A 142,174-nucleotide genomic window follows, 5' to 3' on the forward strand; every position below is an offset into this window, starting at 1 on the left:
ATGTAATAGCAGACCTCAGATCAGACTCCTTCCCCCCTATGTAATAGCAGACCTCAGATCAGACTCCCTCCCCCCTATGTAATATCAAACCTCAGATCAGACTCCTTCCCCCCTATGTAATAGCAGACCTCAGATCAGACTCCCTCCCCCCTATGTAATAGCAGACCTCAGATCAGACTCCTTCCCCCTATGTAATAGCAGACCTCAGATCAGACTCCTTCCCCCTATGTAATAGCAGACCTCAGATCAGACTCCTTCCCCCTATGTAATAGCAGACCTCAGATCAGACTCCTTCCCCCTATGTAATAGCAGACCTCAGATCAGACTCCTTCCCCCTATGTAATAGCAGACCTCAGATCAGACTCCTTCCCCCCTATGTAATAGCAGACCTCAGATCAGACTCCCTCCCCCCTATGTAATAGCAGACCTCAGATCAGACTCCTTCCCCCCTATGTAATAGCAGACCTCAGATCCGACTCCTTCCCCCCTATGTAATAGCAGACCTCAGATCAGACTCCTTCCCCCCTATGTAATAGCAGACCTCAGATCAGACTCCTTCCCCCTATGTAATAGCAGACCTCAGATCAGACTCCTTCCCCCCTATGTAATAGCAGACCTCAGATCAGACTCCTTCCCCCCTATGTAATAGCAGACCTCAGATCAGACTCCTTCCCCCCTATGTAATAGACCTCAGATCAGACTCCTTCCCCCTATGTAATAGCAGACCTCAGATCAGACTCCTTCCCCCCTATGTAATAGCAAACCTCAGATCAGACTCCTTCCCCCCTATGTAATAGCAGACCTCAGATCAGACTCCCTCCCCCCTATGTAATAGCAGACCTCAGATCAGACTCCTTCCCCCCTATGTAATAGCAGACCTCAGATCAGACTCCTTCCCCCCTATGTAATAGCAAACCTCAGATCAGACTCCCTCCCCCCTATGTAATAGCAGACCTCAGATCAGACTCCCTCCCCCCTATGTAATAGCAGACCTCAGATCAGACTCCTTCCCCCCTATGTAATAGCAAACCTCAGATCAGACTCCTTCCCCCTATGTAATAGCAGACCTCAGATCAGACTCCTTCCCCCCTATGTAATAGCAGACCTCAGATCAGACTCCTTCCCCCTATGTAATAGCAGACCTCAGATCAGACTCCTTCCCCCTATGTAATAGCAGACCTCAGATCAGACTCCTTCCCCCTATGTAATAGCAGACCTCAGATCAGACTCCCTCCCCCCTATGTAATAGCAGACCTCAGATCAGACTCCCTCCCCCCTATGTAATAGCAGACCTCAGATCAGACTCCCTCCCCCCTATGTAATAGCAGACCTCAGATCAGACTCCTTCCCCCCTATGTAATAGCAAACCTCAGATCAGACTCCTTCCCCCCTATGTAATAGCAGACCTCAGATCAGACTCCTTCCCCCCTATGTAATAGCAGACCTCAGATCAGACTCCTTCCCCCTATGTAATAGCAGACCTCAGATCAGACTCCTTCCTCCCTATGTAATAGCAGACCTCAGATCAGACTCCCTCCCCCCTATGTAATAGCAGACCTCAGATCAGACTCCCTCCCCCCTATGTAATAGCAGACCTCAGATCAGACTCCCTCCCCCCTATGTAATAGCAGACCTCAGATCAGACTCCTTCCCCCCTATGTAATAGCAAACCTCAGATCAGACTCCTTCCCCCTATGTAATAGCAGACCTCAGATCAGACTCCTTCCCCCCTATGTAATAGCAGACCTCAGATCAGACTCCTCCCCCCTATGTAATAGCAGACCTCAGATCAGACTTCTTCCCCCTATGTAATAGCAGACCTCAGATCAGACTCCCTCCCCCCTATGTAATAGCAGACCTCAGATCAGACTCCCTCCCCCCTATGTAATAGCAGACCTCAGATCAGACTCCCTCCCCCCTATGTAATAGCAGACCTCAGATCAGACTCCTTCCCCCCTATGTAATAGCAAACCTCAGATCAGACTCCTTCCCCCCTATGTAATAGCAGACCTCAGATCAGACTCCTTCCCCCCTATGTAATAACAGACCTCAGATCAGACTCCTTCCCCCCTATGTAATAGCAGACCTCAGATCAGACTCCTTCCCCCCTATGTAATAGCAGACCTCAGATCGGACTCCTTCCCCCCTATGTAATAGCAAACCTCAGATCAGACTCCTTCCCCCCTATGTAATAGCAGACCTCAGATCAGACTCCTTCCCCCTATGTAATAGCAGACCTCAGATCAGACTCCCTCCCCCCTATGTAATAGCAGACCTCAGATCAGACTCCTTCCCCCTATGTAATAGCAGACCTCAGATCAGACTCCTTCCCCCCTATGTAATAGCAGACCTCAGATCAGACTCCTTCCCCCTATGTAATAGCAGACCTCAGATCAGACTCCCTCCCCCCTATGTAATAGCAGACCTCAGATCAGACTCCTTCCCCCTATGTAATAGCAGACCTCAGATCAGACTCCCTCCCCCCTATGTAATAGCAGACCTCAGATCAGACTCTTTCCCCCCTATGTAATAGACCTCAGATCAGACTCCTTCCCCCTATGTAATAGCAGACCTCAGATCAGACTCCTTCCCCCCTATGTAATAGCAGACCTCAGATCAGACTCCCTCCCCCCTATGTAATAGGAGACCTCAGATCAGACTCCCTCCCCCCTATGTAATAGCAGACCTCAGATCAGACTCCTTCCCCCCTATGTAATAGCAGACCTCAGATCAGACTCCTTCCCCCCTATGTAATAGCAGACCTCAGATCAGACTCCTTCCCCCCTATGTAATAGCAGACCTCAGATCAGACTCCTTCCCCCCTATGTAATAGCAGACCTCAGATCAGACTCCCTCCCCCCTATGTAATAGCAGACCTCAGATCAGACTCCTTCCCCCCTATGTAATAGCAGACCTCAGAACAGAGTCCTTCCCCCTATGTAATAGCAGACCTCAGATCAGACTCCTTCCCCCCTATGTAATAGCAGACCTCAGATCAGACTCCTTCCCCCCTATGTAATAGCAGACCTCAGATCAGACTCCCTCCCCCCTATGTAATAGCAGACCTCAGATCAGACTCCTTCCCCCCTATGTAATAGCAGACCTCAGATTAGACTCCTTCCCCCCTATGTAATAGCAGACCTCAGATCAGACTCCTTCCCCCTATGTAATAGCAGACCTCAGATCAGACTCCTTCCCCCTATGTAATAGCAGACCTCAGATCAGACTCCTTCCCCCTATGTATTAGCAGACCTCAGATCAGACTCCTTCCCCCTATGTAATAGCAGACCTCAGATCAGACTCCTTCCCCCTATGTAATAGCAGACCTCAGATCAGACTCCTTCCCCCCTATGTAATAGCAGACCTCAGATCAGACTCCCTCCCCCCTATGTAATAGCAGACCTCAGATCAGACTCTTCCCCCCTATGTAATAGCAAACCTCAGATCAGACTCCTTCCCCCCTATGTAATAGCAGACCTCAGATCAGACTCCCTCCCCCCTATGTAATAGGAGACCTCAGATCAGACTCCCTCCCCCCTATGTAATAGCAGACCTCAGATCAGACTCCTTCCCCCCTATGTAATAGCAGACCTCAGATCAGACTCCTTCCCCCCTATGTAATAGCAGACCTCAGATCAGACTTCTTCCCCCCTATGTAATAGCAGACCTCAGATCAGACTCCTTCCCCCCTATGTAATAGCAGACCTCAGATCAGACTCCTTCCCCCCTATGTAATAGCAGACCTCAGATCAGACTCCTTCCCCCCTATGTAATAGCAGACCTCAGATCAGACTCCCTCCCCCCTATGTAATAGCAGACCTCAGATCAGACTCCTTCCCCCCTATGTAATAGCAGACCTCAGATCATAACCCACCCCATAAAATGAACTTACCTTTCCTGCTGCAGGCTACTCTTCACCCGCTGTCGTGCTGTACTGTGACCTGACATAGCACAGTACAAGGATAAAAGTGGCTCGCAGCAGTCCAGTGTTGGACAATTACAAAGGGCACATAGGCCCCAAAAAAGACGCGCTCTTCCTTAATCAGAACATTGAGACTTCGGGGGGTTCTCCCGGGACCATCGCAGCATAAAATGCCCTATTATGAGGCTGGGTCCTTCCTAATCGGTGCCTGAGAATTTAAAGAAGCCAGATAAGTAGAAATTTGCCTGATTATTTACTCCTGATGAAGCTTATAAAAGGAGAAACGCGTCACATTTTTCCTTTGGGTTGATTAGGCCATATAGACTATACTGGGGAGTATTTAATTGCATTCTTATATGAAATCAAACCCAACATTGGGGGTATCATGCTTGTATCGACTTGAATATACCTTTTATATAATAAGTGATTAATATAAAACCTCTAGTTTAATCACGGACATACCGTAAGTACATTATCATCTGCCTTTCATCTAGAAATTACTGGTTTTGTCTATTGAGCTAAGAAGGCCAGACATGATAAATCTCAGCCTAATTGTGTCCTTTAAGAAATGAATCTATAATCAGCTGGACATTTGTATCTGCTGATAAATTGCACTGATCACAGCTGCTGTTATATATTTTTTCCTACCGTGTACCTGAATTTTTTTCCGCGTCTCTACCTCATATTCTGCACTTTATCATTTTTTTTTCACTATAGGGTGATATAGGAGAAAATAGGGCGAGTCATCGTTGAGCAGGGGCGCCATTGCGCAGCATATCGGGTGCCAACCTCCGCAGCAAGATAGGCAGTGCCGTAATAAGGGAAGGCTCTCCCCTTCATTCTTTCTGCACTGATAATGTGGTGGTTGTTTTAGATATACAGTACAGACCAAAAGTTTGGACACACCTTCTCATTTAAAGATTTTTCTGTATTTTCATGACTATGAAAATTGTACATTCACACTGAAGGCATCAAAACTATGAATTACCACATGTGGAATTATATACTTAACAAAAAAGTGTGAAACAACTGAGAATATGTCTTATATTCTAGGTTCTTCAAAGTAGCCACCTTTTGCTTTGATTACTGCTTTGCACACTCTTGGCATTCTCTTGATGAGCTTCAAGAGGTAGTCACCGGAAATGGTCTTCCAACAATCTTGAAGGAGTTTCCAGAGATGCTTAGCACTTGTTGGCCCTTTTGCCTTCACTCTGCGGTCCAGCTCACCCCAAACCATCTCGATTGGGTTCAGGTCTGGTGACTGTGGAGGCCAGGTCAACTGGCGTAGCCCCCCATCACTCTCCTTCTTGGTCAAATAGCCCTTACACAGCCTGGAGGTGTGATTGGGGTCATTGTCTTGTTGAAAAATTAATGATGGTCCAACTAAACGCAAACCGGATGGAATAGCATGCCGATGCAAGATGCTGTGGTAGCCATGCTGGTTCAGTATGCCTTCAATTTTGAATAAATCCCCAACAGTGTCACCAGCAAAGCACCCCCACACCATCACACCTCCTCCTCCATGCTTCATGGTGGGAACCAGGCATGTAGAGTCCATCCGTTCACCTTTTCTGCGTCGCACAAAGACACGGTGGTTGGAACCAAATATCTCAAATTTGGACTCATCAGACCAAAGCACAGATTTCCACTGGTCTAATGTCCATTCCTTGTGTTCTTTAGCCCAGACAAGTCTCTTCTGCTTGTTGCCTGTCCTTAGCAGTGGTTTCCTAGCAGCTATTTTACCATGAAGACCTGCTGCACAAAGTCTCCTCTTAACAGTTGTTGTAGAGATGTGTCTGCTGCTAGAACTCTGTGTGGCATTGACCTGGTCTCTAATCTGAGCTGCTGTTAACCTGCGATTTCTGAGGCTGGTGACTCGGATAAACTTATCCTCAGAAGCAGAGGTGACTCTTGGTCTTCCTTTCCTGGGGCGGTCCTCATGTGAGACCGTTTCTTTGTAGCGCTTGATGGTTTTTGCAACTGCACTTGGGGGCACTTTCAAAGTTTTCCCAATTTTTCGCACTGACTGACCTTAATTTCTTAAAGTAATGATGGCCACTCGTTTTTCTTTACTTAGCTGCTTTTTTCTTGCCATAATACAAATTCTAACAGTCTATTCAGGAGGACTATCAGCTGTGTATCCACCAGACTTCTGCACAACACAACTGATGGTCCCAACCCCATTTATAAGGCAAGAAATCCCACTTATTAAACCTGACAGGGCACACCTGTGAAGTGAAGACCATTTCCGGTGACTACCTCTTGAAGCTCATCAAGAGAATGCCAAGAGTGTGCAAAGCAGTCATCAAAGCAAAAGGTGGCTACTGTGAAGAACCTAGAATATAAGACATATTTTCAGTTGTTTCACACTTTTTTGTTAAGTATATAATTCCACATGTGTTAATTCATAGTTTTGATGCCTTCAGTGTGAATGTACAATTTTCATAGTCATGAAAATACAGAAAAATCTTTAAATGAGAAGGTGTGTCAAAACTATCAGTCTGTACTGTATATTAAAAGTTAATTTTTAAGTGTTATGAGTGCTGATTTTCTGAGCCTTTCTGTTTATTGTTGGTACTAAGGGATCTATTTTTTGCTGTGATTTATGCCCAAAAAAGACGCACCGTCAAAAAAATCACAAGGAGCCCACTTGAAAAAATTGAACAGAAGAAAGAGACAGCGCAATTCAGGTAACATCATAGAGTGTCAGGTTATAATGCATGCTTACGCTGTGTGCAATTAGTACGCATGCAGTGCGGGGGCCGACAGGAAGACCTGGCAGGGGTAAGTATGAGACATCCCCCCGTCCCTGCTGCCAGTGCAGGACTCGCTGCTCCGTGCACAACTGCTCCTGCGGCCCCACCATTCCTCGCTCCCTGACACCTTTTCTCCATAAGACACGCTGCATTTTTCCTCCCAAATGTGTGTTATCATCAAACAATACGGTACTTGATAATGGGAACTAGTAGCAGATATTTTCGATGGATATATAATTTCCTTTACAGAAATGATGTAAATCAGGCAATGAAAGAATTCGATGCTACAGGATTGCGGCTGAGAACACCGGGAAAATGCAAAGTAGAGAAAAAAAATTATTTCTCTAAAGGACCCCATGATATTTGGCATATAGATGGTAAGCTTCATTTTGTTCTTCCTATCATTTGTCAATGGCAGTGACATCGATGGCAACAGTCCATATTGAAAAAACAATGGGGCTTTTATTTAAAAAAATAAAATGCAGCAAAACAATAAAGCAATCAAAAAACCACAGACTCGCCTGTCTAGGCGCTAACTAACATACCATACCTCTGACTCCCGCTACCAGGAATATATGCGGATTTAAATATTCAGCATCTCAGAATATAGCACATTAAACCACTGTGCATTACCTCCTCAGGAACACCTCCCGTCAGTATGGAGGCTGTGACTCTAATGAAGCTTTTTCCTTCTGGTTTTTCTGTGTCTGTAATGAGATGACCTCTCTCAGCTGAGCCTCCAGTACTACCAGTACTGGAGCGGGAGATGTAATGATGAGTCCCACTACCAATCCTTCTCATCACTCCAATAAAAACCAGCCCAGAACTACCGTGAATGAAATGGCTCAGCAGCTAAGCTGCTGCACTAACCAACACTGCCAGTCTTTAAATATCTTGCCCAGCTTAACTTTCTGGGAGAGATATACACGCCGTCCAGTATCTTCATATATATATTATGTACATACGCTTTATATTATGTAAATTCAACTTGTTAATCTTTTTTCAGGCAATGACCAGCTTAAATTTTATGGAATTTGGGTTCACTTGGGTATAGACGGGTAAGTTATATTTAACTTTTTAACGGTTTTTGAAGATTTATTTAAAAATTAAGCAGTCTGTATTTAACTATTTATATAGATTCTCCCGTCGCATTATTTGGTTGCAAGCTGGAACCTCAAACAGAAAACCTGGATTCCTAGTGAGATACTATCTGGATGCTGTTATTAGACAAAATGGTGATGTTAAAAACAATTAATAACATGCGGTAATATAGTAACATGGTTTGTAAGACTGAAAATAATACTTTCTCCTACACTAGCTTAGGTTAATATTTTCTACAATTTGCAGCATGAACAGGCTGCATCACTCTGGTGAGCGCCACAACCTCCTTGGAGCTTAACAAATACGTTGCCAGTGTCTGTGCTTCACATTATAGCTCACCTCTATTTGCGTGAATGAAGCTGAGCTACAATATTTTGCGAGCGTGACTACCCACTCTCTTCAAACAGCTGATTGGTTTGGGTGATCAGAGTTAGACTTCCACTGATCGCATGCTAATGACCTATCCTGAGGAGAGGCTATCGTTAATGAACACTCCAATAACCCCTTTAAGGAAATAATTATTTCCCAACTTCAAACTGACAATCTGAATAACTCCTTGCATCAACAACCCTTGTCCATAAATCTAATAACTATAAATTATTGTAGCATATAATAACTAGATTTCCTCTTAGCACTTTGTTCTATTATATTTTTTTTACAAAGGTTGTCCACGACTTGTGAGGGCAGACAGAGGGAAAGAGAATAAATTGGTGGCATTGTTCCAGACCTCATTTAGACAACACCATTGTGACAATTAAGCTGGAATCAACAATTTTAGATAGGGAAAATCAGTGCACAATCAGGTAATAGTTATATGTTTGCAAATAGTTAAATAATATTTTCAAGAGTTAACTATAAATTTTTGAGTTTTTACTCTAAAATGAATATAATTTTCTTCAAATATACTTTTAAATTTATTAAAAAGTAATGCTTCTTAAATACAGTTAGGTCCATATATATTTGGACAGAGACAACATTTTTCTAATTTTGCTTCTAGACATTACCACAATGAATTTTAAACAAAACAATTCAGAGCCAGTTGACGTTCAGACTTTCAGCTTTCATTTGAGGGTATCCACATTAACATTGGATGAAGGGTTTAGGAGTTTCAGCTCCTTAACATGTGCCACCCTGTTATTAAAGGGACCAAAAGTAATTGGACAGATGAAATAATTGTAAATAAAATGTTCATTTCTAGTACTTGGTTGAAAACCCTTTGTTGGCAATGACTGCCTGAAGTCTTGAACTCATGGACATCACCAGACGCTGTGTTTCCTCCTTTTTGATGCTCTGCCAGGCCCTCACTGTGGTGGTTTTCAGTTGCTGTTTGTTTGTGGGCCTTTCGGTCTGAAGTTTAGTCTTTAACAAGTGAAATGCATGCTCAATTGGGTTGAGATCAGGTGACTGACTTGGCCATTCAAGAATATTCCACTTCTTTGCTTTAATAAACTCCTGGGTTGCTTTGGCTTTATGTTTTGGGTCATTGTCTATCTGTAGTATGAAACGACGAGCAATCAGTTTGGCTGCATTCAGCTGGATCTGAACACACAGTATGGCTCTGAAGACATCAGAATTCATTCGGCTGCTTCTGTCCTGTGTCACATCATCAATTAACACTAGTGACCCAGTTCCACTGGCAGCCATGCATGCCCAAGCCATCACACTGCCTCCGCCGTGTTTTACAGATGATGTGGTATGCTTTGGATCATGATCTGTACAACGCCCTCACCATACTTTTCTCTTTCCATCATTCTGGTAGAGGTTGATCTTGGTTTCATCTGTCCAAAGAATGTTCTTCCAGAACTGTGCTGGCTTTTTTAGATGTTTTTTAGCAAAGTCCAGTCTAGCCTTTTTATTCTTGATGCTTATGAGTGGCTTGCACCGTGCAGTGAACCCTCTGTAGTTACTTTCATGCAGTCTTCTCTTTATGGTAGATTTGGATATTGATACGCCTACCTCCTGGAGAGTGGTGGTCACTTGGTTGGCTGTTGTGAAGGGGTTTCTCTTCACCATGGAGATTATTCTGCGATCATCCACCACTGTTGTCTTCCGTGGGCGCCCAGGTCTTTTTGCATTGATGAGTTCACCAGTGCTTTCTTTCTTTCTCAGGATGTACCAAACTGTAGATTTTGCCCCTCCTAATATTGTAGCAATTTCTCGGATGGGTTTTTTCTGTTTTTGCAGCTTAAGGATGGCTTGTTTCACCTGCATGGAGAGCTCCTTTGACCGCATGTTTACTTCACACCAAAACCTTCCAAATGCACCACACCTCAAATCAACTCCAGGCCTTGTATCTGCTTAATTGAGAATGACATAACGAAGGAATTGCCCACACCTGTCCATGAAATAGCCCTGGAGTCAATTGTCCAATTACTTTTGGTCCCTTTAAAAACAGGGTGGCTCATGTTAAGGAGCTGAAACTCCTAAACCCTTCATCCAATTTTAATGTGGATTCCCTCAAATGAAAGCTGAAAGTCTGAACCTCAACTGCATCTGAATTGTTTTGTTTAAAATTCATTGTGGTAATGTCTAGAAGCAAAATTAGAAAAATGTTGTCTCTGTCCAAATATATATGGACCTAACTGTATTTATACTAGGTGGCTGTGAAAATACACACCCAATTGGCTACCATTAACCGCAACTTCTCATCTATGGCAATAGCAGTTATTCTTTTGATATATGTATATAAATAGAAGTGCAAATAGTATACATGACTTCCACCAAAAGGTAACAAAGAAAATGACGGCACTTCCACTACAAAAACTAGGTGTGAACAGGTGCTTACTAAGAGCAGCTACCTCCATATATAATGAACAAATAAAGTAGCACACTGTAACACTGAGTATATAGATATGAAATATGAAATATGAATAGCTTAACTGCTGTAGAAAATAGAAATAAATGAAAAAAATTTTTTGAAAAATTTTTTTGCGCATGTAAATATGAAGTATGGAAAATGAATAGCATTACTGCTGTAAATAAATGAGAAATCTTAGCGCATAAATTGGCCAATTCATGTGTACCTGACAGCCGCGGTAAGGCGTTTCTCGATGTCAGGACCTATAATGTGAATACCTCTCTAAGAGACCTCCGTCTGCTTATGTGTGGGAATCTTTTAGACAGATCCTGATGCATTTAAAACCACCTGCGGCATGGGGGTGGGGGTGGAGTGCTCAGTCAACGCTAAATCTAGTAACAAAGAAAATGACGGCACTTCCACTACAAAAACTAGGTGTGAACAGGTGCTTACTAAGAGCAGCTACCTCCATATATAATGAACAAATAAAGTAGCACACTGTAACACTGAGTATATAGATATGAAATATGAAATATGAATAGCTTAACTGCTGTAGAAAATAGAAATAAATGAAAAAAATTTTTTGAAAAATTTTTTTGCGCATGTAAATATGAAGTATGGAAAATGAATAGCATTACTGCTGTAAATAAATGAGAAATCTTAGCGCATAAATTGGCCAATTCATGTGTACCTGACAGCCGCGGTAAGGCGTTTCTCGATGTCAGGACCTATAATGTGAATACCTCTCTAAGAGACCTCCGTCTGCTTATGTGTGGGAATCTTTTAGACAGATCCTGATGCATTTAAAACCACCTGCGGCATGGGGGTGGGGGTGGAGTGCTCAGTCAACGCTAAATCTAGTAACAAAGAAAATGACGGCACTTCCACTACAAAAACTAGGTGTGAACAGGTGCTTACTAAGAGCAGCTACCTCCATATATAATGAACAAATAAAGTAGCACACTGTAACACTGAGTATATAGATATGAAATATGAAATATGAATAGCTTAACTGCTGTAGAAAATAGAAATAAATGAAAAAAATTTTTTGAAAAATTTTTTTGCGCATGTAAATATGAAGTATGGAAAATGAATAGCATTACTGCTGTAAATAAATGAGAAATCTTAGCGCATAAATTGGCCAATTCATGTGTACCTGACAGCCGCGGTAAGGCGTTTCTCGATGTCAGGACCTATAATGTGAATACCTCTCTAAGAGACCTCCGTCTGCTTATGTGTGGGAAGTCTTTTAGACAGATCCTGATGCATTTAAAACCACCTGCGGCATGGGGGTGGGGGTGGAGTGCTCAGTCAACGCTAAATCTAGTAACAAAGAAAATGACGGCACTTCCACTACAAAAACTAGGTGTGAACAGGTGCTTACTAAGAGCAGCTACCTCCATATATAATGAACAAATAAAGTAGCACACTGTAACACTGAGTATATAGATATGAAATATGAAATATGAATAGCTTAACTGCTGTAGAAAATAGAAATAAATGAAAAAAATTTTTTGAAAAATTTTTTTGCGCATGTAAATATGAAGTATGGAAAATGAATAGCATTACTGCTGTAAATAAATGAGAAATCTTAGCGCATAAATTGGCCAATTCATGTGTACCTGACAGCCGCGGTAAGGCGTTTCTCGATGTCAGGACCTATAATGTGAATACCTCTCTAAGAGACCTCCGTCTGCTTATGTGTGGGAACTTTTAGACAGATCCTGATGCATTTAAAACCACCTGCGGCATGGGGGTGGGGGTGGAGTGCTCAGTCAACGCTAAATCTAGTAACAAAGAAAATGACGGCACTTCCACTACAAAAACTAGGTGTGAACAGGTGCTTACTAAGAGCAGCTACCTCCATATATAATGAACAAATAAAGTAGCACACTGTAACACTGAGTATATAGATATGAAATATGAAATATGAATAGCTTAACTGCTGTAGAAAATAGAAATAAATGAAAAAAATTTTTTGAAAAATTTTTTTGCGCATGTAAATATGAAGTATGGAAAATGAATAGCATTACTGCTGTAAATAAATGAGAAATCTTAGCGCATAAATTGGCCAATTCATGTGTACCTGACAGCCGCGGTAAGGCGTTTCTCGATGTCAGGACCTATAATGTGAATACCTCTCTAAGAGACCTCCGTCTGCTTATGCAGACACATAAGCAGACGGAGGTCTCTTAGAGAGGTATTCACATTATAGGTCCTGACATCGAGAAACGCCTTACCGCGGCTGTCAGGTACACATGAATTGGCCAATTTATGCGCTAAGATTTCTCATTTATTTACAGCAGTAATGCTATTCATTTTCCATACTTCATATTTACATGCGCAAAAAAATTTTTCAAAAAATTTTTTTCATTTATTTCTATTTTCTACAGCAGTTAAGCTATTCATATTTCATATTTCATATCTATATACTCAGTGTTACAGTGTGCTACTTTATTTGTTCATTATATATGGAGGTAGCTGCTCTTAGTAAGCACCTGTTCACACCTAGTTTTTGTAGTGGAAGTGCCGTCATTTTCTTTGTTACTAGATTTAGCGTTGACTGAGCACTCCACCCCCACCCCCATGCCGCAGGTGGTTTTAAATGCATCAGGATCTGTCTAAAAGATTCCCACACATAAGCAGACGGAGGTCTCTTAGAGAGGTATTCACATTATAGGTCCTGACATCGAGAAACGCCTTACCGCGGCTGTCAGGTACACATGAATTGGCCAATTTATGCGCTAAGATTTCTCATTTATTTACAGCAGTAATGCTATTCATTTTCCATACTTCATATTTACATGCGCAAAAAAATTTTTCAAAAAATTTTTTTCATTTATTTCTATTTTCTACAGCAGTTAAGCTATTCATATTTCATATTTCATATCTATATACTCAGTGTTACAGTGTGCTACTTTATTTGTTCATTCCACCAAAAGGTGACTCTAAAATGTTTGCATTAGGGTTAACACTTGTGATACAGTATACACATTATTTTTCCCTCCACAACGCACACATCCCCCTCCAAAAGTGGGTGAAAAAAACAGTGTATCTTATAGAGAGAATGTATATATACACACACACTAGTAACATTATCATGTGTCGTGGGGTGCATGCACGTGTCTTCTTACACAAAGTGTCCTCGTGGCCAAGTGTATGGCAGTTATTTCAATGGCAGTTAGTAAGGGCAGGAGTCAGGTAACCCACATTTTGTACTTCCTTTTAACTATGTGCTATATTTCAAATTCAATTTTCCTGTGTGCTTTTGTCATCCACATTGTCCGCCCCATCCCCACTCCATCACAACGTATCCACATCAGCACCTCTCTCCTTCCCTCTCCCATGTTCAGCTCCCATGTTCTTTTCTCCTTCCTGAATAATCTCAATCCATCTTGCTCAAACATATTGCACAATAAACCGTGTCACAAATCTAAGAACTATTTGCTTTCTCTTTTTACTGCTACTACTTATTTGAGGGGATATCTCTCCCAACCCCAGTCCACCCTCCGCCATCTTCAACCCCTTCCTCTCCGGCTAACCTCATTAACATTGCACTCCTTTCCCTCAAGCTTCCTTTTCTGCACAACTACTTTCTGAATAACTGTCACAATCTGCTGGCCCTCACAGAATCCTGGATTCAGGATTCTGACACTGTTTCCCCTGCCGATATTTCTCATGGCAGCTTACATGTTTCCCATTCCCTGAGACCCGCGAACAGACTTGGTGGTAAAGTCCCCACAATGCACTTTCCAGGGTATTCCCCTAGTTACATCACTCTCACTCACTTCTTTTGAGATACACACCATCAGGCTCTTACATCCGCTCTCCCTCAAAGTAGCATTTGTATACTGTCCCCCAGGTTCACCCACCCAGTTCCTTCACCATTTTTCTGCCTGGCTGCTGCACTTCATGTCCTCAGAATTACCATCCCTTATCCTGTGAGGCTTCAACATCCCCATAAACAGCCCCACCTCCTCATCCGCATCCCAGGTTCTATCTCTAACCACTTCTCTTGGCCTCTCACAGCTTTCAAATTCTGACACACATGAAGACGGTAACACCGTTGATCTTGTGTTTGTCCGACTCTGTTCAATCTCCTACCTAGATAACTTCCCTCTTCCCCTCTCTAACCACAACATTCTCTACTTCATGCTCACAAATCCTCTACAAGGCATTAACACTCATTCACTCACAGACTCTCTACACTCATCACTGTCCCCAATCTCCTCTTTCTCCTGCGATGATCTGGCTGTAAATCACTACAATGACACTCTCAGAAGCCCCCTGGACCAAGTAACGCCCCTCACCCTCAGAACCTCCAAACGCAGAGTAAAACAGCCCTGGCTCACACTGCAAGTTCGATGTCTCCAGCGATGTTATAGTAGTTCCGAACACCTATGTAGGAAAAGTCGCACACCTGAAAACTTTATCCACTATAAAGTTATTTTAAGAACCTATAATTCTGCCCTTCATCTCGCCAAACAGACCTACTTCACCCGTGTCCTGCAAAGGACTGCTATATATGTTTCTCTGTCTGTTTCAGCGTCTGTCTGCTCCACAATAGAATCACTGCTTATAGACACCATGTAATTTTGGACTGCATGGTCAACATTGACAAATTCATGACATTTTGTAACAGATTTCATAATTCTTTTGTACATGTCTACAAATGAAAATCGGTCTCCTTTATTATTTTAGAGATCAGAATGTTTTAATTCATTTTTAAAAAAATCCTGGATTGTCTATGGCAAGAAAGATTTGAGGTAACCATAATTATTTTAAATACACTGTATTCCATGCTTACCTCTTAACAAAGTTAGACATAAATTGAATAAAACAAAAAAATATATTTTGTAAACTATTTTTCTATTAAAAAATGGTATATTCACATCTTGCATATGCACTGCATATTTTCATCCATATATACACTGTGTTCCAAATTATTATGCAAATATTTTCTCAGATTTTCCCAAATTACCTATATGAATTGCAGTCATTGTAATTTTCCAGTCAAATAACTATTAGAGTACAATTGAAAGGTTTTTGTATAAACTGCCTATGATAACGGGATATTTTTTTAAAAAAAAACACTCAAACTGCCCTCAAAATGCATGTTCCAAATTATTATGCACAGCAGAGTTTTCAACCTTTTCATTTTAATAAAGGACAAAAAATTGGTCATTTTTGCAATTATAAGCATTAGCAGGTTATTACAAACTGAAATCAAACAGTTTTCAACTCTAAACTTTATTCTAGGTGATGTTACATTTGCACATAGGACCGCTTGTTCGAAAGGAGCTTCTGAACTCTCTCTCTGCCACACCATAAGTTTGTCCCCTTTTATGCCCATAGCAGCCATAGATGCAGATGTGTTATGTGCAGCATGAGACGGGGCATTATCATGCATGAAAATGATCTTGCTGCGGAATGCACGGTTCTTCTTATTGAACCAGATAATGAAGGTAGACATTCCTAAGAACTTTGGTGAAGCCAATTCCATCTATACACATATAGAACAGAATCTGAGAGTTTAATTCAATATTTTTACATTTTTATTTTTTGTAAACAGTCTTATATCAAATATTAAGTTTTATATAACAATCTAAATACGAGGGTCAGTCAATAAGTAATGCCTCCTATTTTTTTCTCCTTAAATAAGGTAGTTATGTTAAATATTCAAATTTGGCACAATTCCTCAAACCTTCTTCTCCAATCCACAGCAATTGCAACTTCCTGCACGAACAGGTGGCAGGACTGTATCCGTTTGCAAAATGGCTGACATCGATTTTCGTATTAGACAACGTTCTGTGATTGAATTCTTGCAGAAGGTGAAAAGCCCATTTGAATTCATGAGAAACTGAAAAATGTGTCCGGTGATGCAACAGATGATGTCAGTACTGTTAGACGATGGGTTCGTCGCTGTAACACAGCTGAAGGGCCATCACCGTTGGCTGACAAAATGTGGAGTGGCAGGCCAGTAACCGCAGTGACTCCAAGCAACATTCAGCAAGTCGATGACATCATTCGTGGTGACCGCCGGGTGACTGCAGATGAATTGTGTGGCATTATCTGCCTCAGTAAAGGCAGTGTGATGAAAATTATTGGACAACTGGGATACAGAAAAGTTTGTGCATGGTGGGTCCCAAGAATGCTTTTTACCATGCTGGAATACATTCCCTTGTTAAACGGTGGACCAAGACTGCGGAAATGGATGGAGATTATATTGAAAATGACAAATTAATCGTTAATGTTGTGGTTTTCAACCTACAGTCATGGCCAAAAGTTTTGAGAATGACACCAAAATTATATTTTCCCATGATCTGCTGGCCTCTGGTTTTTATTAGTGTTTGTCTGATGCTTATATCACATACAGAAATATAATTGCAATCATATTATGAGTACCAATAGGTTATATTGACAGTTAGAATGAGTTAATGCAGCAAGTCAATATTTGCAGTGTTGCCCCTTCTTCTTCAAGACCTCTGTAATTCTCCCTGGCATGCTCTCAATCAACTTTTGGACCAAATCCTGACTGATAGCAGTCCATTCTTGCATAATCAATGCTTGCATTTTGCCAGAATTTGTTGTTTTTTGTTTGTCCACCCGTCTCTTGATGATTGACCACAAGTTCTCAATGGGCTTAAGATCTGGGGAGTTTCCAGGCCATGGACCCAAAATCTCTATGTTTTGTTCCATGAGCCATTTAGTTATCACCTTTGCTTTATGGCAAGGTGCTCCATCATGCTGGAAAAGGCATTGTTGGGCGCCAAACTGCTCTTGGACGGTTGGGAGAAGTTGCTCTTGGAGGACATTCTGGTACCATTCTTTATTCATGGCTGTGTTTTTAGGCAAGACTGTGAGTGAGCCGATTCCCTTGGCTGAGAAGCAACCCCACACATGAATGGTTTCAGGATGCTTTACAGTTGGCATGAGACAAGACTGGTGGTAGCGCTCACCTCTTCTTCTCCGAATAAGCTGTTTTCCAGATGTCCCAAACAATCAAAAAGGGGATTCATCAGAGAAAATGACTTTGCCCCAGTCCTCAGCAGTCCACTCCCTGTACCTTTTGCAGAATATCAGTCAGTCCCTGATGTTTTTTCTGGAGAGAAGTGGCTTCTTTGCTGCCCTCCTTGAAACCAGCCCTTGCTCAAATAGTCTCCGCCTCACAGTGCATGCAGAAGCACTCACACCAGCCTGCTGCCATTCCTGAGCAAGCTCAGCACTGCTGGTAGTCCCATCCCGCAGCTGAAACAGTTTTAAGATACGGTCCTGGCGCTTGCTGGTCTTTCTTGGGCGCCCTGGAGCCTTTTTGACAACAATGGAAGCTCTCTCCTTGAAGTTCTTGATGATGTGATAGATTGTTGACTGAGGTGCAATCTTTGTAGCTGCGATACTCTTCCCTGTTAGGCCATTTTTGTGCAGTGCAATGATGGCTGCACGTGTTTCTTTAGAGATAACCATGGTTAACTGAAGAGAAACAATGATACCAAGAACCAGCCTCCTTTTAAAGTGTCCAGTGATGTCATTCTTACTTAATCATGACTGATCGCCAGCCCTGTCCTCATCAACACCCACACCTGTGTTAATGGATCAATCACTAAAACGATGTTAGCTGCTCCTTTTAAGGCAGGACTGCAATGATGTTGAAATGTGTTTTGGGGGTTAAAGTTCATTTTCTGGGCAAATATTGACTTTGCAAGTACAGTAATTGCTGTTAAGCTGATCACTCTTTGACATTCAGGAGTATATGCAAATTGCCATTACAAAAAATGAAGCAGTAAACTTTGGAAAAATTACTATTTGTCTCATTCTCAATACTTTTGGCCATGACTGTATGTAATTGCATTTGAATTTTTTGCCAATTAAAAGGAGAAAAAAAAATAGGAGGCATTACTTATTGACTGACCCTCGTAAGTAATGAAAACATATATGCATTTTCAGTCTTAAGAATGATTGATAGTTAGAGGTAACATTTTTTGGGAATATAAACTTACTGTCTAATGTTCAAAAATGTGAACTTATTTTAAATAAAATTAACCAATAGAAATATGGTCATGTGATCATTGTAATGTTTGTAAAAAGAATAACAATTTTGGATCACGGAATTGTTGTAAAGAACTGTATGAAACATACTTATATGATTAAAAAGTACTATGTCGTTTGAGGATTTCAAGACATACACCTTATTGTTATACAATGGTATAGAGCAACAAAATGTTACATACCGTATTTTGTGGACTATAAGACACACCTGACCATAAAAAAAACAACTTTTGAGGATGAAAATATGCCAAAATTTTGGGTTAATATGTCAAATGAGGTGCGTCTTATAGTCCGAATTAAGCTTACTGTGGGGGCAGCGGCGGTGGAGCAAGGTCACAGGAGGCAGGGCAGGGTTGCCGCTGCAGGAAGTCGATGGTGGCAGGGGTGAGGCGATGCTGCTGACCTGGATTGGGAGGATGGGGTGTACCGGCAATGGGCTTCAAAAAAATTTGGGGGTGCAGGCATGATCAGAGTCCCCGCTCTGCACATTCATTTCCCAGCAATGGGCTTCAGGAAATTGGTCACTTGCGCATGCGCAGATCCAGATCTCGGCTCAATGACCCCGCTGTATTGCTGCCGCCCCCAGTAAACTACAGACAATAAGATGCACCCCCATTTTACTCCGAAATTTGGGGGGGGGGATAGCGTTTTATAGTCTGCAAAATACGATAGGTAAAAAAAAAAATGAGTATTAATTTTTTTTTACTGGATGCCTGTGAATAGAATAGTTTGGTAGGCTATGCTAATTATCACAGGTGAAAGTACATGCACCTGAAAGAGGCATTAAGAGACACTAGATTGATAGGGGCCAATGCTTATGTTTAAAATATGTTCTGGTAGCCTTACCAGCATATACAACACACGGCCACAAAAAACACCACACTAAAACAGTCCGAGTAAAGAAAAGCGCTATAAACGATGTCACATGCTGCCACGAATAGCCTTAATGTGTTTCTAAGTTTACACCATCCAGACTTTTTATTTGGCCTATCATATCTGAAGGGCTTGGTCTATCATCTGCCTTGTAGGAAAATCAATTGCTAATAGATAAAATTCTACTACTTACAAATGCAGTTGCATGTGGTGGTATTTCTGAAGTCATTGCAGCACATAATTCTCTGCCATTCTTCGTGTTCCATGGGTTTTGGTTGCTAAATAACTCGAGGAGTGTTGCCCCAAGTGACCACACATCAGTCGTCATGTTTGGGCTCTGATAATAAAGCATTCTGGTGCCATATACATGGCAGTTCCCCCGATACGCCCAATTTTCTGTGAATAAGATCGGCTTCCCACTTTTAGAATTACTGTGCCTCGAGTGTTTGCCATTCCCCAGTCTGTGAGAAAGGCTTTTTTATTTTTTTGTTCAATCTGAAAAAGTGAAGAATATATTAAATACTAAAACATTTATCATTTACAATAATTTATAATAGATATAAAATAGTATATGTTAGGATGAACAAAATTGTATTTTAAAACATTTACATTTTTTATCAATTGATAATAAATCGATAGGTGAAGGTGAGGAAGATAAATGCGAAAAGTTAAAACAAATTATCCTTATTGTTTGTCAAATATTGTGTCGGCAGCAATAATGATGTTTAAAAAAGTTAGAGTCACACAACACACTGCAAAATCTAAGGAGGAACAGAACAGTTTTGCCCCCAAAAATAAAGCATCCTATTCAAGTAAACACGTGCTTTAATCAGCATGTAATAAAGATTTAATGATGTTATATTTTAATGAAAGTGTTTGTGCATGGATCTCATTAGTTACAACCCTTCAACATATGTATGGCAGAAGTTTGAGGTTTAAAGATGGTGCTTGTGATGCGCCCGCTGGGCCGTGGGGTACCCGGAGCCGGACCTGTAGATGCTGGGGGTTGTAGTCACCGTGGCGGTGACCCGGTCCGTGACCCAGGTTGTCAATCTAAGGGTAGTTTATGTATATCTGTTATGTATAGTTCGACTACGCCACCTGTGGATTGCGGTTATTGGGAACCGCCGCTGCGGAGCAGTCCACTGAAGCTGGTGGTATGTGCAGCAAGGTGATGTCACTCCCCACAGGAAGAGTGGAGCTTCAGGGCAGCGTGTATGGATGATGGTGGTGGTAGTGAAAGGTATCAGTAATGACAACACGGAGTCTTTGCAGTGCAGTCCCAGGGTCTTTACTGGTGGCAATTATATGGGCCCCAACGGGAATACCGGCTAGTGATGAGGGCCTGATCAGTCTGGGAACAATCCTAGAGTCCTCCTCGCCCGGTGGAGTTGTAGGCCTGCCATTCTGACTATACTCTTTGGCTATCCCGCTTATAGTCGTGTTGTAGCCCACGTCCCTGAGTGTAACGTGCTGTGCTCACCCGTATGGCTAGTGACTCAGGCCTTGTGTATTCCTCACTCCTCTGTGGCGGTACGGGTCCTTTCGTGTGGCTGAGCCTCCGGGCTTCTGTTGGACCAGGAGACCTGCAATCTCCTGCCCTGTGGTATCTGCTGCTGGGTATGTAATCCCTACAGCCTCGGACTCCGGCGTCCGGTCCTCTGTGGATACTATCCAGGACGAGCTAGCTCCAGCTCCAGTCCCTGGCTCTTTACTCCTTCGTGTCCTACTTGACTCCACACACTGTACTCTAGACTCAGACTCTCTAAACCCGCATCCAGATCCAGTTATAAAGGGCAGGATCCTCCCCTTTCTGGTCTGGGGCAGGAGGTGTTGCTGTAATGTGTTCCTGACCAGGAAACACCTGTTTTGCTCCCAGACATGGTATTACTACCACTGTGGCAACCAGACCCTCTGGGGTGCCACACTTGCATATCTGCAAAGTGCCTGCTCTTTGAAACAGCAGATACCCCTGTCAAATGTCTCAAATCGTCCATAACTCTGATTTCATATATTTAACCCCTCAGATGCCATCACCAACTGTGAACTCAGCATATGAGATGTATAAAACTTGGGAACTCATTCCTGAACTTGCCATGACTCCCTTCAGTGGCGATGAGGGTAGTCATTCATTGTCTGCCACAGTCATGGTCTTCTGCAGCTTTGCTCTGTGGAGACCCCAGGCAGGGCTCAATAGAAACATAGTGAAATTCTGATCCACTGTAATGCTAGTGCTATGATTGTACTGAATTGAAGTTTGAAAGGCACAGGTCAGTGTTACTGAATAGGAAACGCCATAAAAATCCCTATAAACTCCATAAACATTGACTATATTCTCTTTTGCGTCCTTCCTACCCAGGAGACGTGGTATGATCAGACCTATGTTCCTGCACGATCAGACACAGCCATTACACAGCACACAACAGGGGAACATTTATAAGATTATCTCAGCACAGGGACATTTCATTGAATCACATCCAATAGTGGAAATTATTATTATTACTCCAAGATCTAGTGATTAAAATTAACTTTAGTTTGTGTGAAAACCTCTTTAATTAAATAGTGAATCCTTAAGTCTCTTGCTGGTCCAGCATAGGCTTTGTTTCTAAAAAAAAACGAAAACCTGTCCCATGACTAATGTATCTGATCAGCATAGCACGTGACCCCTCAAGCCACTGACGAAGCAGATCTATCACATGCTGGCCACTGACGAAGCAGATCTATCACATGCTGGCCACTGACGAAGCAGATCTATCACATGCTGGCCACTGACGAAGCAGATCTATCACATGCTGGCCACTGACGAAGCAGATCTATCACATGCTGGCCACTGACGAAGCAGATCTATCACATGCTGGCCACTGACGAAGCAGATCTATCACATGCTGGCCACTTAGAAGCAGATCTATCACATGCTGGCCACTGACGAAGCAGATCTATCACATGCTGGCCACTGACCAAGCAGATCTATCACATGCTGGCCACTTAGAAGCAGATCTATCACATGCTGGCCACTTAGAAGCAGAGCTATCACATACTGGCCACTTAGAAGCAGATCTATCACATGCTGGCCACTTAGAAGCAGATCTATCACATGCTGGCCACTGACGAAGCAGATCTATCACATGCTGGCCACTGACGAAGCAGATCTATCACATGCTGGCCACTGACAAAGCAGATCTATCACATGCTGGCCACTGACGAAGCAGATCTATCACATGCTGGCCACTGACGAAGCAGATCTATCACATGCTGGCCACTGACGAAGCAGATCTATCACATGCTGGCCACTGACGAAGCAGATCTATCACATGCTGGCCACTGACGAAGCAGATCTATCACATGCTGGCCACTGACGAAGCAGATCTATCACATGCTGGCCACTGACGAAGCAGATCTATCACATGCTGGCCACTGACGAAGCAGATCTATCACATGCTGGCCACTGACGAAGCAGATCTATCACATGCTGGCCACTGACGAAGCAGATCTATCACATGCTGGCCACTGACGAAGCAGATCTATCACATGCTGGCCACTGACGAAGCAGATCTATCACATGCTGGCCACTGACGAAGCAGATCTATCACATGCTGGCCACTGACGAAGCAGATCTATCACATGCTGGCCACTGACGAAGCAGATCTATCACATGCTGGCCACTGACGAAGCAGATCTATCACATGCTGGCCACTGACGAAGCAGATCTATCACATGCTGGCCACTGACGAAGCAGATCTATCACATGCTGGCCACTTAGAAGCAGATCTATCACATGCTGGCCACTGACGAAGCAGATCTATCACATGCTGGCCACTGACGAAGCAGATCTATCACATGCTGGCCACTGACGAAGCAGATCTATCACATGCTGGCCACTGACGAAGCAGATCGATCACATGCTGGCCACTTAGAAGCAGATCTATCACATGCTGGCCACTGACGAAGCAGATCTATCACATGCTGGCCACTGACGAAGCAGATCTATCACATGCTGGCCACTGACGAAGCAGATCTATCACATGCTGGCCACTGACGAAGCAGATCTATCACATGCTGGCCACTGACGAAGCAGATCTATCACATGCTGGCCACTGACGAAGCAGATCTATCACATGCTGGCCACTGACGAAGCAGATCTATCACATGCTGGCCACTGACGAAGCAGATCTATCACATGCTGGCCACTGACGAAGCAGATCTATCACATGCTGACCACTGACGAAGCAGATCTATCACATGCTGGCCACTGACGAAGCAGATCTATCACATGCTGGCCACTGACGAAGCAGATCTATCACATGCTGGCCACTGACGAAGCAGATCTATCACATGCTGGCCACTGACGAAGCAGATCTATCACATGCTGGCCACTGACGAAGCAGATCTATCACATGCTGACCACTGACGAAGCAGATTTATCACATGCTGGCCACTGACAAAGCAGATCTATCACATGCTGGCCACTGACGAAGCAGATCTATCACATGCTGGCCACTGACGAAGCAGATCTATCACATGCTGGCCACTGACGAAGCAGATCTATCACATGCTGGCCACTGACGAAGCAGATCTATCACATGCTGGCCACTTAGAAGCAGTTTGGGGGACAATGCTTGTTTTTTATGTACTAACATATATCTTCTGCTTCTTTGTTTAAGTCTAAAAATTAGACTCTCATTCTAACTGAAGAATAAATGATTAAAGGAAAAGAAAACCTACAGTATATACATTGACTGGTTTGACATCTTGATGTAAAATGTTTTGGGAATGAATATACTCCACCGCGAGTGAAATCTCCAACCCAATGTAGAGTTTATCTTCAGAAAGCTACAAAACAAAAGATAATCAAAAACTAAAGCGAATAGTAAATATCGTGTAAAGAACAAATGACAACCACAAAAATAAGACCAAATGGAAATGATAAGGTTGTTTAGTAATCCTTGCCACCTGCAACATCACCATTACATACATTATTTTATATTTCTTACATTGAAATTCATTACCACTAATCATAATACCTCTGTGGCTGCATTGTCATTATGCAGAATTGTATCAAGACTTGCCCCATGTATATATTCACTGGCCAGCAGGATGGCATTCTCTGTTTTGCACCATGTATATATTCACTGGCCAGCAGGATGGCATTCTCTGTTTTGCACCATGGATATATCCACTGGCCAGCAGGATGGCATTCTCTGTTTTGCACCATGTGTATATTCACTGGCCAGCAGGATGGCATTCTCTGTTTTGCACCATGTATATATTCACTGGCCAGCAGGATGGCATTCTCTGTTTTGCACCATGGATATATTCACTGGCCAGCAGGATGGCATTCTCTGTTTTGCCCCATGTATATATTCACTGGCCAGCAGGATGGCATTCTCTGTTTTGCACCATGGATATATTCACTGGCCAGCAGGATGGCATTCTCTGTTTTGCACCATGGATATATTCACTGGCCAGCAGGATGGCATTCTCTGTTTTGCACCATGGATATATTCACTGGCCAGCAGGATGGCATTCTCTGTTTTGCACCATGGATATATTCACTGGCCAGCAGGATGGCATTCTCTGTTTTGCACCATGTATATATTCACTGGCCAGCAGGATGGCATTCTCTGTTTTGCACCATGTATATATTCACTGGCCAGCAGGATGGCATTCTCTGTTTTGCCCCATGTATATATTCACTGGCCAGCAGGATGGCATTCTCTGTTTTGCACCATGGATATATTCTCTGGCCAGCAGGATGGCATTCTCTGTTTTGCACCATGTGTATATTCACTGGCCAGCAGGATGGCATTCTCTGTTTTGCACCATGGATATATTCACTGGCCAGCAGGATGGCATTCTCTGTTTTGCACCATGTATATATTCACTGGCCAGCAGGATGGCATTCTCTGTTTTGCACCATGTATATATTCACTGGCCAGCAGGATGGCTTTCTCTGTTTTGCCCCATGTATATATTCACTGGCCAGCAGGATGGCATTCTCTGTTTTGCACCATGGATATATTCACTGGCCAGCAGGATGGCTTTCTCTGTTTTGCCCCATGGATATATTCACTGGCCAGCAGGATGGCATTCTCTGTTTTGCACCATGTATATATTCACTGGCCAGCAGGATGGCATTCTCTGTTTTGCCCCATGTATATATTCACTGGCCAGCAGGATGGCATTCTCTGTTTTGCACCATGGATATATTCTCTGGCCAGCAGGATGGCATTCTCTGTTTTGCACCATGTGTATATTCACTGGCCAGCAGGATGGCATTCTCTGTTTTGCACCATGGATATATTCACTGGCCAGCAGGATGGCATTCTCTGTTTTGCACCATGTATATATTCACTGGCCAGCAGGATGGCATTCTCTGTTTTGCACCATGTATATATTCACTGGCCAGCAGGATGGCTTTCTCTGTTTTGCCCCATGTATATATTCACTGGCCAGCAGGATGGCATTCTCTGTTTTGCACCATGGATATATTCACTGGCCAGCAGGATGGCTTTCTCTGTTTTGCCCCATGGATATATTCACTGGCCAGCAGGATGGCATTCTCTGTTTTGCACCATGGATATATTCACTGGCCAGCAGGATGGCATTCTCTGTTTTGCACCATGGATATATTCACTGGCCAGCAGGATGGCATTCTCGGTTTTGCACCATGTGTATATTCACTGGCCAGCAGGATGGCATTCTCTGTTTTGCACCATGGATATATTCACTGCCCAGCAGGATGGCATTCTCTGTTTTGCCCCATGTATATATTCACTGGCCAGCAGGATGGCATTCTCTGTTTTGCACCATGGATATATTCACTGGCCAGCAGGATGGCATTCTCTGTTTTGCACCATGGATATATTCACTGGCCAGCAGGATGGCATTCTCTGTTTTGCACCATGTATATATTCACTGGCCAGCAGGATGGCATTCTCTGTTTTGCACCATGTGTATATTCACTGGCCAGCAGGATGGTATTCTCTGTTTTGCACCATGTATATATTCACTGGCCAGCAGGATGGCATTCTCTGTTTTGCACCATGGATATATTCACTGGCCAGCAGGATGGCATTCTCTGTTTTGCACCATGTATATATTCACTGGCCAGCAGGATGGCATTCTCTGTTTTGCACCATGGATATATTCACTGGCCAGCAGGATGGTATTCTCTGTTTTGCACCATGGATATATTCACTGGCCAGCAGGATGGCATTCTCTGTTTTGCACCATGGATATATTCACTGGCCAGCAGGATGGCATTCTCTGTTTTGCACCGTGTATATATTCACTGCCCAGCAGGATACCATTCTCTGTTTTGCACCGTGTATATATTCACTGGCCAGCAGGATGGCATTCTCTGTTTTGCACCATGGATATATTCACTGGCCAGCAGGATGGCATTCTCTGTTTTGCACCATGGATATAATCACTGGCCAGCAGGATGGCATTCTCTGTTTTGCACCATGTATATATTCACTGGCCAGCAGGATGGCATTCTCTGTTTTGCCCCATGTATATATTCACTGGCCAGCAGGATGGCATTCTCTGTTTTGCCCCATGGATATATTCACTGGCCAGCAGGATGGCATTCTCTGTTTTGCACCATGGATATATTCACTGGCCAGCAGGATGGCATTCTCTGTTTTGCACCATGTATATATTCACTGGCCAGCAGGATACCATTCTCTGTTTTGCACCGTGTATATATTCACTGGCCAGCAGGATGGCATTCTCTGTTTTGCACCATGGATATATTCACTGGCCAGCAGGATGGCATTCTCTGTTTTGCACCATGGATATAATCACTGGCCAGCAGGATGGCATTCTCTGTTTTGCACCATGTATATATTCACTGGCCAGCAGGATGGCATTCTCTGTTTTGCCCCATGTATATATTCACTGGCCAGCAGGATGGCATTCTCTGTTTTGCCCCATGGATATATTCACTGGCCAGCAGGATGGCATTCTCTGTTTTGCACCATGGATATATTCACTGGCCAGCAGGATGGCATTCTCTGTTTTGCACCATGTATATATTCACTGGCCAGCAGGATGGCATTCTCTGTTTTGCACCATGGATATATTCACTGGCCAGCAGGATGGCATTCTCTGTTTTGCACCATGTATATATTCACTGGCCAGCAGGATGGCATTCTCTGTTTTGCACAATGGATATATTCACTGGCCAGCAGGATGGCATTCTCTGTTTTGCCCCATGTGTATGTATTCACTGGCCAGCAGGATGGCATTCTCTGTTTTGCACTGTGTATATATTCACTGGCCAGCAGGATGGCATTCTCTGTTTTGCACCATGTATATATTCACTGACCAGCAGGATGGCATTCTCTGTTTTGCACCATGTATATATTCACTGGCCAGCAGGATGGCATTCTCTGTTTTGCACCATCGATATATTCACTGGCCAGCAGGATGGCATTCTCTGTTTTGCACCATGTATATATTCACTGACCAGCAGGATGGCATTCTCTGTTTTGCACCATGTATATATTCACTGGCCAGCAGGATGGCATTCTCTGTTTTGCACCATGGATATATTCACTGGCCAACAGGATGGCATTCTCTGTTTTGCACCATGGATATATTCACTGGCCAGCAGGATGGCATTCTCTGTTTTGCACCATGGATATATTCACTGGCCAGCAGGATGGCATTCTCTGTTTTGCACCATGGATATATTCACTGGCCAGCAGGATGGCATTCTCTGTTTTGCACCATGGATATATTCACTGGCCAGCAGGATGGCATTCTCTGTTTTGCACCATGGATATATTCACTGGCCAGCAGGATGGCATTCTCTGTTTTGCACCATGTATATATTCACTGGCCAGCAGGATGGCATTCTCTGTTTTGCACCATGGATATATTCACTGGCCAGCAGGATGGCATTCTCTGTTTTGCACCATGGATATATTCACTGGCCAGCAGGATGGCATTCTCTGTTTTGCACCATGGATATATTCACTGGCCAGCGGGATGGCATTCTCTGTTTTGCACCATGGATATATTCACTGGCCAGCGGGATGGCATTCTCTGTTTTGCACCATGGATATATTCACTGGCCAGCGGGATGGCATTCTCTGTTTTGCACCATGTGTATATTCACTGGCCAGCAGGATGGCATTCTCTGTTTTGCACCATGGATATATTCACTGGCCAGCGGGATGGCATTCTCTGTTTTGCACCATGGATATATTCACTGGCCAGCAGGATGGCATTCTCTGTTTTGCACCATGGATATATTCACTGGCCAGCAGGATGGCATTCTCTGTTTTGCACCATGGATATATTCACTGGCCAGCAGGATGGCATCCTCTGTTTTGCACCATGTATATATTCACTGGCCAGCAGGATGGCATTCTCTGTTTTGCACCATGGATATATTCACTGGCCAGCAGGATGGCATTCTCTGTTTTGCACTATGGATATATTCACTGGCCAGCAGGATGGCATTCTCTGTTTTGCACCATGGATATATTCACTGGCCAGCAGGATGGCATTCTCTGTTTTGCACCATGGATATATTCACTGGCCAGCAGGATGGCATTCTCTGTTTTGCACCATGTGTATATTCACTGGCCAGCAGGATGGCATTCTCTGTTTTGCACCATGTGTATATTCACTGGCCAGCAGGATGGCATTCTCTGTTTTGCACCATGGATATATTCACTGGCCAGCAGGATGGCATTCTCTGTTTTGCACCATGGATATATTCACTGGCCAGCAGGATGGCATTCTCTGTTTTGCACCATGTATATATTCACTGGCCAGCAGGATGGCATTCTCTGTTTTGCACCATGTATATATTCACTGGCCAGCAGGATGGCATTCTCTGTTTTACACCATGGATATATTCACTGGCCAGCAGGATGGCATTCTCTGTTTTGCACCATGTATATATTCACTGGCCAGCAGGATGGCATTCTCTGTTTTGCACCATGTGTATATTCACTGGCCAGCAGGATGGCATTCTCTGTTTTGCACCATGTGTATATTCACTGGCCAGCAGGATGGCATTCTCTGTTTTGCACCATGGATATATTCACTGGCCAGCAGGATGGCGTTCTCTGTTTTGCACCATGGATATATTCACTGGCCAGCAGGATGGCATTCTCTGTTTTGCACCATGGATATATTCACTGGCCAGCAGGATGGCATTCTCTGTTTTGCACCATGGATATATTCACTGGCCAGCAGGATGGCATTCTCCTTTTTGCACCATGTATATATTCACTGGCCAGCAGGATGGCATTCTCTGTTTTGCACCATGGATATATTCACTGGCCAGCAGGATGGCATTCTCTGTTTTGCACCATGGATATATTCACTGGCCAGCAGGATGGCATTCTCTGTTTTGCACCATGGATATATTCACTGGCCAGCAGGATGGCATTCTCTGTTTTGCACCATGTGTATATTCACTGGCCAGCAGGATGGCATTCTCTGTTTTGCACCATGTGTATATTCACTGGCCAGCAGGATGGCATTCTCTGTTTTGCACCATGTGTATATTCACTGGCCAGCAGGATGGCATTCTCTGTTTTGCACCATGGATATATTCACTGGCCAGCAGGATGGCATTCTCTGTTTTGCACCATGGATATATTCACTGGCCAGCAGGATGGCATTCTCTGTTTTGCACCATGGATATATTCATTGGCCAGCAGGATGGCATTCTCTGTTTTGCACCATGCATATATTCATTGTCCAGCAGGATGGCATTCTCTGTTTTGCACCATGTATATATTCACTGGCCAGCAGGATGGCATTCTCTGTTTTGCACCATGTATATATTCACTGGCCAGCAGGATGGCATTCTCTGTTTTGCACCATGGATATATTCACTGGCCAGCAGGATGGCATTCTCTGTTTTGCACCATGTGTATAATCACTGGCCAGCAGGATGGTATTCTCTGTTTTGCACCATGGATATATTCACTGGCCAGCAGGATGGCATTCTCTGTTTTGCACCATGGATATATTCACTGGCCAGCAGGATGGCATTCTCTGTTTTGCACCATGGATATATTCACTGGCCAGCAGGATGGCATTCTCTGTTTTGCACCATGGATATATTCACTGGCCAGCAGGATGGCATTCTCTGTTTTGCCCCATGTATATATTCACTGGCCAGCAGGATGGCATTCTCTGTTTTGCCCCATGGATATATTCACTGGCCAGCAGGATGGCATTCTCTGTTTTGCACCATGGATATATTCTCTGGCCAGCAGGATGGCATTCTCTGTTTTGCACCATGTATATATTCACTGGCCAGCAGGATGGCATTCTCTGTTTTGCACCATGGATATATTCACTGGCCAGCAGGATGGCATTCTCTGTTTTGCACCATGTATATATTCACTGGCCAGCAGGATGGCATTCTCTGTTTTGCACCATGTATATATTCACTGGCCAGCAGGATGGCATTCTCTGTTTTGCACCATGGATATATTCACTGGCCAGCAGGATGGCATTCTCTGTTTTGCACCATGGATATATTCACTGGCCAGCAGGATGGCATTCTCTGTTTTGCACCATGGATATATTCACTGGCCAGCAGGATGGCATTCTCTGTTTTGCACCATGGATATATTCACTGGCCAGCAGGATGGCATTCTCTGTTTTGCACCATGGATATATTCACTGGCCAGCAGGATGGCATTCTCTGTTTTGCACCATGGATATATTCACTGGCCAGCAGGATGGCATTCTCTGTTTTGCACCATGGATATATTCACTGGCCAGCAGGATGGCATTCTCTGTTTTGCCCCATGGATATATTCACTGGCCAGCAGGATGGCATTCTCTGTTTTGCACCATGTATATATTCACTGGCCAGCAGGATGGCATTCTCTGTTTTGCACCATGTATATATTCACTGGCCAGCAGGATGGCATTCTCTGTTTTGCACCATGGATATATTCACTGGCCAGCAGGATGGCATTCTCTGTTTTGCACCATGGATATATTCACTGGCCAGCAGGATGGCATTCTCTGTTTTGCACCATGGATATATTCACTGGCCAGCAGGATGGCATTCTCTGTTTTGCACCATGGATATATTCACTGGCCAGCAGGATGGCATTCTCTGTTTTGCACCATGTGTATATTCACTGGCCAGCAGGATGGCATTCTCTGTTTTGCACCATGGATATATTCACTGCCCAGCAGGATGGGATTCTCTGTTTTGCCCCATGGATATACTCACTGGCCAGCAGGATGGCATTCTCTGTTTTGCACCATGGATATATTCACTGGCCAGCAGGATGGCATTCTCTGTTTTGCACCATGGATATATTCACTGGCCAGCAGGATGGCATTCTCTGTTTTGCACCATGTATATATTCACTGGCCAGCAGGATGGCATTCTCTGTTTTGCACCATGTGTATATTCACTGGCCAGCAGGATGGCATTCTCTGTTTTGCACCATGTATATATTCACTGACCAGCAGGATGGCATTCTCTGTTTTGCACCATGGATATATTCACTGGCCAGCAGGATGGCATTCTCTGTTTTGCACCATGTATATATTCACTGACCAGCAGGATGGCATTCTCTGTTTTGCACCATGTATATATACACTGGCCAGCAGGATGGCATTCTCTGTTTTGCACCATGGATATATTCACTGGCCAGCAGGATGGCATTCTCTGTTTTGCACCATGGATATATTCACTGGCCAGCAGGATGGCATTCTCTGTTTTGCACCATGTGTATATTCACTGGCCAGCAGGATGGCATTCTCTGTTTTGCACCATGGATATATTCACTGGCCAGCAGGATGGCATTCTCTGTTTTGCACCATGGATATATTCACTGGCCAGCAGGATGGCATTCTCTGTTTTGCACCATGGATATATTCACTGGCCAGCAGGATGGCATTCTCTGTTTTTCACCATGTATATATTCTCTGGCCAGCAGGATGGCATTCTCTGTTTTGCACCATGGATATATTCACTGGCCAGCAGGATGGCATTCTCTGTTTTGCACCATGTGTATATTCACTGGCCAGCAGGATGGCATTCTCTCTTTTGCACCATGGATATATTCACTGGCCAGCAGGATGGCATTCTCTGTTTTGCACCATGTATATATTCACTGGCCAGCAGGATGGCATTCTCTGTTTTGCACCATGTATATATTCACTGGCCAGCAGGATGGAATTCTCTGTTTTGCACCATGGATATATTCACTGGCCAGCAGGATGGCATTCTCTGTTTTGCACCATGGATATATTCACTGGCCAGCAGGATGGCATTCTCTGTTTTGCACCATGTATATATTCACTGGCCAGCAGGATGGCATTCTCGGTTTTGCACCATGTATATATTCACTGGCTAGCAGGATGGCATTCTCTGTTTTACACCATGGATATATTCACTGGCCAGCAGGATGGCATTCTCTGTTTTGCACCATGTGTATATTCACTGGCCAGCAGGATGGCATTCTCTGTTTTGCACCATGGATATATTCACTGGCCAGCAGGATGGCATTCTCTGTTTTGCACCATGTATATATTCACTGGCCAGCAGGATGGCATTCTCTGTTTTGCACCATGGATATATTCACTGGCCAGCAGGATGGCATTCTCTGTTTTGCACCATGTATATATTCACTGGCCAGCAGGATTGCATTCTCTGTTTTGCACCCTGGATATATTCACTGGCCAGCAGGATGGCATTCTCTGTTTTGCACCATGTATATATTCACTAGCCAGCAGGATGGCATTCTCTGTTTTGCACCATGTATATATTCACTGGCCAGCAGGATGGCATTCTCTGTTTTGCACCATGTATATATTCACTGGCCAGCAGGATGGCATTCTCTGTTTTGCACCATGGATATATTCACTGGCCAGCAGGATGGCATTCTCTGTTTTGCACCATGGATATATACATTGGCCAGCAGGATGGCATTCTCTGTTTTGCACCATGTGTATATTCACTGGCCAGCAGGATGGCATTCTCTGTTTTGCACCATGGATATATACATTGGCCAGCAGGATGGCATTCTCTGTTTTGCACCATGTATATATTCACTGGCCAGCAGGATGGCATTCTCTGTTTTGCACCATGTATATATTCACTGGCCAGCAGGATGGCATTCTCTGTTTTGCACCATGTATATATTCACTGGCCAGCAGGATGGCATTCTCTGTTTTGCACCATGGATATATTCACTGGCCAGCAGGATGGCATTCTCTGTTTTGCACCATGGATATATACATTGGCCAGCAGGATGGCATTCTCTGTTTTGCACCATGTGTATATTCACTGGCCAGCAGGATGGCATTCTCTGTTTTGCACCATGGATATATTCACTGGCCAGCAGGATGACATTCTCTGTTTTGCACCATGGATATATTCACTGGCCAGCAGGATGGCATTCTCTGTTTTGCACCATGGATATATTCACTGGCCAGCAGGATGGCATTCTCTGTTTTGCACCATGTATATATTCACTGGCCAGCAGGATGGCATTCTCTGTTTTGCACCATGTATATATTCACTGGCCAGCAGGATGGCATTCTCTGTTTTGCACCATGTATATATTCACAGGCCAGCAGGATGGCATTCTCTGTTTTGCACCATGGATATATTCACTGGCCAGCAGGATGGCATTCTCTGTTTTGCACCATGGATATATTCACTGGCCAGCAGGATGGCATTCTCTGTTTTGCACCATGGATATATTCACTGGCCAGCAGGATGGCATTCTCTGTTTGGCACCATGTATATATTCACTGGCCAGCAGGATGGCATTCTCTGTTTTGCACCATGGATATATTCACTGGCCAGCAGGATGGCATTCTCTGTTTGGCACCATTGATATATTCACTGGACAGCAGGATGGCATTCTCTGTTTTGCACCATGGATATATTCACTGGCCAGCAGGATGGCATTCTCTGTTTTGCACCATGTATATATTCACTGGCCAGCAGGATGGCATTCTCTATTTTGCACCATGTGTATATTCACTGGCCAGCAGGATGGCATTCTCTGTTTTGCACCATGTGTATATTCACTGGCCAGCAGGATGGCATTCTCTGTTTTGCACCATGGATATATTCACTGGCCAGCAGGATGGCATTCTCTGTTTTGCACCATGGATATATTCACTGGCCAGCAGGATGGCATTCTCTGTTTTGCACCATGGATATATTCACTGGCCAGCAGGATGGCATTCTCTGTTTTGCACCATGGATATATTCACTGGCCAGCAGGATGGCATTCTCTGTTTTGCACCATGTATATATTCACTGGCCAGCAGGATGGCATTCTCGGTTTTGCACCATGTATATATTCACTGGCTAGCAGGATGGCATTCTCTGTTTTACACCATGGATATATTCACTGGCCAGCAGGATGGCATTCTCTGTTTTGCACCATGTGTATATTCACTGGCCAGCAGGATGGCATTCTCTGTTTTGCACCATGGATATATTCACTGGCCAGCAGGATGGCATTCTCTGTTTTGCACCATGTATATATTCACTGGCCAGCAGGATGGCATTCTCTGTTTTGCACCATGGATATATTCACTGGCCACCAGGATGGCATTCTCTGTTTTGCACCATGTATATATTCACTGGCCAGCAGGATGGCATTCTCTGTTTTGCACCATGGATATATTCACTGGCCAGCAGGATGGCATTCTCTGTTTTGCACCATGGATATATTCACTGGCCAGCAGGATGGCATTCTCTGTTTTGCAACATGGATATATTCACTGGCCAGCAGGATGGCATTCTCTGTTTTGCACCATGGATATATTCACTGGCCAGCAGGATGGCATTCTCTGTTTTGCACCATTGATATATTCACTGGCCAGCAGGATGGCATTCTCTGTTTTGCACCATGGATATATTCACTGGCCAGCAGGATGGCATTCTCTGTTTTGCCCCATGTATATATTCACTGGCCAGCAGGATGGCATTCTCTGTTTTGCCCCATGTATATATTCACTGGCCAGCAGGATGGCATTCTCTGTTTTGCACCATGTGTACATTCACTGGCCAGCAGGATGGCATTCTCTGTTTTGCACCATGGATATATTCACTGGCCAGCAGGATGGCATTCTCTGTTTTGCACCATGTATATATTCACTGGCCAGCAGGATGGCATTCTCTGTTTTGCACCATGGATATATTCACTGGCCAGCAGGATGGCATTCTCTGTTTTGCACCATGGATATATTCACTGGCCAGCAGGATGGCATTCTCTGTTTTGCACCATGTATATATTCACTGGCCAGCAGGATTGCATTCTCTGTTTTGCACCATGGATATATTCACTGGCCAGCAGGATGGCATTCTCTGTTTTGCACCATGTATATATTCACTGGCCAGCAGGATGGCATTCTCTGTTTTGCACCATGGATATATTCACTGCCCAGCAGGATGGCATTCTCTGTTTTGCACCATGTATATATTCACTGACCAGCAGGATGGCATTCTCTGTTTTGCACCATGGATATATTCACTGGCCAGCAGGATGGCATTCTCTGTTTTGCACCATGTATATATTCACTGGCCAGCAGGATGGCATTCTCTGTTTTGCACCATGTATATATTCACTGGCCAGCAGGATGGCATTCTCTGTTTTGCCCCATGTATATATTCACTGGCCGGCAGGATGGCATTTTCTGTTTTGCCCCATGTATATATTCACTGGCCGGCAGGATGGCATTTTCTGTTTTGCCCCATGTATATATTCACTGGCCAGCAGGATGGCATTCTCTGTTTTGCACCATGTATATATTCACTGGCCAGCAGGATGGCATTCTCTGTTTTGCACCATGTATATATTCACTGGCCAGCAGGATGGCATTCTCTGTTTTGCACCATGTATATATTCACTGGCCAGCAGGATGGCATTCTCTGTTTTGCACCATGTATATATTCACTGGCCAGCAGGATGGCATTCTCTGTTTTGCACCATGGATATATTCACTGGCCAGCAGGATGGCATTCTCTGTTTTGCACCATATATATATTCACTGGCCAGCAGGATGGCATTCTCTGTTTTGCACCATGGATATATTCACTGGCCAGCAGGATGGCATTCTCTGTTTTGCACCATGGATATATTCACTGGCCAGCAGGATGGCATTCTCTGTTTTGCCCCATGGATATATTCACTGGCCAGCAGGATGGCATTCTCTGTTTTGCACCATGTATATATTCACTGGCCAGCAGGATGGCATTCTCTGTTTTGCACCATGTATATATTCACTGGCCAGCAGGATGGCATTCTCTGTTTTGCACCATGGATATATTCACTGGCCAGCAGGATGGCATTCTCTGTTTTGCACCATGGATATATTCACTGGCCAGCAGGATGGCATTCTCTGTTTTGCACCATGGATATATTCACTGGCCAGCAGGATGGCATTCTCTGTTTTGCACCATGGATATATTCACTGGCCAGCAGGATGGCATTCTCTGTTTTGCACCATGTGTATATTCACTGGCCAGCAGGATGGCATTCTCTGTTTTGCACCATGGATATATTCACTGCCCAGCAGGATGGGATTCTCTGTTTTGCCCCATGGATATATTCACTGGCCAGCAGGATGGCATTCTCTGTTTTGCACCATGGATATATTCACTGGCCAGCAGGATGGCATTCTCTGTTTTGCACCATGGATATATTCACTGGCCAGCAGGATGGCATTCTCTGTTTTGCACCATGTATATATTCACTGGCCAGCAGGATGGCATTCTCTGTTTTGCACCATGTGTATATTCACTGGCCAGCAGGATGGCATTCTCTGTTTTGCACCATGTATATATTCACTGACCAGCAGGATGGCATTCTCTGTTTTGCACCATGGATATATTCACTGGCCAGCAGGATGGCATTCTCTGTTTTGCACCATGTATATATTCACTGACCAGCAGGATGGCATTCTCTGTTTTGCACCATGTATATATACACTGGCCAGCAGGATGGCATTCTCTGTTTTGCACCATGGATATATTCACTGGCCAGCAGGATGGCATTCTCTGTTTTGCACCATGGATATATTCACTGGCCAGCAGGATGGCATTCTCTGTTTTGCACCATGTGTATATTCACTGGCCAGCAGGATGGCATTCTCTGTTTTGCACCATGGATATATTCACTGGCCAGCAGGATGGCATTCTCTGTTTTGCACCATGGATATATTCACTGGCCAGCAGGATGGCATTCTCTGTTTTGCACCATGGATATATTCACTGGCCAGCAGGATGGCATTCTCTGTTTTTCACCATGTATATATTCTCTGGCCAGCAGGATGGCATTCTCTGTTTTGCACCATGGATATATTCACTGGCCAGCAGGATGGCATTCTCTGTTTTGCACCATGTGTATATTCACTGGCCAGCAGGATGGCATTCTCTCTTTTGCACCATGGATATATTCACTGGCCAGCAGGATGGCATTCTCTGTTTTGCACCATGTATATATTCACTGGCCAGCAGGATGGCATTCTCTGTTTTGCACCATGTATATATTCACTGGCCAGCAGGATGGAATTCTCTGTTTTGCACCATGGATATATTCACTGGCCAGCAGGATGGCATTCTCTGTTTTGCACCATGGATATATTCACTGGCCAGCAGGATGGCATTCTCTGTTTTGCACCATGTATATATTCACTGGCCAGCAGGATGGCATTCTCGGTTTTGCACCATGTATATATTCACTGGCTAGCAGGATGGCATTCTCTGTTTTACACCATGGATATATTCACTGGCCAGCAGGATGGCATTCTCTGTTTTGCACCATGTATATATTCACTGGCCAGCAGGATGGCATTCTCTGTTTTGCACCATGTATATATTCACTGGCCAGCAGGATGGCATTCTCTGTTTTGCCCCATGTATATATTCACTGGCCAGCAGGATGGCATTCTCTGTTTTGCACCATGGATATATACATTGGCCAGCAGGATGGCATTCTCTGTTTTGCACCATGTATATATTCACTGGCCAGCAGGATGGCATTCTCTGTTTTGCACCATGTATATATTCACTGGCCAGCAGGATGGCATTCTCTGTTTTGCACCATGTATATATTCACTGGCCAGCAGGATGGCATTCTCTGTTTTGCACCATGTATATATTCACTGGCCAGCAGGATGGCATTCTCTGTTTTGCACCATGGATATATTCACTGGCCAGCAGGATGGCATTCTCTGTTTTGCACCATGTATATATTCACTGGCCAGCAGGATGGCATTCTCTGTTTTGCACCATGGATATATTCACTGGCCAGCAGGATGGCATTCTCTGTTTTGCACCATGTATATATTCACTGGCCAGCAGGATTGCATTCTCTGTTTTGCACCCTGGATATATTCACTGGCCAGCAGGATGGCATTCTCTGTTTTGCACCATGTATATATTCACTAGCCAGCAGGATGGCATTCTCTGTTTTGCACCATGTATATATTCACTGGCCAGCAGGATGGCATTCTCTGTTTTGCACCATGTATATATTCACTGGCCAGCAGGATGGCATTCTCTGTTTTGCACCATGGATATATTCACTGGCCAGCAGGATGGCATTCTCTGTTTTGCACCATGGATATATACATTGGCCAGCAGGATGGCATTCTCTGTTTTGCACCATGTGTATATTCACTGGCCAGCAGGATGGCATTCTCTGTTTTGCACCATGGATATATACATTGGCCAGCAGGATGGCATTCTCTGTTTTGCACCATGTATATATTCACTGGCCAGCAGGATGGCATTCTCTGTTTTGCACCATGTATATATTCACTGGCCAGCAGGATGGCATTCTCTGTTTTGCACCATGTATATATTCACTGGCCAGCAGGATGGCATTCTCTGTTTTGCACCATGGATATATTCACTGGCCAGCAGGATGGCATTCTCTGTTTTGCACCATGGATATATACATTGGCCAGCAGGATGGCATTCTCTGTTTTGCACCATGTGTATATTCACTGGCCAGCAGGATGGCATTCTCTGTTTTGCACCATGGATATATTCACTGGCCAGCAGGATGACATTCTCTGTTTTGCACCATGGATATATTCACTGGCCAGCAGGATGGCATTCTCTGTTTTGCACCATGGATATATTCACTGGCCAGCAGGATGGCATTCTCTGTTTTGCACCATGTATATATTCACTGGCCAGCAGGATGGCATTCTCTGTTTTGCACCATGTATATATTCACTGGCCAGCAGGATGGCATTCTCTGTTTTGCACCATGTATATATTCACAGGCCAGCAGGATGGCATTCTCTGTTTTGCACCATGGATATATTCACTGGCCAGCAGGATGGCATTCTCTGTTTTGCACCATGGATATATTCACTGGCCAGCAGGATGGCATTCTCTGTTTTGCACCATGGATATATTCACTGGCCAGCAGGATGGCATTCTCTGTTTGGCACCATGTATATATTCACTGGCCAGCAGGATGGCATTCTCTGTTTTGCACCATGGATATATTCACTGGCCAGCAGGATGGCATTCTCTGTTTGGCACCATTGATATATTCACTGGACAGCAGGATGGCATTCTCTGTTTTGCACCATGGATATATTCACTGGCCAGCAGGATGGCATTCTCTGTTTTGCACCATGTATATATTCACTGGCCAGCAGGATGGCATTCTCTATTTTGCACCATGTGTATATTCACTGGCCAGCAGGATGGCATTCTCTGTTTTGCACCATGTGTATATTCACTGGCCAGCAGGATGGCATTCTCTGTTTTGCACCATGGATATATTCACTGGCCAGCAGGATGGCATTCTCTGTTTTGCACCATGGATATATTCACTGGCCAGCAGGATGGCATTCTCTGTTTTGCACCATGGATATATTCACTGGCCAGCAGGATGGCATTCTCTGTTTTGCACCATGGATATATTCACTGGCCAGCAGGATGGCATTCTCTGTTTTGCACCATGTATATATTCACTGGCCAGCAGGATGGCATTCTCGGTTTTGCACCATGTATATATTCACTGGCTAGCAGGATGGCATTCTCTGTTTTACACCATGGATATATTCACTGGCCAGCAGGATGGCATTCTCTGTTTTGCACCATGTGTATATTCACTGGCCAGCAGGATGGCATTCTCTGTTTTGCACCATGGATATATTCACTGGCCAGCAGGATGGCATTCTCTGTTTTGCACCATGTATATATTCACTGGCCAGCAGGATGGCATTCTCTGTTTTGCACCATGGATATATTCACTGGCCACCAGGATGGCATTCTCTGTTTTGCACCATGTATATATTCACTGGCCAGCAGGATGGCATTCTCTGTTTTGCACCATGGATATATTCACTGGCCAGCAGGATGGCATTCTCTGTTTTGCACCATGGATATATTCACTGGCCAGCAGGATGGCATTCTCTGTTTTGCAACATGGATATATTCACTGGCCAGCAGGATGGCATTCTCTGTTTTGCACCATGGATATATTCACTGGCCAGCAGGATGGCATTCTCTGTTTTGCACCATTGATATATTCACTGGCCAGCAGGATGGCATTCTCTGTTTTGCACCATGGATATATTCACTGGCCAGCAGGATGGCATTCTCTGTTTTGCCCCATGTATATATTCACTGGCCAGCAGGATGGCATTCTCTGTTTTGCCCCATGTATATATTCACTGGCCAGCAGGATGGCATTCTCTGTTTTGCACCATGTGTACATTCACTGGCCAGCAGGATGGCATTCTCTGTTTTGCACCATGGATATATTCACTGGCCAGCAGGATGGCATTCTCTGTTTTGCACCATGTATATATTCACTGGCCAGCAGGATGGCATTCTCTGTTTTGCACCATGGATATATTCACTGGCCAGCAGGATGGCATTCTCTGTTTTGCACCATGGATATATTCACTGGCCAGCAGGATGGCATTCTCTGTTTTGCACCATGTATATATTCACTGGCCAGCAGGATTGCATTCTCTGTTTTGCACCATGGATATATTCACTGGCCAGCAGGATGGCATTCTCTGTTTTGCACCATGTATATATTCACTGGCCAGCAGGATGGCATTCTCTGTTTTGCACCATGGATATATTCACTGCCCAGCAGGATGGCATTCTCTGTTTTGCACCATGTATATATTCACTGACCAGCAGGATGGCATTCTCTGTTTTGCACCATGGATATATTCACTGGCCAGCAGGATGGCATTCTCTGTTTTGCACCATGTATATATTCACTGGCCAGCAGGATGGCATTCTCTGTTTTGCACCATGTATATATTCACTGGCCAGCAGGATGGCATTCTCTGTTTTGCCCCATGTATATATTCACTGGCCGGCAGGATGGCATTTTCTGTTTTGCCCCATGTATATATTCACTGGCCGGCAGGATGGCATTTTCTGTTTTGCCCCATGTATATATTCACTGGCCAGCAGGATGGCATTCTCTGTTTTGCACCATGTATATATTCACTGGCCAGCAGGATGGCATTCTCTGTTTTGCACCATGTATATATTCACTGGCCAGCAGGATGGCATTCTCTGTTTTGCACCATGTATATATTCACTGGCCAGCAGGATGGCATTCTCTGTTTTGCACCATGTATATATTCACTGGCCAGCAGGATGGCATTCTCTGTTTTGCACCATGGATATATTCACTGGCCAGCAGGATGGCATTCTCTGTTTTGCACCATATATATATTCACTGGCCAGCAGGATGGCATTCTCTGTTTTGCACCATGGATATATTCACTGGCCAGCAGGATGGCATTCTCTGTTTTGCACCATGTATATATTCACTGGCCAGCAGGATGGCATTCTCTGTTTTGCACCATGGATATATTCACTGGCCAGCAGGATGGCATTCTCTGTTTTGCACCATGGATATATTCACTGGCCAGCAGGATGGCATTCTCTGTTTTGCACCATGTATATATTCACTGGCCAGCAGGATGGCATTCTCTGTTTTGCACCATGGATATATTCACTGGCCAGCAGGATGGCATTCTCTGTTTTGCACCATGTATATATTCACTGGCCAGCAGGATGGCATTCTCTATTTTGCACCATGTGTATATTCACTGGCCAGCAGGATGGCATTCTCTGTTTTGCACCATGGATATATTCACTGGCCGGCAGGATGGCATTCTCTGTTTTGCACCATGGATATATTCACTGGCCAGCAGGATGGCATTCTCTGTTTTGCACCATGGATATATTCACTGGCCAGCAGGATAGCATTCTCTGTTTTGCACCATGGATATATTCACTGGCCAGCAGGATGGCATTCTCTGTTTTGCACCATGTATATATTCACTGGCCAGCAGGATGGCATTCTCTGTTTTGCACCATGTATATATTCACTGGCCAGCAGGATGGCATTCTCTGTTTTGCCCCATGTATATATTCACTGGCCAGCAGGATGGCATTCTCTGTTTTGCACCATGGATATATTCTCTGGCCAGCAGGATGGCATTCTCTGTTTTGCACCATGTGTATATTCACTGGCCAGCAGGATGGCATTCTCTGTTTTGCACCATGGATATATTCACTGGCCAGCAGGATGGCATTCTCTGTTTTGCACCATGGATATATTCACTGGCCAGCAGGATGGAATTCTCTGTTTTGCACCATGGATATATTCACTGGCCAGCAGGATGGCATTCTCTGTTTTGCACCATGTATATATTCACTGGCCAGCAGGATGGCATTCTCTGTTTTGCACCATGTATATATTCACTGGCCAGCAGGATGGCATTCTCTGTTTTGCACCATGTGTATATTCACTGGCCAGCAGGATGGCATTCTCTGTTTTGCACCATGGATATATTCACTGGCCAGCAGGATGGCATTCTCTGTTTTGCCACATGTATATATTCACTGGCCAGCAGGATGGCATTCTCTGTTTTGCACCATGGATATATTCACTGGCCAGCAGGATGGCATTCTCTGTTTTGCACCATGGATATATTCACTGGCCAGCAGGATGGCATTCTCTGTTTTGCACCATGTATATATTCACTGGCCAGCAGGATGGCATTCTCTGTTTTGCACCATGTGTATATTCACTGGCCAGCAGGATGGCATTCTCTGTTTTGCACCATGTATATATTCACTGACCAGCAGGATGGCATTCTCTGTTTTGCACCATGGATATATTCACTGGCCAGCAGGATGGCATTCTCTGTTTTGCACCATGTATATATTCACTGACCAGCAGGATGGCATTCTCTGTTTTGCACCATGTATATATACACTGGCCAGCAGGATGGCATTCTCTGTTTTGCACCATGGATATATTCACTGGCCAGCAGGATGGCATTCTCTGTTTTGCACCATGGATATATTCACTGGCCAGCAGGATGGCATTCTCTGTTTTGCACCATGGATATATTCACTGGCCAGCAGGATGGCATTCTCTGTTTTGCACCATGTGTATATTCACTGGCCAGCAGGATGGCATTCTCTGTTTTGCACCATGGATATATTCACTGGCCAGCAGGATGGCATTCTCTGTTTTGCACCATGTATATATTCACTGGCCAGCATTATGGCATTCTCTGTTTTGCACCATGTATATATTCACTGGCCAGCAGGATGGAATTCTCTGTTTTGCTCCATGGATATATTCACTGGCCAGCAGGATGGCATTCTCTGTTTTGCACCATGGATATATTCACTGGCCAGCAGGATGGCATTCTCTGTTTTGCACCATGTATATATTCACTGGCCAGCAGGATGGCATTCTCGGTTTTGCACCATGTCTATATTCACTGGCTAGCAGGATGGCATTCTCTGTTTTACACCATGGATATATTCACTGGCCAGCAGGATGGCATTCTCTGTTTTGCACCATGTGTATATTCACTGGCCAGCAGGATGGCATTCTCTGTTTTGCACCATGGATATATTCACTGGCCAGCAGGATGGCATTCTCTGTTTTGCACCATGGATATATTCACTGGCCAGCAGGATGGCATTCTCTGTTTTGCACCATGGATATATTCACTGGCCAGCAGGATGGCATTCTCTGTTTTGCACCATGTATATATTCACTAGCCAGCAGGATGGCATTCTCTGTTTTGCACCATGTATATATTCACTGGCCAGCAGGATGGCATTCTCTGTTTTGCACCATGTATATATTCACTGGCCAGCAGGATGGCATTCTCTGTTTTGCACCATGGATATATTCACTGGCCAGCAGGATGGCATTCTCTGTTTTGCACCATGGATATATTCACTGGCCAGCAGGATGGCATTCTCTGTTTTGCACCATGGATATATTCACTGGCCAGCAGGATGGCATTCTCTGTTTTGCACCATGGATATATTCACTGGCCAGCAGGATGGCATTCTCTGTTTTGCACCATGGATATATTCACTGGCCAGCAGGATGGCATTCTCTGTTTTGCACCATGGATATATTCACTGGCCAGCAGGATGGCATTCTCTGTTTTGCACCATGGATATATTCACTGGCCAGCAGGATGGCATTCTCTGTTTTGCCCCATGGATATATTCACTGGCCAGCAGGATGGCATTCTCTGTTTTGCACCATGTATATATTCACTGGCCAGCAGGATGGCATTCTCTGTTTTGCACCATGTATATATTCACTGGCCAGCAGGATGGAATTCTCTGTTTTGCACCATGGATATATTCACTGGCCAGCAGGATGGCATTCTCTGTTTTGCACCATGGATATATTCACTGGCCAGCAGGATGGCATTCTCTGTTTTGCACCATGGATATATTCACTGGCCAGCAGGATGGCATTCTCTGTTTTGCACCATGGATATATTCACTGGCCAGCAGGATGGCATTCTCTGTTTTGCACCATGTGTATATTCACTGGCCAGCAGGATGGCATTCTCTGTTTTGCACCATGGATATATTCACTGCCCAGCAGGATGGGATTCTCTGTTTTGCCCCATGTATATATTCACTGGCCAGCAGGATGGCATTCTCTGTTTTGCACCATGGATATATTCACTGGCCAGCAGGATGGCATTCTCTGTTTTGCACCATGGATATATTCACTGGCCAGCAGGATGGCATTCTCTGTTTTGCACCATGTATATATTCACTGGCCAGCAGGATGGCATTCTCTGTTTTGCACCATGTGTATATTCACTGGCCAGCAGGATGGCATTCTCTGTTTTGCACCATGTATATATTCACTGACCAGCAGGATGGCATTCTCTGTTTTGCACCATGGATATATTCACTGGCCAGCAGGATGGCATTCTCTGTTTTGCACCATGTATATATTCACTGACCAGCAGGATGGCATTCTCTGTTTTGCACCATGTATATATACACTGGCCAGCAGGATGGCATTCTCTGTTTTGCACCATGGATATATTCACTGGCCAGCAGGATGGCATTCTCTGTTTTGCACCATGGAAATATTCACTGGCCAGCAGGATGGCATTCTCTGTTTTGCACCATGTGTATATTCACTGGCCAGCAGGATGGCATTCTCTGTTTTGCACCATGTATATATTCTCTGGCCAGCAGGATGGCATTCTCTGTTTTGCACCATGGATATATTCACTGGCCAGCAGGATGGCATTCTCTGTTTTGCACCATGTGTATATTCACTGGCCAGCAGGATGGCATTCTCTCTTTTGCAACATGGATATATTCACTGGCCAGCAGGATGGCATTCTCTGTTTTGCACCATGTATATATTCACTGGCCAGCAGGATGGCATTCTCTGTTTTGCACCATGTATATATTCACTGGCCAGCAGGATGGAATTCTCTGTTTTGCACCATGGATATATTCACTGGCCAGCAGGATGGCATTCTCTGTTTTGCACCATGGATATATTCACTGGCCAGCAGGATGGCATTCTCTGTTTTGCACCATGTATATATTCACTGGCCAGCAGGATGGCATTCTCGGTTTTGCACCATGTATATATTCACTGGCTAGCAGGATGGCATTCTCTGTTTTACACCATGGATATATTCACTGGCCAGCAGGATGGCATTCTCTGTTTTGCACCATGTGTATATTCACTGGCCAGCAGGATGGCATTCTCTGTTTTGCACCATGGATATATTCACTGGCCAGCAGGATGGCATTCTCTGTTTTGCACCATGTATATATTCACTGGCCAGCAGGATGGCATTCTCTGTTTTGCACCATGGATATATTCACTGGCCAGCAGGATGGCATTCTCTGTTTTGCACCATGGATATATTCACTGGCCAGCAGGATTGCATTCTCTGTTTTGCACCATGGATATATTCACTGGCCAGCAGGATGGCATTCTCTGTTTTGCACCATGTATATATTCACTAGCCAGCAGGATGGCATTCTCTGTTTTGCACCATGTATATATTCACTGGCCAGCAGGATGGCATTCTCTGTTTTGCACCATGTATATATTCACTGGCCAGCAGGATGGCATTCTCTGTTTTGCACCATGGATATATTCACTGGCCAGCAGGATGGCATTCTCTGTTTTGCACCATGGATATATACATTGGCCAGCAGGATGGCATTCTCTGTTTTGCACCATGTGTATATTCACTGGCCAGCAGGATGGCATTCTCTGTTTTGCACCATGGATATATACATTGGCCAGCAGGATGGCATTCTCTGTTTTGCACCATGTATATATTCACTGGCCAGCAGGATGGCATTCTCTGTTTTGCACCATGTATATATTCACTGGCCAGCAGGATGGCATTCTCTGTTTTGCACCATGTATATATTCACTGGCCAGCAGGATGGCATTCTCTGTTTTGCACCATGGATATATTCACTGGCCAGCAGGATGGCATTCTCTGTTTTGCACCATGGATATATACATTGGCCAGCAGGATGGCATTCTCTGTTTTGCACCATGTGTATATTCACTGGCCAGCAGGATGGCATTCTCTGTTTTGCACCATGGATATATTCACTGGCCAGCAGGATGACATTCTCTGTTTTGCACCATGGATATATTCACTGGCCAGCAGGATGGCATTCTCTGTTTTGCACCATGGATATATTCACTGGCCAGCAGGATGGCATTCTCTGTTTTGCACCATGTATATATTCACTGGCCAGCAGGATGGCATTCTCTGTTTTGCACCATGTATATATTCACTGGCCAGCAGGATGGCATTCTCTGTTTTGCACCATGTATATATTCACAGGCCAGCAGGATGGCATTCTCTGTTTTGCACCATGGATATATTCACTGGCCAGCAGGATGGCATTCTCTGTTTTGCACCATGGATATATTCACTGGCCAGCAGGATGGCATTCTCTGTTTTGCACCATGGATATATTCACTGGCCAGCAGGATGGCATTCTCTGTTTGGCACCATGTATATATTCACTGGCCAGCAGGATGGCATTCTCTGTTTTGCACCATGGATATATTCACTGGCCAGCAGGATGGCATTCTCTGTTTGGCACCATTGATATATTCACTGGCCAGCAGGATGGCATTCTCTGTTTTGCACCATGGATATATTCACTGGCCAGCAGGATGGCATTCTCTGTTTTGCACCATGTATATATTCACTGGCCAGCAGGATGGCATTCTCTATTTTGCACCATGTGTATATTCACTGGCCAGCAGGATGGCATTCTCTGTTTTGCACCATGTGTATATTCACTGGCCAGCAGGATGGCATTCTCTGTTTTGCACCATGGATATATTCACTGGCCAGCAGGATGGCATTCTCTGTTTTGCACCATGGATATATTCACTGGCCAGCAGGATGGCATTCTCTGTTTTGCACCATGGATATATTCACTGGCCAGCAGGATGGCATTCTCTGTTTTGCACCATGGATATATTCACTGGCCAGCAGGATGGCATTCTCTGTTTTGCACCATGTATATATTCACTAGCCAGCAGGATGGCATTCTCTGTTTTGCACCATGTATATATTCACTGGCCAGCAGGATGGCATTCTCTGTTTTGCACCATGTATATATTCACTGGCCAGCAGGATGGCATTCTCTGTTTTGCACCATGGATATATTCACTGGCCAGCAGGATGGCATTCTCTGTTTTGCACCATGGATATATTCACTGGCCAGCAGGATGGCATTCTCTGTTTTGCACCATGGATATATTCACTGGCCAGCAGGATGGCATTCTCTGTTTTGCACCATGGATATATTCACTGGCCAGCAGGATGGCATTCTCTGTTTTGCACCATGGATATATTCACTGGCCAGCAGGATGGCATTCTCTGTTTTGCACCATGGATATATTCACTGGCCAGCAGGATGGCATTCTCTGTTTTGCACCATGGATATATTCACTGGCCAGCAGGATGGCATTCTCTGTTTTGCCCCATGGATATATTCACTGGCCAGCAGGATGGCATTCTCTGTTTTGCACCATGTATATATTCACTGGCCAGCAGGATGGCATTCTCTGTTTTGCACCATGTATATATTCACTGGCCAGCAGGATGGAATTCTCTGTTTTGCACCATGGATATATTCACTGGCCAGCAGGATGGCATTCTCTGTTTTGCACCATGGATATATTCACTGGCCAGCAGGATGGCATTCTCTGTTTTGCACCATGGATATATTCACTGGCCAGCAGGATGGCATTCTCTGTTTTGCACCATGGATATATTCACTGGCCAGCAGGATGGCATTCTCTGTTTTGCACCATGTGTATATTCACTGGCCAGCAGGATGGCATTCTCTGTTTTGCACCATGGATATATTCACTGCCCAGCAGGATGGGATTCTCTGTTTTGCCCCATGTATATATTCACTGGCCAGCAGGATGGCATTCTCTGTTTTGCACCATGGATATATTCACTGGCCAGCAGGATGGCATTCTCTGTTTTGCACCATGGATATATTCACTGGCCAGCAGGATGGCATTCTCTGTTTTGCACCATGTATATATTCACTGGCCAGCAGGATGGCATTCTCTGTTTTGCACCATGTGTATATTCACTGGCCAGCAGGATGGCATTCTCTGTTTTGCACCATGTATATATTCACTGACCAGCAGGATGGCATTCTCTGTTTTGCACCATGGATATATTCACTGGCCAGCAGGATGGCATTCTCTGTTTTGCACCATGTATATATTCACTGACCAGCAGGATGGCATTCTCTGTTTTGCACCATGTATATATACACTGGCCAGCAGGATGGCATTCTCTGTTTTGCACCATGGATATATTCACTGGCCAGCAGGATGGCATTCTCTGTTTTGCACCATGGAAATATTCACTGGCCAGCAGGATGGCATTCTCTGTTTTGCACCATGTGTATATTCACTGGCCAGCAGGATGGCATTCTCTGTTTTGCACCATGTATATATTCTCTGGCCAGCAGGATGGCATTCTCTGTTTTGCACCATGGATATATTCACTGGCCAGCAGGATGGCATTCTCTGTTTTGCACCATGTGTATATTCACTGGCCAGCAGGATGGCATTCTCTCTTTTGCAACATGGATATATTCACTGGCCAGCAGGATGGCATTCTCTGTTTTGCACCATGTATATATTCACTGGCCAGCAGGATGGCATTCTCTGTTTTGCACCATGTATATATTCACTGGCCAGCAGGATGGAATTCTCTGTTTTGCACCATGGATATATTCACTGGCCAGCAGGATGGCATTCTCTGTTTTGCACCATGGATATATTCACTGGCCAGCAGGATGGCATTCTCTGTTTTGCACCATGTATATATTCACTGGCCAGCAGGATGGCATTCTCGGTTTTGCACCATGTATATATTCACTGGCTAGCAGGATGGCATTCTCTGTTTTACACCATGGATATATTCACTGGCCAGCAGGATGGCATTCTCTGTTTTGCACCATGTGTATATTCACTGGCCAGCAGGATGGCATTCTCTGTTTTGCACCATGGATATATTCACTGGCCAGCAGGATGGCATTCTCTGTTTTGCACCATGTATATATTCACTGGCCAGCAGGATGGCATTCTCTGTTTTGCACCATGGATATATTCACTGGCCAGCAGGATGGCATTCTCTGTTTTGCACCATGGATATATTCACTGGCCAGCAGGATTGCATTCTCTGTTTTGCACCATGGATATATTCACTGGCCAGCAGGATGGCATTCTCTGTTTTGCACCATGTATATATTCACTAGCCAGCAGGATGGCATTCTCTGTTTTGCACCATGTATATATTCACTGGCCAGCAGGATGGCATTCTCTGTTTTGCACCATGTATATATTCACTGGCCAGCAGGATGGCATTCTCTGTTTTGCACCATGGATATATTCACTGGCCAGCAGGATGGCATTCTCTGTTTTGCACCATGGATATATACATTGGCCAGCAGGATGGCATTCTCTGTTTTGCACCATGTGTATATTCACTGGCCAGCAGGATGGCATTCTCTGTTTTGCACCATGGATATATACATTGGCCAGCAGGATGGCATTCTCTGTTTTGCACCATGTATATATTCACTGGCCAGCAGGATGGCATTCTCTGTTTTGCACCATGTATATATTCACTGGCCAGCAGGATGGCATTCTCTGTTTTGCACCATGTATATATTCACTGGCCAGCAGGATGGCATTCTCTGTTTTGCACCATGGATATATTCACTGGCCAGCAGGATGGCATTCTCTGTTTTGCACCATGGATATATACATTGGCCAGCAGGATGGCATTCTCTGTTTTGCACCATGTGTATATTCACTGGCCAGCAGGATGGCATTCTCTGTTTTGCACCATGGATATATTCACTGGCCAGCAGGATGACATTCTCTGTTTTGCACCATGGATATATTCACTGGCCAGCAGGATGGCATTCTCTGTTTTGCACCATGGATATATTCACTGGCCAGCAGGATGGCATTCTCTGTTTTGCACCATGTATATATTCACTGGCCAGCAGGATGGCATTCTCTGTTTTGCACCATGTATATATTCACTGGCCAGCAGGATGGCATTCTCTGTTTTGCACCATGTATATATTCACAGGCCAGCAGGATGGCATTCTCTGTTTTGCACCATGGATATATTCACTGGCCAGCAGGATGGCATTCTCTGTTTTGCACCATGGATATATTCACTGGCCAGCAGGATGGCATTCTCTGTTTTGCACCATGGATATATTCACTGGCCAGCAGGATGGCATTCTCTGTTTGGCACCATGTATATATTCACTGGCCAGCAGGATGGCATTCTCTGTTTTGCACCATGGATATATTCACTGGCCAGCAGGATGGCATTCTCTGTTTGGCACCATTGATATATTCACTGGCCAGCAGGATGGCATTCTCTGTTTTGCACCATGGATATATTCACTGGCCAGCAGGATGGCATTCTCTGTTTTGCACCATGTATATATTCACTGGCCAGCAGGATGGCATTCTCTATTTTGCACCATGTGTATATTCACTGGCCAGCAGGATGGCATTCTCTGTTTTGCACCATGTGTATATTCACTGGCCAGCAGGATGGCATTCTCTGTTTTGCACCATGGATATATTCACTGGCCAGCAGGATGGCATTCTCTGTTTTGCACCATGGATATATTCACTGGCCAGCAGGATGGCATTCTCTGTTTTGCACCATGGATATATTCACTGGCCAGCAGGATGGCATTCTCTGTTTTGCACCATGGATATATTCACTGGCCAGCAGGATGGCATTCTCTGTTTTGCACCATGTATATATTCACTGGCCAGCAGGATGGCATTCTCTGTTTTGCACCATGTATATATTCACTGGCCAGCAGGATGGCATTCTCTGTTTTGCACCATGGATATATTCACTGGCCAGCAGGATGGCATTCTCTATTTTGCACCATGTATATATTCACTGGCCAGCAGGATGGCATTCTCTGTTTTGCACCGTGTATATATTCACTGGCCAGCAGGATGGCATTCTCTGTTTTGCACCGTGTACATATTCACTGGCCAGCAGGATGGCATTCTCTGTTTTGCACCATGTGTATATTCACTGGCCAGCAGGATGGCATTCTCTGTTTTGCACCATGTATATATTCACTGGCCAGCAGGATGGCATTCTCTGTTTTGCACCATGGATATATTCACTGGCCAGCAGGATGGCATTCTCTGTTTTGCACCATGTATATATTCACTGGCCAGCAGGATGGCATTCTCTGTTTTGCACCATGGATATATTCACTGGCCAGCAGGATGGCATTCTCTGTTTTGCACCATGGATATATTCACTGGCCAGCAGGATGGCATTCTCTGTTTTGCACCATGGATATATTCACTGGCCAGCAGGATGGCATTCTCTGTTTTGCACCATGGATATATTCACTGGCCAGCAGGATGGCATTCTCTGTTTTGCACCATTGATATATTCACTGGCCAGCAGGATGGCATTCTCTGTTTTGCACCATGGATATATTCACTGGCCAGCAGGATGGCATTCTCTGTTTTGCCCCATGTATATATTCACTGGCCAGCAGGATGGCATTCTCTGTTTTGCCCCATGTATATATTCACTGGCCAGCAGGATGGCATTCTCTGTTTTGCACCATGTGTACATTCACTGGCCAGCAGGATGGCATTCTCTGTTTTGCACCATGGATATATTCACTGGCCAGCAGGATGGCATTCTCTGTTTTGCACCATGTATATATTCACTGGCCAGCAGGATGGCATTCTCTGTTTTGCACCATGGATATATTCACTGGCCAGCAGGATGGCATTCTCTGTTTTGCACCATGGATATATTCACTGGCCAGCAGGATGGCATTCTCTGTTTTGCACCATGTATATATTCACTGGCCAGCAGGATTGCATTCTCTGTTTTGCACCATGGATATATTCACTGGCCAGCAGGATGGCATTCTCTGTTTTGCACCATGGATATATTCACTGCCCAGCAGGATGGCATTCTCTGTTTTGCACCATGGATATATTCACTGCCCAGCAGGATGGCATTCTCTGTTTTGCACCATGGATATATTCACTGACCAGCAGGATGGCATTCTCTGTTTTGCACCATGGATATATTCACTGACCAGCAGGATGGCATTCTCTGTTTTGCACCATGTATATATTCACTGGCCAGCAGGATGGCATTCTCTGTTTTGCACCATGTATATATTCACTGGCCAGCAGGATGGCATTCTCTGTTTTGCACCATGTATATATTCACTGGCCAGCAGGATGGCATTTTCTGTTTTGCCCCATGTATATATTCACTGGCCGGCAGGATGGCATTTTCTGTTTTGCCCCATGTATATATTCACTGGCCAGCAGGATGGCATTCTCTGTTTTGCACCATGTATATATTCACTGGCCAGCAGGATGGCATTCTCTGTTTTGCACCATGTATATATTCACTGGCCAGCAGGATGGCATTCTCTGTTTTGCACCATGTATATATTCACTGGCCAGCAGGATGGCATTCTCTGTTTTGCACCATGTATATATTCACTGGCCAGCAGGATGGCATTCTCTGTTTTGCACCATGGATATATTCACTGGCCAGCAGGATGGCATTCTCTGTTTTGCACCATATATATATTCACTGGCCAGCAGGATGGCATTCTCTGTTTTGCACCATGGATATATTCACTGGCCAGCAGGATGGCATTCTCTGTTTTGCACCATGTATATATTCACTGGCCAGCAGGATGGCATTCTCTGTTTTGCACCATGGATATATTCACTGGCCAGCAGGATGGCATTCTCTGTTTTGCACCATGGATATATTCACTGGCCAGCAGGATGGCATTCTCTGTTTTGCACCATGTATATATTCACTGGCCAGCAGGATGGCATTCTCTGTTTTGCACCATGGATATATTCACTGGCCAGCAGGATGGCATTCTCTGTTTTGCACCATGTATATATTCACTGGCCAGCAGGATGGCATTCTCTATTTTGCACCATGTGTATATTCACTGGCCAGCAGGATGGCATTCTCTGTTTTGCACCATGGATATATTCACTGGCCGGCAGGATGGCATTCTCTGTTTTGCACCATGGATATATTCACTGGCCAGCAGGATGGCATTCTCTGTTTTGCACCATGGATATATTCACTGGCCAGCAGGATAGCATTCTCTGTTTTGCACCATGGATATATTCACTGGCCAGCAGGATGGCATTCTCTGTTTTGCACCATGTATATATTCACTGGCCAGCAGGATGGCATTCTCTGTTTTGCACCATGTATATATTCACTGGCCAGCAGGATGGCATTCTCTGTTTTGCCCCATGTATATATTCACTGGCCAGCAGGATGGCATTCTCTGTTTTGCACCATGGATATATTCTCTGGCCAGCAGGATGGCATTCTCTGTTTTGCACCATGTGTATATTCACTGGCCAGCAGGATGGCATTCTCTGTTTTGCACCATGGATATATTCACTGGCCAGCAGGATGGCATTCTCTGTTTTGCACCATGGATATATTCACTGGCCAGCAGGATGGAATTCTCTGTTTTGCACCATGGATATATTCACTGGCCAGCAGGATGGCATTCTCTGTTTTGCACCATGTATATATTCACTGGCCAGCAGGATGGCATTCTCTGTTTTGCACCATGTATATATTCACTGGCCAGCAGGATGGCATTCTCTGTTTTGCACCATGTGTATATTCACTGGCCAGCAGGATGGCATTCTCTGTTTTGCACCATGGATATATTCACTGGCCAGCAGGATGGCATTCTCTGTTTTGCCACATGTATATATTCACTGGCCAGCAGGATGGCATTCTCTGTTTTGCACCATGGATATATTCACTGGCCAGCAGGATGGCATTCTCTGTTTTGCACCATGGATATATTCACTGGCCAGCAGGATGGCATTCTCTGTTTTGCACCATGTATATATTCACTGGCCAGCAGGATGGCATTCTCTGTTTTGCACCATGTGTATATTCACTGGCCAGCAGGATGGCATTCTCTGTTTTGCACCATGTATATATTCACTGACCAGCAGGATGGCATTCTCTGTTTTGCACCATGGATATATTCACTGGCCAGCAGGATGGCATTCTCTGTTTTGCAACATGTATATATTCACTGACCAGCAGGATGGCATTCTCTGTTTTGCACCATGTATATATACACTGGCCAGCAGGATGGCATTCTCTGTTTTGCACCATGGATATATTCACTGGCCAGCAGGATGGCATTCTCTGTTTTGCACCATGGATATATTCACTGGCCAGCAGGATGGCATTCTCTGTTTTGCACCATGGATATATTCACTGGCCAGCAGGATGGCATTCTCTGTTTTGCACCATGTGTATATTCACTGGCCAGCAGGATGGCATTCTCTGTTTTGCACCATGGATATATTCACTGGCCAGCAGGATGGCATTCTCTGTTTTGCACCATGTATATATTCACTGGCCAGCAGGATGGCATTCTCGGTTTTGCACCATGTATATATTCACTGGCTAGCAGGATGGCATTCTCTGTTTTACACCATGGATATATTCACTGGCCAGCAGGATGGCATTCTCTGTTTTGCACCATGTGTATATTCACTGGCCAGCAGGATGGCATTCTCTGTTTTGCACCATGGATATATTCACTGGCCAGCAGGATGGCATTCTCTGTTTTGCACCATGGATATATTCACTGGCCAGCAGGATGGCATTCTCTGTTTTGCACCATGGATATATTCACTGGCCAGCAGGATGGCATTCTCTGTTTTGCACCATGTATATATTCACTAGCCAGCAGGATGGCATTCTCTGTTTTGCACCATGTATATATTCACTGGCCAGCAGGATGGCATTCTCTGTTTTGCACCATGTATATATTCACTGGCCAGCAGGATGGCATTCTCTGTTTTGCACCATGGATATATTCACTGGCCAGCAGGATGGCATTCTCTGTTTTGCACCATGGATATATTCACTGGCCAGCAGGATGGCATTCTCTGTTTTGCACCATGTGTATATTCACTGGCCAGCAGGATGGCATTCTCTGTTTTGCACCATGTGTATATTCACTGGCCAGCAGGATGGCATTCTCTGTTTTGCACCATGTATATATTCACTGACCAGCAGGATGGCATTCTCTGTTTTGCACCATGTATATATACACTGGCCAGCAGGATGGCATTCTCTGTTTTGCACCATGGATATATTCACTGGCCAGCAGGATGGCATTCTCTGTTTTGCACCATGGATATATTCACTGGCCAGCAGGATGGCATTCTCTGTTTTGCACCATGGATATATTCACTGGCCAGCAGGATGGCATTCTCTGTTTTGCACCATGTGTATATTCACTGGCCAGCAGGATGGCATTCTCTGTTTTGCACCATGTGTATATTCACTGGCCAGCAGGATGGCATTCTCTGTTTTGCACCATGGATATATTCACTGGCCAGCAGGATGGCATTCTCTGTTTTGCACCATGTATATATTCACTGGCCAGCATTATGGCATTCTCTGTTTTGCACCATGTATATATTCACTGGCCAGCAGGATGGAATTCTCTGTTTTGCTCCATGGATATATTCACTGGCCAGCAGGATGGCATTCTCTGTTTTGCACCATGGATATATTCACTGGCCAGCAGGATGGCATTCTCTGTTTTGCACCATGTATATATTCACTGGCCAGCAGGATGGCATTCTCGGTTTTGCACCATGTATATATTCACTGGCTAGCAGGATGGCATTCTCTGTTTTACACCATGGATATATTCACTGGCCAGCAGGATGGCATTCTCTGTTTTGCACCATGTGTATATTCACTGGCCAGCAGGATGGCATTCTCTGTTTTGCACCATGGATATATTCACTGGCCAGCAGGATGGCATTCTCTGTTTTGCACCATGGATATATTCACTGGCCAGCAGGATGGCATTCTCTGTTTTGTACCATGGATATATTCACTGGCCAGCAGGATGGCATTCTCTGTTTTGCACCATGTATATATTCACTAGCCAGCAGGATGGCATTCTCTGTTTTGCACCATGTATATATTCACTGGCCAGCAGGATGGCATTCTCTGTTTTGCACCATGTATATATTCACTGGCCAGCAGGATGGCATTCTCTGTTTTGCACCATGGATATATTCACTGGCCAGCAGGATGGCATTCTCTGTTTTGCACCATGGATATATACATTGGCCAGCAGGATGGCATTCTCTGTTTTGCACCATGTGTATATTCACTGGCCAGCAGGATGGCATTCTCTGTTTTGCACCATGGATATATTCACTGGCCAGCAGGATGGCATTCTCTGTTTTGCACCATGTGTACATTCACTGGCCAGCAGGATGACATTCTCTGTTTTGCACCATGGATATATTCACTGGCCAGCAGGATGGCATTCTCTGTTTTGCACCATGGATATATTCACTGGCCAGCAGGATGGCATTCTCTGTTTTGCACCATGTATATATTCACTGGCCAGCAGGATGGCATTCTCTGTTTTGCACCATGGATATATTCACTGGCCAGCAGGATGGCATTCTCTGTTTTGCACCATGGATATATTCACTGGCCAGCAGGATGGCATTCTCTGTTTTGCACCATGTATATATTCACTGGCCAGCAGGATTGCATTCTCTGTTTTTTACCATGGATATATTCACTGGCCAGCAGGATGGCATTCTCTGTTTTGCACCATGTGTATATTCACTAGCCAGCAGGATGGCATTCTCTGTTTTGTACCATGCATATATTCACTGGCCCGCAGGATGGCATTCTCTGTTTTGCACCATGTATATATTCACTGGCCAGCAGGATGGCATTCTCTGTTTTGCACCATGGATATATTCACTGGCCAGCAGGATGGCATTCTCTGTTTTGCACCATGGATATATTCACTGGCCAGCAGGATGGCATTCTCTGTTTTGCACCATGTATACATTCACTGGCCAGCAGGATGACATTCTCTGTTTTGCACCATGTATACATTCACTGGCCAGCAGGATGACATTCTCTGTTTTGCACCATGGATACATTCACTGGCCAGCAGGATGGCATTCTCTGTTTTGCACCATGGATACATTCACTGGCCAGCAGGATGACATTCTCTGTTTTGCACCATGGATATATTCACTGGCCAGCAGGATGGCATTCTCTGTTTTGCACCATGGATATATTCACTGGCCAGCAGGATGGCATTCTCTGTTTTGCACCATGTATATATTCACTGGCCAGCAGGATGGCATTCTCTGTTTTGCACCATGTATATATACACTGGCCAGCAGGATGGCATTCTCTGTTTTGAACCATGTATATATTCACTGGCCAGCAGGATGGAATTCTCTGTTTTGCACCATGGATATATTCACTGGCCAGCAGGATGGCATTCTCTGTTTTGCACCATGGATATATTCACTGGCCAGCAGGATGGCATTCTCTGTTTTGCACCATGTATATATTCACTGGCCAGCAGGATGGCATTCTCTGTTTTGCACCATGGATATATTCACTGGCCAGCAGGATGGCATTCTCTGTTTTGCACCATGGATATATTCACTGGCCAGCAGGATGGCATTCTCTGTTTTGCACCATGTATATATTCACTGGCCAGCAGGATGGCATTCTCTGTTTTGCCCCATGTATATATTCACTGGCGAGCAGGATGGCATTCTCTGTTTTGCACCATGTGTACATTCACTGGCCAGCAGGATGGCATTCTCTGTTTTGCACCATGGATATATTCACTGGCCAGCAGGATGGCATTCTCTGTTTTGCACCATGTATATATTCACTGGCCAGCAGGATGGCATTCTCTGTTTTGCACCATGGACATATTCACTGGCCAGCAGGATGGCATTCTCTGTTTTGCACCATGGACATATTCACTGGCCAGCAGGATGGCATTCTCTGTTTTGCACCATGTGTATATTCACTGGCCAGCAGGATGGTATTCTCTGTTTTACACCATGGATATATTCACTGGCCAGCAGGATGGCATTCTCTGTTTTGCACCATGGATATATTCACTGGCCAGCAGGATGGCATTCTCTGTTTTGCCCCATGGATATATTCACTGGCCAGCAGGATGGCATTCTCTGTTTTGCCCCATGGATATATTCACTGGCCAGCAGGATGGCATTCTCTGTTTTGCCCCATGTATATATTCACTGGCCAGCAGGATGGCATTCTCTGTTTTGCCCCATGTATATATTCACTGGCCAGCAGGATGGCATTCTCTGTTTTGTACCATGGATATATTCACTGGCCAGCAGGATGGCATTCTCTGTTTTGCACCATGGATATATTCACTGGCCAGCAGGATGGCATTCTCTGTTTTGCACCATGGATATATTCACTGGCCAGCAGGATGGCATTCTCTGTTTTGCACCATGGATATATTCACTGGCCAGCAGGATGGCATTCTCTGTTTTGCACCATGTATATATTCACTGGCCAGCAGGATGGCATTCTCTGTTTTGCACCATGTATATATTCACTGGCCAGCAGGATGGCATTCTCTGTTTTGCCCCATGTATATATTCACTGGCCAGCAGGATGGCATTCTCTGTTTTGCACCATGGATATATTCTCTGGCCAGCAGGATGGCATTCTCTGTTTTGCACCATGTGTATATTCACTGGCCAGCAGGATGGCATTCTCTGTTTTGCACCATGGATATATTCACTGGCCAGCAGGATGGCATTCTCTGTTTTGCACCATGTATATATTCACTGGCCAGCAGGATGGCATTCTCTGTTTTGCACCATGTATATATTCACTGGCCAGCAGGATGGCATTCTCTGTTTTGCACCATGGATATATTCACTGGCCAGCAGGATGGCATTCTCTGTTTTACACCATGGATATATTCACTGGCCAGCAGGATGGCATTCTCTGTTTTGCACCATGGATATATTCACTGGCCAGCAGGATGGCATTCTCTGTTTTACACCATGGATATATTCACTGGCCAGCAGGATGGCATTCTCTGTTTTGCCCCATGGATATATTCACTGGCCAGCAGGATGGCATTCTCTGTTTTGCCCCATGTATATATTCACTGGCCAGCAGGATGGCATTCTCTGTTTTGCACCATGTATATATTCACTGGCCAGCAGGATGGCATTCTCTGTTTTGCCCCATGTATATATTCACTGACCAGCAGGATGGCATTCTCTGTTTTGCACCATGTATATATACACTGGCCAGCAGGATGGCATTCTCTGTTTTGCACCATGGATATATTCACTGGCCAGCAGGATGGCATTCTCTGTTTTGCACCATGGATATATTCACTGGCCAGCAGGATGGCATTCTCTGTTTTGCACCATGTAGATATTCACTGGCCAGCAGGATGGCATTCTCTGTTTTGCACCATGTATATATTCACTGGCCAGCAGGATGGAATTCTCTGTTTTGCACCATGGATATATTCACTGGCCAGCAGGATGGCATTCTCTGTTTTGCACCATGGATATATTCACTGGCCAGCAGGATGGCATTCTCTGTTTTGCACCATGGATATATTCACTGGCCAGCAGGATGGCATTCTCTGTTTTGCACCATGTATATATTCACTGGCCAGCAGGATTGCATTCTCTGTTTTGCACCATGGATATATTCACTGGCCAGCAGGATGGCATTCTCTGTTTTGCACCATGTATATATTCACTAGCCAGCAGGATGGCATTCTCTGCTTTGCACCATGTATATATTCACTGGCCAGCAGGATGGCATTCTCTGTTTTGCACCATGTATATATTCACTGGCCAGCAGGATGGCATTCTCTGTTTTGCACCATGGATATATTCACTGGCCACCAGGATGGCATTCTCTGTTTTGCACCATGGATATATACATTGGCCAGCAGGATGGCATTCTCTGTTTTGCACCATGTGTATATTCACTGGCCAGCAGGATGGCATTCTCTGTTTTGCACCATGGATATATTCACTGGCCAGCAGGATGGCATTCTCTGTTTTGCACCATGTATACATTCACTGGCCAGCAGGATGACATTCTCTGTTTTGCACCATGGATATATTTACTGGCCAGCAGGATGGCATTCTCTGTTTTGCACCATGGATATATTCACTGGCCAGCAGGATGGCATTCTCTGTTTTGCACCATGGATATATTCACTGGCCAGCAGGATGGCATTCTCTGTTTTGCACCATGTATATATTCACTGGCCAGCAGGATGGCATTCTCTGTTTTGCACCATGTATATATTCACTGGCCAGCAGGATGGCATTCTCTGTTTTGCACCATGTATATATTCACAGGCCAGCAGGATGGCATTCTCTGTTTTGCACCATGGATATATTCACTGGTCAGCAGGATGGCATTCTCTGTTTTGCACCATGGATATATTCACTGGCCAGCAGGATGGCATTCTCTGTTTGGCACCATGTATATATTCACTGGCCAGCAGGATGGCATTCTCTGTTTGGCACCATGTATATATTCACTGGCCAGCATGATGGCATTCTCTGTTTTGCACCATGGATATATTCACTGGCCAGCAGGATGGCATTCTCTGTTTGGCACCATGGATATATTCACTGGCCAGCAGGATGGCATTCTCTGTTTTGCACCATGGATATATTCACTGGCCAGCAGGATGGCATTCTCTGTTTTGCACCATGTACATATTCACTGGCCAGCAGGATGGCATTCTCTATTTTGCACCATGTGTATATTCACTGGCCAGCAGGATGGCATTCTCTGTTTTGCACCATGTGTATATTCACTGGCCAGCAGGATGGCATTCTCTGTTTTGCACCATGGATATATTCACTGGCCAGCAGGATGGCATTCTCTGTTTTGCACCATGTATATATTCACTGGCCAGCAGGATGGCATTCTCTGTTTTGCACCATGGATATATTCACTGGCCAGCAGGATGGCATTCTCTGTTTTGCACCATGGATATATTCACTGGCCAGCAGGATGGCATTCTCTGTTTTGCACCATGTATATATTCACTGGCCAGCAGGATGGCATTCTCTGTTTTGCACCATGTATATATTCACTGGCCAGCAGGATGGCATTCTCTGTTTTGCACCATGTATATATTCACTGGCCAGCAGGATGGCATTCTCTGTTTCGCACCATGGATATATTCACTGCCCAGCAGGATGGCATTCTCTATTTTGCACCATGTATATATTCACTGGCCAGCAGGATGGCATTCTCTGTTTTGCACCGTGTATATATTCACTGGCCAGCAGGATGGCATTCTCTGTTTTGCACCGTGTACATATTCACTGGCCAGCAGGATGGCATTCTCTGTTTTGCACCATGTGTATATTCACTGGCCAGCAGGATGGCATTCTCTGTTTTGCACCATGTATATATTCACTGGCCAGCAGGATGGCATTCTCTGTTTTGCACCATGGATATATTCACTGGCCAGCAGGATGGCATTCTCTGTTTTGCACCATGGATATATTCACTGGCCAGCAGGATGGCATTCTCTGTTTTGCACCATGGATATATTCACTGGCCAGCAGGATGGCATTCTCTGTTTTGCACCATGGATATATTCACTGGCCAGCAGGATGGCATTCTCTGTTTTGCACCATGGATATATTCACTGGCCAGCAGGATGGCATTCTCTGTTTTGCACCATGGATATATTCACTGGCCAGCAGGATGGCATTCTCTGTTTTGCACCATGGATATATTCACTGGCCAGCAGGATGGCATTCTCTGTTTTGCACCATGGATATATTCACTGGCCAGCAGGATGGCATTCTCTGTTTTGCACCATGGATATATTCACTGGCCAGCAGGATGGCATTCTCTGTTTTGCACCATGGATATATTCACTGGCCAGCAGGATGGCATTCTCTGTTTTGCACCATGGATATATTCACTGGCCAGCAGGATGGCATTCTCTGTTTTGCACCATGGATATATTCACTGGCCAGCAGGATGGCATTCTCTGTTTTGCATCATGGATATATTCACTGGCCAGCAGGATGGCATTCTCTGTTTTGCACCATGGATATATTCACTGGCCAGCAGGATGGCATTCTCTGTTTTGCACCATGTATATATTCACTGGCCAGCAGGATGGCATTCTCTGTTTTGCACCATGTGTACATTCACTGGCCAGCAGGATGGCATTCTCTGTTTTGCACCATGTGTACATTCACTGGCCAGCAGGATGGCATTCTCTGTTTTGCACCATGGATATATTCACTGGCCAGCAGGATGGCATTCTCTGTTTTGCACCATGTATATATTCACTGGCCAGCAGGATGGCATTCTCTGTTTTGCACCATGGATATATTCACTGGCCAGCAGGATGGCATTCTCTGTTTTTCACCATGGATATATTCACTGGCCAGCAGGATGGCATTCTCTGTTTTGCACCATGTATATATTCACTGGCCAGCAGGATGGCATTCTCTGTTTTGCACCATGGATATATTCACTGGCCAGCAGGATGGCATTCTCTGTTTTGCACCATTTATATATTCACTGGCCAGCAGGATGGCATTCTCTGTTTTGCACCATGGACATATTCACTGGCCAGCAGGATGGCATTCTCTGTTTTGCACCATGTGTATATTCACTGGCCAGCAGGATGGCATTCTCTGTTTTGCACCATGGATATATTCACTGGCCAGCAGGATGTCATTCTCTGTTTTGCACCATGGATATATTCACTGGCCAGCAGGATGTCATTCTCTGTTTTGCACCATGGATATATTCACTGGCCAGCAGGATGGCATTCTCTGTTTTGCCCCATGTATATATTCACTGGCCAGCAGGATGGCATTCTCTGTTTTGCCCCATGTATATATTCACTGGCCAGCAGGATGGCATTCTCTGTTTTGCCCCATGTATATATTCACTGGCCAGCAGGATGGCATTCTCTGTTTTGCCCCATGGATATATTCACTGGCCAGCAGGATGGCATTCTCTGTTTTGCCCCATGGATATATTCACTGGCCAGCAGGATGGCATTCTCTGTTTTGCACCATGGATATATACATTGGCCAGCAGGATGGCATTCTCTGTTTTGCACCATGTGTATATTCACTGGCCAGCAGGATGGCATTCTCTGTTTTGCACCATGGATATATTCACTGGCCAGCAGGATGGCATTCTCTGTTTTGCACCATGTATACATTCACTGGCCAGCAGGATGACATTCTCTGTTTTGCACCATGGATATATTTACTGGCCAGCAGGATGGCATTCTCTGTTTTGCACCATGGATATATTCACTGGCCAGCAGGATGGCATTCTCTGTTTTGCACCATGGATATATTCACTGGCCAGCAGGATGGCATTCTCTGTTTTGCACCATGCATATATTCACTGGCCAGCAGGATGGCATTCTCTGTTTTGCACCATGTATATATTCACTGGCCAGCAGGATGGCATTCTCTGTTTTGCACCATGTATATATTCACAGGCCAGCAGGATGGCATTCTCTGTTTTGCACCATGGATATATTCACTGGCCAGCAGGATGGCATTCTCTGTTTTGCACCATGGATATATTCACTGGCCAGCAGGATGGCATTCTCTGTTTGGCACCATGTATATATTCACTGGCCAGCAGGATGGCATTCTCTGTTTGGCACCATGTATATATTCACTGGCCAGCAGGATGGCATTCTCTGTTTTGCACCATGGATATATTCACTGGCCAGCAGGATGGCATTCTCTGTTTGGCACCATGGATATATTCACTGGCCAGCAGGATGGCATTCTCTGTTTTGCACCATGGATATATTCACTGGCCAGCAGGATGGCATTCTCTGTTTTGCACCATGTACATATTCACTGGCCAGCAGGATGGCATTCTCTATTTTGCACCATGTGTATATTCACTGGCCAGCAGGATGGCATTCTCTGTTTTGCACCATGTGTATATTCACTGGCCAGCAGGATGGCATTCTCTGTTTTGCACCATGTGTATATTCACTGGCCAGCAGGATGGCATTCTCTGTTTTGCACCATGGATATATTCACTGGCCAGCAGGATGGCATTCTCTGTTTTGCACCATGTATATATTCACTGGCCAGCAGGATGGCATTCTCTGTTTTGCACCATGGATATATTCACTGGCCAGCAGGATGGCATTCTCTGTTTTGCACCATGTATATATTCACTGGCCAGCAGGATGGCATTCTCTGTTTTGCACCATGTATATATTCACTGGCCAGCAGGATGGCATTCTCTGTTTCGCACCATGGATATATTCACTGGCCAGCAGGATGGCATTCTCTGTTTCGCACCATGGATATATTCACTGCCCAGCAGGATGGCATTCTCTGTTTTGCACCATGGATATATTCACTGGCCAGCAGGATGGCATTCTCTGTTTTGCACCATGGATATATTCACTGGCCAGCAGGATGGCATTCTCTGTTTTGCACCATGGATATATTCACTGGCCAGCAGGATGGCATTCTCTGTTTTGCACCATGGATATATTCACTGGCCAGCAGGATGGCATTCTCTGTTTTGCACCATGGATATATTCACTGGCCAGCAGGATGGCATTCTCTGTTTTGCACCATGGATATATTCACTGGCCAGCAGGATGGCATTCTCTGTTTTGCACCATGGATATATTCACTGGCCAGCAGGATGGCATTCTCTGTTTTGCACCATGGATATATTCACTGGCCAGCAGGATGGCATTCTCTGTTTTGCACCATGGATATATTCACTGGCCAGCAGGATGGCATTCTCTGTTTTGCACCATGGATATATTCACTGGCCAGCAGGATGGCATTCTCTGTTTTGCACCATGGATATATTCACTGGCCAGCAGGATGGCATTCTCTGTTTTGCACCATGGATATATTCACTGGCCAGCAGGATGGCATTCTCTGTTTTGCACCATGGATATATTCACTGGCCAGTAGGATGGCATTCTCTGTTTTGCACCATGTATATATTCACTGGCCAGCAGGATGGCATTCTCTGTTTTGCACCATGTGTACATTCACTGGCCAGCAGGATGGCATTCTCTGTTTTGCACCATGTGTACATTCACTGGCCAGCAGGATGGCATTCTCTGTTTTGCACCATGGATATATTCACTGGCCAGCAGGATGGCATTCTCTGTTTTGCACCATGTATATATTCACTGGCCAGCAGGATGGCATTCTCTGTTTTGCACCATGTATATATTCACTGGCCAGCAGGATGGCATTCTCTGTTTTTCACCATGGATATATTCACTGGCCAGCAGGATGGCATTCTCTGTTTTGCACCATGGATATATTCACTGGCCAGCAGGATGGCATTCTCTGTTTTGCACCATGGATATATTCACTGGCCAGCAGGATGGCATTCTCTGTTTTGCACCATTTATATATTCACTGGCCAGCAGGATGGCATTCTCTGTTTTGCACCATGGACATATTCACTGGCCAGCAGGATGGCATTCTCTGTTTTGCACCATGTGTATATTCACTGGCCAGCAGGATGGCATTCTCTGTTTTGCACCATGGATATATTCACTGGCCAGCAGGATGGCATTCTCTGTTTTGCCCCATGTATATATTCACTGGCCAGCAGGATGGCATTCTCTGTTTTGCCCCATGTATATATTCACTGGCCAGCAGGATGGCATTCTCTGTTTTGCCCCATGGATATATTCACTGGCCAGCAGGATGGCATTCTCTGTTTTGCCCCATGGATATATTCACTGGCCAGCAGGATGGCATTCTCTGTTTTGCACCATGGATATATTCACTGGCCAGCAGGATGGCATTCTCTGTTTTGCACCATGGATATATTCACTGGCCAGCAGGATGGCATTCTCTGTTTTGCACCATGTATATATTCACTGGCCAGCAGGATGGCATTTTCTGTTTTGCACCATGTATATATTCACTGGCCAGCAGGATGGCATTCTCTGTTTTGCCCCATGTATATATTCACTGGCCAGCAGGATGGCATTCTCTGTTTTGCACCATGGATATATTCTCTGGCCAGCAGGATGGCATTCTCTGTTTTGCACCATGTGTATATTCACTGGCCAGCAGGATGGCATTCTCTGTTTTGCACCATGGATATATTCACTGGCCAGCAGGATGGCATTCTCTGTTTTGCACCATGTATATATTCACTGGCCAGCAGGATAGCATTCTCTGTTTTGCACCATGTATATATTCACTGGCCAGCAGGATGGCATTCTCTGTTTTGCACCATGTATATATTCACTGGCCAGCAGGATGGCATTCTCTGTTTTGCACCATGTATATATTCACTGGCCAGCAGGATGGCATTCTCTGTTTTGCACCATGTGTATATTCACTGGCCAGCAGGATGGCATTCTCTGTTTTGCCCCATGGATATATTCACTGCCCAGCAGGATGGCATTCTCTGTTTTGCCCCATGTATATATTCACTGGCCAGCAGGATGGCATTCTCTGTTTTGCACCATGGATATATTCACTGGCCAGCAGGATGGCATTCTCTGTTTTGCACCATGTATATATTCACTGGCCAGCAGGATGGCACTCTGTTTTGCACCATGTATATATTCACTGGCCGGCAGGATGGCATTTTCTGTTTTGCCCCATGTATATATTCACTGGCCGGCAGGATGGCATTTTCTGTTTTGCCCCATGTATATATTCACTGGCCAGCAGGATGGCATTCTCTGTTTTGCACCATGTATATATTCACTGGCCAGCAGGATGGCATTCTCTGTTTTGCACCATGTATATATTCACTGGCCAGCAGGATGGCATTCTCTGTTTTGCACCATGGATATATACACTGGCCAGCAGGATGGCATTCTCTGTTTTGCACCATATATATATTCACTGGCCAGCAGGATGGCATTCTCTGTTTTGCACCATGGATATATTCACTGGCCAGCAGGATGGCATTCTCTGTTTTGCACCATGTATATATTCACTGGCCAGCAGGATGGCATTCTCTGTTTTGCACCATGGATATATTCACTGGCCAGCAGGATGGCATTCTCTGTTTTGTACCATGGATATATTCACTGGCCAGCAGGATGGCATTCTCTGTTTCGCTCCATGGATATATTCACTGGCCAGCAGGATGGCATTCTCTGTTTTGCACCATTTATATATTCACTGGCCAGCAGGATGGCATTCTCTGTTTTGCACCATGGACATATTCACTGGCCAGCAGGATGGCATTCTCTGTTTTGCACCATGTGTATATTCACTGGCCAGCAGGATGGTATTCTCTGTTTTGCTCCATGGATATATTCACTGGCCAGCAGGATGGCATTCTCTGTTTTGCACCATGGATATATTCACTGGCCAGCAGGATGGCATTCTCTGTTTTGCACCATGGATATATTCACTGGCCAGCAGGATGGCATTCTCTGTTTTGCACCATGGATATATTCACTGGCCAACAGGATGGCATTCTCTGTTTTGCACCATGGATATATTCACTGGCCAGCAGGATGGCATTCTCTGTTTTGCCCCATGTATATATTCACTGGCCAGCAGGATGGCATTCTCTGTTTTGCACCATGGATATATTCACTGGCCAGCAGGATGGCATTCTCTGTTTTGCACCATGGATATATTCACTGGCCAGCAGGATGGCATTCTCTGTTTTGCACCATGGATATATTCACTGGCCAGCAGGATGGCATTCTCTGTTTTGCACCATGTATATATTCACTGGCCAGCAGGATGGCATTCTCTGTTTTGCACCATGGATATATACACTGGCCAGCAGGATGGCATTCTCTGTTTTGCACCATATATATATTCACTGGCCAGCAGGATGGCATTCTCTGTTTTGCACCATGGATATATTCACTGGCCAGCAGGATGGCATTCTCTGTTTTGCACCATGTATATATTCACTGGCCAGCAGGATGGCATTCTCTGTTTTGCACCATGGATATATTCACTGGCCAGCAGGATGGCATTCTCTGTTTTGTACCATGGATATATTCACTGGCCAGCAGGATGGCATTCTCTGTTTCGCTCCATGGATATATTCACTGGCCAGCAGGATGGCATTCTCTGTTTTGCACCATTTATATATTCACTGGCCAGCAGGATGGCATTCTCTGTTTTGCACCATGGACATATTCACTGGCCAGCAGGATGGCATTCTCTGTTTTGCACCATGTGTATATTTACTGGCCAGCAGGATGGCATTCTCTGTTTTGCACCATGGATATATTCACTGGCCAGCAGGATGGCATTCTCTGTTTTGCACCATGGATATATTCACTGGCCAGCAGGATGGCATTCTCTGTTTTGCACCATGGATATATTCACTGGCCAGCAGGATGGCATTCTCTGTTTTGCCCCATGGATATATTCACTGGCCAGCAGGATGGCATTCTCTGTTTTGCCCCATGTATATATTCACTGGCCAGCAGGATGGCATTCTCTGTTTTGCACCATGGATATATTCACTGGCTAGCAGGATGGCATTCTCTGTTTTGCACCATGGATATATTCACTGGCCAGCAGGATGGCATTCTCTGTTTTGCACCATGGATATATTCACTGGCCAGCAGGATGGCATTCTCTGTTTTGCACCATGTATATATTCACTGGCCGGCAGGATGTCATTTTCTGTTTTGCCCCATGTATATATTCACTGGCCGGCAGGATGGCATTTTCTGTTTTGCCCCATGTATATATTCACTGGCCAGCAGGATGGCATTCTCTGTTTTGCACCATGTATATATTCACTGGCCAGCAGGATGGCATTCTCTGTTTTGCACCATGTATATATTCACTGGCCAGCAGGATGGCATTCTCTGTTTTGCACCATGGATATATACACTGGCCAGCAGGATGGCATTCTCTGTTTTGCACCATATATATATTCACTGGCCAGCAGGATGGCATTCTCTGTTTTGCACCATGGATATATTCACTGGCCAGCAGGATGGCATTCTCTGTTTTGCACCATGGATATATTCTCTGGCCAGCAGGATGGCATTCTCTGTTTTGCACCATGTATATATTCACTGGCCAGCAGGATGGCATTCTCTGTTTTGCACCATGGATATATTCACTGGCCAGCAGGATGGCATTCTCTGTTTTGTACCATGGATATATTCACTGGCCAGCAGGATGGCATTCTCTGTTTCGCTCCATGGATATATTCACTGGCCAGCAGGATGGCCTTCTCTGTTTTGCACCATTTATATATTCACTGGCCAGCAGGATGGCATTCTCTGTTTTGCACCATGGACATATTCACTGGCCAGCAGGATGGCATTCTCTGTTTTGCACCATGTGTATATTCACTGCCCAGCAGGATGGCATTCTCTGTTTTGCACCATGGATATATTCACTGGCCAGCAGGATGGCATTCTCTGTTTTGCACCATGGATATATTCACTGGCCAGCAGGATGGCATTCTCTGTTTTGCACCATGGATATATTCACTGGCCAGCAGGATGGCATTCTCTGTTTTGCACCATGGATATATTCACTGGCCAGCAGGATGGCATTCTCTGTTTTGCACCATGGATATATTCACTGGCCAGCAGGATGGCATTCTCTGTTTTGCACCATGGATATATTCACTTGCCAGCAGGATGGCATTCTCTGTTTTGCACCATGGATATATTCACTGGCCAGCAGGATGGCATTCTCTGTTTTGCACCATGTATATATTCACTGGCCAGCAGGATGGCATTCTCTGTTTTGCACCATGTATATATTCACTGGCCAGCAGGATGGCATTCTCTGTTTTGCACCATGTATATATTCACTGGCCAGCAGGATGGCATTCTGTTTTGCCCCATGTATATATTCACTGGCCAGCAGGATGGCATTCTCTGTTTTGCACCATGGATATATTCTCTGGCCAGCAGGATGGCATTCTCTGTTTTGCACCATGTGTATATTCTCTGGCCAGCAGGATGGCATTCTCTGTTTTGCACCATGGATATATTCACTGGCCAGCAGGATGGCATTCTCTGTTTTGCACCATGTATATATTCACTGGCCAGCAGGATGGCATTCTCTGTTTTGCCCCATGTATATATTCACTGGCCAGCAGGATGGCATTCTCTGTTTTGCACCATGGATATATTCACTGGCCAGCAGGATGGCATTCTCTGTTTTGCACCATGTATATATTCACTGGCCAGCAGGATGGCATTCTCTGTTTTGCACCATGTATATATTCACTGGCCAGCAGGATGGCATTCTCTGTTTTGCACCATGTATATATTCACTGGCCAGCAGGATGGCATTCTCTGTTTTGCCCCATGTATATATTCACTGGCCAGCAGGATGGCATTCTCTGTTTTGCACCATGGATATATTCTCTGGCCAGCAGGATGGCATTCTCTGTTTTGCACCATGTGTATATTCACTGGCCAGCAGGATGGCATTCTCTGTTTTGCACCATGGATATATTCACTGGCCAGCAGGATGGCATTCTCTGTTTTGCACCATGTATATATTCACTGGCCAGCAGGATGGCATTCTCTGTTTTGCACCATGTATATATTCACTGGCCAGCAGGATGGCATTCTCTGTTTTGCACCATGTATATATTCACTGGCCAGCAGGATGGCATTCTCTGTTTTGCACCATGTATATATTCACTGGCCAGCAGGATGGCATTCTCTGTTTTGCACCATGTGTATATTCACTGGCCAGCAGGATGGCATTCTCTGTTTTGCACCATGGATATATTCACTGCCCAGCAGGATGGCATTCTCTGTTTTGCCCCATGTATATATTCACTGGCCAGCAGGATGGCATTCTCTGTTTTGCCCCATGTATATATTCACTGGCCAGCAGGATGGCATTCTCTGTTTTGCACCATGGATATATTCACTGGCCAGCAGGTTGGCATTCTCTGTTTTGCACCATGTATATATTCACTGGCCAGCAGGATGGCATTCTCTGTTTTGCACCATGTGTATATTCACTGGCCAGCAGGATGGTATTCTCTGTTTTGCACCATGGATATATTCACTGGCCAGCAGGATGGCATTCTCTGTTTTGCACCATGTATATATTCACTGGCCAGCAGGATTGCATTCTCTGTTTTGCACCATGGATATATTCACTGGCCAGCAGGATGGCATTCTCTGTTTTGCACCATGTATATATTCACTGGCCAGCAGGATGGCATTCTCTGTTTTGCACCATGGATATATTCACTGCCCAGCAGGATGGCATTCTCTGTTTTGCACCATGTATATATTCACTGATCAGCAGGATGGCATTCTCTGTTTTGCACCATGGATATATTCACTGGCCAGCAGGATGGCATTCTCTGTTTTGCACCATGTATATATTCACTGGCCAGCAGGATGGCATTCTCTGTTTTGCACCATGTATATATTCACTGGCCAGCAGGATGGCATTCTCTGTTTTGCACCATGTATATATTCACTGGCCGGCAGGATGGCATTTTCTGTTTTGCCCCATGTATATATTCACTGGCCGGCAGGATGGCATTTTCTGTTTTGCACCATGTATATATTCACTGGCCAGCAGGATGGCATTCTCTGTTTTGCACCATGGATATATTCACTGGCCAGCAGGATGGCATTCTCTGTTTTGCACCATGGATATATACATTGGCCAGCAGGATGGCATTCTCTGTTTTGCACCATGTGTATATTCACTGGCCAGCAGGATGGCATTCTCTGTTTTGCACCATGGATATATACATTGGCCAGCAGGATGGCATTCTCTGTTTTGCACCATGTATATATTCACTGGCCAGCAGGATGGCATTCTCTGTTTTGCACCATGTATATATTCACTGGCCAGCAGGATGGCATTCTCTGTTTTGCACCATGGATATATTCACTGGCCAGCAGGATGGCATTCTCTGTTTTGCACCATGGATATATACACTGGCCAGCAGGATGGCATTCTCTGTTTTGCACCATATATATATTCACTGGCCAGCAGGATGGCATTCTCTGTTTTGCACCATGGATATATTCACTGGCCAGCAGGATGGCATTCCCTGTTTTGCACCATGTATATATTCACTGGCCAGCAGGATGGCATTCTCTGTTTCGCTCCATGGATATATTCACTGGCCAGCAGGATGGCATTCTCTGTTTTGCACCATTTATATATAAACTGGCCAGCAGGATGGCATTCTCTGTTTTGCACCATGGACATATTCACTGGCCAGCAGGATGGCATTCTCTGTTTTGCACCATGTGTATATTCACTGGCCAGCAGGATGGTATTCTCTGTTTTGCACCATGGATATATTCACTGGCCAGCAGGATGGCATTCTCTGTTTTGCCCCATGGATATATTCACTGGCCAGCAGGATGGCATTCTCTGTTTTGCCCCATGGATATATTCACTGGCCAGCAGGATGGCATTCTCTGTTTTGCCCCATGGATATATTTACTGGCCAGCAGGATGGCATTCTCTGTTTTGCCCCATGTATATATTCACTGGCCAGCAGGATGGCGTTCTCTGTTTTGCCCCATGTATATAGTCACTGGCCAGCAGGATGGCATTCTCTGTTTTGCACCATGGATATATTCACTGGCCAGCAGGATGGCATTCTCTGTTTTGCACCATGGATATATTCACTGGCCAGCAGGATGGCATTCTCTGTTTTGCACCATGTATATATTCACTGGCCAGCAGGATGGCATTCTCTGTTTTGCACCATGGATATATACACTGGCCAGCAGGATGGCATTCTCTGTTTTGCACCATGTGTATATTCACTGGCCAGCAGGATGGCATTCTCTGTTTTGCACCATGTATATATTCACTGGCCAGCAGGATGGCATTCTCTGTTTTGCACCATGTATATATTCACTGGCCAGCAGGATGGCATTCTCTGTTTTGCACCATGTATATATTCACTGGCCAGCAGGATGGCATTCTCTGTTTTGCACCATGGATATATTCACTGGCCAGCAGGATGGCATTCTCTGTTTTGCACCATGGATATATTCACTGGCCAGCAGGATGTCATTCTCTGTTTTGCACCATGTATATATTCACTGGCCAGCAGGATGGCATTCTCGGTTTTGCACCATGTATATATTCACTGGCTAGCAGGATGGCATTCTCTGTTTTACACCATGGATATATTCACTGGCCAGCAGGATGGCATTCTCTGTTTTGCACCATGTATATATTCACTGGCCAGCAGGATGGCATTCTCTGTTTTGCACCATGTATATATTCACTGGCCAGCAGGATGGCATTCTCTGTTTTGCACCATGGATATATTCACTGGCCAGCAGGATGGCATTCTCTGTTTTGCACCATGTATATATTCACAGGCCAGCAGGATGGCATTCTCTGTTTTGCACCATGTATATATTCACAGGCCAGCAGGATGGCATTCTCTGTTTTGCACCATGTGTATATTCACTGACCAGCAGGATGGCATTCTCTGTTTTGCACCATGGATATATTCACTGGCCAGCAGGATGGCATTCTCTGTTTTGCACCATGTATATATACACTGGCCAGCAGGATGGCATTCTCTGTTTTGCACCATGTATATATACACTGGCCAGCAGTATGGCATTCTCTGTTTTGCACCATGGATATATTCACTGGCCAGCAGGATGGCATTCTCTGTTTTGCACCATGGATATATTCACTGGCCAGCAGGATGGCATTCTCTGTTTTGCACCATGTGTATATTCACTGGCCAGCAGGATGGCATTCTCTGTTTTGCACCATGGATATATTCACTGGCCAGCAGGATGGCATTCTCTGTTTTGCACCATGTATATATTCACTGGCCAGCAGGATGGCATTCTCTGTTTTGCACCATGTATATATTCACTGGCCAGCAGGATGGAATTCTCTGTTTTGCACCATGGATATATTCACTGGCCAGCAGGATGGCATTCTCTGTTTTGCACCATGGATATATTCACTGGCCAGCAGGATGGCATTCTCGGTTTTGCACCATGTATATATTCACTGGCCAGCAGGATGGCATTCTCGGTTTTGCACCATGTATATATTCACTGGCTAGCAGGATGGCATTCTCTGTTTTACACCATGGATATATTCACTGGCCAGCAGGATGGCATTCTCTGTTTTGCACCATGTGTATATTCACTGGCCAGCAGGATGGCATTCTCTGTTTTGCACCATGGATATATTCACTGGCCAGCAGGATGGCATTCTCTGTTTTGCACCATGTATATATTCACTGGCCAGCAGGATGGCATTCTCTGTTTTGCACCATGGATATATTCACTGGCCAGCAGGATGGCATTCTCTGTTTTGCACCATGGATATATTCACTGGCCAGCAGGATGGCATTCTCTGTTTTGCACCATGTATATATTCACTGGCCAGCAGGATTGCATTCTCTGTTTTGCACCATGGATATATTCACTGGCCAGCAGGATGGCATTCTCTGTTTTGCACCATGTATATATTCACTAGCCAGCAGGATGGCATTCTCTGTTTTGCACCATGTATATATTCACTGGCCAGCAGGATGGCATTCTCTGTTTTGCACCATGTATATATTCACTGGCCAGCAGGATGGCATTCTCTGTTTTGCACCATGGATATATTCACTGGCCAGCAGGATGGCATTCTCTGTTTTGCACGATGGATATATACATTGGCCAGCAGGATGGCATTCTCTGTTTTGCACCATGTGTATATTCACTGGCCAGCAGGATGGCATTCTCTGTTTTGCACCATGGATATATTCACTGGCCAGCAGGATGGCATTCTCTGTTTTGCACCATGTATATATTCACTGGCCAGCAGGATGGCATTCTCTATTTTGCACCATGTGTATATTCACTGGCCAGCAGGATGGCATTCTCTGTTTTGCACCATGTGTATATTCACTGGCCAGCAGGATGGCATTCTCTGTTTTGCACCATGTGTATATTCACTGGCCAGCAGGATGGCATTCTCTGTTTTGCACCATGGATATATTCACTGGCCAGCAGGATGGCATTCTCTGTTTTGCACCATGGATATATTCACTGGCCAGCAGGATGGCATTCTCTGTTTTGCCCCATGTATATATTCACTGGCCAGCAGGATGGCATTCTCTGTTTTGCCCCATGTATATATTCACTGGCCAGCAGGATGGATCATCTTTATTCTCATTTGCACAAGGAAAGACTAGAAGCAATGGGATGAAACTAAATGGGAGGAGACACAGATTAGATATTAGAAAAAACTTTTTGACAGTTAGGGTGATTAATGAGTGGAACAGGCTGCCACGAGAGGTGGTGAGTTCCCCTTCAATGGACGTCTTCAAACAGAGGCTGGACAGACATCTGTCTGAGATGATCTAGTGAATCCTGCTTTGAGCAGGGGGTTGGACCAGATGACCCAGGAGGTCCCTTCCAACTCTACCATTCTATGATTCTATGATTCTATGAAGAGTGAAATTACAACCTCATGAGGATAAACAGTTTGAGGGTTTTGTTTTTTTATTTTCCAATAACTAATGTCAAACAGTGAGTACTATCAGTGCCTTGAGGGGCTCCTGTCCTGCCCCATCCTCTATTTCTGGAACCTCTTTATCCTGAGCAGGGGAGAGGGTGATTTTGTATAATTAGATGGGTATATGAATAAAATGACCATTAGTATACAATCAGGTGATGCCTGCACAAACTAGCTATAGACAGGTTTATAATTCTGATGTATTCACCTTGTAGTCCACATCTCATCCGGTTCACTAGTTTGCTCCTGTTCGCTACCATCTTCCTCTTGGTCAGTCTCGTCCACTTGGAGTCTTCGGTTATCTTCCCTGCGGTCTCCCTCCTGGGCAGTGCAGGCTTCGGCATCCCTAAGGAAAAGTTAGTAAAACCTTATATTTTACTTGTTTTGTAAATGCAAATCATGGTGGTGGAGGTTTAATGTTCAAAGAATCAAAGTTTAATGTTCTAGTAGATATGAAGACCTAAATAGCTTTTCATAACTGGGACACAGCTAAAGAAAAATAACAATGTGATATTACAGAGCGTATATGAATTTACTACCCACAATATATTACCTTGAAGTGCAGGCTTGAGGCTCATCACTGGCTTTTTTCCCTGCCTGTGCCACCAGTTTGTATGCATGGCATATGTCCGTCAGGGTCTTCTCTCTATACGTCCTTTCTGCCGTCATATTGGTGTGCGCAAGATATTTTGCAAAGAGTCACGTCTCGGAGTCTGAATAGTTTGGGAGAGTCCATGTCTCACATACCCTCCTCACAAGTTGACTTGAGATCACCGGAAGTTTGTACCTGGAAAGGAATACAGAAAAAATAAAATACATTGCACTGCATTTATTATTGAAGACTGATAACAGGGATGTTGCGGTCCCCCATTCACATGAATGGGGTCTGTGTTCAGGTTGGGGTACTCTTCTGATACCCGAGCTTGAATTTTTAATAAACTGTTCGGCGTTTGGCTTAACCTGCCAGACCCGAACAGTCAGGGGTTCACCATCACTACTTCTGAGCGCCATTCATTGCATATTTTGGGTGCTGCCCATCTGATTGGCGCTCAACTGATCAGTGATTAATAGGGGATCAATCATATTAGCCCAGAACAGTTTTCTACCACTGCCATCCTACCTAGAAAGGAATACAGAAAATACATAGCACTACATTTACTACTGAAGAATGATAATGATAATGTGCTTTTTATTGAAGAATAATTGGTCATTTTTGTAAATCTTACTTGTTATTGTACCGTGAAATGTCATTTGAGACATTGAAGATCTCCTTCCCTGAGGTTGAGAGGAAAAATGTTTCTTGTGGCAAGTTCTTCCTCACAAGCTTTGGTCTGACTCTTTCATAGTAGACTCTGAACCACTAGAAATAAAACAAAAGGAAATATTAATTATTATAGTAAAATAGAAATGTGTCATCATGTATTAAATCAGATTAATAAGGAGAATAAGTAAATCTCACCATTTCTTCTTCCTTCGTCAGCACGAATGTGGCCACTTGCTGTGTAGCGGTCTTGTGTAACTTTACACCGATAACAACGAGGTCTTCCCCATCATACGTGCGGCTAATCCTCTCCTTCCACTCAGACACCTAAGGATGAAGAGACCAAAGGTTAGACATAAAGAAGAGTAAACCAAAAATGAGTATGAGTAGTGAATAAAGAGAAGAGAGGCACTTCCGGTCATGTTCTGTACGACCCCCGGGTCGCTGCAGATGCCTCAGGACCACCAGGGCCTGTAGATAGTAAATCATTTCCAGCTGGGGGCTTTGACGCAGACTTCCATCTTTGGCAGCTTGAAGACACTTTAAAAACGATTGCTTTCCACATCCAGGATCTTCCGGCACTCCTGAGGTGTAATTAGTGACGTTGTCAGTGCCAGCTACCTACAAATAAAATTAATAATAGAATATTACAGTATATACAAGCCACACACAGCACAAATATATAAAGAATATCTACTTCAATACTAAGTGTATGAGGGTTATGAGATCTCCTAAGAAGAAAAAAGTGTAACAAAAATGAATGTAATAAGGTAAAGAAGGGGACCAAAAACAAGGGGTGCTACTGACTATGCATCAAATAAGGGGAGTTATAATTTACCACTTGTACTCCTTAACATAATCACATGGTATAAGGTAATAGTGGAAAATGCTGGGAAGCAAAAGAGCTCAAAATAAGGTCTTAACCAGTAACACAATATAAGAAAAAGGGGAGTATTATGCTCACCTGATGCAGTAACACATGCAACATACTTTACGCATGAAACAGCTGCTGCAGAACACAGGTGAAGAGACCCAAGAATTTGTTGACCCTATGGTGTGCCTGTCTTTAAATTACCAAGCAGTGTTTTAGGGTTGGGGGAAATTCTATGGAGGAGAAGATATATACATTTAGATTTTACATTATCCATAATTTCCTATTACTTCAATATAAATATTATCTCATAACCCACCTTTTGCTGACAACTTCTCTTGATATTCCCTTTGACAACCTCTTTTGTATGTCCTCGGTCACGGTCATAAAAAACTCACATGACCTAAACAGTGCGCATTTTTTTTCAAAGAGGTTGGCGGCTCTCACATTGTAAGTCATGAACCTACGCACATGTTTTAGGTAGTTGAAAATGGTCTGATTTGCCAGATTCAGGTCCCGCAGCTTTGTAAAGAAGGAGTTGACTTTTTCTACATCTTTTACAAAGTCCAGATTGGCAACCTTGGGGTTCATGTAAAAGAGGAACCTGGCGACATCCTCAACTTCCTGTCTGAAGTGTCTCACCCCCAAGGTGTGCAGTAAATAGTTGGTGCAGCCCACCAGCAGTGGGTCCTGCAGAGAGTGGCGTTTGTAGAGTCCAGCTGCCAGCATCATCTTTCTTGGATCTGCTGTCCATTTTGTCTGCAAGGCTCTGTAATTGGTGAGAAATAAAGAAACAGCTCAGGCATTAGACACTTTTTAACCAATTCTCCCTTTACTACTTTTTGTCACAGAACATAACATATAGCGAACTAGCAAACCTGTATGATCGATCATCAGCCACAGTCAGGCTTGCAATATAAAGACATAAGCAAAATGTCAGAATGTAGATTAATTACATAGTGTTTCATGTATAAACATAAAAGAGTCAAATAAAATGGGTGGATCAGCTCACCAGTTAGTAGACAAGGTGCACAAGGTCCAAGAGGAGTAGCTGCGGTGGATGGACAGAGATCTTGGGCCTACACCCAGGCTTAACAAGCAATATCAAAATAGGAGGAAGTTCAGCAATGGTCTGATGGAAGGAGGAGATGAAAAATAAAAAATATCCAATATTTCTCCTTCCATCTGACGATTGCTGGACTTCCTCCCATTTTGATTTTGCTTGATAAACAAAGAGGCATATGGTCTCCTTAAGGCCAGAGGTTTCATAGGTAACAGTTGAAGGAGGATGGGGGGGGGGAGCTAGGACATACAGAAGGGTGCACATTTTGTCAGAAAAAGTAGATTTTAGCAGTGCTAAGAGGATATAGGCCATCTATACATACTAACCTCTGTGTGGTTTGATCAAAACCCGCTTCCTCCACATTTTCTTCGTTGTGACCTTCCTCAGGTGGCAGTGTAAGTTCAACATCTGTCACCTTCTTCTTCTGGTCTTCTTTCTTCTTCATCATCAGCATGCCAGTATTCTGTAGGCTCTTAAGGCTCCAATAGGGTGGGTACATTTTCAACATCATCTTCACGCTCTTCATGTGCCGGTGTAACCTCCATTTCTTCTTCGGTCTCCTCTGGGACCAGTACACCTGCAACGTTCTCTTCCAGCATCTCAGTTTCAGCAGTGGTTGGTTGCTCAGATGAAGCACCAGGTGTAGGTGGTGTAGAGGTAGATGGTTTGTTGAATATTAAAAACCCTCTTTCTTCCAAGATGGGGACCCCATTCTCCAGGGATCCAAGAGACAGGATCTCTTCATAATCAATAGCTGTTCCCTTGGATGCAATGTTGACCAGAGTCTTTTTGGCCGATTCCAGAGTAGCTTCTCTCTCATCTTTACTGCTCAGTCTCATACATGTCCGCTTTAAATGGGTAGAGAGGATTTTCTGTGGCCTGAAGCATAATGGGCAAGTCTTCGGAGTTCAGTTGTGACTGTTAAAGGCAGAGGTAATTACCAAATGCTCCATACCTTATTCATATGAAAAGCATCTCATGAAAGTACACAATGACACCAGAATCACTATGTACACTTTAATGTAAATTTATCAAAAGCAATTGTTTAGCTGAAGCTTATTTTATGACCAAAAATGTTTAACATGAAATATTTAATAATTTAAAGAGGGTAGCTCTTCCATGAGATTCAATGTTTAAACTTACCCTTTAGAAGACTGCTTGAAACTGAAGTGTGGTATTCAAAAGTTTAAACAAATGTATTTTCTAGAAGCCGTGTCCAAAAGGGCAATGTTAGAGGGACGGTTGCAAACAACTTTATTAAATAGAAACGCAACCGACCCCGGGGTCCGCAATGCAGCCTGGTGTACTGCTGCCGAACACTTCCCGGGTAGAAAGAAAGCGACAACTTAAATATTAAACCCTTCCGTGTTTCTCCACACAGGAACGGGTATAGCGGTACGCTCTATCTCCGTTAACAGCACGTGAGATGAGCGACCGGAAAACTATCTGTAGCTCTGTTACTGCACAGGGACTACAGTGGCGGCGCTAGAATGCGTGTATGACTACGCCAACGGGTACACGTGCCTCCAGCCGGCGTCCTACCGGACTGAAGAGTTCAACTCCACGTGGCTGACAGACGTTAGCCGTGAACAGGATGTCTGCAGGCTGCTCGAGGTGTTAGGTGACCCCTTTAGCTGAGCCAGGCTGCTAGACGAAGCTACCTGCCTCTATGGAGCTAACCTGCCTCTATGGAGCAAACCTGCCTAGGCGACCTGTGCTAATTAGCCGAGCGAACTCTGGCATCGGCAGGTCACGGAGTGAACAGCTAGAGAGCACGTGGAACACAGTTGTCCACAGAACAGCATCGCTTGCTTAAATGATCTGAGCGTGCCGCCATGTTTGTGGGTGGGCCTTTTAAAGATTAAGCCCTGCTTCACTGTCGCACCATTGGTGACATCACCTGTGACCAATCAGGCGGTGCCAGGTCACCGGATCAGCTGGTTCCCGAACCACCAATCACGGTCCGCCATGTCACGAGCATGCTCAGTGTGATGCCTCTTGGACTTAGGCTGCCGGAGCCCCGACTCCCTCCGTAACCTATACTTCATAGCGCTAGGCACAATCACCTGAGACACAACTTGCACATCTCGTGCATTGGCTAGGTGCTGGGACCAACGGTGATGCTGTGCAGCATCAGCCCTGGCTGAACCTGAATGGGAGACCACCGAATCCACTGATGATTCTGAACCCAATTCAGATCCAGCAACCGCCCGGCGCCTAACAGGCAATATCTCTGAAAAAGCAATATTTGGAAAATAGCAAAAGTAACAAAGGTAAGCAAGTAATAGATTTTCAGCTAGTCTGACAAAATGGTTTCAAGTGTCCCAGTTTTCATTCGTTTCATTGGGTAAACAAGCTAGGCGGATTAAGGCTTGTGACTAGACATTTTGAAAAAGAATGGCTCTCCTCTACCTCTTCATTAGGCATCAGCCTAGCATTGGGTGAGGAGAAAGAAAGCCTGAGGGTTTTTTGCAAATAAAGTGTTTGCGAGCATATACACTGTGTGCAGAATTAGACAAATGAGTATTTTGATCACCTGATACTTTTTATACATGTCAGCTCTCAAGCCTATGGAGCTTGGAGAGGACAACTACCAATTAAGTAAATCTGTTCTGTGCATCTCTGTAATGAGGAAGGGTGTTGTCTAATGACATCAAAACTCTCTATAAGGTGTGCTTAATTAGGCAACTTCCTTTCCTTTGGCAAAATGGGTCAGAAGAGAGATTTGACGGGCTCTGAAAAGTCCAGAATTGTGAGATGTCTTGCAGAGGGATGCAGCAGTCTTGAAATTTCCAAACTTTTGAAGCGTGATCACCGAACAATTAAGCGTTTCATGGCAAATAGCCAACAGGGTCGCAAGCAGTGTGTTGGCCAAAAAAGGCACAAAATAACTGGCCATGAATTGAGGAAAATCAAGCGTGAAGCTGCCAAGATGCCATTCACCACCAGTTTTTCCATATTTCAGAGCTGCAATGTTACTGGAGTATCAAAAAGCACAAGGTGTGCGATACTCAGGGACATGGCCAAGGTAAGGAAGGCTGAAAAACGCCCACTTTTGAACAAGAAACATAAGATAAAAAGTCAAGAATGGGCCAAGAAATATTTTAAGACTGATTTTTCAAAGATTTTATGGACTGATGAAATGAGAGTGACTCTTGATAGGCCAGAGGCTGGATCAGTAAAGGGCAGAGAGCTCCACTCCCACTCAGACGCCAGCAAGGTGGAGGTGGGGTACTGGTATGGGCTGGTATCAAAGATGAACTTGTGGGACCTTTTCGGTTTGAGGATGGAGTGAAGCTCAACTCCCAGACCTACTGCCAGTTTCTGGAAGACAACTTCTTCAAGCAGTGGTACCGGAAGAAGTCGGTATCGTTCAAGAAAAACATGATTTTCATGCAGGACAAAGCTTCATCACATGCATCCAACTACTCTACAGCGTGGCTGGCCAGTAAAGGTCTAAAAGAAGAAAAAATAATGACATGGCCCCCTTGTTCACCTGATCTGAACCCCATAGAGAACCTGTGGTCCATCATAAAATGTGAGATCTACAGGGAGGGAAAACAGTACACCACTGAGAACAGTGTCTGGGAGGCTGTGGTGGCTGCTGCACGCAATGTTGATCGAAAACAGATCAAGCAACTGACAGAATCTATGGATGGAGGCTGCTGAGTGACATCATAAAGAAAGGTGGCTATATTCACTCATTTTTTTGGTTTTTGTATGTCAAATGTTTATTTCTAAATTTTGTGCACGGATATTGGTTTGCCTGGTGAAAATAAACAAGTGAGATGGGATTATATTTGGTTTTTATTAAGTTGCTTAATAATTCTGCACAGTAATAGTTACCTGCACAAACAGATATCCTCCTAAGATAGACAAATCGAAAAAAAAAACACTCCAACTTCCAAAATTATTAAGCTTGGATATTTATGAGTCTTTTGGATTGATTCAGAACATAGTTGTTGATCAATAAAAATAATCCTCTAAAATACAACTTGCCTTATAATTCTGCACAGTGTATAGATACACACTAGAATATGTATATTTATTATTTCCAGACCCCCTGTATACAGAGATATGAAGCATTATATTAATTTTGTATATGTTCATTGCTTTCTCAAGCACTTTTTTAACAGACAGTAGCAGCGCTCTAGAATGTTGTAGCTCAGACTTATTCCCAAATAAGTAAACATTGCATGAGGGGCCCAATTAGACTTAGCAACATGTCAGGGGGTGGGGGGGATTAATGCTGGTTGCCCTTATCTTATGGAAGCCATTATCTTTCCATGAAGAACAAAAAATAAAAAGTCCTGTACAAAGTATTAAGCAAGAAAACTGCAATGTTAATTTAAAAATTTTGCTAGCAGCATTTTACAGGATAAGGCAATACAAACACTAATTTTCAACAGTTAAAGAAAAAAAATTGTAACGTCCACAAAACTTGGAGATCCAAGTCCTCCTTTTAAGTCCTTCAGAAGAGGATGTGCGGCGCCCATGTCTTTAGCGCCACAAAATGCCTGCCTGTGATATATTTTCATATGAATTGCCAGCTATGGTGAGGGCTGGTTTCTCTGCTGTTAAAATTGCATCCACTGTTACCCGATCCCTTACTGGAGATTTGTACACTCTGTTTAAACCAGGAAGTTTGCACGATCCCTCAGACGGTAGGAGGTGCTTCTGAAGTTTAGTGTATTGGAGAGTGAGTGGAGCAGTGAAGATGTAGCAACATGGAGGTCAGGATGAAGAGGGGTAGCATGCTCTCTTCAAGGACAACTGCACAAGGGAGGGTATCAGTTCCTAAAGCCACAAAACTTCCAGGGTCTGTGGTTAAACTGAAAGACTGTCTGGTTTTCATATAATGAGCAGAGAAGAGTTATGCCCAGGAGCTCAGCAGCACATAGAGTCAGGGACTACTGAAAGAGAAAGTGAGTGCATTTCCACAGGATTTGAGCTGCCAGCTCACTAGAAGTGATCATGGATCCAGAACCTGGCTATCTTGGATCCCCAGGGTCCAAGGAAGCGTTTACCAGAAATATTAGCAGCAGGAAGGCTACATTACATCACAGCAGAGAAACTGAACCCTCACAGTGTAGGCCAACCAAACCCTGTATGTTAGTTGTACGGAATCTTATGGAACGGTTTGCAGTACTTCAGTACAAAAGGTACGGATTACCCTGTCTAACGCTGGTTATTATCTGCTGCACCATTACTGTGCCAACTCCCCTGGGAGCCAGCCCCGGTTGGGAAGGGTTAATAATCTGACACTGTTCATAACCACCTAACTCCCAGAGGCCTTAATCAGTGCCCGACCATACCAGGACAATAATCCCAACTGGTGTCAAACATTATTTTATTATTGAACCCACAATTGAGAGACTGGTGCGCCCCCGGTCGGATTTGACCAGCACTCAGACTGCCGTGCACCGGTACAGTTACTGCAGCAACTGGCTGGGGTGGCACAGAAGCAATGCCCCACAAGCATATACAAATGTCAGGAGTGGGTATATCTGAAGGTCTTCCTACCTCCTCTCTCCAGTCCAGAAAAACATTAAAGTGACTAAATTCCACAAAGACAGTAGGAAGTCACCCACCTCAAGTGTTGAGCCACTCCAGTTCAGCTCCTTCATTAAAACTGCCTTTTCTGACCCCATAATCAAAGAGCAGTTCTGTGCCTGGGGAGAGGTCCTTTGTTGCCATAAATAACGAAGCCCGATTCCCTCCAGGCAAATATTTGAGGGTCGGCTTAAGGTTCGCTCTTTCCTGAATGGTTGATGGCCCTTCCAAACGTTGAAGGAATGTTAGGGTGACAGTCACAAGTAGCCTGCATGGCATTTATGCAATAGTTTTTCCCGTTATTCTTATAGAAGTAGAAATAGTACTTATCTGCAACAGTTTGTTCAAGTAACTTCACTCCTTCTTTGCCGTCTATAAGTTGTCCGTGATCACAAATAATGTCCCCTCTTTTAAAAAACTGTCTTTACAGTGGAGCCACCTTTTTCTAAGTCCTCCACAATAACAAGTCCAGGCCACTGCTGTGTTTGGATATTAACTTCAATCTGAGAAAAGTCCTCAGTCCTCTGTCTTGTCGCAGGTGGTTGCCATGCCTTCAGAACATCTGTAACAATGGGAGAATTGTTCATCCAGTCCTGCTGTTGTATATAGAGTAAGATTTCTTCCTCTCTGGGCATGCTCCGGAAGTGTGTCGCTACATCTGCAATCCGCATCTTTATCTGCTCGCGTCTCCATCTGTCTTTCAAGTACGGTGCTTTTGCTTGACTGGCCGTCTTGCAAACATCGATACTCGGAACAGATGTGACCAGGCAAATGGGATGTTTTTGAAGCAACCGTTTGAAGGCCTCCTCTTTTAAATCTATAACTTCAGGTTCCTCATCTTGTTCTTCATCTTCTTCGGTTCTCCTCCTCTTACCTTCCACTCTGTTCAAAATAAACATGGCTTCGACCAACTCATCGTCCACAGATTCAGTACATTCTTTGTTGCTGATGTACCTTTTGACCTTGTCTCTTTCTTCTTGTGACAGGTAGCAGAGGGCCCACTTGTTAAAAGCATCTCTCGCCTCACTTCCTGTAGTCACCGGCATCTGGAACTTTTCATGCAACCATCTCACATCCATGGAGGGATTTTTAATGGCCATCCCTTTCAAATTAAGGAAAATGTTTGCTGGTCCTGTGCCCTTGGACAGAAGAGTGGGCCTGATCATCTTAAAATAAAAATCAAACAACAACGCCTCCTCTTTCCTCAGGACAGCAATGTTTTGTTTTGTCTTCAAAATGGTGACCTTTTCCTTGAAATCTTCCATGTATGTGCAGTTATTCTTCTCCAGCCAATCTTACCGTCAGGGTCTGAATGAAAGATAGTTTCAAAAGATGCTTCAAAACCAGCAAAGCCTCCAAATAATGACAATAGGGTCTTGTCTGCCTCGTCAGGATCATCACCGGACTGAACCCTGCTGCATATGTTAACATGGGGCTTTGCCACTGTCAGAACACTAAGCCACTCTTTGGGAGTGGCAGACCTGTGTGGGATTTTCTCTCACATTTGCAGTGTCTCATCAGCAATGTTTTTTCGCTCCAAACCGTTGACTCGGAAAACTGTGGTAATTCTAGAGCCAATATGTGCAAATGAGCACTGACCGCCAGGGATGCGTGCATTTATCAGACCAGAACCAATAAGGGGTCCCGGGCGCGGTGTCGGGATAGTCCTCCGCGGCCTCCCCCCTGCCTCGCTCTCCCTGTAAGCATTGTGACTGTGGATAACCTCGGGCCGACTGCACGTCCCCGTGATGGCGACGATCCATTTGGGTGTCTGCCCTATCAACTTTCGATGGTACTTTCTGTGCCTACCATGGTGACCACGGGTAACGGAGAATCAGGGTTCAATTCCAGAGAGGGAGCCTGGGAAACGGCTACCACATCCAAGGAAGGCAGCAGGTGCGCAAGTTACACTCTCGACCTGGTGAGGTAGGGGCGAAAAATACAAGGCTCTTTAAATCCTTTAAATGAGGATCTATTGGAGGGCCAGTCTGCTGCCACCAGCTGTGGAAGGGACAGACAGGTTGTAACCCATGGTTTGTATTGTGCCCATCCCCATGAAACCTGTCCCTAATGAGGCTAAAGCTGAGGTTGCAGCGATTAAAGTGGGGTTCAATATGGCGGAGGGAGATACAGGGAGTACGGGCGGCACTATACAGGAGATTGGTCCTGTGGCAGCTGACCTGAAACCTTTCCCTGGTGATGCCAGGACCACTAATGTATATAACAGATTGTGTGCGAGTGCCCTGCCCAAGTCAGCAAATGTGGATGGTGAAGTCAGTCTTGAGGGCAATACCAATGCTGGTGGGGAAACAAGTGCTGATGGATCGGTGAATGTAAGTGGTGATGTAAGTATGAATGGTGTTGTGAATGGTGGGGGTGGCAAGATGGGTGCTTGTTCCATTGCCCCCTTGGCGGAGACACGTTCCAGAGCCCAAGGCCAGAGTTATGCTGGTGCAGTGGCTGACGAGTGTAGTAGTATGCCCTTGGTGGGTGATCTGAGATGGTGACTTGCAACAGCACCTCCTGGAGGCCCTAAGGAAAGGTGAGGAATCCATCAATTTGACAGGGTAATTGATACATCTTTCTGGATAGAGACATGGCTCATCTGCCTTCCGAAAGGTGCCTAGAATGCCTGGTCTCTGACAATGGGGCAGACTTACTCAAATTCCCACCTAAAGATATCTGTGGAGAGACAAATCCTGATCTTTTACCAGGGGCAGCCAAAGTTTTGCCACAAGTGCAGCAGTCCCCTCACACTTCAGCACAGGGTGTAAGGCTGTGTGCCCACGATGCGTTTTTGAAGCGTTTATGCTGCGGAATTTCCACAGCGTAAACGCTTGGTAAACCTTCCCCCATGGTCTCCAATGCAATTCCGCACTTTCAATGCCCATGTTGCGTATTTTTCTACAGCATTTATGCTGCGCTCAAAAATCCGCAGCATGTCCAGAATTTTGCGGAAGCGCTGCTTTTTCGCCGCCATTGACTTGCATTAGAACGTGCCAATTCCGCAAGACTGCATCTGTACTTGCAGAATCCATGTGTTTCAATGTGCGGATGGTACCCGGGTGTGGAGGACAGGAGACTCTCCTCCACACCCAGGTACCATAAAAAGCTGTAAAAAAATATATAAATAAAAAAAATAGAATTAGTCCTTACCGGTAATTCGGTTTCTAGAAGCCTTCCACGACAGCATTGGAGGATGTTGTCCACGCCCTATCGGGGGACAGTAACACAGAGGTTAAAAGCCCCTCCCCACCATCAATCCCCAGTGTTTACCAAGATCACCTGGAAAAATGGTTACCTGACAGTTATATGGAATCCATAGGGAGGGAAATTCGTGCTGTCGTAGAAGGCTTCTAGAAACAGAATTACCGGTAAGGACTAATTCTATTTTCTCAATATGCCTTCCACGACAGCATTGGAGGAATACCAACGATATTTTATTAGGGAGGGACAATAGCTTGTAGGACTTTCCTACCAAAGGCTAAATCCCTAATGGACGATAAGTCTAATCTATAATGTTTAGAAAATGTGTGAAGGGAAGACCATGTAGCTGCCCTGCAAATCTGCTCCGTAGAAGCGCCCGCTCTTTCGGCCCAAGAAGTTGATGTGGATCTGGTAGAGTGAGCTTTTAAGGCGATCGGTGGATCCAACTGTTGATTGACATAGGCTTCCTCGATCGCTTTTTTAATCCAGTTTGCTATAGTGGATTTAGCTGCCTTCCTTCCCCTGTTATGCCCTGAGTGTTGTATGAATAGGTTTTCATCCAATCTCCAAGACTCAGTCTGTTGCAGATAATAAAGAACAACTCTGCGGATATCTAAGAGATGGAACTCTGCTTCCTTTGAATTAGAAGGCTTCTGGCAGAAGGAGGGAAGGATGACCTCCTGGGAACGATGGAAATCTGTAACGACCTTTGGGAGGAAGGAAGGGTCAAAACGAAGAGTAATTCTATCTTCAGTGACAGTCATGTAAGGTTCTCTGATGGAGAGAGCTTGCAGTTCTCCTACTCTCCGTGCAGAAGTGATGGCTACTAAAAAGGCAGTCTTATGAGAGAGAGTCTATATTGTGCTGGAGGACAGAGGCTCGAAGGGAGAGAAGGTTAGACCCCGGAGCACCACATTAAGATCCCAGGATGGGACATGGGATCGATTTTTTGGGTGAAGTCTGAGTGCCGAAGTTATGAATCTTTTGATCCATCTGTGAGAGGCCAAATCTTGGTTGAATATGGAACCTAGGGCTGAAATCTGTACCTTGAGAGTACTAGGTTTGAGACCCAACTCCAATCCATTCTGTAAAAAATCAAGGATCCGAGCAATGTTGGGGTGTGAGGTGTCAGGAATATCCGGGGCATACCATGATAGGAATCTTTTCCATATTTTGCCGCATATAGCATTGGTTACTGGTTTCCTACTTTGTTGAAGAGTTTTTATAACCTTTTCCGAGAGACCTTTGGATTTTAAGATCTCGGCTTCAGTAACCAGGCAGCAAGGTTTAGCCACTGAGGATTTGGGTAAAATAGGGGACCTTGTGATAGTAGGTCGTTGACCGGTGGAAGTATCACGGGACCGTCCAGGCAAAGTTCCGTGATGGCACCGAACCAAGGTCTTTTAGGCCACAGAGGGGCCACTAGAATTGTTGCCACCCTCTCTAACCTGACCTTCTGGATAGTTCTTGCTATCAGAGGAATTGGAGGAAACGCATACACCAGTTTGAAATGCCAGGGATGGGCCAATGCATCTAGATTCATGGCATTGTCTCTTCTGTCCAATGAAAAGAAGAGGGGAAGTTTTGCGTTTAGGCGACTGGCAAAGAGATCTACTTCGGGAAGACCCCATTTTGCTACCAGTGACTGGAATATTTTAGAATTCAAGCTCCACTCTCCTGGCTGAATGTCGTCCCTGCTCAGAAAGTCTGCTTGAATGTTGTTTGAGCCTTTCAGGTGGATCGCCGAAATTGACAGGAGATGATGTTCTGCCCAGGAAAATATTCGACTTGCGATCTGTTTTAAGCTATCTACCCTCGTACCTCCCTGATGACGTAGGAAAGCGACTGTAGTCACATTGTCCGAGAGTATCTTGATGTGAGTACCCTGGATTAGGTTGACTGCTGCTCTGAGCGTTTTTTTTACTGCCTTCAGCTCCCTGAAGTTGGAGGATCTGGCACTGATCCTGGGACTCCATCTGCCTTGAAAAGGAGTCTGGGCCACCATGGCACCCCATCCTCGTATACTGGCATTGGTAGTCACTGTGATTAGAGGGTCCTGGGTCCAAGAAATCCCCCTCCGAAGATTTTGGGTGCTTAACCACCAAGAAAGGGAAGCTTTTACCCGGCCAGGAGTCCTGGTCCGTTTGTTTAATGAGTCTCTTTGTCTGTTCCATGATTTTAGGATATGATCCTGGAGAGACCTTGAGTGGCCTGAGCCCATGATACTGACTGGATACAGGCCGTCATTGACCCCAATACAGACATTGCCGTTCTCAATGTTGGATTCTTCTGGTGTCTGAAATTTGAGATCTTGGTTCTGTGAGCTGTTTGATGCTCCAATGGAAGAAAGGACATTTGTCTGTTGGAGTCCAGTAAGACAGCAAGGAACTTCCTCCTCGATGAAGGAAGGAATTCCGACTTTGCCAGGTTCAGATCTCAACCTAATGAGCGGAGGGTTTTTAGGGCTATGGAGACATGAAGATTGAGAATCCCCACTGAAGGGGCGACAATCAGCATGTCGTCCAGGTATGGAATTATGCAGACCCCTTGTTTTCGGATGAGTGCAATGACTTCCGCCATAATCTTCGTAAACACCCGAGGTGCTGAAGAGATGCCGAAAGGCAGTACGTTGTACTGGTAGTGTTCTGTTATGTTGTCCCTGAAAATCGCAAAGCGCAGGAACTTTCTGTGGGTCAGATGAATCGGCACGTGAAAGTATGCATCTTTTAGGTCTATGGTTGCCATAACATAATCCTTTCCTATTAGGGGAATAGTTGACCTTATGGACTCCATCTTGAATCGCCTGTATTTGATGTGATGGTTTAGGGATTTCAGGTTGATTATGATGCGTGGGATGCCTGACTGTTTCTTTATTAGAAAAATTCTTGAGTAGTGACCTGTACCCTCCTGGCCAGGGGGGACCGGAGACACTGCTCCGGGTTTTGGCAGGTTTTGTAAACCGACTGAGAGCAGTTCCCAAGCCCCCCCGAGTGGGAAGGGACGTGACCCGAGGGGGACGACTCTCGAATTCCAATAGAAGATCCCCCTTGATAGTATTGAGTATCCACTGGCAGGAAGAAATCCGAGAGACGCCCCCCTACACGGCGCAGGTCATTGCTTGTCCTGCTGCTGGTGTTGTTGCTGGGGAGCTCCAGCGCCCAGACTTTCCCTTTCCTCTATATTGTGAGGGGTGACTCTGGGAAGGTCGAGAGGGACGTTTTTTAGGTTGTTTCTGTTCAGGAAGGGTTTTCTTCCTATCCGAGGCCTTCTCCAGGATATCATCCAGTGCTGGCCCGAATACATATTTCCCTTGAAATGGAAGGGAACAGAGTTTAATCTTAGAGGTAATATCCCCACTTCATGTTTTGAGCCACAGTGCACGACGGGCAGTATTGGATAGGACAGCTGCTCTAGCCGCGATTCAGACTGACTCAGCCGAGGTGTCCGCTAAGAAGCCAGTGGCTTTTTGAAGGAGAGGGATGGAGTCTAGCAGGTCTGCTCTGGAGGTGCCCTGAGACAGATGTTCCTCTAGTTGGGCCAGCCACTTGAAGAGGGATCTGGCCACACAAGTCGATGAAATATTCGTCTTGAGAGAGGCAGAAGCGGTTTCCCATGATTTTTTAAGGACACTTTCCATTTTCCGGTCTAATGGGTCCTTCAATTGGGATGAATCCTCAAAGGGAAATGAGGTTTTCTTCACAACCCTTGCCACTTGGATGTCCACCTTAGGGACGTCCCAATCAAATTCCTCACCTTCCAGCGGAAATCTGTGCTTTAATTCCGGAGGGGTTGGTGAGACGATTTTCTGGGGATTCCCATTCCTGTCGGATGAGATCTCTCATGACCTCATGAACAGGAAACCCAGTCTGCTTTTTTGATCTAAGGCCCCTAAACATTTCATCTTGAACGGAACAGGGGGCCTCAACTTCCTCCAGCCCCATAGTGCCTCTAACTGCGTCCAATAATTCTTGTAAGTTGTCCAAGGAAAAATAGTATCTTCCGGTTTCAACTTTTTTGGCAGGCCCTAAGGATGCTACTTCATCCAATTTGCCAGAGGCAGAGCTACTAACATCAATAGAGACTACATCTGAGTTTAACTCTTGGATCTTCCTCTTCTTAGGTCGAGATGGCCTGGAGGAGGAGGAGTAGACAGGCAGTGCAGCAAAAGAGGCTTGGACCTCCTGTCTAACTACTTGGACCTCCTGTTTAACAAGAGATCTAAGTTCCTCAATTAGAGAGGGATTTTCTTCCTTAATTATTCTGTCTGTACAGGGACGGCATAATTTCTTCTTATAAGATGAGGATAACTTTTTAGCGCAGATGCCACATCTACGGGGCTGGTCTTTATCCTTCTTAGAAGTGGGGGCCTTGTCTTCCTAAGAAAGGGGAAGAGAAGGGGACCCATGTAACTAAAAGGAGGGGAGATCTAATGTCATCTAAAGGAGAGGCTAAGATAACCCCTTAGTGACCACCCAGGTACTACTCACTGTAGCCGAGGGCGTGCTGGGCTCTGCAGATGCAAGGATACTGGATCTGTCACTTTCCATGGTGGAGATAGCCTTACCTTTGGCGTCTTCAGGTGGGTTTTTATATGGAAAAACCGTGCCTCCCAGCAAGGGACCTCAGTCCCCTCCCCCTTCCGGTCACTTTGAGGGCCACTTCGATTCGATATGGGCCTTGCCGGCCCTGGGACACGCTCAATCTCAGCGTCCCGGCATGGAGCACACAGGCCGGAAGCAGGACCTGCGGTGACGTCACTCCGGTGCGGGCGAGCGTCCAGACTGCACCTGCCGGCTCTGGGAGTGCCCACACCGTGCGTCCCAGCGTGGAACGCACATGCCGGAAGAGACAGGACCTGCGCTGACATCACTTCCGGTGCGCGCGCCCAGAACGCCGGCGGAATGAGGAGATGCCGGGGAGCTGGAGCAGGCCCCCGGCATAAACACACCCGGCTTGCTTTACCCTCTATAGGGCGCAGGAAGCCCGGAACGGTCCCAATGGGAGCAGCATGGAGGGAGCGCTCCGACCGACCACTGCCCGGCAAGTATAGCCTGATACAATGCTGCCTGCCGGCCAACAGCACTGCAGGACCTCTCCATACCCCCAAGGGGGACAGGAAAACACTGGGGATTGATGGTGGAGAGGGGCTTTTAACCTCTCTGTGTTCCTGTCCCCCGATAGGGTGTGGACAACATCCTCCAATGCTGTCGTGGAAGGCGTATTGAGAAATAAAGATTATATTCACCTTCCGACGGCCCCCGGACTCCTTCCCTGTGCTTGCCGACAGATCGTGCAGGAGTGAAGGACCTGCGCTGATGTCAGTCATGTGACGGCAGGTCTTTCAGTACAGCGTACCGCAATCTGCCGGCAGCCAGCACAGGAGCGCAGCAAGACTGCAGGGGCCATCGGAAGGTAAGTATAGGTTTATTTTTTTATTTTTAACCATTCTCTCGGGTCACACTATATAAATCCATGCCAGTTGCATGGATTTATATAGTGTGACCTAGTTGTCAAGCACTTTCCAAGTGATGCTAAAATAGCTTGGAAAGCTCTTGACGCCCGCATGCAGAAATGCATGTGAAGAACGCTTCATTTCCGCATGTCCCTGGCATGAAAAACGCATGCACAATCCGCATGTACAATCCGCATGCGTTTTTTTCTGCCAGGGAGATGCAGAAACGCTCAGGAAAAAATCCTGAGGATCTGGCTCACCTTGCCGCATCTTGTGGTAATAGTCGGTGTAATCTGTATGGAGATCTATGTCACCTGTTTAGTCTGTCCATGTTCCTACATCAATGAGAGCCCGAATCTGAGGGATTTGCGTCAGGAGGGAGAGACCAATCCAGCCGGTGAAGGAACTAGCAGAGGCGGGGATAGCAAGGGACCAGTGAAGAGCAAGGGGTTGCCTCCTTCCAAAATGGTAAAGGAGGCATGAAAAACACCAAAGGGATAGTGAAAAGGATTGTGGGGGGGGGGGGGGTTGGGGTGGGAGGTTTATGTCCCTGCCTCTGGATCTTAGCTCGGGAGAGCTTGCAGCTGAGGTCCCGAATGGTGAACTAGTTGGGGAGATCCAGAGGTTGTTCAGAGAAGATGCCATAGCTTCCCAGTCCTCGTCCAGTGAAGGTCTGGATGAGGAGAAGGAAAAGTGGCTAAAGGAAAAAAAAAAAAAAAAAAAGGCACTAGGCCACATGGGTTTCAATTACTTTCAATTACTTTAGAGATAGTCAGTGCAGGTCTAGGATAGACAGGTTTTATTTAAAGGAGGAGGCCATCTCTTTACTAATGTCAGTGCTGGAGGTGGAATTCTCTAGTCACTGTTTAAATTGTTTTCTTTGAATGTTGCAGAGACTCCTTGGATGAGTAGAGTCTTATGGAAGCTGAATTCATCTCTCCTTCAGGATACAGCTGTAAGACCATGCTTTGAGGAGGTCTTTCAAAGCCAGGTACCGTTGCTGGGCCTTAGTAACCAAGTTGAAGAGGTTTAAACACTGGGTGGCAAAATTCTTCTGACGGCTGTCTAACCTCAGAAGCCTGAACAGGGAATGCCTGCATCAGTGCCTGAGGAGGAAACTCGAGCAACTTATCTCGACTGGGGGTGACTGAGAGGACATCTCCAGAGTGAAAACCTTGCTTAAGAGATGCCAGTATGGTGTAGACAGTTTGTGTGGGATTTTGGGAAGTACTGCTCACCTAACCCCTACAGGAACTGTAGGATGTCAGTGAATAGTAAAGTTGTGGTGGGTCTTAAAGAACAGTATATGGTCCCTGGTGAGGTCAAGATCAGGGATCCTGGAGGATATTCCAGAGCACTGGTGCAGCCTGCTAAAAGTACCTGATAAATAAAAAATATATATATTTTCATCAGAGGGTCTGTATTGGGGTGGGTGGTCTGAAAGCAAGGGTCATGCATGGTCTGTCATCTGTCCAAATCTAGCGCATGACAGTGGCACACGAACCAATGGGTGTCCAGCACACAATAGATAGGGGAACTCCAACAACGGTGGACTCTGTTAGGCCCTCCTTCAAATAGTCACGTGACCCATCAGTTAATGCTGGTGATTGATCCTCATTCAGTGCAAACCACAGAGGATAGTGTGTGGGAGGTGTTTGATGAAAGGGAGTGAGGAGCGGTCAGGGACAGCACAATCCATCTTTTCCCCCCTTGGGAGGGGTAGGGAGTTTGAAACTATGCATTTTGTTAAATGAACACAAGATTGAGATATACCTGTACTTTTGCTAATAAACTTCATGGGTTCACCTCTGCTATGGTGCTAACCTTATTATATGAGCTTGGTTCAGTAGTGGTATTTTGTGATATGAATCAAGCTTATAGCATAATTATAGGACCTAGTATAATATATTATATTTTTAATAGTTAATCAAAGCCAAAAGCTCACTCTTCACCCACTAAAAAAAGTGTGTTTTTTCTTTTATTAAAAATAAAATTAAAGTGTCTTCATGCAAAAGTCTTGCATTTCAAACCTCCCCTATAGAAGAGAAGCAGTAAATTAACATGGTCTTCATTGACAGATGAGATTCAATACAGAAACACACAGCCCCAGCATTGCCATGCACTGAGAGCAGACTATACTGCCATCTACTGTTCATTTATAAGAATACACCATAGCGGATTTATTCCCACAGCACATGCTGTTCACTCTAGAATATACAACAAAATACAGGATATAAGGGAAAATACACTGTAAGACCATGGCCCCACTATCAGTATTCGGTCAGTATTCTTTCTCAGGAGTGGGAGCCAAAACCAGGTGAGGAACAATCAGAGAAAAGGTAGAATAGAAACAAGTCACCAATTCTGCATTTATCACCCACTCCTGGTTTTAGCTCCCACTCCTGAGAAAAAATACTAAACATGTGAACGTGGTCTAATAGAAACACGTAGTGACTGCGGTCGCCGCTGCAAAAACTTCAGTTGTATGTGCGTCCAAGGATACACAATACATTCTGCTGGCCAATCAGAGGCGAGCAGCAGGGGGCGCATGACGGTGACGTCACACACCGAGTCCTGCTGGCTGCACAAGAGGATGTGCGCGGCTCAGGAGTGACTGGACAGAGGGTTTCTTCTTAAGTCATTGGCGATACTACTGTGGATGCCGTCTATGAGGTGCAGTCCTATGAATTATACTTCTATGGAGCCCCATGATTTCCATGTATGCCCCCGATGAGTATAATGGTTTATGTTCTTCTATATACAGTACAGACCAAAAGTTTGGACACACCTTCTCGGTTAAAGATTTTTCTGTATTTTCAAGACTATGAAAATTGTACATTCACACTGAAGGCATCAAAACTATGAATTAACACATGTGGAATAATATACTTAACAAAAAAGTATGAAACAACTGAAAATATGTCTTATATTCTAGGTTCTTCAAAGTAGCCACCTTTTGCTTTGATGACTGCTTTGCACACTCTTGGCATTCTCTTGATGAGCTTCAAGAGGTAGTCACCGAAAAAGGTTTTCACTTCACAGGTGTGCCCTGTCAGGTTTAATAAGTGGGATTTCTTGCCTTATAAATGGGGTTGGGACCATCAGTTGTGTTGTGCAGAAGTCTGGTCGATACTCTGCTGATAGTCCTACTGAATAGACTGTTAGAATTTGTATTATTGCAAGCAAAAAGCAGCTAAGTAAAGAAAAACGAGTGGCCATCATTACTTTAAGGAATGAAGGTCAGTCAGTGCGAAAAATTGGGAAAACTTTGAAAGTGTCCCCAAGTGCAGTTGCAAAAACCATCAATCGCTACAAAGAAACTGGCTCACATGAGGACCACCCCACGAAAGGAAGACCAAGAGTCAGCTCTGCTTCTGAGGATAAGTTTATCCGAGTCACCAACTTCAGAAATCGCAGGTTAACAGCAGCTCAGATTAGAGGCCGGGTCAATGCCACACAGAGTTCTAGCAGCAGACACATCTCTTCAACAACTGTTAAGAGGAGACTTTGTGCAGCAGGCCTTCATGGTAAAATAGCTGCTAGGAAACCACTGCTAAGGACAGGCAACAAGCAGAAGACACTTGTTTGGGTTAAAGAACACAAGGAATGGACATTAGACCAGTGGAAATCTGTGCTTTGGTCTGATGAGTTCAAATTTGAGATCTTTGGTTTCAACCACCGTGACTTTGTGCGATGCAGAAAAGGTGAACGGATGGCTCTACATGCCTGGTTCCCACCATGAAGCATGGAGGAGGAGGTGTGATGGTGTGGGGGTGCTTTGCTGGAGACACTGTTGGGGATTTATTCAAAATTGAAGGCATACTGAACCAGCATGGCTACCACAGCATCTTGCAGCGGCATGCTATTTCATCCGGTTTGCGTTTAGTTGGACCATCATTTGTTTTTCAACAGGACAATGACCCCAAACACACCTCCAGGCTGTGTAAGGGCTATTTGACCAAGGAGGAGAGTGATGGGGTGCTACGCCGGATGACCTGGCCTCCACAGTCACCAGACCTGAACCCAATCGAGATGGTTTGGGGTGAGCTCGACCACAGAGTGAAGGCAAAAGGGCCAACAAGTGCTAAGCATCTCTGGGAACTCCTTCAAGATTGTTGGAAGACCATTTCCGGTGACTACCTCTTGAAGCTCATCAAGAGAATGTCAAGAGTGTGCAAAGCAGTCATCAAAGCAAAAGGTGGCTACTTTGAAGAACCTAGAATATAAGACATATTTTCAGTTGTTTCACACTTTTTTGTTAAGTATATAATTCCACATGTGTTAATTCATAGTTTTGATGCCTTCAGTGTGAATGTACAATTTTCATAGTCATGAAAATACAGAAAAATCTTTAAATTAGAAGGTGTGTCCAAACTTTTGGTCTGTACTGTATGTTAAAGAATACCAGCAGAACGGGGGACATTACAGGATGGGGCCCAGGATAAGCGACATCATATATGTGTATATATACAGTACAGACCAAAAGTTTGGACACACCTTCTCATTTAAAGATTTTTCTGTATTTTCATGACTATGAAAATTATACATTCACACTGAAGGCAGCAAAACTATGAATTAACACATGTGGAATTATATACTTAACAAAAAAGTGTGAAACAACTGAAAATAGGTCTTATATTCTAGGTTCTTCAAAGTAGCCACCTTTTACTTTGATGACTGCTTTGCGCACTCTTGGCATTCTCTTGATGAGCTTCAAGAGGTATTCACCGGAAATGGTCTTCCAACAATCTTGAAGGAGTTCCCAGAGATGCTTAGCACTTGTTGGCCCTTTTGCCTTCACTCTGCGGTCCAGCTCACCCCAAATCATCTCGATTGGGTACAGGTCTGGTGACTGCGGAGGCCTGGTCATCTGGCGTAGCACCCCATCACTCTCCTTCTTGGTCAAATAGCCCTTACACAGCCTGGAGGTGTGTTTGGGGTCATTGTCCTGTTGAAAAATAAATGATGCTCCAACTAAACGCAAACCGGATGGAATAGCATGCCGCTGCAAGATGCTGTGGTAGCCATGCTGGTTCAGTATGCCTTCAATTTTGAATAAATCCCCAACAGTGTCACCAGCAAAGCACCCCCACACCATCACACCTCCTCCTCCATGCTTCACGGTGGGAACCAGGCATGTAGAGTCCATCCGTTCACCTTTCCACTGGTCTAATGTCCATTCCTTGTGTTCTTTAGCCCAAACAAGTCTCTTCTGCTTGTTGCCTGTCATTAGCAGTGGTTTACTAGCAGCTATTTTACCATGAAGGCCTGCTGTACAAAGTCTCCTCTTAACAGTTGTTGTAGAGATGTGTCTGCTGCTAGAACTCTGTATGGCATTGACCTGGTCTATAATCTGAGCTGCTGTTAACCTGAGATTTCTGAGGCTGGTGACTCGGATAAACTTATCCTCAGAAGCAGAGGTGACTCTTGGTCTTCCTTTCCTGGGGCGGTCCTCATGTGAGCCAGTTTCTTTGTAGCGCTTGATGGTTATTGCAACTGCACTTGGGGGCACTTTCAAAGTTTTCCCAATTTTTCGCACTGACTGACCTTCATTTCTTAAAGTAATGATGGCCACTCATTTTTCTTTACTTGGCTGCTTTTTTCTTGCCATAATACAAATTCTTACAGTCTATTCAGTAGGACTATCAGCTGTGTCTCCACCTGACTTCTGCACAACACGACTGATGGTCCCAACCCCATTTATAAGGCAAGAAATCCCACTTATTAAACCTGACAGGGCACACCTGTGAAGTGAAAACCATTTCCGGTGACTACCTCTTGAAGCTCATCAAGAGAATGCCAAGAGTATGCAAAGCAGTCATCAAAGCAAAAGGTGGCTACTTTGAAGAACCTAGAATGTAAGACATATTTTCAGTTGTTTCACACTTTTTTGTTAAGTATATAATTCCACATGTGTTAATTCATAGTTTTGATGTCTTCAGTGTGAATGTACAATTTTCATAGTCATGAAAATACATTAAAATCTTTAAATGAGAAGGTGTGTCCAAACTTTTGGTCTGTACTGTATATATTGTCGATACCAGGGCCCCATCAACATAGACAAATCACAGCTTCAAACAGAAGTGTATAGTAATATAGCAATGTTACAGACAATAGCCCACACACTTAGTTTGTTTATTAAAAACTAGCCCCCAAAAACAAGATAGAAAGCCAGAAATAACCCCTGGCTGTAAAAAAATAAAAACGATACCACATAAGGGAGGGGTAGTGCCTAAACTGACCCATGATCTGCCCCTGCCCGACAGTGGAGGTTGGCACCCTGGCTCCTTGTCAGCTCACCCTAAAGTCCTTACTCAGGTGAGAACAATGGAGTCATTTATTCATGCAACGGGCAACAAGAGGGTAACTAAAACTGCACACGAGACACTAGGGGGGTCACCACCAATGTAGAGGTATAGTAAATAAAAGGGGGGGGGTGAGCCTGTGCCAAAGATAATGACACTCTAGCTCCTTCCAATTCACAAAAATAACATGGCCACAATGTTAGAGGAGGTCTTATTAAGAGATAAAAAAATACCACACATACATATACATCTTAGGCAAGCTGTGCAGAAGAAACTGATAGTCTACTAAATGATTGAGAGCAATACCATGAAAACAGTACAGGGAATGAATATGTCTTTCTATTAAAAGGCAAAGATAGAGAATGATTATATATATATATATATATATATATATATATATATATATATATATATATATATATATATATATATATATATATATATATATATATATATATATATATATATATATATATATATCACAGAGCATACACAAAGTGAGATAACTGATTTAGCCAGCAAGAAGTGAGGAGAAAAGTGTCAGTACAGCCCCCAAATACTGCAGCTCTGCCAGTATCAGGAGCCACATACCCCCAAAATACAAAAGACTCAAGGCAAAACACTGATTAACAGGACTTAGCTTAGATAATCTGGAAGGTCTCAAAACAGGCACCTGATGCGAATTCCTCCAAAGATGTGACTGGAGGGAAGAGTAGACGGTGCTCGGTGCAGCGTGGAGGAGCAGCCGCCCGTTCTGCTGCATGCCCCTGCTTGGTGCCCGCCCCTGTCAGCTGCACGCCTCTACCTGCTGCACGGGCTCCCTCCACACACATAGTAAAGCATGACATGACCCCCTTCCTAATATCCCCTATAATTAATTGCTCACCTGTGTTTACTCCCAGGATGCCGAGCACAGAAGGGTTAGCAGCACGGCCGTCACAGAGTGACCCGGAAGTTGGCCAGGTAGGCCTGCCTCTCTCCCAGGCTGTAGCTGGAACGCACGCCATCCAGAGGCATTTCCTGGTAACAATCACAACATGCTCAGGATTGGTGATTCAGTGACATGTGCTCCTACTGACGTGTCGCGCTTGTACAAATGCGTGTCACCTAGCGCGCATGTGCGAACCTTAGTGCAGACTCACCCAGGGCCACCCATGGCAGGGGCCAAAAGCGCAGCTCACTTTACCCCATGGTCTTCCCTCACATGTTTGGAGATGGGCTGTCTTGTGCATTCAGGATGTCCCTGATGTGGTCTCCCACCCTCCTGAATTCCTATTTGGTCAGGGGTTATTTCTCACATTCTTTTTGCTTTTAGGTTTTTGTTTTTGGAGGACTAACTTTTAATGATATCAATAAACAGAAATTTTAGGTGCATTTTTCTCTGTGAAAATTTCTATGTTTATTATACCTTTCCTCTGATTGTTCCACTTGTCAGGAAAAAGCTGACCAAATACTCAACATGTGAATGTGGCCTGATAGAAACACGTCATCACTTCTATATTTTTCATGCATTCCTGGTTTTCGCTTACAATAACTGATATCAAAAACTGACATGTGAACTCAGCCTAAGGCTATGTGCCCATGATGCAGAAATGCTCAAGATTTTTTCCTGAGCATTTCTGCATCTCCCTGGCAGAAAAAACGCTTGCGGATTGTATATGCGGATTTTGCATGCGGATTGTGCGTGCGGATTGTACGTGCGGATTGTGCGTGCGGATTGTACGTGCGGATTGTACGTGCGGATCGTACATGCGGATTGTACATGCGTTTTTCCTACCGGGGACATGCGGATGTGAAGCGTTCTTCACTTGCATTTCTGCATGCCGGTTGTGATTTTAGCATCACTTGGAAAGTGCTTGTCAACTTGGTCACACTATATAAATCCATGCAACCGGCAACCGGCATATATAGTGTGACCCGAGAGAATGTCAAAAATAAAAAATATATTCTTACCCTCCGATGGCCCGCGCTGTCTTGCTTCCCTCTGTTCTTCCTTGCCGCAGCGGTACACTGAAGGACCTGCCGACGTTAGCATCGTGTGACCCGTCACATGACTATGACGTCAGCGCAGGTCCTCCAGTCCATCGCGAACTGTCGGCATGCGAGGAGGAACGCACCAGGGGCCGTCAGAAGGTAAGTATATATTTATTTTTTATTTTATTCTTTTTTTTTACAGTTTTCTATGGTACCCAGGTCCGGAGGAGAGTCTCCTGTCCTCCAGACCCGGGTACCATCCGCACATTAGAACGCATGGAATGCACATCTACATATACAGTGATGCGTAATCCATGCGATCTAATGCAAGTCAATGGCGGCGAAAACGCAGCACTTCCGCAAAATAATTGGTAGTGCTGCGTTTTTTTCCACAATGATAATCCGCAGCGGAAATTTCCGCAGCATGTGCACAGCACATGCGGATTATCATTGGGGAACATGGCAGGCCTTCTACCATGCGTTTTTTAAGCGTTTCTGCAGCGTTTTTGCCGCCTTGGAAACGCTTAAAAAACGCATCATGAGCACACAGCCTTAAATTGTGTATATGCGAAATACATCGACCTGGTGACTAAACCTTAACCTTTTCTCGTTACATTTTTCATGTAAACAAAGCATGTATCCCACGGACATCGCTATGTGCGCACGTTATTTGCAGAAATTTCTGCAAGGTTTCTGCATTTCTTGGCAGCAAAAACGCTGCTGAAAAAATGTGCATTTTTTGCCGTGTTTTTACTTCCAAGAGATGCAGAAACCTTACCGATTTTTACTGTGAGACTTTGATAGAATATACCATATACAGCCCTCACTCTCACAGTCTCAGATTAAAAAATGACTTACTGTCATGGTTGCATTACTGATTGTGGCCTAGGGATGTTGTGAGTGACAGCTCAGCCGTCCTATGGAATCTGGAGTGTGCTGGGCTGTCAGCGTTTTGATTGACAGCTCGGCTGTCCTACCTGGTTCAGTCTGTGGGTGTTTCCCTCAGGTGTTCTCATCCTTCAGTCATTTGCAGGGTATTTGACTAGACAACTGCTAGGAGTCTGTGTCAGTTATAACTCTGCTTAGCTGGATGTGGTTGCATAGTGCTTTGCCTCTTGCCTCAGACCCTGTTGCTAAACCTAGGATTTGTCGTGACTCTTCTTGTGGATTTCCCTTTCTGCTTTTTTACCTCTGGCATCTGACCCCATATTTAATCCCTGACTATCCATTTGTTGTATTCCCTTCTGCCACTTGATTCCTTAAGTGTTTCCTGACCATGCCTTTGACTTACCCCTCTGTATAATGAGCCCTCCTGGTATCTGACCTTGGACCATCTGACCACCCTGTCTCATGGCTTGCCCTTGAGTAGTGACTGTCACATTACAACTGATGGTATACTTTTTTTTTTTGTCTTTCCTTGCCTGTATGGAGCCTGTTAACACTCTGTGACCAGGTGGTGAATTTCAATCAGTGATGCAGGATCTGCCCAGGGAATGCCAGTCTGGGATCATCACTGTACCAGTTGCAGGGACAAATAACTAGTCTTATGAAAACTTCCTTCAGTCCTTCACTGCTAGCGGAGACTGCAATGCCTGTCCCTTATGACGTCCATCTGTTCTCCCCCCGAACCTGTAGTGGCCCTCCCTGATGCATTTTCTGGGGAGAGAACCCAGTTTAGGGTGTTCAGGGAGAGCTGTAGGCTATTCTTTACCCTTCAACCACAGTCTTCAGGCAATCAGTCCCAGTGGTGGGAATAGCTATGTCCCTGTTTTGAGAGGGGCCCCCAGTCTTGGGCATTTTCCTTGTCCCCATAAGCTCCAGAATGGTCTTCAGTTGATGCCTTAGGGGTTATCTATGACGAACCCAACAGAATCCAGGTTGCTGAGGCTAGGATCATGAACCTGACACAGGGGAGCCACACCACTGCGTACTACTCTCCTAAGTTCCAACAGTGGTCTACTGAGTTTCTGTGGAATAATGCAGCCATGAGGTGCCAGTTTCATACAGGTCTGTCTGAATCCCTGACGGGTGCTCTAGTTCTGCATGATCCCCCTTGTTCTTTGGCGGAAGCCATAACCCAGGTTGTATGGATGGACCACAGAATTCGTGAGAGGCATGGTGGTCAGTGGGATGCCCTGTATCCTTCCCCGGAGCAGACACATTTACTCGTGGTAGGACCAATGGAAGTTGGAGCTGCCAGTTTTTGTGCCGTGGAGAAAAAACAGACACTATCTTGGACTCTGTTTCTACTGTGGTCTCACAGGACATTTTTTTTTTTTTATAAAGGACTGCTCCGCTCGCCCCCAAGCAAGTAAGCCGTCAGGAAATTGTCTAATTCTGGGTGATAATCGAGGAGGTCATCCAGATTTCCAGGTACCCTTTTTCTCCTCAGATAAAGTACTACTGAAAACTATTTTGCCTTTCAAGAACCAGGTATTGCCATCATTGGCTTCCATTGACTGTGGGTCTGCAGCTAACTTTATTGATTCTGAAATGGTTCATAAATTAGGATTAGGGACAGTTAGGCCGGCAAAACCCATCCAAATTTTTGCGATTGACCAAACTCTGCTGCTTCAGAACTGTCAAATTTGTAACTATGGAATTCACGCTTCAAATAGGAGCACTTCACTCAGAATCCATCTCCTGTTTTGTCTTGGTTAAGGTACCTGCTGTGGTGGTACTGGGGCTTCCATGATTACTCATTCACAATCCAGTTATTGATTGGTGTCAGAAAGAATTTAAGTGTGGCCCCAAATGTCATAAGAAATGTCTAAGCTCTGTGCAAGTATGCTCCACAAGTCTGGAGGGTCTACCGGGGTGCCTGATTGACTTTAGACATGTGCTCTCAGAAAAAGAGGCAGAAATATTACCTCCCCCCCCATCACCCTTATGACTGTGCTATTGATCTTGTCCCTGGTGCTAAATTACCTATATCCCACCTGTATAATTTATCTGGGCCTGAACGTACAGCCATGAAAAGTTATGTGAATGAAAGTTTACAGAAGGGTCATATCTGTCCTTCCTTCTTCCCCTGTAGCTGCTGGATTCTTCTTTGTAAAAAAAGAAAGATGGGGGAGGTGGATGGGGTCTCCGTCCTTGCCTCAATTTCCGAGAACTGAACATGATCATGGTTGAGAATATATACCCACTTCCACTCATCCCTGACCTTTATAATCAGCTTACTGGGGCTAAACTGGATCTTAGAAGGGCTTACAATTTAATACGCATCTGGAAGGGTGATGAGTGGAAACTGGCGTTTTTAACATTGGAGGGGCTATTTTAAAATTGTGTCATGCCTTTTTGGTTAAACAATGCACCAGCAGTGTTTCAAAACTTTATGAATGATGTCTTTTCTGATTGCATTGGGAGATTTGTTGTTTACCTTGATGTATGTATTTTCTCGCCTGATTTGGATTCTAATCATGAAAATGCCCCAGTTTATTACAAAGATTGAGGGAAAACTCTTTGTTTGTGCAAACTGAGAAATGCGTGTTTTTTTTTTTTTATTTTCTTCTGTTCAGGTGGTTTCATTTCTGGGATACATTTTGTCAGCTGATGGTTTTAAAATGGATCCTGGGAAGGTGCAAGCTATAATACATTGGGTTCAACTTCGTGACCTGAAAGCGTTGCAACGTTTTGTAGGATTGGCCAACTATTAAAGGAAATTCATTAAGGGGTTTTCTCATTGTTAAAATTCTTACTGACCTCACATGTAAGGGGGCGCACCTCAAGATTTGGTCGCCAGATGCTAATTTTTTAAAAAATTGAAAAAGCATTTTGTCTGCTCCTATTCTAATCCAACCCAATCTTCAGGAACCATTCATTATAGCAGTGGATGCTTCAGAGGTCTGACAGAGTGCCAAATGTGCATTATACTTCTAAGTATGCCCCTGATGAGTATCATTGTCTTCTTCTTCTATGCTTTAAAGAACAGCAGCAGAACAAGGGACATATACCAGGATCGGCTGTACGTTTTATTTGGGACTGTGGGGGGGGGGGTCCCGGTCCAAATCCTACACCGGGTCCCATCAGACTATAGTTACAAGTTGACTTGAGATAACCAGAAGTTTGTACCTAGAAAGGAATACAGAAAAAATAAAATACATTTTATTATTGAAGGATAGAAACCAGGGGTGTTGGGAGCACCCCATCCCCCAATTCATATGAATGAGGTTTGTGTTCTGATACCCGAGCTCGAACTTTTAATAAACTGTTCGGCTGAACCCACCGGACCTGAACAGTCAGGGGTTCGCCCATCACTACTTCTGAGCGCCATTCATTGCATGTTTTGGGTGTTGCACATCTGATTGGCGCTCAACTGATCAGTGATTAATAGGAGATCAATCATATTAGCCCAGCACTAAAGATTATATGGCTCTACCACCAATCTGAAGTCCCTTAAACCACTAGTATCCCTCCCTTAGCACTAAGACACCCACCATTCACCTATGGGCTCCCAGTTCTCTTAAACAATGATATTCCAGACAGACATATGTTTTAGTTAAAAAGAAAAATACAATTTATTGAACAAACCCCATCACCCCAAATCAGTGCAAACGAACATGTTATAATACAGTGTAACATAAAATAGGTATTCAAATGTCCATTCAGCAAATTTGAATTTCCATTCCTTAAAGGAGAAGAGCAGAGACATCTTCCTGGTGTTAAATCTCCCCGATTAAATAAAGCCTTTTTCTATATACGTTCACATTGTGGGGCGTCATAATTCCCCCCTTTTATGTCTTCGTGCAGAGAGTTACAGTCAAACATACATTTGTCAAAAAATAAATACTGGTCATTCTTAAACACTTGACAGGTCATAAGGTATGTCAAAAGGTACTGATCATAGAAGGTCTCATAAGCGACACCCGATATGATCAAAAGCTTTTGGCGTGTCCTGTGACATGACAAGTGTTTAAGAATGACATTAGTGCTTTAAGAATCAAAACCACTTTATTGAGCAAACTCCATAATCACAAGCACAATATATTTTGACGATAAAATCCATAGAAATGTCCATTCAACAGAATAAGTGTCCTGTTAAAAGTGTACTGTCCGTTGTCCTGGTGTAAGACGAACACTTTTTCCATTTTTCAAAAATATCCTTTACCCTCGGCAAGTTACTTTTCCAAAGTTTCTGTGCAATACACCTGTTCACCTCCTCTTCATCTGGCTGATCATCCTTAAGAAGTCGGAATATAGAGTCCACTCGCATTCTGTTCTGTCTCCTCCTCCACCTATCATACAGATGTGGTCCATTCAGTGGGAACTTGACCAGGCATTCTTCGTGGTTCGGTCTCAATAGTTAGGGGATATAAGGAAATAAATCGTTGAAAATCCTCATCTTTGGTCTCTATGGCGGAAGGTCCAGGCTTATTTTCTTTTTCGTGATTAAACTTTTCTTCTTTTTCAATTGCAGCTCTGTAAAAGACATATATTTTAGTTTTAAAGAAAACACAGGAAAATGCAATACTTGTGAGAATGATCAAACAAAAATATTCTATTTTTCAAGTACTCACAGTGAGGTGGAAGGCTTCTCTTGCAGTCTGTCGAGAATTTGTGTTGTCATCATGGATGCCTTCACCATATTTTCCATGGTCTTCTCCCTGTAGACACGTTCTGCTGTGGGATTTGAATGTGCCGGTATTTTGCAAATATGTCTGTCATTAGTGTCCTTGCAATTGGAAGCAATGAATGTCTCTGCGTTCCTCCTGATCTCTTGGCTCGTCAGTCTTTTATCCAAATCTGTGCAATAGAAGAAATAAATGTTAAAATACATGTTTGTAATGTTGATATATAGAATCTAAGTGTCACTGTTCAGAAATACTTACTTTTTATGAAATCTTGTGACATCATTAGAAACATTGTGGATTTTTCCCCCCGATGAAGAAATTCTTGATGTCCATTGATTTTTTCAGGAATGTAGGCCGGACTTTTTCAATATAAATTTGAAGCCACTAAAAAATAAACTGAAAATGTTAGCTCAATCATAGAGAAGATAGATAGATAGACAGACAGATAGGAGATGGAAAGACAGATATTTACCCTTTCTTCTTCTTTACTCAAAATCAATACCACAATCTAGTTCGCCGTAATCTTGTGTTCATGTACGGCTACTCCTACATGACGTTCACGATAAGGAGCTCTCTTCTTCCACTCCTCAACCTACAAGATAAGAAAGTGTGAAATTTACATTAATAAAGCTTTAACTAATTGATCTATAAAAAAAAAAGGGAAATGTACTACAGGTGACTTACAGTCATATTTTGCACCACACCAGGTCGTTGTAATTTATTCAAGATTATATGCTTGTCACTATCTAGAAGCCTTTCATCCTGGTCCGCCTTGTTTATGGCCTTTTCAAAATCTGTCTTTGCAACTATCAGGATCGATTGCATCTCATCTGGTCTTTTCATCTCATCCAATAAGCGGTTTTCTCTGGAAATAAAGAATTCAAATTACATTGAATAAAGTAACAAGGCACATTATCTTCCTAGTAACAAGGTACATTTTCTTCCTATTAATTCTTTTACACTTCTTCAAGATATTCTCCCTGGAGATTCCTTTGCTGAGCCTCTTCTGAAATCCTCCTAGCTGGCTGAGGTACATTCCCGCTGCTCCATATGTCTCCTGGTCTTTATGATGAAGGGATGTTGCATTCATTAGGTAGTATATGAACCGCTTGACATTTTTCATATAATTAAAGACAGTCTGGTGTTTCCGATTTCCAATAGTTTGTCAAAATAGTCATTGGTCTTCTGGATGTCATATATAAACTTCAGTGAAGGCTTCTCCTTGCCCATGAAGTACAGAAAGCGAGCGAAGTACTCTACCTCCTGCTTGTATCTCACGACTTGCAAGATTTTTGATAAATATCTTGCAAATCCAGCAATTGGTTCCAAATCCAGAGAATGCCTCGTGTACATCCCAGCCTCAGCCATTTTAAGTCGTAGTGGATTGCTCCAGACAACATTGGGCTCAGTTGTTGCTGCTTCAGTTTCTATTGGTGATTCTTCTTCTTCTCCTTCATCTTCCTCATGTGGCTCGGCCATGTCTTCTTTGGTTTCGCTCCTTCCTTTGGCTGTGGCATCTTCACAATCTCCCTTTGAGGTTGCATCTTCTTGTTCTTCGGTTGTCATCTCAGCTGTTAGGAGTCCCTCTATCCTCATGTTGGGAACCTTCTCGCAATGGCCATTTTTCTGGGGCATTCCTGTATGACATGGCTGATTAATGATTTTAAAACCACGTCCATTAAGAAATGCAATTACTTTTTCCAGGCACCCACCGTCACACACCAGCTCCTCCACCGCATTGTACTCAATGGCCAGGCCCTTTGCTGCCACAGCAACCAGATTTGTCTTTGCTTGTGCGAGGGTAGCCTTGATCTCATCCTCGTTACTGTTTTTTTGCGCATTTTCTTCTTAGGTGGGTGCCAAGGTTGTCATCTATCTTGTAACAGATCGGGCAGGTCATCGGGGTTCTGTTGTGCACTTTGGATTCCATGCTTAAAACTGAGAATTAGAACAAAAGAAAAGAGATACAAAATGAAAAGGTTAAGATGGCTTTTATAAAAACTGTATGTAAACAAATCAAAAACGAGCAAAAAGTAAAAAGCAGGTTGGACAAAGCAGTCCAGTAGACAGAGCAAAGCAGTCCATGGAGATCAGTCCTGTAGAGAGAGCAGAGCTATACTGGATCGCCAAGAGCAGTCTGAGCAATTAGACTCTGATCTGGCCTTTTACACAGAAAACTGAGGCACCTTCACCAATACGATCAGTCTCTGTAATGATGGCCATTGAGAATGTTAGAAAAACATTCCCATTGTCTAGGTGTGAACACTAGGTCTTAGGGGGCATGGCTGACACCTAGAGAGAAAGCTGTGGCTGCAAAAACTGCTCCTGAACATTGCCATCAATAATGTTATATATGCTAAAAGTAAAGAAAAAAATGATGATAGATAATAAATAGTCACCGGAATAGAGCAGCACAACCATTAACCAGAGAAATGGTGCCAGCAGGCAGGGGTTAAAATCAGGACTCCTAACAGAAGACACAAGGGATAACCTTAAGTCCTCCATGGTAAAGGAACATCAATGTAGCATTCTTATTCCATCATAGGAGAGGATCCATGTTGTGGCATCACACCGACTCCCACTGTTATGTTCCAGCATGAGATTGCTGTGTGAGACGCTGAAATGTCAGAACATCTATTCTCTTCTAAGATGGAAGAAAACACAACTTTACCTTGGCTCGCTGCAGGTTATTCTTTATAAGATAGATAGATGGAGAAGAATAGAAATAGATTATAGCGGTAAAGGAGAAATATAGTATAAATGTATCTTTCATCCGAGTGACGAGGTAGGACGACTGGTACACGTTTGGGCAGAGAGTAGGCAATGTAGGGAGATGACGGGAACACATTTGGGCAGTGTCCCTCCTTCTGTCTGTTGGATCTTCATGCCTTTAAAAGACAAAAAAAAATGAAGAGTGAAATTACAACCTCATGAGGATAAACAGTTTGAGGGTTTTGTTTTTTTATTTTCCAATAACTAATGTCAAACAGTGAGTACTATCAGTGCCTTGAGGGTCTCCTGTCCTGCCCCATCCTCTATTTCTGGAACCTCATTATCCTGAGCAGGGGAGAGGGAGATTTTGAATAATTAGATGGGTATATGAATAAAATGACCATTAGTATACAATCAGGTGATGCCTGCACAAACTAGCTATAGACAGGTTTATAATTTTGATGTATTCACCTTGTAGTCCACATCTCATCCGGTTCACTAGTTTGCTCCTCTTCGCTACCATCTTCCTCTTGGTCAGTCTCGTCCACTTGGAGTCTTCGGTCCTCTTCCCTGCGGTCTCCCTCCTGGGCTCCGGCATCCCTAAGGAAGAGTTAATAAACCTTATTTTACTGTATTTAGAAGCAAAGTAGTAAATATATTAAAACATACACTGCCATACTAAGTCCACATTCCTAGATGTTTGAGTTCTCAAAATGCTAATGTTTTTAAGAGGTCACTGATTTCCCTGGGTGATTGTTGAGACATGATGACACCAAGGTGTCAAGGCTAGGTTCATAATTGATTAAAAAGTTAGCATGTTACAAATACCTAGTTATGTATGGAAGTACCAGGGCTGTGAAAAGTGTAATTTTTTTGGAACTGACAAACATGGTGGTGGAGGTTTAATGTGAAAAGGATCCAAGTTTAATGTTATAGTAGTGATGAAGACCTAAATAGCTTTTCATAGCTGGGACACAGCTAACAAAAATAAAATAACAATGTGATATTACAGAGTGTCCACAGGTTTGGGCAGTGTCCTCATCAAGGTGACGTAGGTAGACGATGGGAACACGTTTTGGTAGTGTGTCCCTCCTTCTGTCTGTTGGATCTTCGTGCCTTTAAAAGACAAAAAAAATGGAGACTGAAATTACAACCTTATGAGATCAGACTGTTTGAGAGTTTTTTTATTGTATTTTCCAATCACTAATGTCAGACAGTGAGCACTAATTACCTTGAGGGGCTCCTGTCCTGTCCCATCCTCTTTCTCTGGGACCTTGTTGTCCTGAGCTGGGGAGAGGGTGATCTTGCTCTGAAAAAAGATAATTAGATGGGTATATGAAAAAAATGACCATTAGTATACAATCAGGTGATGCATGCACAAACTAGCTGTAGACAGGTTTATAATTCTGATGTATTCACCTTGTAGTCCAGATCTCATCCAGTTCACTAGTTTGCTCCTCTTCGCTACCATCTTCCTCTTGGTCAGTCTCGTCCACTTGGAGTCTTCGGTCCTCTTCCCTGCGGTCTTCCTCCTGGGCAGTGCAGGCTTCAGCATCCCTAACGAAAAGTTAGTAAAACCTTATATTTTACTTTTTTTGTAACTGCCAAATAGAGATGAGCGGTGTTCGACTCGAACTGTTCGCCAATCTCAAATTCGAGCTGTTTTGGGCGGTGTTTGAGCCGTTCGGCGAACACGAACAATTTGAAAAAAATTCGGCTGTTCGAGGTTATGTTCGATAACTGTTCATGCACCAAAATCATAACTGGATTTTTTCTCAGTAAAGGCCCCGTCACACATAACGAGATCGCTAGCGAGATCGCTGATGAGTCACGGTTTGGTGACGCAATAGCGATCTCGCTAGCGATCTCTTTATGTCTGACAGGTAGCAACGATCAGGCCCCTGCTGTGAGATCGCTGATCGTTACAAAGCTTCCTGGACCATTCCTGGGTCGTTGCGCTCCCGCTGGGCAGTGTGCATCGCTGTATTTGACACCTTGTCAACGACCTCGCTAGCAATTCAGAACTGAGACACATTGAGGTGCATAAATTGGACTTTTCTGCGTTCATCGTCCCTGATTGGTGGTCGCTACTGCGTCCTTGTTTTTTCAGATCCCACCAGCGTTCTCCAGCTGTGACTCCACTTTGAACAAATCAGACATCTTTAGCGAAGTAGGTATTGTTTGGGGTCTCAAATGAGTTTCCATTTTTAATTCATTTATAGGACATCTACCAATTATCTGCTATCATTGCTCTTCAGGGAGGAAGGGAGGGCTTGGCTTCTATCTGTATATATATGCTTTTGCATGGGCAGATATTTTAGGGGTCTCGTGCACACACACCCACACAGCACGTTTTCTGACACGCTGTCGTGGCCAACCGCTTCAGAGTTTTTCATACACCAATTAACATGAAGCTTAAATCAATAGACTGTTCTTTTGGCCTGTTGCACGCTTCAAAACTTTCTTTGTCGACGTGATGCAATTACGTACTGTCCGCCTGGCTTTGTGGACTCTGTGGACCGAGCCAATGGGGAAGTGGAGCTCGGTGAATAGCGTGCAAACGATCCTGCAATTGCAGGCCTTCAACCAGTGGGACATGGCAGAAACACCCATGATGCGAAGACCTGCCGCGACAACTGCTGCCAGTATTTTAACGGTCCTGGTGCCCCGTCACACATAACGAGATCGCTATTGAAGCCAAGCCCTCCCTCCCTGAAGAGCAATTGACGCGCCCCTGGGCCTGCTGCTTCGCGCGGCATCGCGCGCACGGGGGAGCTTACCCGGATCCGGATCAGATGGGGGTAGTAGTCTCGTGGCGGTGACCCGGTCCGTGCCCAGGGAGTCAAACTGAGTGGCTGGCAGTCTTGGTAGTTGTTGTTTCTGTGATCGACTACGCCACCCGTTGAGTGCGGCTTTGAAGCCGCCGCTGCAGAACAGTCCACTGAGGCCAGGTGTATAAGGATGTGCAGCGTGGTGGTATAACCCCCAACGGGAGGGGTATGGCCTCAGGGCAGCGCGGATAGATGATGGGGGTGATGGTGGTACACGAGCGCAACAAAGACAACTCGGAGTCTTGGTGGTGCAGTTCAGGGTCTTTACTCACGGTTACTCGGTTACTGCTCCAGGCCACCGCTGCAGAGGTGGCCGCCTGTGTCGCGCTGTGCTCACCAGGCGAGGGGCTCGGTCAACTCCCAGGTCTTTCCGGAGTGCTTTGCAGGACCCCCTTTATGTCCCCTGTTTCTGGTCTTCAACCCCACTAGTGACCACGCTTATGTCCAGTTGCCTCGGACCTTCTTGGTGGGCAAACGTTGGCCTGCGTTTCCCAGGTCCTATGTGGTGCCTTTCTAGCGGGTGTGGTGAGGGGCTGCTCCACATGTAATGTCGCAGCCTCCGGTTCTTAGTTGAGGGTAGTTTCTCTCCTCCACTAATTTGGGATCCGGTTCCCATCTTCTTGACCTGACCCCCCTACTCAGGTAGCGGCGGGCGTATGGTGGCTTCCAGCCAGTCCACACCCCTGGGGTCCCCTCTTTCCTTTCTGGAGCCCAGTCTGCTCCTCTTCCTCCTCCAGGCTCAGGCCTCCTGACAGGGCCTGCCTGTGGAGCAGAGCCCATAAAGCAGCTCTGCTCCCTGTCTTCTCCTCTCTCAACTCTCTTTCTTTCTAAGATGGTGCCTCCCTTTATACTCCTGTACAGAGTGCACCCAGGATCTACTTCCCCCACGCACACACTACCGGGTTCCCTTCTCTAGGTGTTCCCTCCCCCCACTCCAGCCAGGGACATGCTCACTCGTGCCTGCATAACTAATGGGAGCACCGTCGAGCTGTCCCCCGGAAATGTGGTGTAGTGCATGTGGGTGTTAGGGTCCTGAGCCACACTCTATCCTTACCTGGAAGTGAGATATCGCACATCTGGGTGAGATGCAATACCTCTGTAGCAACCGAACCCTCGGGGTGCTACACAATGATAGCAGATAATTGGTAGATGTCCTATAAATAAATTAAAAATGGAAACTCATTTGAGACCCCAAACAATACCTACTTCGCTAAAGATGTCTGATTTGTTCAAAGTGGAGTCACAGCCGGAGAACGCTGGTGGGATCTGAAAAAACAAGGACGCAGTAGCGACCACCAATCAGGGACGATGAACGCAGAAAAGTCCAATTTATGCACCTCAATGTGTCTCAGTTCTGAATCGCTAGCGAGGTCGTTGACAAGGTGTCAAATACAGCGATGCACACTGCCCAGCGGGAGCGCAACGACCCAGGAATGGTCCAGGAAGCTTTGTAACGATCAGCGATCTCACAGCAGGGGCCTGATCGTTGCTACCTGTCAGACATAACGAGATCGCTAGCGAGATCGCTATTGCGTCACCAAAACGTGACTCATCAACGATCTCGCTAGCGATCTCATTATGTGTGACGGGGCCTTAATGCTGAAAATTAATGTTAATACGTAGTTTGAGTGTACAGCGGGGTGGGGGCAGGGGCAGGGGATGGATCTCTGCATAAATAATGAAGATCTCCATTTTTTTTTCTCTTTCCCGCATTTACAGTGGGGAGGTGCAGTCTGTCAGCCTATCAGCAGCGCACACACGGAGCGAAGTGCTTTTTTTCACACAAGCAAGGGCATGTGTCATTGGCAGTGTATGTCACATGTCCTTGCCCTATAAGACCCAGCCATTTTCCCCGTCGCCACCATTTTCTCACTGCTGCAGCTGCGTGTTAGACGGCACCGCTGTTGCTGTGTGCGCTATACTTTCAGTGTTAATTTCAAGCCAATTTTCGCACAAATCTACAGATAGCTTGGGAGTAGGGAATAGTTGTGATTGCAGTCCTTTTGAGGACTAGGTTACATCATTTCCTACGACTTTTATCAGGCAGGTCTGTGCTCTTAAATAGATAGGTTGGGAGCAAAGACTAATTGTAATTGCAGTCATTTTGAGGGCTAGGTTACATCAGTGCCTATCAGTTTTTTACCAGGCAGGTCTGTGCCAGTGCTGTGCAAGTTTTTTTCACAGCATTTGGCTAAATCTAGCTAAGCAAATCCTTTTTGGCCTCTTGCAGTGTGTGTTAGTCAGTGGAGTAGCCTATCTGTGTTGCAAGCTACACCACCTGTGTATAGAATACAAATTTTTTTACTGCACCTAGCCAAGTAAAACCTTTTGGGCATAGCATCATTCTATTAGTCCATCTATTCTAACCTCCACCAGGTTGCAAATTCAAAATAATTTTTATCTGCATCTAGCTCTGAAAAAATATTTGGGCTTGGGCTTGTAGCAGTGTGTGGGACTTGTTTTATTAGTCCATCTATACTAACCTCCACCAGGTTGCAAATTCAAAATAATTTTTATCTGCATCTAGCTCTGAAAAAATATTTGGGCTTCGACTTGTAGCAGTGTGTGGGACTTGTTCTATTAGTCCATCTATACTAACCTCCACCAGGTTGCAAATTCAAAATAATTTTTATCTGCATCCAACCCAGCCAATACTTTTGGGCTAATACCACATGTTGGCCACTCAGCTCTGCTCGGTTCCCATCCATTGTTTTTTGTGCAAACAGCTCCAGAGTTGTCAATTAGTTAACCACCAAAATGAGTGGAAAAAGGCCTGCTGCTGGTGGAAAGGGGAATAGGCGTGTTGGGAAGGGGAAAAAAGGTTGTGTCCATGGGGTAGGTGTTAAAGCAACAGTAACATCTGCAGAAGAAAGACCATCTTCCAGCCAAACTAAGATGTCTACTTCTTTTAGCGGACAATGTGATAAGATCCCTTTCTTACGGCAACGCCAATCGCTTCAAATTCCAGATGAGGCACAAAAACAGCAGGTGCTTCAACGGATATCAAGTGCTCCTTTAAGTGGGCTCTCCTCCACCTCAACTTCAACATCACAAATACTCCAGTCCTCAGAGGTGTCACCCCAATCGCACTTGCTTCCTCACAGCTCCCAAGTCTCCAGCTGCCTGTCTGAGTATGGGGTAGAACAGATGGTTGAGTCTGCAGAGCTGTTTACTCATACTATAGCCTGGGAATCAGAGGTCGGCTCCAGAGCTTCTGTGAATCCAGACGAGGAAATGATCTGCACTGATGCCCAGAATCTTTGAGTCGGATCCAGGACCAGACGCAGAAGGTTCTGACCATAATGTAGACCCTCGTTCCCAAACTGTAACTCCTGTTGGAGACAATGAGGAAGACGATGATGAGACTCAAATACCTGATTGGAGCAACAACTTTAGTTTTTTGTCAGGGCAGGAACAGGTTGGCTCTGAGGACGACGGGTGTGATAACACACAGGGTGATGATGATGAGGTTGGAGATCCCACTTACTGTCAACCCACAGTCAGCCAGTCGATGAGGTCAGCAGAGGAGGTGGAGGAGGATGCTAGTAATGACGAGGTCAGGTTGCGCCTTCCTGGACAGAGATGTAGTACTGGAAGCACGTCAACAACTGCATCCTCAAACACAACTCTGCCTCTGACCACAAGTCGTGGTGGCTCTTCAGGTCACATGGGTGCTAAGCCTTGCATAGCTTGGGCATTTTTTCAGATCGATAAGGATGACCCAACTCATGTTATCTGTAACATTTGTCAGTGTTAAATAATTAATAATGGATATTCATTTTATTCTTAATTTTGAGTTCTATACACTGCACAAGGATTGCATCAGCCATCGTGTCTAGTTGACATGCGCTATTTGTGTGTGTATTTTTAGTTCACTACCATATGTAGAACAGGTGTGCCATACGACTGGCTATAAAAGCCCATGGTACAGAAAGGGGGGCTCTCTTTCTCTTCTCACCCAACAAGACACAGAAGAAGGATCTTCATGCTGAGAAGCAGCTGACATGTAGGTCTGGACACGTGTTGGACAAAGACATGATTTACCAGCCAGGATCCAAGGAAAGATGGACACTCATGATTGAATCTCTTTGTAACTACTTCCTCTATTTTATATTGTTTCAATTATTTTTTAATGGACAATCCAAGAATAAATAGATAAATTTTTTTATAAGTAAATCTTGATATTAATACTTTGCGACGTCCTCAGTAGAGAAAAATAATACAGAAAGAAGTATTATTTAACAATGGTGAGCCAGCCAGTCCTGATTTTTCATTTTTTTCAAGTGAATTTCTTCCCTGAACAAAGGGGGGAGTCCTGACAAGTTGAACAGCTGTTGTTCACGTGTCAGTAAATTCACTAATTTGTCACGAGAAGCAGAAAGGACCTATAGACTGAGGACTAAAAGGAAGCAGAGGTACTAACAAGTAACAGAATCGCACAGGAAAAGAATCAGACGAACTGAAGACAGGACGTGCTGATAAAGAGAAGCTAAGGAATCTTAAGCTAAGCAAAATATGGATATAATTTCTTCTTTTGCTAAACAAATTAATATTAATTTCAAAGTTAATGTAGGAAATGACTTAGACGTTTTGTGGCTCAGTTTATACAAAGAATGTGAATTGCAGAATTTACAGTTAACTTCTAAATTGGTAAATAGAGAGAAACACAAATTGCGGAATATTTTACATCTTGTACAGGTATTTCATAATTTTGTACTTGAGAGTTCTAAGCAGGACAATAGTGTATAAGAAGTGTCAGATGGTGATACTGATTCTGACTGTAATGTGGAAACTGAACGAGATTTGAGACACGTGTGTGCAACTGAAGGTGACCTTGGGTCTGACCAAGAGACGGACATCCAGAAACCTGACATGTGAGGAGACATGACTGATATTCGAGAAACCGACATACTAGGTGATGTGGGAGGAGATGTGAGTGACGTAGGAGGAACGGACGTACAAGAGCCACTAAAAATATCAGAGAATTCAGGAATTACCCAGGCTCAACTACAAATTAAAATGAGGAAAAATTTGCTGAAATTATACAAAATCATGCCAAAATATGATGTCAAAATCCATGCCTGTAGAAATTCAGAGACATTTGAGAGCTTTTCTGATAAGTTTGATTTATCCAATGAGGAGAGGAATCAAATATTTAAAATATGGATTCCCGTGACATTGTCCAGACGTTTACATTTAATGTCCTGTGGAAATGACTCTCCTAATGGATGGGAAAATGATTCGGACAGATTAAGATATTTTATTTATTGTGTCACAAAGGATTTTCCCAACATAGAAGATCTGCAGAAACTAAGGATTGGTAGGAAGGTATGTACATATACATTCATGTCCATATTTGAACGGTTGTACAAAGCTCTCATCAAAAATGGTAAAGTACAACAAATGATAACAACTTTTGTACAAAAATTCAAATTCCTAAATCCAGTATCTCGAGTTATGGCATCACAAAAAAAATTAATTATTTGAATGTGCGCAGTTGCTGGATTTTGTTAGAAAACATGAAAATCGTGAAAAGAAAATAAATTAAGCTAAATTTGTAAAACCAGAAAAGAAATCTTACCAAAAGCCAATATCAAACTCTCCTAGACTGAGTCATCCCCGAAATGAAATGTATCAAATACGCAGGAAATTTCATATATGTTATAAGCCATATAAAATGATTGAAAAATCAATCTCTTCACAGAATGAGTTAATTCTCAGTCAGAACTGTCACTCTCTAAAAAGGAAAATGGCTGAAATAGACGGACAGAGACAAGTGAGACGACCAGCTGAGAGTGACTTAATGGAATGTGGACTCAAGGACAGGCAGTTCTCTGAGGTTTTGAAGGATAGAAAAATGACTTTCCTAAATAGGGCGTTCCTGGAGATATTTGAGAGAGACAGAAGATTTGGTTTAGGGAGTGCCTAAGAAAAAACTGTAATAATAATGTATCAAAATGTAGCACAGAAGTGTTACAATGTCTCAATATTTATTTATAATCTTATACAGTAAAATTGTAGTTACATAGTTTCTAATAGTTCACATATATATATATATACACTTGTCTAAGTAGAGATTGTGTATAATTGTATTTATATATATATTTATAAAAAAATATATATATTAATTAATAAATTAGAACTTCATATATAAATTAAAATGGCAATATTTTGAATTACATTAGAACCAACCAATATATGTATAAGATATTTAAATAATTCTGTTTCTGTATGAATTTGATATTTAATTTTATTTTCTTATTTCCTTAGAGTTTTCATTCCAAAGCAGGATTTGATCAATCAACTCTAAAATGGATTTATTTCTTTATTCACACAGGAAGTTGAAAATTGCATGATTTTATGAGTATAACATTTTAAAATAATAACTAGTTAATTATGTGTAACTAATTAATTAATATTTTCTGTGCATGAAGTGTTCGTTATAACAAGTAGCTTTACAGCATGACGAGTGACAGCTGCGGCCTTTGAACTTTGAGCTAATAGTATAGATCCCATTCATTTTATTTCCAGCTGATGTAACTTAGATTCTTTTTTCACTGGCTGCCAGGTTTTAAGTACATTTCTATTTTTTGCAAGTCAAGAGTTTTTTCCAAGTATCTTAAATTTCAGTGACTTACTCTCATATTATATTATAGGTACGTGGGGAATATTCAAAGAAATATTAAGATATTAAATTTAATTGATATGACAATGCGCATTGATAAATTGGGATACAACAATTTTGGGTTAAATATATATATATATCTATCTATAACTTCGTATGTGTAATGCACACGCCCGGGCTGAGCGGCGTGTGCGTGTGATTCCACTGGACCGTGCCGGAGAGTGAATGCCTGGAGGGGCGTAACTAGGTATTCACCCGATCCGACCAGGGTCGCACGACGGCATACGACGCCAGTGCACCAAGGAGGAACCGAGCAGAGGGACCAGGTGCTACTCCAGGACAGACCCCGGACACGGCTGTTGACCCACACAGGGGAATACAGGAACAGACTGGTTAGGCTGGCACACAGACTGGTGGGAATAGGCAGGCACGACTGGTATGCAGGCAGGCGGGTATGCAGGCAGGGGGGTACAGGCAAGCACGGCTAGAGTGCAGACAGGAAGGCACTAGCAGGTAGGAACACAGGCGGGATAGGACCCAGTACACACTGGGACTCTGGAACAGAACCACAGATGTGGCGGACAAACAGCAGAGTGAGGCCGCCCAGAGAGGTGAGCGAGAGCAGGGCAGGACGAGACCGCCCGGAGCGGTGAGCAAGAGCAGGGCAGGACGAGGCCACCTGGAGCGGTGAGCAAGAGCAGAGTAGGACGAGACCGCCTGGAGCGGTGAGCAAGAGCAGAGCAGGACGAGACCGCCCGGAGCGGTGAGCAAGAGCAGAGCAGGACGAGACCGCCCGGAGCATTGAGCGAGACCGCCTGGAGCGGTGAGCAAGAGCAGAGCAGGACGAGACCGCCTAGAGCGGTGAGCAAGAGCAGAGCAGGACGAGACCGCCCGGAGCGGTGAGCAAGAGCAGAGCAGGATGAGACCGCCCGGAGCGGTGAGCAAGAGCAGAGCAGGACGAGACCGCCCGGAGCGGTGAGCGAGACCGCCTGGAGCGGTGAGCAAGAGCAGAGCAGGACAAGACCGCCTGGAGCGGTGAGCAAGAGCAGAGCAGGATGAGACCGCCCGGAGCGGTGAGCAAGAGCAGAGCAGTACGAGACCGCCTGGAGCGGTGAGCAAAGGATCAGAGCTGAGCGAGACTGCCGGAGCAGTGAGCAAGGAGTCAGAGCAGGACGAGGCCGCCTGGAGCAGTGAGCAAGACTGGCGGAGCAGTGAGCAAAAGGATAAGAGCGGAGCGAGACTGCCGGAGCAGTGAGCAAAAGGGTCAGAGCGGAGCATGGCTGCCAGAGCAGTGAGCAAAAGGGTCAGAGCGGAGCAAGGCTGCCGGAGCAGTGAGCAAAAGGGTCAGAGCGGAGCAAGGCTGCCGGAGCAGTGAGCAAGGAGTCAGAGCAGGACGGACAGGGCTCTGTTCGCATGGAACAGACAGGAAGGGAAAGGCAGAGCCAGATACCCACAGGGTACTTGCAGTGAAGTAGCGAGTGGACCACAAACTCACAAACGGGAGTAGAGACAACAAGCAGGAGTTAGGTACGAGTTCAGACTCTGCAGAAAAAGGAAAGGAACGGACATAGAGAAAAAACAGGTAAAAGATAGGAGAGAGTACAGACTGGAACTGAGTGTACGGAGGAGACCGACACTGCAGCGGGATACAGGAGCGGGTCTGGGAATACGGCCCCCAGAGGCGGGACGAACAGGCAAGGAGCGTGTTCAGACAGGACAGACAAGATACAGGAGCAGGTCTAGGTAATCGGCCCCTAGAAGGCGGGAGGAACAGGCTAGGAGCGTGTTCAGACAGGCCTGGAAATACAGCCTCCAGGATAGGCAGACACACAGAACGGGACCTGGCACCTTCTGAGTGAAAGCACACACTGAATGAAACACAATGCTCAGGCAGGGATTGATTGGGGCAGCTGGGTTAAATACCAGGTGACAGACAGCAATAGGCTGAGGACGCACAAGGGGTGTGACCCACAGCAGGTACAAAAAGCAGGAAGTGATTGGGCGCCGCACTTAAGCAGCAGAAACAGACACAAACAGACAGCATGGAGGGAAGCCAGAGAGACATTCTGGACTGGAGATCAAGTGCGCGCTCTTGCACAGTGGGAGATGGACCACTATGCAAGGACGCCGCCAGGTATGTTGCAGTACCCCCCCCCCTTACGCCCCCTCTTCTTCAGGCCTTCCAGAATCTTCCGCAGGGAATTCGAGGGCCAATCCTTCACTTCAAGGAGATCACTTCCACTGTCCACAGGAAAAACTGGTCTCATCTGGTTAGCTAGGATGCTACCTCCTATCCAGCCATCCTCAGCAACAGACGAAACGGGTGGAGTACCAGAAACAGCACACAAGGAAGTCTCTCTCCACACATTTTCAGGTGGCACCCCAGAGGGTACAGGAGACAACTGGAAGTCCTCCACCGGGTTGGAGGGGAGCAGAGACTTGGGGGTAATCTCTGCTTCGAGGTACATCTTGTCAAATTCACAGGAAGAAATAGACGGGCTATCAGGTACAGGGTGAGAAAAAGTCACTGTCTCTTTGTTATCTGGTGGTACCCCAGAGGAGTCAGGAAACAACTGGAGGTCCTCTGCCGGGTCAGAAGAGTGCAGAGGCTCGGGGAAAACATCTGCTTCAGAGTACACTAGGTCGGACTCACTGGACGAAGCAGGCGAGGTATCGGGTACCGAGTATTGGAAAGTCTCTGTCCATTCACCACCAGGTGGCACCCCGAAGGGTTCGGAAGACAACTGGAGGTCCTCCGCCTGGTCAGAGGGGTGTAGAGACTCATGGGTAACCTCTGCTTCAGAGTACACTAGGTCGGACTCACTGGACGAAGCAAGCGAGGTATCAGATCCAGGATATAGGAAAGTCTCTGTCCATTCACCACCTGGTGGCACCCCGAAGGGTTTTGGAGACAACTGGAGGTCCTCCGCCTGGTCGGAGGGGTGTAGAGACTCGGGAGTAACCTCTGCTTCGGAGTACACTAGGTGGGACTCACTGGACGAAGCGAGCAAGGTATCAGGTACAGAGTATAGAAGCGTCTCCGTCCTTTCGCTACCAGGTAGCACCCCGAAGGGCTCAGGAGACAACTGGAGGTCCTCCGCCAGGTCGGAGGGGTGAAGAGACTCATGGGTAACCTCTGCTTCAGAGTACACTAGGTCGGACTCACTGGATGAAGCAGCCGAGGTATCAGGTACCGAGTATAGGAAAGTCTCTGTCCATTCGCTACCAGGTAGCACCCCGAAGGGTTCAGGAGACAACTGGAGATCCTCTGCCTGATCGGAGGGGTGTAGAGACTCAGGGGTAACCTCTGCTTCGGAGAACACTAGGTGGGACTCACTGGACGAAGCGGGCGAGGTATCAGGTGCAGGGTATAGGGAAGTCTCTCTCCAATTGTCCTCAAGTGGTATCCCGGGGGATTCAGGAGGCAACAGGGGGTCCTCCGGTGTGAATTCTGGGTGGGCAGCAGTCTCTTCGGGCAGGAGAACTGGTGCACTACCCACGCAAATTACCCGTTGGGGCTTCTCCAGGATACAGGGAGATGAAGCTTCAGTAGGGACTTCAAGGTTTGGGTCAGGAGGTCTCAGGGAGGACAGACCCTGGCGTGACATCTTGCCTCTACGTCTAGCACGTCTGGACTGCCACTTGAGGTTGGGAGAAGTATTCTGGAGAGTGTAGTCACCCTGTGAGGATTCTGGGTGGGCAGTAGTCTCATTGGGCTGGAGGACTATTGCGCTACCCACACACATTACCCATCGGGGCTGCTCCGGGATACTGGGAAGTGAAGCTTCAGCAGGAGCCTCCGGGTTAGGATCATCGAAGACCATTAGAAAGGCCACCAGGAAGGCCATTATGTCTAGGACGATAGGATCCTGTGCTTCCCATAGGGGAATGATCCAATTCAAGGCATCACCCGCTAGGTAAGACATCATGAATCCCACCTTAACCCGATCTGTGGGAAAACAGAGGGTAGAACTTGAAGTGTAGCATGCATTGCTCCACAAATGCACGACTCTGTCTTGGATCCCCATAGTAACGTGGCGGATCCGCAGGAACGAGAGCTGATAGATCCATCTGGACGGGTGCGTAATTCGCCTGGAACTCAGCTAAGGGGAAAAAAAATTATTTATTTATTTTTAATGCACGTATTCGCTGGAAAACATCTCAGAGAGCGAAGGCCGTGGGGCTCAACGGGAACCATGGCCTGAGCATGCTGTAATGCACACGCCCGGGCTGAGCAGCGTGTGCGTGTGATTCCACTGGACCGTGCCGGAGAGTGAATGCCTGGAGGGGCGTAACTAGGTATTTACCCGATCCGACCAGGGTCGCACGACGGCATACGACGCCAGTGCACCAAGGAGGAACCGAGCAGAGGGACCAGGTGCTACACCAGGACAGACCCCGGACACCGCTGTTGACCCACACAGGGGAATACAGGAACAGACTTGTTAGGCTGGCACACAGACTGGTGGTAATAGGCAGGCACGACTGGTATGCAGGCAGGCGGGTATGCAGGCAGGGGGGTACAGGCAAGCACGGCTAGAGTGCAGACAGGAAGGCACTAGCAGGTAGGAACACAGGCGGGATAGGACCCAGTACACACTGGGACTCTGGAACAGAACCACAGATGTGGCGGACAAACACAGCAGAGTGAGGCCACCCAGAGAGGTGAGCGAGAGCAGGGCAGGACGAGACCGCCCGGAGCGGTGAGCAAGAGCAGGGCAGGACGAGACCGGCTGGAGTGGTGAGCAAGAGCAGGGCAGGACGAGACCGGCCGGAGCGGTGAGCAAGAGCAGGGCAGGACGAGACCGGCCGGAGCGGAGAGCAAGAGCAGAGCAGGACGAGACCGCCCAGAGCGGTGAGCAAGAGCAGAGCAGGACGAGACCGCCCGGAGCGGTGAGCAAGAGCAGAGCAGGACGAGACCGCCTGGAGCGGTGAGCAAGAGCAGAGCAGGACGAGACCGCCTGGAGCGGTGAGCAAAGGGTCAGAGCTGAGCGAGACTGCCGGAGCAGTGAGCAAGGAGTCAGAGCAGGACGAGGCCGCCTGGAGCAGTGAGCAAGAGTAGAGCAAGACTGCCTGAGCAGTGAGCAAAAGGGTCAGAGCGGAGCAAGGCTGCCAGAGCAGTGAGCAAAAGGGTCAGAGCGGAGCAAGGCTGCCGGAGCAGTGAGCAAAAGGGTCAGAGCGGAGCAAGGCTGCCGGAGCAGTGAGCAAGGAGTCAGAGCAGAACGGACAGGGCTCTGTTCACACGGAACAGACAGGAAGGGAAAGGCAGAGCCAGATACCCACAGGGTACTTGCAGTGAAGTAGCGAGTGGACCACAAACTCACAAACGGGAGTACAGAGACAACAAGCAGGAGTTAGGTACGAGTTCAGACTCTGCAGAAAAAGGAAAGGAACGGACATAGAGAAAAAACAGGTAAAAGATAGGAGAGAGTACAGACTGGAACTGAGTGTACGGAGGAGACAGACACTGCAGCGGGATACAGGAGCGGGTCTGGGAATACGGCCCCCAGAGAGGCGGGACGAACAGGCAAGGAGCGTGTTCAGACAGGACTGACAAGATATAGGAGCGGGTCTAGGTAATCGGCCCCTAGAAGGCGGGAGGAACAGGCTAGGAGCGTGTTCAGACAGGACAGACAAGATACAGGAGCGGGTCTAGGTAATCGGCCCCTAGAAGGCGGGAGGAACAGGCTAGGAGCGTGTTCAGACAGGCCTGGAAATACAGCCTCCAGGGTAGGCAGACAAGAGAACACAGAACGGGACCTGGCACCTTCAGAGTGAAAGCACATACTGAATGAAACACAATGCTCAGGCAGGGATTGATTGGGGCAGCTGGGTTAAATACCAGGTGACAGACAGCAATAGGCTGAGAACGCACAAGGGGTGTGCCTGCAGCAGGTACAAAAAGCAGGAAGTGATCGGGCGCCGCCCTTAAGCAGCAGAAACAGACACAAACATACAGCATGGAGGGAAGCCAGAGAGACATTCTGGACTGGAGATCAAGTGCGCGCTCTTGCACAGTGGGAGATGGACCACTATGCAAGGACGCCGCCAGGTATGTTACAGTATGTGGAACGTATGGGTTGAACAGATCTGTGAATGTCAGTGAACATGACAGATGAGTAAATCAGCAGCTGCTAAGTGTGATTGATGTGACAGAGGCCTCCTATGTTTGTATGTTTGGAAAAAAAATGTTTCTTTATGTGAAGGTACACAAATATATTTAATTCTGAGAAAATTATAATGCATAATTAGGTATTATCTACATATATATATTTCTTTAATAATTATTATTTCTTTATTTAACTAATAGTTGATAAGGGCAACCACACATCAAAATGGTTTACAAAGCAAATTTACATTTAGAATAATTTTCCACATGATAATATTCTTGAATAACTATGATATTATTTTTAATGGTTACCTAAATAGGTACACACCTCTCTTTAGACAAATCTATGCTACTCGTCGATATGAAATTTATGCAAAATATTTATAGAAGAATAATTATTTTTAATTTGGTTCTTATAATATATATATATATATATATATATATATATATATATATATAATTTTATAAAATAATATTTTTTTGGTATTAAAGGGGGAAAATGTGTCTTTTGATTCTGATTATATAATCACTTTTGATCACTACTTATTTTTCACACATTTTAATAAAGGTAAAATATTAATAAGGTACTATGGTATAATTAAGAAGGGTATTACATGCAAAGTTGCATAATTTAATATTTTTTGGTGATACAAGGTTATGACAAATATGAAATCATCCAAATAATGGAGATATAAGGGTATTTTTTATGGAGACTATAATTACTCTGCATTTGTCATTAAAATTTAAAGGCCTTATTTTTGTTTTTATTCTTATTTTTACTCTTAATTTTATTTTTCATTTTTAAAATATTCTTACTTATTTTCTTATTTTTCCATTTTTCATTTTCAATTTTGGATTTTAATTCAGTTCAATACTTCAATTGAAAAAACACATTAATATTTAATGGGGTAATGTCAAGTACAAGAATATTGCTTCATTAAATATAATGATGATATGAATTAATATAAGAAAAATGTTTCAATTTTTTGAGTAAACACAACAATTCATACATTCATATATTTATTAATTTTGGTCCATGAGTATACATTCTTTGATATTATTGGTTTAATAAAGATATAAACACTTGTTGTTTCAAAACACACTGACACCTATGGGTTGGAAAAGGTAATTACACCGATGACATAAAAATAATTTATCACATGAAGAACTTGATTAATAATGAATCATTATCTATTATTGTTTATTATTCCAAGCATAATTTATTTAATATTTTGATAATAATTAGATGGATATTATTGATTGCTATGGTACGCTGTGATATTATAGGTTAGAAAAAAATTGCCAGATTTGGTATCAGATTAGGGAATGAAGACTTCAATCAAGACATCACAATTATGAATTCTATCTTAATAAAGACTTTTCATTTTTATAAATTAAAGAGATTCTCAAAGGTTACAAGAAGAAGCAACCAATATCCGGAAGTCTCAGAAGGTAACAGGTGTGAATGCTGAGTGTTATAATAGACTGTGTCCATTACATACAATACAATTCACACCACTGATAACCAGGACGGCAGAGGACGATGATCCTATATGTACTGGGTTGTGTTCAAGTTTCATCACGTTCCAGTGTTTTCTTATCACCTGCAACGCTTCAATGAAAGCTGGTGAACAGGTAATACCTGGCATATGTGTCCTGTACATTAAGGACTGAGTACTGGTTATGGTGCTGTATAAAGCAGGGAAGTGTCAAGTTAACCCTTGCTTTGCTGACCAAAGACGTCACATCCGTTCCAAAAGTGACACGAGACCAGTGCGACACGGAGAATTCCAAAATTATCTGAAGACAATCCAAGGTAAGTCCAGGTGACATCTCACAGATATTAAAGCTACATCCATGGACTTTGTTTTTTTATCAATTGACACACATGATCTTTCTAATAAAGAATACAGTTTATGGACTCAATAATAATGAATACAATTATGGACTGTACAATATCTACATGCTATAATTTATTTCAAAGGAGTTTAAATCTAAAGACTGTGTTATAAAAGAACCAAGAAGAAGATGAGACGACGACCCGATGACACCAGATGATGACGATTGGACCCGCGATTGCTTCAATTTAGATATAGGGAAGTATAATTATACATGTTAAATGAATATTAGTCACGGCTTACCATAACATGAATTCACATCATTATATAACAATAATCAGATATTGATACTATTATTATTATTATGGAAATTAAATGATATTGCCAAGGAAGAAGGAAAGGAAAAAATGATTGTTATCCTAATGATGAACCTGTCTTCTTTTGAGGATTTTCAGTTAAAGTCTTCTTAGGGTATGTGCACACGATGCAGAAATGCTCAGGATTTTTTCCTGAGCGTTTCTGCATCTCTCTGGCAGGAAAAAACGCATGCGGATTGTACATGCGGTTTCCTGCCAGGGACATGCGGAAATGAAGCGGTCTTCACTTTCATTTCCGCATGCGGGTTGACAAGCGCTTCCCAAGCGATTTTAGCATCACTTGGAAAGTGCTTGTCAACTTCACACTATATAAATCCATGCAACCGGCATGGATTTATATAGTGTGTGATGTCAAAAAATAAATCTATACGTTACCATCTGATGGCCCCCGGTGTCCTGCTTCATCGGTCCCGGCTGCCGGCAGTGAAGACTGTAGGACCTTCCGACGTCAGCGTCACGTGACCCGTCACATGACTCTGACGTCAGCGAAGGTCCTTCATTCAACCGCGAAGTGCGCGGGAAGCCGGCAGGACGCAGCGCGGGCCGTCAGAAGGTGAGAATATATATATTTTTTATTTTATTCTTTTTTTTTTTAATGGTACCTGGGTCTGGATGAGAGTCCTCTCATCCACACCCGGGTACCATCCGCACATTAGACCGCATGAAAAGCGCATCAACATATACAGTGATGCGGATTCCATGCGGTCTAATGCAAGTCAATGGCGGCAAAAGAGCAGCGTTTCCGCAAAATTAATTGACATGCTGCGGATTTTTGACCGCAGCGTTTACGCTGCGGAAAAATCCGCATCATGGGCACAGCACATGCGGATTTCCATTGGGGAACATTGCTGCCCTTCTACCATGCGTTTTTCATGCGTTTCCGCGGCGTTTACGCAACTGCAAAAACGCCGCGGAAACGCATGAAAAACGCATCGTGTGAACTCAGCCTTATGCTCAAAAAGGGGGGAATGTTAAATAATTAATAATGGATATTCATTTTATTCTTAATTTTGAGTTCTATACACTGCACAAGGATTGCATCAGCCATCGTGTCTAGTTGACATGCGCTATTTGTGTGTGTATTTTTAGTTCACTACCATATGTAGAACAGGTGTGCCATACGACTGGCTATAAAAGCCCATGGTACAGAAAGGGGGGCTCTCTTGCTCTTCCCACCCCACAAGACACAGAAGAAGGATCTTCATGCTGAGAAGCAGCTGACATGTAGGCCTGGACACGTGTTGGACAAAGACATGATTTACCAGCCAGGATCCAAGGAAAGATGGACACTCATGATTGAATCTCTTTGTAACTACATCTATTTTATATTCTATTTCAATTATTTTTTAATGGACAATCCAAGAATAAATAGATACATTTTTTATAAGAAAATCTTGATATTGATACTTTGCGAAGTCCTCAGTAGAGAAAAATAATACAGAAAGAAGTATTATTTAACAGTCAGCAAAAGCTAAGTAGAGGCCAAAAAATACATAGTTTTGAGTACTTCATGCATCAACCAGCACATGGATATGAAGCATAAGTTGCAGTGGGAAGCTCACAGTGCTACAATGCGGCCTAGCCGGCCGGGCCAACCACTGTCTGCCACATCTTGTGCATCTGCGGCCTCTTCATCCTCTGTGACTGGGGGGACAGCAGTCACACCTGTTTTGGGACACAGACCTGCCACCTCTTTACCAGCCAGTGTGATTGGCAGGTCATCATTTTCTTTGGAGGTGGAAACACCAGCTGGTGTTGAGCGCTGTCCGACATCGATAGCACCACCTTTGGATCAAGGTAACCTAACATGTCCGCCTGCATCTTCCTCACAGACCGGCAGTTTGCCGGGGACACCCTTATCAACCCCGTCTAAGCACAACAGCCAGCCCTCGGTCCCTCAGATGTGAACAAGTAAAAGACCATTTCCTCCTAGCCATGAGAAAGCTAAGAGGTTGAATTTCACCATCTGCAAGCTCTTGGCTACAGAAATGCTGCCTTTCCGCCTGGTGGACACAGAGGATTTTTGAGACCTTATGTCCGTCGCAGTGCCCCAGTACCAGATGCCCAGTCGGCACTACTTCTCAAAGGTGTGCCTGCGCTCCACCAGCATGTCGCACACATCACCGCTTCTTTGAGAAACTCTGTGTGTGACAGGGTGCATTTCACCACAGACACTTGGACGAGTAGGCATGGACAGGGGCGTTACATGTCGCTGACTGGGCACTGGGTAACTATGGTGAGAGCAGAACAAGGGGCTGCTGTCCAAGTCTTGCCATCCCCACGAGTTGTGCGTCAATCCTCTTTATCTCGAAGTTCCTCCACTGCTTCTGCCTCCTCAACCTCCTCTCGGTCCTCCACCTGCACCCAAAGCCTGTCTGGTCATGCCACAAGCTTTCTAACTGTGCAGAAGGGATCCTGCACACCTCCTTAGTATGCTGGCAGCAGGGCTCAACGTCATCAGGCGGTTTTTACTTTGAAATGTCTGGGAAATGTGAGTCACACAGCTGAGGAGTTGTGGTCAGATCTGGAGAACCAGTTTCATGAATGGTTGTCTCCACTGGACCTGAAACCAGGGAAGGCCGTGTGCAACAATGCTGCAAACCTCGGTGCGGCCCTTCCCGGGGCAATGTCACACACGTGCCTTGTTTGGCTCACGTGTTGAACCTGGTTGTCCAGCAATTTTTAGCCCACTATCCTGGACTAAATGGCTTTCTGCAGAGGGCACGGTCGCTGTGTGCTCACTTCCGCCGTTCGCATCCCGCAGCTCAGCGACTTACATCTCTACAGAAGTCATTGGGCCTGCCAGTTCACCGGCTGAAATGCGATGTGCCTACCCGGTGGAATTCAACTCTGCACATGTTGCAGCACCGACAAGCCCTGGTGCAATACGTTCTAACGTATAGCCTGGGCCAACAAGATCCAGAGGTGGGGCAAATCACGCTGGAGGAGTGGTCTCAGATCAGGGACCTATGCACCCTTCTGCACAGTTTTGAAATGGCGACGAAGATGTTTAGTGCTGATGATGCCATTATCAGCATGACTATTCCGGTGATTTACATGCTGGAGCACATGTTAAACAGAATTCGGAGTCAGGTGGTGGCACAAGAGGAGGTGGAGGAGGAGTTGTATGCGGAAGGGCTAACACCTGCAAGGTCCAGATGGTCGGCAGCACCAAGGCGGCAGGCATGTGAGGGTGGGGGAGATGGTTTTACCAGGGCGCATGGTAGCAGCCAAACTAGTGAGGAAGGAGCCCAGGAAGAAGTGGAGGACGAACTGATGGAAGACTCATCAGATGAGGGAGACCTTGATCACATTTCTGTTGGGGGGAGAGGGCAGAGGAAGGAAGCATGATTGTTACCTCGCCACCAACACAACAGGGACTTAGTGCTCCTGGATGCGCAAGACACATGAGTGCCTTCTTGCTGCACTACCTTGTGAGAATTAGAAATAATCCTGACTACTGGGTTGCCACACTGTTAGATCCCCGGTACAAAAGTAAATTTGCAGAAATTATTCCTGCCATAGAGGGGGATGCACGCATGCAGGAGTATCAGCAGAGACTGTTGCAGAATCCTACTTGTGCTTTTCCACAAAACACCAGTGGTGCACGTAGTGAATCTCACAGTTCCAACTTGCCAACCGTGGGACCGTCGAGTGTTCAGCACTCAAAACGTAACAGAAACACAGTATCTGCTGGTAACATCAATTTTGCGGAATCATTTCACCACTTTTTTAGCCCATCCTTTGCAAGGCCACAGGAGACAAGAAGTCTGACACATAGTCAACGCCTAGAGACGATGGTACAGGAGTATCTCCAAGTAAACATTGAAGCCATGACTGTGTCACTGGACCCTTGCTCTTTTTGGGCTTCCAATCTGGATAAATGGCCGGAGCTCGCCACTTACGCCTTGGAGATCTTGTCATGCTCCACAGCCAGCGTTCTGTCTGAACGTGTGTTCAGCGCTGCATGTGGTGTGCTGACAGGTAAGCGCACGCGGCTCTCCACTGATAATGTAGACAGACTCACGTTCATAAAGATGAACAAATCATGGATCCGAAACGACTTTTCTACCCCTGTGTCATCCTGGGGAGAGTAAAAGCTTGATGATTTGTTAAAATCACCTCACCAACCGTTTTAAGCTTTCAAATTACTAATCATGTTTATCTGTATCTTGGCTGGAAAATAATTTGGGCCTTGTAGCAGTGTGCAGTACTGATTCTATTAGGCCATCTATACTAAACTCCACCAGATTTAAAATTACTAATCATATTTATCTGTATCTTTGCTGGAAAATAATTTGGGCGTTGTAGCAGTTTGCAGTACTGATTCTATTAGGCCATCTATACTAAACTCCACCAGATTTAAAATTACTAAACATGTTTATCCGTATCTTGGCTGGAAAATAATTTGGGCCTTGTAGCAGTTTGCAGTACTGATTATATTAGGCCATCTATACTAAACTCCACCAGATTTAAAATTACTAATCATGTTTATCTGTATCTTGGCTGGAAAATAATTTGGGCCTTGTAGCAGTTTGCAGTACTGATTCTATTAGGCCATCTATACTAAACTCCACCAGATTTAAAATTACTAATCATGTTTATCTGTATCTTGTCTGGAAAATAATTTGGGTCTTGAAGCAGTTTGCAGTACTGATTCTTTTAGGCCATCTATACTAAGCTCCACCAGATTTCAAATTAATAATAATTTTTAGCTGCATCTAGCCCGGAATATAATTTTGGGGCTCGTAGATGCGCAAGACACATGAGTGCCTTCTTGCTGCACTACCTGCAACATGACCCTCAGATTGTCAGAATTCGAAGTAATCCTGACTACTGGGTTGCCACACTCTTAGATCCCCCACACTCTTCGATCAATCTTTTCATTTTATTAAAGAACAAAAAAATGGTCTATTTTTGAAATTATAAGCATTAGCAGATTAGAAACTGAAATCAAACAGTTTTCAACTCAAAACTTTATTCTAGGTGATGTTACATTTGCACATAGGACCCCTTGTTCGAAAGGAGCTTCTGAACTCTCTCGTCCATTGAATTTGTCAGGTTTTGGATGGTTTCTGCTTCAATTGTTTTGCATGAGGACAGAATACCCTCCCAGAGCTGTTGCTTAGATGTGAACTGCGTCCCGCCATCATAGAAACTCCTTTTGATGATGCTCCAGAGGTTCTCAATGGGGTTGAGGTCAGGGCAGCATGGGGGTCACACCATAAGTTTGTCCCCTTTTATGCCCATATCAGCCAGAGATGCAGATGTGTTATGTGCAGCATGAGACGGTGCATTATCATGCATGAAAATGATCTTGCTGTGGAATACACGGTTCTTCTTCTTGAACCATGGCAGGAAGTGCTGTTTGAGAAACTCCACATATATTATGGAGTTCATCTTTACCCCTTCAGGGATCCTAAAGGGGCCGACAATCTCTCTCCCCATGATTCCAGCCCAAAACATTACTCCACCTCCTCCTTGTTGGCGCCGTAGCCGTGTTTGCATGGGGTGTCCATCAACCAGCCATCCTCCACTCCATCCATCTGGACCATCGAGCGTTGCACGGCACTCATCGGTGAACAAAACAGTTTTGAAGTCAGTCTTCATGTATTGTTTGGCCCACTGGAGCCGTTTCTGCTTGTGTACAGTGGATAGAGGAGGTCGACAGGATGGCTTAGGCACAGCTGCAAACCTCTGAAGGACCCTGCATCTTGTTGTTCGGGGGAGGTTGGAGGCACCAGCAGCTTCAAATACTTGTCTGCTCCTATTACAAGGCTTTTTTGCCTCTGCTCTTTTAACCTGACGTAATTGCCTGTAGGAAAGAGTCCTCAATTTTCCCTTATCAGCACGCACACGTGTGTACTGTGAATCAGCTACATACTTCTTGATTGTGCGATGATCAGGATGAAGTGTCTTGGCAATGTTGATTGTAGTCATGCCTTGACCTAAACACTCCACAATTTGTTGCTTCTCAGCAGCCGACACATCATTTTTCTTTCCCATTTTCGCAGAAAATGTAGGCTGCTTAATAATGTGGGACAGCCTTCTTAAGTAGTCTTGCCTTTCGTTGGACACACCTGCCAAACTAATTAGCACAGGTGTCTGCAATTGCTTACAGTGATATAAAGAGCCCTGACACACATCACCATCAATGAGTTTAACTGACAAACAAAAAAATTCTTACCTTATCACTCCTAAACACTTTTTGCATAATAATTTGGAACACAGTGTACATGTGCTTTTCCACAAAACACCAGTGGTTCACGTAGTGAATCTTACAGTTCTAACTTGCCAACCGTGGTCTGTATGGAGTTGTTCAATAAAGGGCCCAAAATTAAGATAACATAGACGGGAGAGGTTACATATATAGTTACATAGTTACATAGTTTATAAGGCCGAAAAAAGACAAGCGTCCATCCAGTTCAGCCTATTTCTTGTGCACTGCAGCTATTCCGCAGCGTTGATCCAGGGGAAGGCAAAAAAAAAAAAAAACATGCGGTATAGGCCAATTTACATCATTGAGGAAAAATTCACTTCCCGACACCAATCTGGCAGTCAGATTTAATCCCTGGATTAATTAACTAAGGATAAGATGTAATTTTATTGTTCTCAAGAAAGGCGTCCAGGCCTCTCTTGAACTCTTTAAGTGAGTTGGACATCACCACTTCCTCTCCCAGAGAGTTCCAGAGTCTCACGGCTCTGACCGTAAAGAATCCCCTTCTATGCTGGTGCAGGAACCTCCTTTCCTCCAGACACATAGTGTGCCCCCTCGTCTTTGTCACCAGCCTTGGTATAAACAGGTCATGGGAGAGATCTCTGTACTGCCCCCTGATGTATTTATACATGTTTAGGAGGTCTCCCCTAAGCCTTCTCTTTTCCAACGTAAATAGGCCTAATTTTGACAACCTCTCTGGGTATTCTAGTCCCTCCATTCCCTTTATTACCTTAGTCGCCCTCCTTTGTACCCTCTCTAGCTCCAATATGTCTTTCCTGAGCACTGGAGCCCAGAACTGTGCACAATATTCTAAGTGCGGCCTTACCAGCGCTTTATACAGAGGAAGAACAATGTTCTCATCATATGCCCCTATTCCTCTTCTGATGCATGCCATGACTCTATTTGCCTTCGCAGCTGCTGCCTGACACTGGGCACTCCAATTTAATTTGCTATTAACCAAGACGCCCAGGTCCTTCTCCATGTCAGATTTCCCCAACGGTTTCCCATTTAATATGTATGGGTGACTGCTGTTTTTCTTTCCCATGTGCATGACCTTACATTTATCGGCATTGAACCCCATTTGCCATTTTTTGGCCCAACTCCCCAATTTATCTAAATCCTCCTGTAGCTGTGCCCTATCCTCATCTGTATTAACTACTTTACAAAGTTTAGTATCATCTGCAAATATTGCTATTTTACTATGCAACCCTTCCACTAGATCATTAATAAATATATTAAATAATATAGGGTCCAAGACAGACCCTTGAGGCACCCCACTAGTAACCCTGACACACCCTGAGCTTACTCCATTGATAACCACCCTCTGCTTTCTATCACTCAGCCAGCTATTTACCCACTTGCACACATTATCCCCCAGACCAAGCATTCTCATTTTATATACCAACCTTTTGTGTGGCACGGTATCAAACGCTTTGGAGAAGTCAAGGTATACAACATCCACTGACTCTCCCCGGTCCAGCTGTGAGCTCACCTCCTCGTAGAAGGCGATCAGGTTTGTTTGGCAGGAGCGATCCCTCATGAATCCATGTTGATATGGAGTTAGACAGTTATTATCATTAAGATATTCTACAATAGCATCTCTAAGAAATCCTTCAAACAATTTACCCACAACAGACGTTAAGCTGACTGCTCTATAGTTCCCAGGGTCACTTTTAGACCCCTTTTTGAATATTGGTACCACATTTGCTTGGCGCCAGTCTAGTGGGACAGTCCCTGTCCATAAAGAGTGCTTTAATATAAGATACAGTGGCCTGTCTATCACATTACTTAATTCTTTTAGTACCCGGGGGTGTATGTCATCTGGGCCTGGTGACTTGTCTATTTTGATATTATTTAGGCGTTTCTGAACTTCCTCCTGGGTTAGGTGGGTGATATTTAGCGGAGGGTTTACTTTATCACTCTGCATTTCCTCCGATAAATTGTTTTCTTTTGTGAAAACAGTGGAGAAGAAGCTATTGAGTAGGTTTGCTTTACCCTCATCGCCCTCTATGATTTTACCCAGGTTATTTTTCAATGGGCCAACTCCATCAGTTTTAATCCTTTTACTGTTTATATAGTTAAAGAACAGTTTGGGATTCGTTTTACTTTCCTTGGCAATTAGTCTCTCTGTCTCCTCTTTTGCTATTCTTATTTGTTTCTTACAGATTTTGTTTTTTTCCCTATAAGATATTAGTGCTTCCTCGCTGCCTTCTTGTTTAAGTTTACCGAAAGCCCTTTTTTTGTTTTTCATTGCCCTCTTGACTTCCTTATTTAGCCACATTGGCTTCCTCCTATTCCTAGCCCTTTTATTCCCATAAGGTATGTACCTTCTACAGTGACTGTGTAGGACTGTTTTGAAAATTTCCCATTTTCTATCCGTGCTCCTATTACTAAAGATACTATCCCAGTCTATAAGGTGAAGGGCATCTCTTAGCTGATCAAACTTTGCCCTCCTGAAGTTCAGTGTTTTTGTGACTCCCTTGCTGGGCACCCTACTGAAGCACATGTGGAATTGTATAATGTTGTGGTCACTATTTCCCAGGTGCCCCCCGACCTGCACCTCAGTTATTCTGTCTGGCCTGTTAGTTAGTATTAAGTGTAAAAGGGCCGTCCCTCTAGTTGGTTCCTGCACAAGTTGTGACAAATAATTGTCTTTGATAATTGACAGAAACCTGTTTCCTTTCTGAGATCTACAGCTTTCGGTTTCCCAGTCTATATCGGGGTAGTTGAAGTCCCCCATAATAATCACCTCGTTATTTTTTGCTACTTCGCCTATTTGTCTCATTAATAGACTTTCCGTGGCTTCTGCTATATTTGGTGGTTTATAACAGACTCCTATGATAATTTTATTATTGTTTTTTGCCCCATGTATCTCCACCCATAAGGACTCGACCTCCTCATTTCCCTCCCATACATCCTCCCGTATTGTAGGCTTTAGACACGTCTTTACATATAGACAGACTCCACCCCCTTTCCGATTTCTTCGATCCTTTCTAAACAGACTGTAACCCTGTAAGTTAACTGCCCAGTCATAGCTTTCATCTAACCATGTCTCGGTTATTCCCACTATGTCATAGTTACCTGTAGATATTTCTGCTTCCAGTTCATCCATCTTGTTTGTCAGGCTCCTGGCATTTGCTAGCACGCAGTTTATACGATTTTGTTTTGTTCCAATCTTCTCCCTGTGGATTGTATTAGAAATTTTCTTACCTCCCTTCCAAGTATCTTGTCTTGGACCTTCTTTGTCGCACTTCATATTTTTCATTAGTATGTTCTCTGGTTGCATGTTCGTGTCCGGCGTTTTTCTTCCCATCCCCCCTTCTTCTAGTTTAAAGCCCTCCTGATGAGTGTTGCGAGTCTCCTGGCGAATGTGTGTTTCCCAGGTTTGTTGAGGTGTAGTCCGTCTCTGGCAAGGAGTCCGTCATAGAGGTAATTCACACCGTGGTCCAGGAATCCAAATCCTTGTTGTCTGCACCATCGTCTCAGCCAGTTGTTCACATCAAGGATCCTGTTCCATCTCCTGACGCCATGCCCGTCTACTGGAAGGATAGAAGAAAAAACTACCTGCGCATCCAGTTCTTTTACTCTCTTCCCCAATGCTTCAAAGTCCTTGCAGATTGTCGGTAGGTCCTTCTTTGCCGTGTCATTGGTGCCAACATGTATCAGAAGAAATGGGTGGACATCCTTGGAACTGATGAGCTTCGGTATCCTATCGGTAACATCCTTGATCTTCGCCCCTGTCTCTATGAATACAAATTGCTAAGTATTTGATACCCTGTGAGGGCCAGGCAAAGGGAAAGTTGGACTGGATGGAATCCTGTATGGATTTGGGGAGGGAGACATCGAGGGCCTCAGACTTCGCTGCATTGATTTTAAAATTTGACCATGTAACAAAGTGATCTATTTCATCCATAACTGCAGGGATGGATATATGTGATTGAATGATATATACTAGGACATCATCAGCAAATGCAGAGCACTTGTACTCGGTGCCTCCCACCTCAATCCACCTAATATTGGGGTTATGGCGAATTGATGAGAGCAGGTGCTCCGTCACTAGGATGTATAAGAGGGGACAGAGGACATCCCTGCCTTGTCCCATTGGTGATTATGAAAGGTGATGAAAATGTTCCATTTATCTTCAGCCTAGGTGACGTATTGCGAAACAGGGCCGTGATTTTGGCTATAAAAGGGTCCCCTGGACCCCTACCCCAAGCTTTTTAAGAGAATAATATATGGCGTGCCAGGAGACTCTATGGAATGCTTTCTCAGCATCCAACGAGAGTATCTAATTACAAATTTTTAACTGCATCTAGCCCAGGAAATACTTTGTGCCTAGTAGCAGTGTCTGCTAGTCAGCGGATTATCCCAGCTGTTAAGCAAGCTACACCACCTGTAGTTTGGACACTTAATTTTTTCAAAGGAAATGGTTCGTGCCCCCGGGACACTCAGTGAAGAGCATCGGGGAGGCACCCCAAGGCACAGGGGCTGGGACTGGCGGTAGGACGCCTTGCGGTGGACCGCCAACCTCGATCCTTATAAAAGCTTTTTAACTGCAGCAGCTTTAGTGGACGCTACTGGAGCTGGAATTACCGCGGCTGCTGGCATGGGACTTGCCCTCTAATAGATCCTTGTAAAAGGATTTAAAGTGTACTCATTCAAATTAGAGAGGCAATTTAAATTAAAAAGATTAGACCTGCCTCCACCGCTGGGGGGCTCGCTCGAACCACCAGCAGACAGGCACCAGTATTGGGAGAGGGGGGCTGGCCTTCAGGGTCCACCGCGGCTCTGGCACAAACCCGGCGACACGGAGGTCGCACGGGCAGGAACGGACTGGCCGTGTCGGCTTCGCACTTTTTGGATTTTAGAAGGGCATGACATGCCTATATCTGTGTCTCCCCCTCCTTTTACTCCTCCACCTCTTTTATTTTCGCATGAATATATGTACTTGTCACTTTTCCATGTGTTAATTGTGTCTTCTGAGCAGTTTGTCAGCTTTTGGACACCTTTGAATGTTTTCTATGTGTTTCTATGTGTTTTTGTTTGCCTGCCATTGGTTTTAACGGTGTTCGAAGGTGTTCGACAAAAAGTTCGGCGAACATACGTGTGTTCGACGAACCGAACTCGAACACTACGGGGGTGGCTCAACACTACTGCCAAACATAGTGGTGGAGGTTTAATGTTCAAAGAATCAAAGTTTAATGTTATAGTAGATATGAAGACCTAAATAGCTTTTCATAGCTGGGACACAGCTATGTCTCACATACCCTCCTCACAAGTTGACTTGAGATAACCGGAAGTTTGTACCTGGAAAGGAATACAGAAAAAATAAAATACATTGCACTGCATTTATTATTGAAGAATGATAAAAAACAGGGGTGTTGCGGTCCTTCATTCACATGAATGGGGTCTGTGTTCAGGTTGGGGTACTCTTCTGATACCCGAGCTTGAACTTTTAGTAAACTGTTCGGCGTTTGGCTTAACCTGCCAGACCCGAACAGTCAGGAGTTCTCCCATCACTACTTCTGAGCGCCATTCATTGCATATTTTGGGTGCTGCCCATCTGATTGGCGCTCAACTGATCAGTGATTAATGGGGGATCAATCATATTAGCCCAGAACAGTTTTCTACCACTGCCATCCTATCTAGAAAGGAATACAGAAAATACATAGCACTACATTTACTATTGAAGAATGGTAATGTGCTTTTTATTGAAGAATAATTGGTCATTTTTGTAAATCTTACTTGTTATGGTACCGTGCAATGTCACTTGAGACATTGAAGATCTCCTTCCCCGAGGTTGAGAGGAAAAATGTTTCTTGTGGCAAGTTCTTCCTCACAAGCTTTGGTCTGACTCTTTCATAGTAGACTCTGAACCACTAGAAATAAAACAAAAGGAAATATTAATTATTATAGTAAAATAAAAATGTGTCATCATGTATTAAATCAGATTAATAAGGAGAATAAGTAAATCTCACCATTTCTTCTTCCTTCGTCAGCACGAATGTGGCCACTTGCTGTGTAGCGGTCTTGTGTAACTTTACACCGATAACAACGAGGTCTTCCCCATCATACGTGCGGCTAATCCTCTCCTTCCACTCAGACACCTAAGGATGAAGAGACCAAAGGTTAGACATAAAGAAGAGTAAACCAAAAATGAGTATGAGTAGTGAATAAAGAGAAGAGAGGCACTTCCGGTCATGTTCTGTACGACCCCGGGTCGCTGCAGATGCTTCAGGACCACCAGGGCCTGTAGATAGTAAATCATTTCCAGCTGGGGGCTTTGACGCAGACATCCATCTTTGGCAGCTTGAAAACACTTTAAAAATTATTGCTTTGCCACATCCAGGACCTTCCGGCACTCCTGAGGTGTAATTAGTGACGTTGTCAGTGCCAGCTACCTACAAATAAAATTAATAATAGAATATTACAGTATATACAAGCCACACAGTACAAATATATAAAAATATCTACTTCAATACTAAGTGTATGAGGGTTATGAGATCTCCTAAGAAGAAAAAAGTGTAACAACAAAATGTAATAAGGTAATGAAGGGGACCAAAAACAAGGGGTGCGACTCACTATGCAAACAATGAATTACAAAAGGAGAGGAAAGGCTGCATAGTATAATAGAGAGCACACAACACAATGAAGGGAAATCAGATATTATTATGTTACAAATAGAAACAAAGCAAAGCATTAAAATCAATTCAAAACATTCATGATCAATATGGTGTAATGGGAGAGAGCAAAACATGGGAGGAAATAATATACACGGAAGGACGGACCAAATACAGCAGATTCAGGGAATTAACTGCCAAGGTAAGTGGTATATGGGAAATACCCCAAACTGCTGAGTGTTCAGGGGGATACAATAAAGTGTCAATGCCCCAGAAACAATCAAGCAATTATGCAGAGTGTATGCATCAAATAAGGGGAGTTATAATTAACCACTTGTACTCCCTAACATAATCACATGGTATAAGATACACATACACTAAATAACCACCACCGAGAGTCACGCTACACAAACCACAGGGCCACCTATGGTAGCATTAACACATATATGGCTCAGTGGTTAGCACTATATACGGTGGCTCAGTGGTTAGCACTGCTGCCTTGCAGCGCTGGGGACCTGGGTTTAAATCCCACCAAGGACAACTTATGCAAACCCGTGTTTGCGTGGGTTTCCTCCCACACTCCAGACTGATAGGGAATTTAGATTGTGAGCCTCAATGGGGACAGTGATGATGATGTCTGTAAAGCGCTGTGGAATTAATGGCGCTAGATAAGGGAGTAATATAAATATATCGTGAGCAGACACTAATATGCATTTTACCTAATACAGACCTCCAAATAAGTGTCAGATTGCTAATTGATAATTGGCAATTGCATTACCCGGCTGCAGGTGTCAA

General features: G+C 44.8%; 1 protein-coding gene across 6 annotated transcripts; it reads right to left on the reverse strand.

Moving 5' to 3' along the window:
* Positions 1-15,039: 15,039 nt before the first annotated feature.
* On the reverse strand, positions 15,040-101,503 carry LOC141153432 (uncharacterized). 6 transcript variants are annotated; one of them, XM_073638211.1, is made up of 12 exons: positions 101,390-101,503; positions 80,313-80,904; positions 79,243-79,692; positions 79,017-79,156; positions 78,468-78,673; positions 78,251-78,378; positions 78,018-78,151; positions 77,345-77,578; positions 77,000-77,137; positions 24,218-24,325; positions 19,689-19,990; positions 15,327-16,079 (listed from the first exon to the last, which is right to left on the reverse strand). In XM_073638211.1, the coding sequence occupies exons 5-8, from the start codon at positions 78,472-78,474 to the stop codon at positions 77,491-77,493; spliced, it is 357 nt and encodes a 118-aa protein (XP_073494312.1). In that variant the 5' UTR covers positions 78,475-78,673; positions 79,017-79,156; positions 79,243-79,692; positions 80,313-80,904; positions 101,390-101,503; the 3' UTR covers positions 15,327-16,079; positions 19,689-19,990; positions 24,218-24,325; positions 77,000-77,137; positions 77,345-77,490. The 6 variants fall into 6 exon arrangements, 5 of the variants coding, with proteins under 5 accessions (XP_073494311.1, XP_073494312.1, XP_073494309.1 ...); XM_073638210.1 differs by having other exon boundaries at positions 15,040-16,079; positions 78,251-78,673; XM_073638207.1 differs by having other exon boundaries at positions 15,336-16,079; positions 78,251-78,673.
* Between the last annotated feature and the right edge of the window lie 40,671 nt (positions 101,504-142,174).

The sequence above is a fragment of the Phyllobates terribilis genome, unplaced genomic scaffold (genome assembly GCF_046119375.1).
Source record: "Phyllobates terribilis strain yellow unplaced genomic scaffold, ASM4611937v1 Scaffold_7__3_contigs__length_470593459, whole genome shotgun sequence".
In the NCBI taxonomy this organism is placed as follows: domain Eukaryota; kingdom Metazoa; phylum Chordata; class Amphibia; order Anura; family Dendrobatidae; genus Phyllobates; species Phyllobates terribilis.

Bases quoted from the DNA above. Each gene is read 5' to 3' on its own strand.
- LOC141153432 (XM_073638208.1), bottom strand. From the start codon at position 80,512: ATGAAGAGCGTGAAGATGATGTTGAAAATGTACCCACCCTATTGGAGC. The intron at 79,693-80,312 runs GTTAGTATGTAT...CACCAATTACAG, and splicing joins TTTGATCAAACCACACAGAG to AGCCTTGCAGACAAAATGGA. The intron at 79,157-79,242 runs GTGGGTTATGAG...TCTCCTCCATAG, and splicing joins AGAGAAGTTGTCAGCAAAAG to AATTTCCCCCAACCCTAAAA.